The sequence below is a fragment of the Spea bombifrons genome, chromosome 6 (genome assembly GCF_027358695.1).
Source record: "Spea bombifrons isolate aSpeBom1 chromosome 6, aSpeBom1.2.pri, whole genome shotgun sequence".
Lineage (NCBI taxonomy): Eukaryota > Metazoa > Chordata > Amphibia > Anura > Pelobatidae > Spea > Spea bombifrons.
The window spans coordinates 24,391,431-24,535,609 of record NC_071092.1 but is presented as its reverse complement, the minus strand read 5'-3'; the positions used below and the strand labels follow the sequence as shown (position 1 = coordinate 24,535,609).

The window sequence follows — 144,179 nt, the reverse complement described above, 5'->3', positions numbered from 1 at the left end:
AATTTAAGACTTGGGGAAACAGAGCTTCACCTGGATAGTTCCCAGATGTAACAATAAATTTAATGATTATGGTTGGGGACTTCAACATCCCAGTTGATACCCCATTGAGTCCCATGGCCTCAAAATTTCTTTCTATTACATCCTCATTAAATTTCAAACAACATATTAACTCCCCTACTCATGAAAATGGTCACACCCTGGACTTTATTTTTTCTAGCATGTGCTCTCTCACTAACTTCTCTAGTTCCCCTTTCCCCCTCTCTGATCACCACTTCCTATCCTGCTCTCTAACCTTGCCACCTACTTGCGCCCTTGCACCCCAACCTTGCCTAACCAGAAATCTTAGCTCTATTAACCTTCAGAAATTCTTAACCTATTTACTTCCTCTCCAAACGCAAACGTTGTCTTGCCCTAACAACGCCACCTGTCTCTATAACTCCACTCTCACATCTGCTCTTGAGGATGGAGCCCCAGTTACTACTCGCTTTTCACAACGTTCACATTTCCAACCCTGGCATACGACTATAACCCGGCATCTACGACGTTGTTCCCGCACTGCTGAACGTAGTTGGCGGAAGTCTCGTTCCATGTCTGACTTTCTGCACTATAAATTAATGCTACGTTCCTACTACTCTGCTCTCCACCTTGCTAAAGAAACCTACTTCACTTCCCTCATCTCCTCCCTATCTCATAACCCTGAATGCCTCTTTAGCACTTTCAACTACCTTCTTTGACCTATCCCTACTACCCCTTCCACTAACCTTATCGCCTATAACTTTGCCACTTACTTCAATAATAAAATCAAAACTATCAGATATGACATATCTGCACAGTCACCACCCTGCCCTCACCCTCCCTCTGACTTTGCGGCCTCCTACCCACTGACTTCTTCTCCCTTCACTACATTAAATAAATTATCTGCTGTCACTGAAGAGGAGGTACATGCTCTTCTTCTTACGTCTTGTCCAACCACATGCCCCCTTGACCGGATCCCTTCCCATCTCATCCAGTCTCTTTCATTTATTCTTGTCCCTACTCTAGCTACTCACATCTTCAACCTCTCCCTCACTACTGGATCTGTCCCATCCTCCTTCAAGCATGCTACTATTACTCCAATCTTGAAAAAGCCCTTGACCAAACTGATCTGTCCCATCTCTCTACTTCCTCTCACCTCCAAGCTTCTTGAAAATTGTTTATACCCAATTAATTAAGTTTCTTGGTTCCAACTCCCTACTTAACCCTCTTCAATCTACTCCATGCTATTCCTACTGTACCTTTATGCTGCTTTTGACACTGTGGACCACCATCTTCTCCTTCAAACTCTTCATGTTCTTTGTCTACGTGACACTGTTCTCTCCTGGTTCACTTCCTACCTCTCTAATTGTTCCTTCACCGTCTCTACCTCCAATAACACTTCCCGTCCCCTCCCCCTCTCAGTCATAGTACCCCAAGGCTCAGTTCTAGGACCCCTTCTGTTCTCTCTTTACACTTCCTCACTTGGCAAACTAATCTCATCCTTTGGCTTTCAATACCACCTGTATATCCTCTATGATCTATCTATCCTCTCCCGATCTCTCCCTCTGTCTTAGATCGTGTAACTAACTGTCTCGCCTCTGTCTCTACCTGGATGTCTGCATGTTTACTGAAACTCAATCTCTCCAAAACCCAACTTCTCATCTTCCCTCCCTCCAATGCTATGATTCCCCCATCAGTTTCCATCAATGTTAATGTTGCTATCATCTCCCCGTCCCCTCATGCTCGCTGTCTTGGTGACACCCTTGACTTCATCCCCCACATTCAGTCTGTCGTCTCAATTTTAAAAGGATGCTACTAAGGCTGTTGTCCATGCCCTTATCGTCTCCCGACTTGATTATTGTAACTATGTCTTAGCTGGTCTTCCTCTTAACTGTCTCACCCCTCTACAATCTTCCACGAATGCTGCTGCCAGACTTATCTTCCTCTCCCATCGCTTCACTAACACCCCTCCCCTCTGTCAGTCTCTTCACTGGCTGCCTGTGCGCTTCAGGATTCATTTCAAGATCCTGACTCTTACTTTCAAAGCCCTTCACAGCGGTTCCCCTACTTACATCTCCTCACTCATCTCTAAATACACTCCTAACCAGTCTCTCCGCTCATCCAATGATCTCCTATCCTCTCCTCTGATTCCTAGCTCTCATGCGCACCTACAAGATTTCTCAAGGGCTGCCCCTATCCTCTGGAATGCCCTCCCCAGCCTATCCGTCTTTCCCCTGCCTTCGGTCCTTCAAAAAATCCCTCAAGACTCACTTCGTTTAGGACGCTTACAACATGAGCTAAAGGAACTTATATTTGTTTAGTTCACCTTTCCTAGTCCCTCTCCTGCAATACTTACACTAGTGTGGCTGGTCCATCCCTAACTTTGGCACTTTTACCTATTGTGTAATACACCCTAACTCCCTCTAGATTGTAAGCTCCTTTGAGCAGGGCCCTCCTCACCTGTTGTTTCTGTACGTCATATTGTTATGTTACATACTACTTGTTATGTCCTGTCTACCCATTGTACAGCGCTACGGAATTTGATAGTGCTATATAAAACAATAAATAATAATAATAATAATAATAATTTGCTCTGATTAGCATATGCAAGTGTTACAAATAAGAAGAAACTGGGACCCAGGTGCAGCAACAGAACCAGAAAAGGCCAGGAACACATACAGGAGTAGGCTGATTGTGGTAATGCAGAGCTTGTGAAACTCAAGAGCCAATCATAAGACAGAACAAACATCACTGGGAGCTGTTGGTTCTGGAAGCTTAAATTTGGAATGTCAGGATAAGACGAATGAGGCGACTGAAACAAGGTCACTAGAACAAGCCAGAACAAGCAAGGTCTGGTAGCGTGAATCTAGAATGTCAGCATACATTGGTTCTGCAGAAGTCAAACCAAGGACAGATGCAAAGTGAATGCAAAAGCACGCTTTTATGGATGAGGATTCATGCTGGATTACTTTGGGGGCATCCATTGATCGATTGCCTGGGGTCATTCTCTCTTCCCTCAATTTCTTACCTCACACAGAGGAAGTAGACCTTACCTAGAAACATCCTATGGGTTTCTCTTGAAAATCTTTACCTCATGCTTCATATGGATGGTGGGCGGCTAGTATCGGATGAGTGAGATTAGGACAAGAGGGACAAGACTAGGTTGTACGTACGCAAAGCCAAATTTCACCAAGAGGCTCAGGGAATTGTTTAATCTCCAGGTGGGAAATTTGGGCATTTTGGGTTTTTCTTGTCCAGGTTATGTCCAATCCGTGCCCCTTTTGAGACTATTAAGAGCTAATACAGTCTCCTTTTTTGAAGCCTGGAATGCTATGCTCATCTGCATAGGGACACCAAGTCCCCATTCTTCTTCTTCTGGGGTAGTGCAGCCCCTTTCTTCCCTCCCAGATGAAGTCAATGGAGGGCCAGATCTTCTAGGATCTCCTCCAAAGAAGAGACCCACTTAAGTCTTCAAAGGGGAATGGTGACCAGAAGGCTCAACCATCCTACCCACCAAAAGGCCATGTCTTTAGAGAACCGGCCCGCTGTAGCATTTTCAATATGTAATAAATCCAAAAAAAATCAGTGCCTGTATTTAACAATTACAACCAAAACATACATGCCCCAAACATGAAGTGGTTTTGTGCTGTGCCATTTCAGGCTCTAGCCCAGGGGTGGGCAATTAATTTTCCCATGGGGCCACATGAGAAATTGGAATGGTTTTAGAGGGCCAGACCTCTACAAACTACAAACTCCGAAGCCTTGTCCATTTTGTTAACTTATGTGCTGTTTAATAAAGTTATTCAAGCCTACGTCATTGGTAGAGGTGCTTGAATAAGTAAGGCCTGAATAACTATTAGCACAGCACAGAAGTGAACAAAATGAACAAGGCTTCGGAGTGCATACCGTATTTTTCGCTCTATAAGACGCACCTGCTGATAAGACGCACCTAGATTTTAGAGGAGAAAAAAAAGGAAAAAATATTTTGAGCTAAAAAATGGGCTAAAATATTTATTACAATAACTGAATAAGCTATGAACACAGTAAGACACACGCAGTAAGACACACACAGACACAGTAAGACACACACAGACACAGTAAGACACACACAGACACAGTGAGACACACACAGACACAGTAAGACACACACAGACACAGTAAGACACACACACAGTGAGACACACACAGACACAGTAAGATACACACAGACACAGTGAGACACACACAGACACAGTAAGACACACACAGACACAGTAAGACACACACAGACACAGTGAGACACACACAGACACAGTAAGACACACACAGACACAGTAAGACACACACAGACACAGTGAGACACACACAGACACAGTGAGACACACACAGACACAGTAAGATACACACACACACAGTAAGACACACACACACAAACACAGTAAGACACACACACACAGTAAGACCTCCCTCCCTAACCCCCCTTCTCAGTATCTCCCCTCTAACTCCCTAACCCCCCCTTCTCAGTATCTCCCCTCTAACTCCCTAACCCCCCCTTCTCAGGATCTCCCCCCCCGCCCCGGTCACTTACCTTAAACTCCTGTGTTGGAAGCGTGAGGCGTTTGTCTCGGGTGCCGGCGCTTCACTGCTGATCGCCGGCGTCTGACGTCATATGCCGGCGCCCAGCGTAAAGCGCCGGCACCCGAGACAAACGCTTCCAACACAGGAGTTTAAGGTAAGTGACCGGGGCGGGGGGGGACACCGGACTCATTGGTGAGTCACCAGGACACTCTTTGCGGGCCGGTCCGAGCTATTCAGCGGGCCGGATGTGGCCCGCGGGCCGTGCTTTGCCCAGGTCTGCTCTAGCCCATGGCTGTTGTTATAAAAATGTTTATCTTCTCTCACCACCAGCCATAGGCCAGGGCATATTTTAGAGTTCATAAACGTGAAGGCTCAAACAAAATCTGTGTGTTTAAATGTGAATGTGTCCCCGCACATCATATAGAACGTGGAGACCGTCCTGGTACCCCAATACCAGGAGGCCCACAAAACCACTTCCCAGAATTTGTGAGCTTACTTGACCTTAAGGCCAGAGGACCAAGCTCTCTCAGGTACTCAAGTGATCTTAGCCAAAAGGCAGAGAAGCGATCTTAGCTATTCATTTTTTAGGTGCTGTGTTTTGTTGTGAAGAAAGTGAGGTGCTAATCAATCTGTTTAAATAAAAGCCACAGAGGAAGCCGGACCCCAAAATCTTCTGAGGAGGCACTACCAGAAGGGATATGCCTCCCCTTCCTCCTATAGCCCTTTGTCTTATTCACACCCACTTCTTACCTCTTATGAGGAACAGGAGATGAGAACTTGGAGGGAGTGTCATTTCTTGGACGCTTCCTGCTATGCTTATGGAGATCAAAAGACTGCTGTGGATGCCATATATTCATCTGTTTTGAATACACTGTTGTGTGGAGTAAACATTGTTACCCTGCAATTGTTCTTTTGTTTGACAGACGGTTCCACTTTAGGACCCAAAACCCTCTATACCCCAGTCTTAACTAATTTTTCAAAATAAAATACTGTTTTTTGATATAAATTACTTATTATCCGAATGTAATGCAGTCACATTAAGAGCCCAGTGTACCAGACACAGACCCTAATCACATCCCCAAAACACAATTGACCATTTAAAATGGTGAGAATTCATCTCAGAAAAAGAGTGACACATTTTGCAAATTATTTTGGTACTAATATTTTGGCACATTTCCCCAACAAGTTTTAAAACAAACATAATAATCATGTCGCTAATTTTGTGAAATATTCAATAAAAAAAGTTTAAACAAAACACAAACATAATGATGTTATAGAATTTCATATTGTTTAGACGTTTTAAACAGGGAGGATTTGGCAATCTGATTTAAATATTGCGGGCCAATATCTGGGTCTTTTGATCAGGTAATGTGCCAATCCAAATGAGATGACATGTTTGTGTTGGGGGCAACAAAAGGACTTCTCGTCTGGGGTGTTATTTGATAAATAGGCCAGCACTGGCCATCCCTAGTAGGGTGCAGGGCTCCCGATGATTTACTTTTGCAAGCCTCCCCATTGGCAACAACATAACCGCTGTGAGAGAAAACACTGAGAATGCAACACCTTCTGCATAATCTAGTATTTTATAAACATATCTGGTAATTTTATGGCTCTGGCTACCTGGAGACCGGTCTTGAAGGATACGGGCAGAAAGTCCAGCTGACATCAGTGGCCGGTCCTGCTGACATCGCGGGAGACATCGCTGTTTAAGGGGGAAATGGGCGAGGAGTGGGGTGTGTGGGAGTTTTCCGGGGGTGACTCAGAGAAGTGGCACTTCTGGAGTCTCCGGATTTTAGGGTATGCTTATAAGCACGCAAGGAAAGCCCTCTCCTTCATCTGCACTTGTATATATGTTATTGTCAATTTTGTATACTGACAGTTTTAACCCCTTCATGACAAAGCCTGTACATGTATAGGCTCACAATGCATTGTTTTTAATGGGTTAATATTTTTATTAAAATGTGTTATTCTCATTCATTGTCTTCTTTTATACAGGTTATCTACCTTCTAGTCTGTTACAACCATTCAACAGGGTCTCTGCTTCCACCATATAGACCTGTCAGAATATATCCGCGGTGTTATTTCTGAACAGACCCAGGTTTCGATTGTTTGAATGACGAAAAGACATGAATAGCCATATTTTAACAAAGTGTAAACAGATCCGGAGCTCAAAGGGTATTTCTAAGAAATCAACAGTCAAAGCCACTTGTCATGCAAAATTCTCTAAGCAATGATCTGCCAATTTATTTTACAAGCAATGCTTTGTTTAATGCAAATGGGTTAAAACCCTGTAATTGTATTCATTTAAATACAAAATAAATGCATGCATCATTTTCATTATTTACTAAAAGGGTAGTATTATTGAGATTTGCTCCCATGTGTGTATTTATTTATTTGTATGGCACCATCGTATTCTCCAGTGCAGTACAAGGAGTTAATATTGCACTGCCTCGTACTTATATATATATATATTTATTTTTTTTTAAATTGTATTTAGCACCATCAATTTGACTTACAGAAACAACAGGTGAGGAGGGCCCTGTCCAAACAAGCTTACAATCTATATATATCGTCATATTAAGCAGCACTGTGCAATGGGTATGTATAATATATGTATATATAATATATATGATTTATATACCCATTGCAATATTATAGTGTATATATAATATATAGAACATATATATTATATATATATATCCTTTGCACAGTGCAATATTATATATCATAATACTAATAGTATATACTATAATGATAAACTATATGTTATATATATTATTATTATAATAAATGTAGTGTAGTCATTTTCTAGCAGCACACCTTTATATAGCAGCTCCACGCAGGGATGGTGCCCGCCGGTCTCAGGTGAGTCATTATGAGATGCTGTGACTGCTAATAAAGAAAAGGGGTGTTGTCTCTTTAAGTTTCACAAGGGATGACATCAGCACTTGGGTTTGGCAGTCGGATTCAATGAGAGTATCAGAGTAGAGACAGCTCACAAACTGAAGGGGGAAGGAGAGAGGCGAGTAGCCAGACACAGACACGGTAGGTGAAGCCGGCTTCCCCGCAATCCAATGTCATCCTCTCCTCTGCGGACCCCCATAGACATGACAGCCCTGGGAGCAGACAGAGGGGGCCCTTGGCTTTCCATCCATACCATTATTGAGGGGATCCGATGGATTTATGGGGGTGAAATTTCGGGGGAAACAAGCAGCCCCCTGCGGCTTGTTTCCTATGGCTAGTAGGGGGATGGGTGCATTAAACTATGGATGTAGCTATGGCGTATTCATCGCTGTAAGACGCGATTTCGGTTATCGTATAGATTTATTATATATCGCTGGGCTTCGTTGATGTGGGGGTTGGTAGTGTTATTAATCATCTAGAGGAAAACCCAGCTTTAACAATTGGAACGCTCGTGTGAAAAAAGGGTTAACAGCGGCTGCTGCCCTTATGTGTAAACTACCCATAAACATACGTATATAATATATACATTTCCTAAATGCTATAGATCGCCCCAAAACACCCCAGACATGGAAATCGTATGTATTAATATCCAAATATACTTAAAGATATTAAACAATTCAGCCGAGGTGCTTCGCTTTGTAATGTTTGGGAGACCCCTTTCAAGTGTAATGGGGGGCTTCACCCCCCCCCCGCCATTATATCCATCACCCTGTTCTGTATTAAAAGGGTGGGGTATAGGCCTGGGAAATAATGCAAAGCCCACCCCCTTTGTTCTTAGCTGGCCAGAAAATATGGATTTTATACATTCATGCCTTTTGGAGCGTGTGTGTGTTGAGCGTGTGTTGAGCGTGTGTTGTGTGTGTGTGTGTTGAGCGGGGTGACACACAGATTCTGGGTACAGGCAGCGACATGACATAATCCCGGTGTAGTCTTACACATTGACAGATTCTCTGACTGTTCAATCTGCTGGAGTTGGGCCAACTATTATATATTAAAATTTAGGAGCTGCTGCTGTTGAAATGCCCCGGAATGGTTTCATTTAATACGATTCCAGTCTCCATTGCGAGTATTAGTCGGAACATGTTCTGGTTTATTATTTATTGTCTTGGGCTTCTGTCCTTATTTATCGCTGTACTTGGATTTAGAAATTTTGTTTGTAGAAGAAATCTAATTAGCTGCCACTCGTAAAGAGGAAGCAGTAGGCCTGGTGTCTGTATGTAGCTTTACCGGTACGTCTGGGAATATGGTCCACTGGTATAAAAATATTCTGGATTTTAAATCTTCATTTTGTGTGTAAATCTGGAGAATTGGGGGTCCGTGTGACATGTTGTGTCTGATTGTTTGGTGTAAATGTACACACCGTACAATTGTGTTGACTGTTCTGCTTCCAGGGGACGGATCATGTTGCAGTGAATGAAGTTATTTAAAGGCTCCGCCGGCTCTGGGGTGCCTTCTGTTGTGGTCCGACACGTAATGGGTGATATAAAAATATAAAGCCATCTCGTTTCTCTTATTCCTGATGCTGATCTCCTCGTTCTTGGTGACGATGGGACTAACACATAATATATAAATATATGTATATGTCTCCTGGTCAGACTAAAATGGCTGCACCCAGGGACTTGCTGTTCTGCCCTTAAATGCACTTCACTTATGATTTAATACATTTATCAGACAAATCATATTGGACAACAGTTTGCTTTCCTGTAAATATGGGGAACTATTATTGCATAGGGGGAATCTATAACATATACACTTCTGGTATCTTTAAAATATCTCCTCTGGCCCACTCATTGCTATATATTTAAATGTACATATACTAGGAAACGACTATGATGGCTACTGCTAATGTGGTTTAACGTATGCACGTTGGTCCACTTATGTAGTAACGTGTTCTCTTAGGCTGTGAAATATAATTGACATTTACGGTAATTTTAATAAACTTCTTTATGTAAACTTGTGCTAGGAAGTGATGAGCTCAAGGTAACCAGTCAATGCAAAGCAGCCTGTCTCGGAGCGTGTACACACCTGTGTATACCTGTATAAATATATGAGCATGTAAACTGCTTGGCAGGTGTTTCGAAACAAGACCGGTCTATTCAAAGGTGTGTATACTACCCTAATAAAACAAAATACATATAGTGATCATTAACCGAACATTGATCCTAAAAAATATATTATTTTTCCCTATTAAATACTATATTATCTGATTAAATACAATGATATAGGATTACAGATTGGGTAGTGTCCAATAATTCTGGTGTATTAAAGGTGTGATGATCAGGAGGACCCTCCTGTGTACACCGTAGGTGGGAGAACTATATAATGCTGTATTATTATATGGGTATGCAGAATTATGTTCAAATTACAGTATATATTAAACTAGTTTGTGTAATGTAGAAATATTGCCGGCTCGATTGAAAAGTGTCAGGTTTATAGTACTTTGTATTTGTATGGGCTGCAGTGCAATGAATTTCTATGAATTGCCTTTTTTTTTCGCTTTTAAGAGGAAAGCACACCTGCTGAGATTTTTACTCTAGAGGAAGCCTATATGTATATTTTTTTTATATACGTTCCGAACAAAATGACTGCTGTGCTGCTTCTAGACATACAGCCTCCTCCGAAATCCAGTGTAGTCTGTAATTTTAATAAAGCCCAAGTAATTTTAATAGTTAAATTCTTGTGCCAGAGAAAGTTTTGACAGAATCTTACACACGCTGCAGTCTTTTATAATTTCCTTAAAGCCGACCTGGCGTTTGGACACTTTTTCTGAAAAAGGTTTGCGAACGTTGTGTGTTTACATACACTAAACATGCGTTTTCTTGTTTACGCGTATATTGGTAACCCAATTAAAGTGTATACCACTCACAGCAGCCATGTTCTTGTTCTCAGGATTTCGGTGATTATTCCTCCCTCATTGAGCCATTTTTTTTCCCCCCTCTTAGGTTATTGTCCCTATTTGGTGGAAGATTAGTTCTGGAAGGCCTTTGTACGGAGGGGGGAAGGGAAAGGGAGAACATCAGAGCAGGAAGTTGACATGCTAATTCTGGCACAGTTTGCCACAGATCTCAAAATATCTTGTTTTAGACCCCGGAAAGGCTATGTATATGTAAATTGTATATGGCAAATTGAGGCTACCGCTCAATCACGCTAATGGACAGTATCCTACTGAGGCCTTGTGAATAGTAGTCTTGCATAGTAGGTTTGTGTAACTTCTCCCTTTCTTCCCCCACATTGTTGTTCCTGTGAAGTCCTCATGCTTTTTGTTTATCCAGCAGTTATTTTCTAAGCCGTCTTGTAGAACAGGCCTGCCTGAATTGGTCAGTTGGTTGCCACGACCCTAGGGAGTTTTTCCTTTTTCAGTTAAGATTTTTTTTTTTTCCCCCATCTTTGTTTTTTTGTTTTTAAAGACAGGTTCATTGATTTAGTGTTTAACTGCATTTTATATCTTTTAAACAAAGATTACAGGAAAAAAATAGTAGTACCATCACAGCTTTGTAGTGACAAGTATATACAACGGAACAGGGACAAATTCTTGTGCAGTTCAGGAGCTAGACAGGCGTTTTTAAGCCGGTATGCTCACTACGAGATAGAACAGCAGTTTATGCACACGCTTCCGTGTAAAATAGTTAGAAGCCAGTAGTGATGATTCAGGAGCCATGCCTCCAGCGTTCCCAGGGTTTGGAAAGCCCTCTGCTGAAAACAGGAATGCGAGATTTGTCAAATATGTATAGTTTGGTACAAAGAAAGTACCGTATTGGCTCGGATATAGGCCGCACCCGAATATAGGCCGCACCCTAAAAGTTAGGTGCTATTTTAAAGAAAAAAAATTTTTTAAAGAAAAAATACACGTTAGTGAAATGGTAAAACAGTATTTTATTTAATGAATGGTATTTGAACATTTTTTATATTTATTATGCAGTTAGCCCTTCTTTTGACAGTATATAATATATGTTATATGAATAAAAGAATGGACAGGTAGAAAGTAGAGATGGGGAGAAGACTAAGAAAAGGGAAAAAATATCAGAACCATATTTTACATTTTTCTCATCTAGGTCATATTTTCTGGCAGCTTCCCTGTTGCTCGTTTTTTCAGCATATTTTAGGACGTTTATCTTAAAAGTTGAATCATAACTTCGCCTTTTCTCTTTGCTGGTCGAAGGTTTAATCTCCACATGATCAGCCATTTTGGTATTTTATTAGTTCCTGTAGAAAAATTAATTCATTGGTCTTAGGAGACTACAATAATGTTAAGGTTCCCCCTTAATTGATAATGCACCTTACTTACAGAGTGCATCATTAATTAAGGGGTGCCTAAAAAGGCTATAAAGTGTGGGGCTACAATTCAATACTTTATCACCATTTTAAGGTTCCCGCCTTAATTCATAATGCACCTTACTTACAGAGTGCATCATTAATTAAGGGGTACCTAAAAAGGCTATAAAGTGTGGGGCTACAATTCAATACTTTATCACCATTTTAAGGTTCCCGCCTTAATTCATAATGCACCTTACTTACAGAGTGCATCATTAATTAAGGGGTGCCTAAAAAAGGCTATAAAGTGTGGGGCTACAATTCAATACTTTGCCATTTTAAGGTTCCCCCCCTTAATTCTTAATGCACCTTACTTACAGAGTGCATCATTAATTAAGGGGTGCCTAAAAAAGGCTATACAGTGTGGGGCTACAATAAAATAGCTTTTTAAGGTCCCATTTTAATTTATGATAATTTATAATGGAGCCTTAGAGTTTAAGGTAGGGACCTTTAAAAGGGATTCAAGGTTGGGGACTACTTGGCAAGTTCTTTATGCTTAGTGTGTGTGGGTTTTTTTTTTTACATTGAATGTATGGCAGGAGGCTACCACCCTCCTTACCTAAACTTTAGATCTGCAACCTTGATGTAGATGCAGCATACGTGAACTCCACTTGCTGCACCAGTCTGCCTCATCTACATCAATGTTGGGAATAAAAAATCAGGGAGGAACTAAAGTTTCTGCTCGTGTTGCCGGGGGACCGCATTTTTGCCGGACCGCACTGAAGAAAGTTTGCTGATACGGTCTTCCAGACACCCTGGAGAAGGTAAGAAATGCTAAACCCCGATTATAGGCCGCACCCCCACTTTAAAGATTTAAATTGTGGGAAAAAAGTGCGGCCTATACTCGAGCCAATACGGTATATGTAATTGTGAGGTTTTTTGTGTTTGTTTCCCCCCCCCCCCAAAAAAAAGTGTAAAATCCCTTTAGTGTGTTTATGTGGGAAACACTCTGCAGGACTGCCAAGGACTAGTACATCCTACCATGGTATCACGTAACCACGGTAAATTCCTGCCGGGGCTGCCTGACTGAGTGAAACACTGCTTGTTTTTATGAAAGGAATTTGTTTATCTGATTACCTGGGAAACAGGTGACTCGACTGTTCCTTTTACGTTTAAAATAATTCTTTGGCCCATATCCGTAAAGAACAGTTCTGGAGCAAGGTACGAAATGTGAAGTCATTACAGCAACTAGAAAAATAATTAAGCTCCGAAAGGAACACTTATTTTCGGCGGCTTATACATCTTTAGACAGCTTTATAACCGTCCTGTAAAAAAAAAAAAAAAAAAAAAAAAGGATGTTTAGTGAAAAATGTGATATTACTGTATTCTAAACAAACGCAAGCAATTTAATTCCAATGATCTTAGAAACAAAACATTTTTTTTTGGTTGGGGGACACAGTAAACGTGTGCTTCCTGCCTTAGTTGCACAATTTAGTTAAATAGAACAAGGAAGGACATTTCCAAGTTTTGAAGAAGAAAAAGAAACTATTGTTAATTAAAGGTTGTGTGTTTTTTTTTTTTGTTTTTTTGTTTTTTTTTGTAATAATTAGGGTTTCTATACAATGCCTGACTGCCCCAGGTAGTTTGACATTTTCACTCATAATTGGATAACAAATATTTGCCTTTGTGCCCACCTACAAAACTGTATTCAGACCGCTCCGTACTTGACTAAGAGCTTGAAAATAGGACTCTTAAGGGACGTAGAAATCAAGTCATTATACTTGTCTCATGCACTCTGCCTGCCGTGTGCTGACTAGGAAGCAATTGCTAAATATAAAGGGCATAATTGTTTTGTTATACTATCTGGGCATTTCCAAAGTTTTAAATTAAGCTTGTGTTCACTTAAACAATCAGTTCCTGAAGTGTTGAACTATTTTTCATTTTAATCTTTTTACCTTTTCTGTTTAATTGTTCTATAGGCTCGCCTGCATGCTCATAAATGGATGGAGGTTCTTGACATCCTATGTTTCATTTTTACAGCCTAAACTTTGTGTTTTTTGTTTTTTTTTGAGCTCAATACATGAAAACTCGCCTTATGTGTATCTTAACTTTGCATAGGTAAAATAGCCCATTTATGTTAAATATTTCCAAAGATATATTTGAAAATCAAATTCGGCTGCTACACTACCGCAATCAAACTCCTCTATTGGTATTGTTGGATTTAGACCCTGAAATACAGTGAAGAAAAGTAGTTTTTTTTTTTTTTTTTTTTTTTTCTGTAAATTGTAACACTCATCTGAACTATTGAATGTTACAAATTGTCAAATTACCATTTATTTGTATATTGCCAATAATTTATGGTGTTTAGCAACCACTCGCTGTACATGTCTCCAGTATTCTGGGAAGGGATGGCAACTTCTGGCCCATGGGTCACATAAGGGCCATGATGCCCCAGCCTCTGCTGCCTAAACTACAACTAATGCACTTACTGCATAACCCTACCAAGCCCTGTCTCTGCAGGTAGGTGGCTCCTGTTTGGGAAATTCTGAGCGTTTGGCCCCATGTTAAAATTCGACTACATATTAATTAATCCTCCTTGTAAAGGTCTTTAGATTTGTGAAATTACCTCCCTCTGATGGCAGCCGATCTGTTTACGTAGCCTTCAGAAGAGTAGATAGCATCAGTATAGGAAATTGATTTATGAAAGTATCCTCTTAACCATTTGTATCTTAGCCTGACATTTTGTACCAGTTTGTGGCTTGTAAAACTTTAAGCTGGCACCTAATTGTGATTGGAGAAAATCTACAGATAATCTACCAGATTTGTAGCATTAAACGATGGACCTTTCAATGCTTTAGATTGTTCTGAGTGTTATATTTGAGTTGATGCATACTGTACACACAAGTGTTCTAGACCAACTTCAAAGTAAATGTTTCAAACCCAAAAGTTAGTAGACATGGTTTTAGTTTTGATAGTTGAAAAAGATATCACATTCTCCAAGAGCAAGTATAGCAAGAACAAGCTTGTTTACATGTTTCAGTGTTAGAGGCATAAACCCAGAAGACATTACGCAGATTCTGTTTCGTTGTGCTATCACAGGGTAGCCTGTTTTCTCGGTCTCCCAAAACGTCTGTTTCAGTAATCTCCTTTATGAAAGTTAACAAACAGTATGCTTTTAGAAATAAAAAAGCGCATGGAACGCCATTGTCAAATCTGAGGTTTGTGTAATGTGTTGCAATGCGGAAGAATAAATGACTGAGGGAAGTTGTAGTTACCAAACCGGCTTTCAGGATATAGGTAATTGTTTGTAATATCCGTTGTCTACATATTCTACTCGTATTTATATTGAAAACTGACTCTTATTGATGGCTGTGGTCCCTTCATGATAGGATTCTTGGCGCTTTGGCATTTGATTATGATTTATTTAAAATGTACTTAAAATAAGAACTGTTGTATAATGGGGAGGAATTTTCAGGACTGCTGCATCTGAGGTTAATATCCACCCATATCCATTTTCAGTGGTGATTATTACTGTTTGTCTGTCTCTAGGATACATTCTACCTGGTGGTTTTGGAGGTGTTGTGTAACTGTGTACATTGTTGGTCTTAATCTTTCCATCATCTTAACTTGCTTGACATCACATTTAAAAGGACTTGCCTGAACATCCTAAGTTAGCCAATTTGTTTTTGTATTCGTCTCCTTTCCCTGCAGGAGTTTTTGTACAGGAATTTAACAAACTGATCTTAAAAACATGTTGAGCATGCAGCTATCAATTTGGTTGGGTTGTAGGATGGTCATCAGTGACTCGGATTACTTATCTGCCATTAATTAAACAAACAGCGGTAAAGGTGTCATTTGTTGGTGTAACAACCTGTGAGGTGCGATTACATTGATAGTGTCATTAACCTTAAATTTAAGGTTTGCCGACGCTGCCTCCCCCCTGCTGATCAGGAGCCGACTGTGTCGACGCTTTGAAGATCCAACAGTGGACACAGCCGGCTCCTGTATTGTCAGGACAGGCTATTGATAAGAGAAGGCAGAAGTGAGCATTGGCATTTGAATTTAAGGGCTTTTTCCTCCTAAATGTATTAATGGAACAAACCTTGCTTGTAATATAAGCAAGCTCTGGGTAAAGCGATAGTTTACGGTCCATGTAATCAAGAATAAATAATTAAGTAAAGAACAAAGCGCTTACCTGAGGTAGAAGCTGCTGCCCTCCTCCTCTGTAGTAATTTATGGCACTGGTTGGCTGCATCAGCTAGTCACTGGCAGGAAAGTGCTTGTTTTTGGCATCGGGTGTGAACAGGAAAGGGGCAAATGGATATAGGGGGGTTCTGCTGGATCCTACCCATGCTTTTTGCAAAAGGGATGGCATACAAATGGAAAGGGACCACAAAGCTATCATATCCATTAACGTGCATATGATGGCTGGAGAACTCTTCAATTTTCTTAAGAATGAAACATTTTAATGGCACTTTAGGTGGTAGGCAGCATTAGTAAGCTCCCTGTGTTGTGCAATAACTATTAGATTGTGATCCGGGGCACCAAGAAAAGATGAACTTGCAACAGAGAGGAATAACAAAAAAAGTGACAAATAAGGATAATGTAAGGGAAATGTTTTTGGTTTTTAAGGCAGGCGGATTTTCTCAAAGAAGAAAATGGTTTATGGACATGATAAAATGCGTGAAGATAGGTCAAGTAGGATGAGGATCTAGAAATGTTAATTGGATTTGGCAGCTTGGCTTTAATTTGCAGCTTTGTGTGGGTCTGTCTCATTGGCGTGTGCAGGACTCAGAATGATCTTTATAATTCATGCGACTAGAAGGATTTCTTGGAGGTCTGAGACCTATAGCAAAAAGGAAACGGAGTATTGCTTGGATTCTTCAGACTGAAAAGATACTGTTACCCGATTCTGCCTGTCTGTTAACCAGGAACATGTAAGTTGACAGCAACAGATTTTTGCTTTCAAACGGCTACATCCTGCAAATAAAATTACAATCTGAAGCCAGTGGTACCAGTCACGTGTGAGATCTTGGTTGAATATATTATATGCACAACCATATGGCAGATATTGTTTGACCAGTCAAAATATTGTCTTAACATTGCATTGTGCTTCCATTACAAACCAAAATTATGTAATCTGACACTAACAGTATGACACAGGTAGATACACTTTATTTTTGAATTTCTCCTAAATGGACTGAGAATAGAGAATTGTTTGTGTAGAGATGAATTTTGATGGGATGTACCGTAGAACAGTCAGTGGAGAGAGACATATGATGGGAAAAGGGTATCTGGAGACTTTGCAGGTGAGTTGTGGTTTTCAGTCCTTGACTTTAAGTGTGACTTTATGTGCTGTTGGGGTTTAGCCCCTATGAGAAGCTCCTTCAGGAAGCGCTTGGCTTGCCCTTTACTACATAACAGGCCTAGTGCATTTGAAATATAATAAGCCTTGACATGTCTTTCCTTATACAAGCCTTCTGTGCGTTCTCTCTTCAAACTACTGCGTGTTTTAACAGGTACCGGCTCTGTAGGGTCATTTTGTTAGAAGGCTTTGAGACATCCGTCTCTTTACAACACAATCTTGACAGCCTTATTTGCATTTGTAGCACAAATACTCAGTCAAGGGGTAATTTTAACGGAATACAGGGCTGTAGTGTATCTTAAAAACAATGTTCTGTCATGACAGTCGGCAGGTGATATTTTACCACCCTGGTGTTAGACATTAAGTTGTTTTTTTGTTTATTTTTTATAGCCAAGTCAGTTTAAAAAAATATATAGTATTGGGGAACATTATATAATTTTTTTAAAAAATAGATGGCAGCTCTGTTGTGTACTTGTGGTTAGAATGGGGTGTTTTTTGTTCGTCAGCCACTTCCTGACTGAAAGGGCAGAGAGCCGCCGCCTGTAACACAGCCCAGGAATTTACTCGCCGCGGTTTCTCCTCCCACTTCCTGTATGCTGTTTTCTTTCAGTAAACTATCAGGAAGGCCCTTGCTGCCAGTTTGCAAAAGCTGTGTTTGGTCCTCCAAATATTGATCTTTGAGCAGTTCTGTTAATCCCGTAACTTAATGTCTTGCATTTTCTACTAGTGTCTACCTTCTGAAATGTATTTCGTTGGCTAGAGATCAGTTGTTACAAAATATATTCATTTGTATCTGAACAGTAGACGCCCTCATAATTAAAAGCATAACATTAACGTTTACACCAGCGGTGGCATAACAATTGGTAACAAATGGCTCTCCAGCTGTTGAACTGCCACTCCTATGCCTCTGGGCCAGCAGTTGGCTAACAGAGGTTGGATTTCAACAGTCGGAGTGCAATGCAGGCTACCGGTGGCCTAGGGGACTGGTTGTAAATGGCAACAGTGGGTGATAGTGAAACAGCTAAAACAAACCACAGTATGCTGAATTGTTTTATATAGCGCCATCATATTCTGCAGCACTGTACACTGGGTTAACATCACAAGTTGTATGTGATTGACTTACAGAAATGGGTAAGGAGGGCCCTGCTCAAACAAGCTTATAGTCTAGAACATAGACATAAAATTAATCTAACCCATGTAATTTAATAGTTTTCTGAAGGGCGGATGCCATGTTCTGGTTCAGGTAATGTGCCTGTGATTACACAAGATAGGTCCGATGCTGGCCCGTGGTCTCTTTACAGATATGTGCCCACTGACATACAAAGATGTAATATGTACATTTGGATTATGTCACCTGAACAAGTATGGAACATGAGCTACTGATGCTTTGATATGAATGGGTTAATACTGTGTGAAGTGCTGTGATAGATCCACAGGCCACACGTTTCTCCATTGTATTTCTCGCATGTGTTCTAATGACTGGAATCTGAGCGAGGGGTTTATAGTTGAGACTGTCTCTAGAAAATAAATCCACAGGGTGACTTGGTAAACAGACTTCTAAGGTCCGTTAATTCTCAGATACTTGTCTGTTAGATTGTAGACAATAGGTTAATATACCCTGCTTTTTCCTGGCACCGTTTATTGTAAGATGGTGTGGAGATATCACAGTTCCTCCCCTTGGCTGTAAGTGTCCATCCTGCAGTGTAACGGAGTAATCTGAACCTTGTGTGTCGTTTTTCTAACGGCAGTAGTTCAAATATATGTGTAGCACACATTGTGTGTATGCTAACGATGCGGCCATCTAGACATCGTTCTTTGATCTACCTTAATATGCCCCCAGTTATATATTTTCTCCCTTTTATCGAGTTTCTCATTGTTTAATTCAGATAGTCTTTTGCACGGTTAAGGTGTGATGGGAGATACATTAGGGAATTCATTAGTGTTAGTTTTACCCCTTTTGGTCACAGATCTCGGATTCCTTTTAAAATAGATCTCTGAAAAACAATTAAGATTGGTTTGAAAAGCAACAAGCTATAGGTAGCTATGATAAATAAATTTAACTGTGCTAAATGCTGCAAAGGGCGACTGTTTCCCTTTAAATTTCAGTAGGCAAGTAAGCAGTTGTCAGACAGCCATGGCCCTCTATTCCGTACAAAATGTTCCACTGCTGAGATCATGGAGTGCATTCCTGGGCACACGCTAAGAAGTCTGCACTGCTTAACACAGCCCCAGCGCAGCTGTCAGATCCCTACCCTCTGCATCTTTCTCTTTACTTTATGGTGTATTATAGGTTTCTCTGGTGACCCTGGTAGGAGCGAATGCAGTCTGTCCAAAATTAGAGCTCTTTGGATTATCCATTACTTGTAGCTACTGTAATTCCCAAACATGCTTTGTTTTTCCAGGTTTCCTTCCCCCAGGAAGCTATGGATTGCGGTACTTCTCACATAAACACCTACTGCTTCTAATCTTCTTTGTCTTGTTGTCATTACAGGTAAAACAATGGAGCTCAGAGTGGGAAACAAGTACAGGCTGGGCAGGAAGATTGGCAGCGGTTCTTTTGGGGACATCTATTTAGGTAAGTGTGATGAGGCCTGTGCTTCACTGGTACTGTCAAGAGGGCATGTGGGTCACTGTTTGAAAGGGTTCAGATTTTGCCCAAATTGTGGGTGACTGTAGTCAGTACCAACGTTTCATCAACAAACTGCGTGCACACACACACATCTGCGGCACAATTCCACCCGTGTTGACTAGTTAAACCAGTTATTGAATGTGTTTCGTCCCAGGTAAGTGTTAACTGTTCACACCTCAATGGTATAATGGTTCTGTTGAACACAAACAATGGGGCATTGTTTTCCAATTGTGACCACCATAGAAAAAATATTGGAGATTATAAAATAGACTAGTTGAAGCCTAATAAGATGTGTAGATTTCAACTAAAAAGACTGTTTTCTCTAGGACGTATACAAATGTGATTATATAATTTATATATTACTTTACACACGCTTTTGTTCTTTAAATGTCCTCTGATCGGAACTCCGGTTCGTAACTGGGCTGACAAATATTGCAGTTGCGCTGATGCAAAATAGTGCATGGGATGGCAGCTTACTTAAGTACATTGCCTTCAGTAAAAGCAGGCAAGGGAGGAGAAATGTGAGGCAGAATGGACTCCGATAGGCTTTATTTGTATTGGAGAGAACAAAATATAACTGAATTGGACAGGCATACCAATTTTCCCTTTGAAGAAAGGAATCATGTAGAACAATGATGAGAATGCTGGCGATAAACTTTGTTTTAAAACAGTTTTTTAATGTCTGTAAATAGAAGAGCTGCAAACCCCCAGTTACAGTAGGTGACTAATGGATATCTGCTGTCACTTTATAAAGTGGGCTAATGGTTTATGTAAACAAATGGCTGCTGTTTGTGCTTATCCATTTTCTGCCTCTATTTCGTAATAAAACGCATATCCGGTCCCCGCCTCACTGGTTGGCACAGGGTACAGTTTAATGTCCCAGGTGTATTCTTTAAAATGTAAAATGGCTAAGTCCAAGACTGCAGCTTCCGCCTCCTTCTTGGTCAAACGATTTATGACGCTTTACTGCTCAAAATGTGTAGTTTCGCAAATCTGAGAGAAATAAAGCAACGTTTGGTAGTCATCTTTTTAGACTGTTGGAATATGTTTCCAGACGTCGGTGAGATTCATGACAAATGTGTGCAGAAAAATGTCAATTTAAGTATATTAATACCTGCTCTTTAATCCAAGTAGTGTCTAGTTAACTGTTTGTCGGCCTATTGTAAATGACAGAATAACACTATTTGGAGTGAGTGGTTTTTATTTTGAAGCTGTGTAAGGCTGTAGTCCATTTTATGTATCATTGGATAGTTTACGCAATTTCAGAATGGATCATCGTAAGAGTTTTATGCAAACATTTATACCTCATATTCATAAAGGTGTTTGTCTTCATGTTTCCTGCTTAATTTGATTTTGTAAAAAGAGCATACACAATGGCCGGTGTATACTGACAAGGTGCGAGGATATTTTTTCTGATGCAGACGTCCTAGGGTTAGTGTTTCTATTTCAGGTTGTTCTGGGGGAGAACATCTGCTAACTGCCTTACTTTCGTGGAAGCTTCCTGTGTCTGTAGACGGTGCTCCCGTGCTACTCCCTCCCCAGGAGGGGATATTCTGAGGGGTTATTTCTGTCCCATAGGATTACTCGTGTGCAGACGCGAGACTTAAAGTATTGGCTGATTTACAGGGGCAGAGAATGTAAAGACGGCTCAGACCCGACATAATCAGGTGCTTAGCCATCTAGTCGTACATAGCAGGACGGTACATTCGGTGACACTGCTCCTTCTGGAAAACTGCTCTTGCTATCCCTCCCAGTCTTCATGCTTTTGTAGAGTGGGGGTATAATTGAACATAGATGATGTAAAAAGTGACCACTTCTGCACTTTTTTTTTTATATCTTGATATAAATGCCGATGTTTCTTTACTGGTGCTGAAACAGTATGTTTGGGACCCCGCAATGAAGTTGTTAATGTTGAACTGTATGCATCATGCAGAATTAATTGCCTCTGGAGGTTCATGGGTAGCATGCCTTATGCTCCATTTGAATATATATATATGGAGTGTTCAGTCATGCATATAGGCAGACTAGAGGAAGGATATCCCCCGTATTCCCTAAGGCTTGCAATAAGGATACTGTAGCCACTGACATGCCCGGGGATATATGTCACATTGGAATAACGCAGGATGTCTTCTGCTGAGAAAGAAAGGGAAAGACAGCTGCGTTGAGAGGGGCTCCTGCTGGGGCTCGCCAGCTGCTCTTCCTACCGCCTAAGCCTCTGGAAGCGAGCTGGGTCGGTTTTCTTTGGAAATGGTTGCATTGCGGAAGGACAGAATCCTCATGAATTTGATGACTATTGGTATTCTTGACGGGGATTCTCCTTTAGCGATTTTTCTAGGTGTGAGGGTCGTCTCAGATGTATTGGAAATGAGGTCTATGTACAGCATACAAGCAAAGCTTCTGCATGTAATCCATGTGCGACAACAGAATAAGTGTGCCTAAGATTTCTGTTTGGTAGTACAACCAGTGATCTGGAAAGGGTATGGGAACTTTAGAGGCCCCAAGATAGATTTGGAAATGTAATCACGGATTTATGGCAAATTGCCAAAACAATGCTAGTGCCGCATTGTAAAACTGTTCTGTTGGGGCAGTGAAAAGCTACATGGGTGCAGTGCGGCCCCGACGTCTTGTTTGTTTGTCTCCGGATAGCAGCGAGTGTAAGAGGAGGACTTCTATTATGCAAGTGGCTGCTTGTGCATCTAGTGAATGGGAAGGGGTGCTTTTGACTGGTGTTTAAGAGTGGGTAATTTAACTTTGTTCTAGTAGAGTTTACAAAGTGTCATTATTTATGGCCTTGTCAGAAGGGGGAGGATACCCGGTTATTCATTTACATTGATATGATCCCACTGCCCCACTAGTTGAAGGCATATTCACATCTCTGTAAAATGATCTTATATAGCATGGCAAAACCTGAAATGTGTTGAACAATCCTTCCTAAACTATAGCATTTAACAATTTGTTCAGAGCCAATTTCCTTCCTATTATGTATGTAGATCTGTTGCAGTTCCTCAACCTCCTCTATACTGTATAGTTCACTAGATGAAACCAGACAAAAGCAAATATTCTAATATATACCCATTTACTGGTTAAGTCCCTTCAAGGTATGTATAATAGTTAAAGTAGAGTTTTCTAATCTGGTTACTTTAACTCTGTTCCAACGGTTACCATATACTGTAGTTGGGATACTATACAGTTCCCATATAATGTGGTATTAGTTTTGGGAATGGCGTACTCTTTAGTCATCCTTGGTCACTGCCTGGGGCTCCAGTAATGGAAATAAAAGGGAATGGAGGGGCTAGGCTCCGTTACTGTTCATGTGGCAGTGATAATTTGAAACTGGTTTTCTCAGTGTGACGGGTCTTGGTTTACTCTGGGTGTGGGCATGATGGTGGTCTTTTGTTGTTCAGCTGGTTAAATCTCTACCTTTTTGATCTTCCCAGGTAGTAATCTAGAGTCCAAAGCAGTATTGAGACTCCCTGATAATTAGCCTTTCTCTGTGGGGAAGGTAAATAGGCCATTCGAATCCCCAGGCAAATATCCTTTTATCAGGGTCTCCCTGCTAGAGTACATCTGTAACCTTCTAGGTCACAGAATATGTAATTATAGCCTGGATAATTGATTAACATTACACAATAGGCCATTGGCTGTCGTGCCGATCAGTTGAAACAGTTTCTCAAACAAACCATCACCTTAGAGAAAAATGCTAATTGCCGGTTATTTTGTGTTATCTTGTAGAGCAGGGCTACGCTGCATGCCGGCTTAGAGTCATGGATGATGCAGTAGGAGAGTTGCGAAAGGACTCGCTGTGCTCTAGTGTCTGATCCACATTAGTAATCCTAAAGTCATCCAAAATTGGCTGATTCAGTGCTAAATTAGATGAAACGACTGCTAGTAATCTACCTGCAGATTACAAGAAGCGTTGTGCTGCTTCACTGAGAAACGGGCTGCTACTGACATCGATATGTATATTTTTGTATATTGGGGACGTATTCTACATAAATCCCATGCATTTGTTTCTATAGAAGCTGAAAAATGAAACTTCTGTCATTTTCTCCTTCCTTTCCTGCTTATGTCTATATTAAAGCAGAAAGCATACCTAAATACACTGCCCTGGTATGGGTATAGCACATACCGGTACTTGCAGGTTGCGCACCTATTGAATTCCATGGAATTTCAGTTCTCCTGCATATGCATTAACCCCTTAAGGCTAGAGCTGGTTTATATTATTTTTGTATCCATTGTGACAGTGGCTGTTTTTGTGGACGTTTCCTCCATTTACAATTTTTTTGTGTGTATATAAAAAAAACACAATGCAGAAAAAAAACCACTAACAGGTATTGTAACTTGTACCACGTCCGATGTTCTTGTTTTTCCCTTTCAGCATTGGTTTTGTGTTGTATTTCCACAGGTGCAAACATTGCTACTGGTGAGGAGGTTGCTATTAAGCTGGAATGTGTGAAGACAAAGCACCCTCAATTGCACATTGAGAGCAAATTCTACAAAATGATGCAGGGTGGAGGTAAGAACCCTAAAACACTGGAAGCTAAAGTAGATTTTGTCCTAGAATAAAATAACTGATGTAATTAGGCACCAGCCAAAACAAGATCCAATGGCTTCTAGAACTTGATGAGCCTTGCATAGGGATGTCATAGTTTTGTAGGTGGCCATGTTTAGCGGCAGGTGAAGCAAATTTGTTACAAGTTGCAATGTGAATCATTGTATGCCAGGTCTTGATTTTCTCTTGCACAAACATATCTCTGACAGTGGGGATCCCTTCCATCAAATGGTGTGGTGCAGAGGGAGACTACAACGTGATGGTAATGGAGTTATTGGGCCCAAGCCTGGAGGACCTCTTTAATTTCTGCTCTCGCAAGTTCAGCCTGAAAACTGTACTCCTCCTTGCAGATCAGATGGTAAGTGTAAACCAAATGCTCCTTTCTGACACTGTTGGCAGATAATAGAAATGGTTGCCTCCTTACTTGTGTAGCCTGAATCCATGTTTGATCCCAGGATATGAAAGATCCTTGTCATATCGTAACACAGGTAATTAACTATACAGAGCATGTATACAGATCATTTTATTTTGTTTTTATTATTGAGATGTTAGAATGCCAAGGCAAATCCGCAATTGTATTAAATGTCTGGTACTGGTTATGGCCACAGTTGCCGAAAGACTCATAAGTGCTGCAGCATTGTGCCATCGATGCCGTTTTTCTTTTCATGCCAAACATTGAGAGAGCAGCCGGCAAAGTAGTTAAGGTGGCACCACACTATCACAAAATTTTGCTCTACAACTTGGTGTTATGCCCCATATGAAATTACCTGTGAATTTTAGTCGGATCTGTTTTTTTGACACCGACTCTTGTGGTGAATTGTATACACTTAACTGTCATTTACTGATATAATGCACAATAAACTCCCAACCTGTCTCCTGTGAAAAAATTAGACTTCATATAACAAAAATATATGGTGATACAATAAATCAAACCATGCAAAACACAAAGGGTCCTTCCCACCTGTTGTCTAAAAGACTTGTCCTTTCGGGTATTGAAATATGACGGTGTTAGATCTGTCATAAACTGTTCTAATGTTCAAGTGTAGTTTATACCCATAAATTGTAATCTGCTCTCATCTTCGTAACAGATCAGCCGAATTGAGTATATTCATTCCAAGAACTTCATACATCGGGACGTAAAACCTGACAACTTCTTAATGGGACTTGGCAAGAAGGGCAACTTGGTTTACATTATTGATTTTGGGCTTGCCAAGAAGTATCGTGATGCTAGGACGCACCAGCACATCCCATATAGAGAAAACAAAAACCTAACTGGGACTGCTAGATATGCATCTATCAACACCCATCTTGGTATAGGTAGGTTGTCTGCCTTTTATAAAATCCTGTTTTTGTTGCAGTGAGATAAGCAGGTGTATATACTGTCTTGTTTCAATGTTTTATGTTGTGACCATGTTTTGGTGGTTTAGCTGTCAATGCTGGTGGTTTAAAAGGATACAAATAAAATGGTGGCTGCTATTGGTTTTGACAACGGTTGCTCCTAATTTAGAACAATGCTTCAGATTCGGATTGTATGCTTATATTAGAGTTAGTACATGGAGACATGCTGTTCAGGATCCCTCTGCATTCGGGTTGCCCGCACACAAGACATCTTGTTGGTTAACTGTGGTAATTCACTTGGAAGGGAGAGGAGATAAACTCTGAAACTCAAGAGTAAAGCAAATCATGAATTTTCAATGACCCATGTATTACATCTACAATATTAAAAGGAAACACATTTTGTAGAAGTGCTATATTGATACATATTTTCACATTCATGTGTAACAGAGATTAATCTCTAATCTGGAATAGGGTTGTGTATTCATATAAAGAAATCCGTGCATTGTATGTTGTGACATTGTCGAGCAGCACCCCATCATCCCATTATTCACTTTCATTACAGAGCAAAGTCGCCGTGATGATTTGGAGAGCTTGGGATATGTGCTGATGTACTTTAACCTTGGATCACTACCATGGCAAGGTTTGAAGGCTGCAACCAAACGTCAGAAGTACGAACGTATTAGTGAGAAGAAAATGTCTACGCCCATTGAGGTTCTCTGCAAAGGCTACCCATGTAAGAACATGTATAGGGTTTCCCGGGTGTGTACTTAAAGGGGCAGATCTGAGGGGTTGGATTTGTGTAATGAGGGGGAAAACTGCAATCTACTGTTGGCTTCACATTAAATGCAGTAAACTTGTGAAAGTGAGCTACTGTCAAACATATTGACTGTTTTATATTTTAGGGTTAAGCCGCTCTTTGTTCATAGTACACATTAGAGCTTTTGTTTCCTCTGCAATGAGCAATTAAAGATTGAATTGTCTTCCTTTTGGATATGTTACTGTAGCTTTAATGGTGGCAGCCATCATCAACTTTCCAATCAAACTTTCCTTGTTAAGCAACAAGTAGAGGAACATAGTGTTAAACATTTTAACTCATTAGCTGTCATGGTGTCTTTCTCGTTGCCTCTGTCTGTAATTACGCTAATGCGGCTCATCCGTTTGCAGCTGAATTCTCAACTTATCTGAATTTCTGCCGTTCCCTGCGGTTTGATGACAAGCCGGATTATTCATACCTGAGACAGTTGTTCCGTAACCTTTTCCATCGGCAAGGCTTCTCCTACGACTATGTGTTTGACTGGAACATGCTAAAATTTGTAAGTACAATCCCAGTCTTCAAGGGGGTTATGTTTGTTCAGAGAATCTGGGCAAAATATAACACATTAAACAATATGTATGAAAACTTTAATGTGGTTACCAATTGTTTTTTAGGGTGCAGCTCGGAACCCAGAGGATCTGGACAGGGAGAGGCGAGAGCATGACAGAGAAGAGAGAATGGGGCAGCTGAGAGGCTCTGCTACTCGGGCACTTCCCCCTGGACCACCTGCTGGAACAGCCCCCAACCGCCTGAGGAATGGTGCAGAACCAGTAGCCTCCACGCCTGCCTCTAGAATTCAGCAAAGTGGTAAGTAGATGCAGGAAGTACAGATTAAAAACGGATATTAGACTGAAGAGTAAAATCCTAGGATAAGTGCACAAAAGCAAATATTGTTCACAAATTATCAGAGCTGCCCTGCTTTACTGTTGTCATAAATGACACTGCAAATGAGATCTTTATACTATTTCAGGTAACACCTCTCCAAGGGCTATCTCACGGGTGGACAGGGAGCGCAAGGTCAGCATGAGGTTACACCGGGGAGCCCCTGCAAATGTTTCTTCCTCTGATCTGACAGGGCGACAAGAAGTGTCACGGATTTCAGCATCACAGGTGATTGTCACACTTTGTACTAAAACAGATCCATCTAATAAAAAGTAATCAAATGAGTTTAATCCTCTGTTACATGATGCGTGTGATCTTTCTCTCCCTGAAGGTATTTAATATTCCTGCTTCATTCAAGGGGGGGGTCCCCTGAAAAATACACTGTTTTGCTATTTTGTTTTCTAATACTGTCATTTTTGTTCTCTCCTTGATAGGCCAGTATACCGTTTGACCACCTTGGGAAATGAGGACAGCCACTCAACCAATGTTTGCTTAGGTGAGCTTTGGCATTACATATTGATATTAGCTGCGCTGCTACTGGCCTGTATATATGTAGACAAAACTTAAGTCATCTGCGCTTCTATAAAGTGCATCTCAAAGTGACACGGGCACATTTTATAGGGCTTGATCTTTGTGTGTTTACAGGCAGTGTTAAGATTATATCGCACATCTATACCCTCACCCTTACTTGGAGTATATAAGTTATTCATGTCAAGATAACCACTTAGATCAAAACCTTTTTTATTTCATGATCAGTCAGGGTTATCTTGGAATGACAGAACTACATGAGGGAAAATAGAAATTCTGATCCCAAATATGAAATCATGCCCCCCCCCTTTTTTTCTCTCCCAATTGATTTTCTGTGGTAGCGTAACCAAACATGCACATAAAATGTATCAACTTACTTATCGTTGCTTTATACATTCTGACGCTAACACCTTTTTTTTTTTTTCTTTTTTCCATAGTGTCTTCACTGTATTTCATTTTCTTTTAAATACAAAATTTTATTTTTTCTGCCAATGAAGAGAGCCATGCTGAGGATGCTGGTTCTGGCGCTGAGCTCAAGAACTGATGTGTCCGGGATGAGCATATAGGTGTACCAGAGCTCTCCCCCCCCCCATAACACTGGCAGTCCAGGACAGCGGATGTTCTTCCTGCTTTCTCTAAACTGAACACTACATATAGATATATACTGTATATATTTTCCTTTTATTTTTTAGCTTACCTCCCCTGCCCCCCCCAACAGGGAAAAAAAAACTCCAGCTTCATGTGTAAGATTCTAGCTCTAGCTACTCTTTTCTTCCGGCCTGAAGGATGGGAAGTTTAGTCTGTTAAGAGAGTAAAGGTCTGACTTTTCTGTTGCTCTATTGGATCGGACCTGCCCCTCATCTGCTCTTCTCCAGACTCCATTTTCACAATGGAAAGATGCATGCAGTTTTCCTGTGGCTTTGTTGGTCTCTTTGGATATTGCAGATCTGAAGAGAAGGCAATTACATCTGTCTGTTCTATATGAATCCACAGTGGAGGCCAAGCTTGATTTTAGCATTCGCTTGCTTTCTGAAACCCTGAGGAATTGGGGTTTTTCTCGGAGAGAGGCGTAGCTTGCCTTGTCAGCTAGTGACCCTAGCTGTTCTGGCAGTTTTAGTTGTAGGTCATATAATGTATTTTAGTAGTAGGTTTATTGTTGGGTATCTCCCACTGTGGCTGCTAGTGGTATGTCTAATGCTTTTGAAATATTAATAATAAAAAAAAAAAAGTCTCCCCTTCCCACACTTCCGTAGTATGAAGACTTGAGAATGGATGGCTGCTTTCTGATTTTCGTAACAAAGACTGTGAAGGTGCACAAAATATATTTTATTGAGGATTGTAAAATATATCAAAGGGTCAGGAGGGCCCTGGGTGGTGGGATTCTGAATGTGTAAGCTCCCGTTTCCCTCCATGTCCTGGACAATGCCCAACCTGCACCACTAGATGGCGCCATGTAACTAGTTCTCAAACGCCCTTCAAACTGTTTCAATATTTAACAAAATTTTGTTTCCTTATTTATTTACAGTATCTTTTCTTTTTTTATTTGTTGTAACTTTTATTACTTTATAATTTTAAAAAAAGTGCAAAAAAAAATTTGGGGGGAGAAATACACACTTTTTGGGGGGGATTTTTGTACTTCCTGTGTAAATATAGACTTTTTTCAGCTTTAATGTGTTTGTTAATTTGAGGTAATAAAGTAGAAAATTACAAAGTGATTAAAAAAAAATGTTTTGTGTGTTGAAATCTACACTAATCTTGCATGTTTATATTACTAGTTGTAATTTAGGATCACTTTCTTTTTACAACTGCAATGCCGGCCTTAGGTGTTAAAGAGCCCCCTGTGCAGATGAATACTCTGGTGCCCCCGTCCCAAAAAAGAAAGGAAGAACATCTTGTAACAAACAACCAGTTTTAGTTAGAGATTATTTATGTGCAAGTGCAAACAAGTACAAGAATATATAACTGGAAACACGGGTAACAAAAATGTACGCTAAATACATTAAAAATAGGGGGGGGAAACGGCTAACCGTGCAATCTTTATCACAAACATTTTTGAAAATATTGAAAAAAATTGGACCCTACGCAAGTATTTCCTAGGCCCTCCCCTCCACGCTTCCTAGCATCCAATCACTCCCTCCGCTCCCACGCCAAAAGAATAAAATACTTGCCACACTGACTGCAGATTCTGGGGAGGCAGAGTCAGTGCAGTCTTCCCTCCTTCTGATCCTACTGTGGTTTTGAGAGGTCCTCTTCCCCCGTAATCATCCTTAGAGTCCCTAAATTACAGCTTACTTTTCCTTCCTCCTTGTAGTTCAGGTATGGATCAATACATGTAAACAGCACTGGCACGTGTAGATCAACTGAATAAGACATAGCAGTTATAGATAAACATAACACACAAACCCAACTTGGCATGTAGCGATCAAGTAATCACATTCGATCTCAGTATTGAAGATATATAAATCTGATAAACTGATCCAAATCCTGTATTTGCAGGTATACAATAACATTGTATGGAAACAAAGCATAGGTATAGATCAACAGAATAACAAACTCAGCTTTGCAGGTATAGATCAATTGGATATCACATGTAAACTTAGCATTAAAGGTATAGCTAAAACCCCTAAATTACAGGCATAGATCACAGGTTGCACACCCCAAAGGCCACATTTGAATGTATTTCATACACAACTCATTCATACACAAATTCATTCACTCAGCCACACTAACTTATTCATTCTCTATTTCAGTATTCTTGCTTAACCCCCTTTTTCACTAGCTACCTTTTCGCTATCGACCCCCCCCTTTATAGTTCACTTACCCTGCTGTAGTCCTGCAGTGGGAGCACAAGGCCACTGTCGCGCTGCTCTGCCACGATGTGTGCTGCTGAGCGCCGGGATATGATTACATACTGTGCACCTCCCTCGGCACAATCCTTGGTAATAGGATGGCCACCTGGCCCCCATGGCACACTGAGACAGCACAGCCTCCCACACCCCAAAGGCTGTCCGTGGCTGCACATCTTTTAAAAGGCATTTTTGGTACGGTTGGTTCATGTGTAGTCTCATTTAATATTATACAAATGTTTCTCCATCACAGTGGGAGTACAACACAAAACCTGGAGGTTGCAGGAGAGTTGTTAAAACATTTAAGTCTCCTGAGGCCTGTCACAGCTGTGGATACACGCTCGGTGTTTTGCAAAATAAACTTATAAACCATTTGAACAGGACTGTCCCTTTGTAATGTTTAACATTGACATTCCTGCCATGTGTAGGGCTCCAGGACCATGTCAAGCATATCTCCCCTTAAATTTCCAAATTCTGTGATAACTAGGCACAGAAAATTATATAACACTTGAGAAAACTACTGTTTTAAGACATTTTTAAATCATATCTTCTGAGTTATGTGATTTGCCTTATTACCATATGACACCATGTGGGGACAATTCTAAAATAGACACCTGATAACTGTAGAAATACTGTATATTTATGTATTACATTTATATTTAACACATTCTGTTTCCCCTAGACGATAGCCAGTATTTATCTAATTGATTCCTTTTTAAATGTATTTAATGTTACACTGTTATACTAAACCTTAACTACCAAGCTGTCTGGCAGACCATGAGCTGCCTGAATAAAATCTAATCCTTTAGGAAGTACATAACTGTTGTCACCCAAGCTTTGAACAACTGCCAACATGGCTAGCTGTAAAACTCATGCCTCAGCTTGAAAAGTTTGTCGTCGTTTCACTCTGACGGGACATCTTAGCTGACGATAGATTGTAAACAGTTGAAAAACAGATATCTGTGATGTACTTTTGCCAATGGGCACATTGCCTGTTGCATTGTGCCTTTGGGCTACTTGTTTCCAAGATGTCCAGCAATACCTAAAATACAAGGAACCGATTTTACCATCTGCCACTGTTGGTTGCTCACTGATACATATTGAATGGAATATCGAACATCTGCCTCTCTACTTATCGCATAGGCTTTGGGACATGCTCCAATGTATGTCACCTTTATGAATGTCCTAATGCGCAAAACAGCCTCACCAACATTATTAAAGTACTTATTTTTTTATTTTTTTTTTTACCTGCCAGGAAAGTATTTCCAAACCCAAGTCAATGCCAGGATCGCTGCCAGTCTTGAGTAACAAAGACATGGGCAAGGGTATATGTCTTGAGGCACCTAAGAACTCTCATACATGGATATTATCAAGAGGCAGCCCATTAAATAAGCAGATTTTCTTTACGAACAAATGCCGTTCGTGGGGAAACGGGTGTAGTAAACGTTCACTGGACATGCTAAAAAAATAAAAAAAAAATGGCTGTGACTGCCCTCTAAAGATGGCTCTATTGTTCCTTCTAATCTAACAACAGCCTGGGCCTGTTCAACTAGAATGGCTGCACAGCACAGAAATCATCATGTAAAGGTGCACACCTGTTTCCAAAGGGAAACCGTAACGCAATAAGGTAGAAGACAGAAGGGCCTATTGTACTCATGAATATTGTTTTATTCCATTTTCTATTCACAACAAAGGAAAGCTCTAACAGAAAATGTCAGCATTTCGAAGGTGTCTGCGACTATACATGCATACAGCAGGCCTTAAAGTAGTAGACTTCAGTTTCCTTCATGGTGTTAAATACTTTGGGTCATGTAGTGTATGGGGGCACTCCCTAGTTAATTTTAGGTGTTCCACCCACACTCCTTGCTAACAGGTATATAAAATCAACTTTAAATGTGGCATTATAACAGGATGCTACCTTTGCCACAAGTTAGTTTGAGGAACTTCTACCCTTCTCTCCTGGTCCACCAAAAGTGGTAGACTGAGCACACCGGGGCTACTGAGTGCCGAAGCGTGTTGCAAACATAATTCACCTGTTCTCTGTAGCATCACTCGCTACAGAGTTCCAAACTGCTTCTGGAAGCAACAGCACAAGCACCGAGAGGCAGGAGATTCATGAAAAGAGTTTCTGTGGCCGGGGCAGCTGTACACAAGCCGAGGATCACTATGCGTATTGACAATCATCAGCTGGAGTGGTGTGAAGCACACCGCCAATGGACTTTGGAGCAGAGGAAATGTGTTCTCTTAAGTGATGAATCTCTAGGTCTCATGGACAAATCTGGGTTTGGTGGATGCCAGGAGCATAGTGCTTATTGTAAAGTTTAGGCCCTAATAGGAATCAGAATGCCAATTGTGAGCCAGGCCTTCCATTCAACATCAGTGCCTGTAATGATCAGGTCTCCAAGTAATTTTGGTCATATAAAGTGAAACATAGAAGTTGATGGCAGATAAGAACCATTCAGCCCAACCTATGAATAATTTCCTTAGTCCTTGTCCTTATCTTATCTAGCTTAGCCTTATGCCTATCCTATGCTTGCTTAAATGCCTTCACTGTATTAATCTCACGTCATGCACAGGGCCGGCCCGACAATGGAGCCGAGTGGGGCAACTGCTCCAGGCGGCACTTTTGTCGCCCCAAGTCCCTTTTTTTTTTTTTTTTTTTTTTTTTTTTTTTAAAGCGAAAGAGCGCCTCTCTCTCTCCTCTGCGGCGAGTCTCCCTGTTCGGTCTCGATGCCGGCTTGTAATGCTGAGTGCCGGAAGATTACCTCATTTCCGGCGCTCAGCATTACAAGCCGGCACCGAGACCGAACAGGGAGACTCACCGCAGGACTGCTGAAAGGTAAGTACAAGGGAGGGGGGGTTAAGGGTAGATAATAGGGAGGGAGAGGAAGGGTAGATAATGGGGGGGCGGCAGGGACGGAGGGAGAGGAAGGGTAGATAAGGGAGGGGGGGCGACATTTTAAAATTCGCCCCAGGCGGCAATTTGCCTTGGGCCGGCCCTGGTCATGCATTCACCATCCTTTCAGTAAAGTAGTATTTCCTGATATTACGTTTAAACCTTTGCCCCTCTAGCTTAAGACTATGTCCTCTTGTTGTAGTAGTATTTCTTCTGTTAAATAAATCCACTCTCTTTATCATTTGATTCCCTTTAAGTGTTTAAATGTTTCTATCATATCCCCCCTATCATGTCTTTCTTCCAGGCTATATAGGTTAAGATCCTTTAACCTTTCTGGTAAATTTTATCCTGTAATCCATAAACTATTTTAGTAGCGCTCCAGCATCTCTATATCCTTCTGGAGATCCGGTCTCCAGTACTGTACACAATACTCCAAGTGAGGTCTCACCATTGATCTGTACAACGGCATGAGCACTTCCCTCTTTCTACTGCTAATACCTCTCCCTATACAACATAGACGTCGCTACAGGGGGGGGGTAGATTATTCCTTGCACCCCCTTTTGCCACCCTCCAAATTTGGAAAACCTAGCTGCAGTACTAACTGCAGTGCCAAATGCAGCTGCAGTGCCGTCTAAATGTAGTTCTGATGACACCATGGTAAATCACATTGCTGCCAGCAAAGTGATTCACCAGAAGCCCCTAATACAGTAGCGTATCTATAGGGGAGGGGCTGGTCTTCAGGGCCGCGCCAAGGCAGCTGCAACATTGGGCATCGGGTGATCCATATTCCTCTCACTTTGCGCCGGCAATTGATGCTGAGTGCCGGGATATGATGCTCTCATATGAGTAATACTCTAAAATAAAGATATAACACAACACAATAGTGCAAATAATATGGGAATAAATTATTCACAAATAATATGGGAATAAATATTGGTGATTTATACACTCACAGCAGTAGAGCCCAAACTCGGCTCTACAGTATGTGCCTGTGGGTTATATAGTTAACCCCACACCCTCTGCTCGAGAAGCAGTCCTCCTCAAACGGCAATCTTGGAAAGACCCTGTTAGTGAAACACTGGTTCAAGTGTATATGCTCTGGTGCTGACTTCTTTAGCCCTTAAGTGGCCGGATACAACCAGAAAAACGGATTTTGCAGATATGGCTAAAGGTATTTATTTTAACAAATACATTAATCAAAATAAACCAATACCAAATGCTGTTAAAGTCCCCAATGATGCGTTTCGCCCTGGATGGGCTTCCTCAAATATATGTGTATATGTGTGTTTATGCGCAGGTGTGTGTAAAGGCAGTGTATATGTGTGTTTATGGGCAGGTGTGTGAGAGGACAGTGTCAATAAAATAACCTCTGTAAAAATAAAAACGAACAACTGAGGGGGCACAATTTTCCATTCTTGTCTCGGCACAAAAGGAGCCAGCTACGGCTCTGCTCACAACAACCAGGCATCGCAAGAGCCTTACTCTCTGCACTTATTTGTACACTATAAAGAAAAGCTTTCGAGAGTTTTCCTCTCTTTCTCAGGTCTGAAGCAATACCTCAGGAAGAGAGGAAAACTTTCGAAAGCTTGTCTTTTAGGTATTATGTTAATCAGATAAAAAGGTATCATAGCATACTACAATACTCTCGTATTTTGGCCTCCTATTTATACATACTTATTTAGTTTTTTCAGTGGCACGGTTTAGTGGTGGAACGTATTAATCCCCCCCCCCGGTTTGACTGTGGTATCTTATGTGCCCCCCATATATACTGTATTTGCTCGATTATAAGACAAGGTTTTTTCAGAGCAAATGCTCTGAAAAATAGCCTGCGTCTTATAATGGAGCTCGTCTGCTAATCAGACCTCAAATAGAGGTCTGACTATGAGACTAAGATCCAGATCCCCCTGCAGCGCTGCAGGGGACCTGGATCCTCCTGTCTGGTAACCTCAGCTGCTTCCGGCACTTCCACCGGGTCGTCTATCACCGAGAGCAGGCGAAAGCGCGAGCAGCAGCAAAGGTTGTCTACGCGCACCTTCCCCAGCCTAGCGTGCCCTCAGCATGGTGGGCGGATCCTCCACCATGTTGGATGATGTCATATCCCGGCATAGATTCAATCACCCTGGAATTCCTCACTGGGTGCTTTTCCATCTGCGCAGTCTTTAAAGAGGTGTTGCTTGGGGCCCCAATATCCAATTAGGGCCATATTTGCACTAGACACAGTGGGGACCCTGAGCTGCCAAAAGACACCCTGGTTGTGGGCGAGCTCCTTTGGGAGACCCAGAGTGTCATGTTTTATGTTCCTAGACTGTCTCCACAGGTGGTCCGAGTCAGGCACCAGGGGGATAATCCTATAATCCCAATGTATTTTTTCTTTGTGTATTCCCATTGCTGGACCTGAAGGAGGACTTTGTGCGTTTTTCTGTCCCATTTTATGATAATTGTCTCTGCTGTGTATAAATAGCTGTATGTCTGTTCTGTTCTCACCTCAACATTGGGCTGATGCTTGGGGTGGGCTGCTATAACTCGCTGTCCTTTTCAGGGCAGTACATGTGCTGAATACACTAAGCTACAGCTAACTACAGCATCAACGCAGCTCACAGGAGAGATGAAGAGAAAAGGGAAAGGTAGAGAGAAATAGGGGATGAAGAGCAAGTGTGTGGATGCAAGGGCAAGTGTAAGCCAGGATGCTTATGTGCAAGGGAAAACATGAATGTGTGTGTATGGGCAGCCATTTGTAAGGGGAGAGGATGTGTGTGTTTTGATGATACGTACACATTAATGTCACCATTTTGGGCCTAGAGCGTATAGGCTGATTTGCACCAAAACAGACTATTTAGTATTGTTTTAAGTAAATAAAAACAATTTAGTGGCCTTTGCGGAGTCCAGAAACTGTGAAAAAGTCCGCCATGAACTGCGGCCGTTCCAATTCCTGGTCGGGGGTCATGTGACCTTCCGACACTCAGACGCCGGGGAGTGTAAACGTGTAAGAGCCCAATTTTTTGTGCTTGCCTAGGGTGGAAAAGGAGCCAGCTACCAGTCTGAAGCGCATAATACGAATTTGGATGAACACTGCCTTTCATATTCAAATAATTGTGATTTCTAAGGCTGTAGAACACTGCGCTTCAATCAAAGCCAGCAATGTGAGCTCCCAGCAGGATAGGACTATAAAAGTGCCTTTCTTAGCGATGAACACAAGATGTATGTACGCTGCTCACACGAAATACATTGCGCGTATCTACCTGTTACTGTGGAAACCACCCTACCTAAAAAGTGGCCTTGCCTTTAAGAGGAGTCACGGTTAGCCCCGCCCAACTGCTTGCTGGGAGGGGACTGCAGGGATCCGATGACGTTTGTGCTTCGCACTCTCCGTGTGACGTACCATGCAAACAGAGCCACCTAGGCACGGGTACGGAATGCCGGCGAGCGGCGCATGCGCGGGATAGCGGGAGCCGGAGGATTTGCATCACACAAGCGAAATACCGTATAGCATCGCTTGTACTGTATTTCGGGCGTCTCCAGCACGTAGCGCTACACCAGCGGCATATTACCTCAGTATCGGACAAATGTCAACAGCTGGTGAGAACCTGCCTTTACCCCCCTCCCCCCGAAATCGACTTTGGTTCGCGCCCGGGATTCCGTGAAAAGAAGACCCTGGGCAATCTGCTCTGATTGGTTGCCCCTAGCACGCGACATCTTTCTTTCAGTATGTTGGGGTCTTAAGGAGTCTCATTGCCCTGGATACTGGCCTCTCATTGGCTGGAATTCGATGCTTTACACAATCGCGGGCTTAGCGCCCCTCCCATTGCGCTGGATTCTCTGACTTTTCATTGGCGCTCGAGGCCTCGAAGAGTTGTTCGAGAAGTTCCTGTGCTTAATCTCATTAATTCAACCGTCCCCATTTGAATGTTCTTGTGGGTGCTTGTCAGCTTTAGGTGGTTCTATAGACCCCTTTCACACAGCCTAAAGTCACGCCTGTCCGGCTGCGTCGTACGCACAACTCCCATTATTCCCAGGCAGCCCCTTTAAGTATCTGTAGTTGCAGCTGTTGCCCCTCCCTGTCATTGAGTTGCCTGTATTGTGTGTTTTGTGTGTAATTGAGGTGTATTTCGTACTCTTACTGCTCCAGAGGCCTCCCGCCCCATGTCAGAATCAGCCCCTACTGTTCTTTGCCTCCTCAGACCCGGTGCTGTCTTCATTTACTGAATGATGACTTTCCCTCCTTTATTATTTCAGGAGCAGCGAGTGTCTTGCAGAACTGAAGCTGCTACATCTGGAAGACATGGGCTCCTGATTTCCTCCTGGCAGGGATACTGCTTTACGCTGACATTTCTGTTGCCCCTTGGCTTCAGTCCCTGAGCATCTAGTTTCACAGGTAAGAAGGCCTTCGAATACCTATAAGTAAATATAGCGGCTTGAATTACAGCGCTTGCTGGCATCAAGTCAACTGGAAACGAATGTCTAAAATGTTAAATGTAATGATGGGAGAAGAATGCAGCGTAACCACGAGCAATATAGTTTCTATCGCTATACGTTGTCCACGAGTGACCTAAAAAGTGATCTAAACCATTGTACGGCGCTACAGAATATGATGACGCTATATAAAACAATACATAATAATAATTGAACCTATACTAGCGCGTGAATTCTAGTTTTGTCGTACCATTTGAATGTGTTTATTAAAAGAAGCGCTGTATGAATAAAAGATGATGATGATAATAATAATACATGGCTAGAAAAACATCGTTAAATGGCAGCGGATCGGGGATGCTAGTTGATGAAGCAAAGTGTTTTGCTGCGAGTGTTAATTCTCTTGTCATCTCATATGGTTGCTGTATGTGCCGTGGTCCTGTTATCTATTTATAAGCTGTTCTTCCACTACTCATATAGGCTTCCATAAATAGCTGTGAGACTTCTGTTTGCTTGCGTGATCGGTGCACGTGGTAAGAACAGCGTATGCAATAACTTAGTTATTGTGGAACGCAAGCATAGGCAACGTTATTTTGTAACAAAGCATTATAGTAATAAATACAATAATCGTCAGGCATGTATATAGAATTTGTATTACTATGTAGACTGACATTTTTCACTTACGTAGATATTTTCTCTGCTTTCTAGTCGGTCCTGTCTTGTGATTGACAGCTTGTATTGGTGTACTTAAAATATTCTGTAGCACGCAGACATCTTGCTTCCAGTTTCCATGGTAATGTGAGAAAAGGGGGATTGTCATCACATGCCTCAACATAACCAAAGTAATCAATTAAAACTACCAATAGCTTGTGCTTTTCGTTCATCAGTTTTATTATTTTAAGGGTAGTTTAAAAGTCACCGTTCATGCACATGATAGCCGAATGGCTTTATTCAATGTATAGAATTGTAGAATTCGAGAAGTCTTAGATCCACTTTAAAGAAGCGGTCTACTCCTCCAAATTGTGTATTTTAAGGCGTGTAGAAGTCCATATTTACATGAAAATATAATAGAAATTTATACTAAGAAAGCTTGCAACTTTGTACGCCATGGCTAATGGCAGGGATTACAGTAATATACCATAGAATATACAAATAGAATGTAAGGTTGCACAATACTGAGAGGGTGGCAGATAAGTGGAACAGTCTTTCGGCAGAAGTGGTAGATGTTTGCGGGACGAGCTCAGCTGTTTTTACCGGAGAAAGTTGCCTGGGAAATAATGCATCATGAATTCAGTAGCTTGAAGCCATATGTGTAATAATAAAGCCCTTTGTGTCCTCAATGGAAAGGTCTCTCTAGGCAGCTCTTTGTATCGACCTACATTATATTTCTGTGTAAGATGTCCTATCTTTGCTCTTTCTTTCTGGAACTTTTATCATAAATGCTTATTGTTGCTGGCATTATAATTTCTTTGTAAAGTCCGTCACAGCATTGGTTTGGGCCAGTTGACGGTTCCTTGTGCCATCATATAACTAGGTCACCTTGGTGTCTTTTAAGGTCAATCTCCGCTGAACAGGATAGGTTTCCACTAAACAAAAGAGGCTGCTCCACTCCAAGCCCAGTTCTGTGTGCCCAACAGGCACAACCTGCCTATACAATTCATGCTTTCTGCTGTATGACAGTATGCTAGGACTTTTGATATGCTGCACAATCCATTTAAAAATAAATAGTATTTGTCTTCCTGAGCGTATATTTTGTGGAAACAACTCCCATGCAAAGCGTGCCGGTAAATATTGACAAGTCTACACTGACACGTTCTGTGTGGTTGAGAAGTACCTTTTATGTGTGTTCAGCTTTTGTGTGTTTTGAGCACACCTGTCAGCGTTCGGTGGCTTTCATTACCTGCCTTGGAGGTAATATGGAACACGTCTGGATAAGTTACACCTCTGTGTAAGCACTGAGCGATGAGCTGTGACTGAGCTAGAAATAGATTCCTCCTTTAGTTAAGGCTCTGTGTTTCTTTTCCCGTAACATTTATTATTGCTACGGTTCTTTGTTTTTTTTCCACCGTATAGAGACAAAGGATTGAAATCATATGTACAAGTCGCATTTTTTCCCCTTGATGAGCGACACAGAATAGCATGTTGACCGTTGTCAATACACTGGTTACTTGTGATTCATGTAGGATACGTGGCTGTCCAGCAGATGATATAAAGCCAGTACGCTTCCAATGGACACTCCTGCTGCATGTACTTATCCTATGGTGCCGGATTCTTCTAAGCTTCTACAAATGCAATTAAAATAACATTTTAGCTATCTGCAATTTCCTGTGTTATTGCACTATGACAAGAATAACTTGCTTTGGTACCAGTGTCTGACTTAAAAGCCTTTGCCCTCCTTGATTCTAATAGTATTTTTGATTAGAGTTATTAATAAAATGTTCAGTTGGCGAGCCTGTAGCGTAATAACGTTCACATTTTATGGGGTATATGTTCTGTTTATTGTTATTGTAGAAATTAATCTTTTGCTGTTGGGGCTTAATTCCTCTTTACGTGTAGCCCGTGTATCTGGGCCAGCCCCAAAAAAGTTCTGAAGATCTGTTGATTAAGTTCAGCAGGGTTCAGATTCCCAGGGGTTGCTTTTAATTAATTGTTAACTTCATGCTTTCAATTTAGTCATCTCCGCTGTAATATTTGAATGGCAGTCCATGCTCCCAGATATGGTAATGATTGCAGTGATGGATGTGAAGTTTGTTTCTAATGCTGTAGATAATTGCAGATATTGATTAGTTTCAAAGGTACGGCATGAGTCACATCTGATAACATTGTAATGATGAGGACTATAGTGTGTCATGCAATATGATTGTGCCAGTGGAATGCCTGCATTGGAACTCCAGGTTTTCTAAATCAATATCTAATAAAAGTAAAACAAAATGATTTCATACGCCAGTGTCCTCCTTACTCATGCTTAGTAGCTTATCTAGCCCCAATGGGAGTCAAAAAATCAATCGCACACTTTTATTAAAAGTACGTAACACACCAAAATTGGACAAAAACAATTCAATAACACTCCTATCATCCTAAGTCAGCCAGTACATGCTGGAATGTCGGTATGCCTGGCTATGATAGGAGTGTGATTACAGGCTCCCTATGCCATGCTATCCCCCTACACACTTACATATCCATGCTATCACACACCCATTCACAAACATTCATATACTTATTCATTCCCTTAATCACGCATACCTGCTCATACAAAACTTCACGTTTCCCGGCCATTTTGCCTCAAGTAACAAAAATCTACTTGGCACCCATTGCTGGGTACCCTACTGACAATATAAATGTGACCCCTAGCGGGAAAATTAACTGTGAGCGTTTAATGGCCTCTAATCTTTTTCTTAAATTCTAAAGTCAAAGCAAAAACACACAGAATGATTACTAAAATATATGTTAAATTTAATCTAAGATTCATTATATTTGCGTCTGAGTGATTCTTTTACGCTGAAGAACAAAGTTTTACAATAATAAAGGATACGTTGCACAGTCATCAAAATGTTAGGCCTCATGTAGGTTGTTTGATGAATTCATGTTTACGCAAAAAAACAGGATAAGCTTGTATGCCGTCGGTTCTGTCTGTTATGTAGAAGGAAAATCCTCTGTTGGAATATTAATCCAACTGCAGGAATAAAACCTAATCTGCATTCCTTCGACCTCCTTTCAACTATGTTGGGTTTGATCTGATGACTGTTGTAAGCGATGTCTACTGCGGTGGCACCTTGCTCTTTTCTAATGTTTCTTTTATATGTGGGATTTATATAGATAGTTGTTTGTTATTAAAGCCCTATCTCTGCCCTCCCCTCATTTACCATTATATTTATAAGATTCTCCTTTGTGCTCATTCACCCCCCACGTTTTCTATGCCTTATCTGACACCTTGATGGGCAGTACAGTACTGTGTGTCAGCGGAAGAGATAGCAGGACAGCGAGCACGTGAAGGTTTTAAGTGGATTTTAAACGGCCCCCATGCTTATGGAAGGGTTGATGCGTATATCATGACCTTGTCAGGCACCGGGACTTTTTTCGACGTACACAACATCACTGACTGTACTTTATTATTTAGGGCGTATTGCAGTTGCTACTCTTAATGCTTCATGCTTGGAAATGGTTTCCGAAATAAATTAATCCGTCAATAAGAAAATACACGCGGCCAGTGATGCCACTGTGTTTCTGCTCTATTAAATACCTTTTGGATTGTTTTGACCCGCATTCTGCAAACCCAAATTGGCCTGGCACAATCCAGGCTTTTTTTTCATTTAATCCTCTCATTTTGCGTTTCATTCATACATCCCATCTGTTTTTTTCATGCGAGTGTCCGTAGCTTAGAGTGCTGGGCAGGGAAACCACGACTGCTGTTAGATATTTCTAGATGTCTCTGTTCATAAGTTTGGGCTGAGTTGGGGTCTTGTGGATGAAATGTTCCTTGTTTCTGCGGTGTGTCGTCATTTTGCGTATTCTCCTCAATGTCAGTATGTCCCGTGTTTTGGTAAAGCCCTGTCACAGCCGCATTGAAAACAAGATATTGGCGCAGAGCTGTTCCTATCCTGTATGGATGGGATCTAACAAGGTCAAAACAGCTGTAGAAGAAACACCTCGGCTCATGTATGCTGTGCAACTTGTGTTTAAGGAATTTTACACACTGACGCTACATTAGCTGAACTCTTTTCTTCCCTTTATTTATGGTGATAAGGTAAATGGTCTCGGGTATACGCCAAAAACACTGCTTTACTCCAGGTTTCACCGGCATACCACATCTCTAGAATTTCCCCCCTAAGGCAATTGCACCCTGAACGAGAAATGCATTGAAGGTAACGAAACAGGCAAAACATGTCCAACACTTATGGGGGTGGGGAGGAACGCCGAGTAAAAAGTCATCTCTGGAGGAAGCTGGAAGATAAACACAAGATGTGGATGTGCACTCAAGGCAGAGCCACGCGCTTTAGCTAGCAAGAAGAGCTGTCGTCGGGTGGGCGTGCGAATGAACTGAATGAACATTGAACGATGATGGAGACTTTATTAGCTCAAGGATGTAGACAGGAGAACCTCAGCAATTGAGGGGTACGCCCATGAACATCGAGGTAATCCTGATGACCATTAGAAGACCACTTTACAATTCCATGAAATGCTAATGCGTGAAAGTTACGTTGTAACACAGTGAAGTGTTATGACATGTTTTTAAATCTGTGTGTGTATATATATGTATGTATGTATGTATATATATATATATATATATATATAATATATATATAAAATCAGTGTGTGTGTGTGTGTATGTATGTATGTATGTATGTATATATATAATATATATATAAAATCAGTGTGTGTGTGTCAGCAAGAGTTTTACGTCTACTGTAGAATTGTGACTAGACGGCTATTGTTAAAACTTTTGGTTTTGGTTACTGGAGCCTGAGATGAGCCTGAGTGGTAACTGCAGTAAGTGGATCGTCCGCTTCGGGTCATACAGTGCGTGAGGGCTTCCCGCCATATTCATCATGGGGTCTGGTGGTGACTGCTTGCAGGTCAGTCTCTCAGGGCAGGAGTCCGTTATACCAAAGGATGTTGCCGTTTTACAAATCCCCCTGTCCTGTTCTCTGACACGTTAAAAGCTTCGCATAAATCTCTCTGAAGGATTAATTAATAGAGCATAGAATGTCTCCTCTGAGGTTCTTAGCGTTTTAATCGCTGAATAGTGAATGACCTTTCTAAATCATTGATTTCCCCCCCCCCTGTTCTCCTTTTGTAATCTCCTTTCTCTGATACTGTATTTATTTTAACCGCTTTCCTGCGAATCCGATAGCTAATGTTTGTGTTTGTTAGTAGTAATCTTGTCGTGAAATAACAGAAGCTCTGAATGGATAATGGTTTGGGAAACGGATTCCAATAACCATATTCCCTACTAAAAAAAAAATGAAAAAAAATAATGTGGCAATAAAGCTTTATTTGGTTCTGTGTATATTATGTAGTAAAAACTCGCTTTACCTCCAACACAACCAAACAACCTGGAAAAGTGTGTAGGCCCTATGGGAAAGCACTATATATATAGGTGCGTTTTTGGGTTTATTTCCTCTGTGAAAGGGATCCGTATACACATGTTTTGAATGTTAACCTTAAATTCCTGTGCCTGCAAATGGTCAGCGAGAGAGAAGAAAGAGACCTTTTGTCGCCGGAGTGATTGACTCCCAGCTATGTGACCTATTTTTCCCGTAATATATAATAGTAGTTTGCCTACACTTGCTTTGTAATCTGTCTGCGCATGGTTTGTGTAATCATCCTGAAACTGGTGATTGAAAGACGGGAGTCTGTCCTTTCATACGAAGCCTGACCTGTAAGAAATTGTCTATTCCGGAGGTAGCCGACCGATACCTTCTGCAGCTGGGTTGGGACTACGGCTTCCATGATGCCGTTTCACTGATTTAACTTTAAAACATTTTTACTTTTCTTGTCCCTGTGCGCCTGGGGTTTGCCTTGCTTTTGTGCTTTTTGCGTGTGCTGCATGTTTGTAAATGCAAAATAAGTGTTTGCTGACGTGTTTAGCAACAACATTCACAGTCCCTTTGGGAGCACTTCCAATATCGTATGTTGTAACCCTTCATAAAGTAATAGTTAACCGTATTGGATTGAAACAATGCTTGTGTTCATGCATTTTATGACCAGTGTAGCACGGCACTTTATGCTTTTATAGATAGAGACAGGTGCATCTTTCGGGCAACACAATAGAAAGCCCCCGCCGTTATATTAAAATATTAATGGAGATTCACACAATAGGATGACAAGCTGACGCGGTATTAGTGCCCGCTAGCTGCTGCCACTTCTGTTGAAGCGGATCAGTCGCTTTTCCCACATGTTACGTGTGTGTGTAATATATAAAAATTTATTTTCTGTAACTAAATACATTTGATTTGTTTACGGCTGTAAGGCGAGGAGATGGGAGAGAGAACGTCAGCTTGTTGACGCACATTTTCAAACTGATTTACCCTTTCACCCCTAATCATACAAAGACTTTTTTTACTCACTGCATTATGGGGGTTCCTGGCTTCTGACTTGGTCATCTCATGAAACGTTCACCTGGGCGATCTTTAAAACAGGCAGGCACAAAAGCAATTAACATTTTACCTGGAACTAGATCAGTCATGTCATCGTGAACCAAAGTAAAGATAATGTAAGCTAAAAATGCAGAGTTTCATATTAAATTAATTACTTTCCGCATTCTGCCCTTTAGCCCAGAGAAGGCAACTTGTGGCTCGTTGGCTGGATGTGGCAGACGTTGCTGCCTTTTAGCGTGTTTGCAGTTGTCCTGTCATTTATTAATGATTATTAGTAAGAAAAGCCCCGCTTTCGCCGCCCCCCATAGTAAGGACTGGGTATTCTCGTTTTAACAGAGCATGGCTGATTATTGTATTCAGTGTGATCATTACTTGTTAAGTGGCAACAACACTAAATTACAAATTGAAGTTTTTCTCTAGGTGAAGCCCAGCTTCCTGGACTTTATTTCTGTTTTCAGACCACCGTAGATCGTTTATTAGTTGTTTTTTTTGGTACTGTATACACGTATGCTAAGTAAAAAAAAAAAAAAAAATGGTATCTCTGCAAATGGCATGAACATTTGTAACATGCAATATTACGATATGCAATGTGGATATAGCTATACCCATTGATGATGATATCCCCTGCAGTGGTTTTCTTGATTCGGAGGCTGAGATTCCTTTTCCGATTTTAGTTCTAAAAATGTCTTCTGTAATTAGCGGCCCTTGTAGCCCAAACATTGCATAGCACCTTTAATTGGTTCTGGATTAAGACAGCACCACCTGGTTTTCTATGGTGAACACCCTGTCACCAACAGTGACCTCTCAAAAGACACTTAAGCATCTGAAAATGACGGCTTCATTTCCTTTGAATGCTGGCATTTTACACGCATTGTTGTTTTATGTAGTTCCGTGAGAAATGAAACGTGATTGTAACACCGGAACATGGACCGCCTTTGTGGCGCTTATGGCCGGTGGTTCTTCACTATATCCGGTGTCTTGGTGCCGTTGGGAATGATGATTGAAGTTCGTTGTGCATCGCTTATAGTAAAATACATTTGTGTTAGGTAGTTAAATTACGTTGTACTTGGCAAATGAGCCCAATTCAGCGCGTTACTTGTAGAAACACAAGGATTAATGGTAAGTGTTGAGTGAGAGGAGGATGAATTGAACAGATGGCGTTACGTTTGGTATATCTTGGGCTCATCGAATAGCTAAACGAATGTCCTGTCCTTGTGTGCCAGAGTCTGAATGACTGTTCCTGGAGGATTACCGTGGGGACTGCAGAATCTAAATATGTCGTCTCTCCGAACATTCCTAGAGAATGGCAGACAGTCTCTACAGGAATAACACTGAGAGATTTTTAAGGCAGGCAAAAATAATTGAAACAATATTGAAATTGACCAAATGCTTTGTGTTTAAAATTGTATATTGTTTGAATGATTAATCAGCTTCTATCCTATTTCTGTGCCAAAAACTCATATTTAAAAGGACGCTCCTACAACCATACACTTTAGTGCATATGATTATTACCTTAATGTTTTCTTCCATGCAAATGTAAAGAGGGATTCGTGAGAAACCTTCTATACGTTTCCTCGCATGCGCCGAAAGGGACTGTATGGGGTATTAAATTGAGGGAAATTATAGTATTAACACACCATTTTAATACTCCTTGAAATGCACACCATTTTTTATAGTATGCACCGGACTGTAACAACCTTGTGTCTGCCAGTTTGTGGATACACAAAAAAAAAAACCACACCAAAAGCAGAGGGGCCCAGAGGCAGGATAAGCGAGGCACAGTGGGAGAGCTGGTGCCCAGCAGGTGAAGATGGGGGGTGCCAATCCTCATTGATGAACATGGACAAAGCAGGAGCGTCTCAGATTAGCTTCAGCTCCTCTTAGGACAACATGGAAAGAGTAGGTGCCCCTCTCGTTGGCCGCACCACCCGAAGAGAGGGGAGGCAATCTGACCATGAGCGTCTTATCCCTGCCATGAGGTTGTGCAATAACCTGCTTCTCCTGCTACTTTGTGGAAGTACATCTGTTCATACCTTGCAATTGTTCTGTGCTGTGTCCTGACAAAATCATACCTGTTTGGGTACAGTCAATACGAGTGAATAGTTGTCTACTTTGTGGGGACCTGACATTTTCCCACCCAATAAAGGAGGTTCCTGAAGCAGAAGCTTACAGTTGGCCTTTCATAATGTAAAGTAAGGTCAAGGAGCTGAAACGCAAACTCTGTCAAGTTTCCATTAATGAACTTCGGTGATTCCTGGTTTCCGTTCATATAACAGAAGCGTTCTGATGTTTAACTAACTGCATATATCTCTTTGTAACTTGCTGCTTCTGCTAAATACACTGAAGGCTTGTTTAAAGGGGATTGATTTCATAGACCTCTCATATGATCATATGAATCATATAATTTGTTTTGTAATCTTGATATGATTATAAATCCAGGTTGTGTGTGGTTTTATATACATTATATATATATAATGGCAATATGTATATTAAATATTAATGTGGTTAACCTTTGTAATTCTGGCTCTTGTACCAATTTGTCAAGAATACCCCACTCGTTATTACAATGCATCTCTTGTAGGTTCCATTGTAGTGCATTGTGTAGGCCAATGGACCATGAATAGGTTAAACCACACTTTCTTTTTAATCAATTTTCCCATAGTTTCAGTGTTTGGTGAATCTGTATTGGGTGCATGTCTCTGCCATGAAGTGTCATCCTAAAAGATGACTAATCCTTCCAAAGTCCATTTTCCTTGAATAAAAAGTGCTTAAAAATGACTGTGTCCTTTTTGTTTCTTTAGTTCCCGTACAGGACATTATGACTGTGTCCAACCTGGCTGAATTCCCACAGCAGGGTACAGGCATGGCCACTGGAGCACCTGCGGCTACCATTCCCGGGACTGCAATCTCCGCCAGCCCTAATTATTCCAGGACTCCAGAAGAGCAGCCCTTTGCCATGGAGCAGCCCATGTTTCTTATGACGACCACTGCTCAGGCTATATCGGGATTCTTTGTCTGGACCGCTCTGCTCATCACTGGCCACCAGGTAACCGGGTAGTCAAAAAAAAACAAAAAAAAAACTTTGCATTAACCCTGTATCATGTCTGGCCAAGTGCTTGCAGGGGGAGCTCGCTATAGATTGGCCCTTTATCAGGAGGTTGCTTTATTTCAATTTAGGAGAAATGTTAGAACAAAAGTCAGGCGCTTAGACATAATGTAAGGAAGCTTTGCTTTGTGGTGCAGTTGGTAGATAAGTGGAGCAGCTTCCTTGCAAAACCTGTAGAGCGTAATACAGCGAGGGAATTTAAATTTAACATTTTTAAATCAAAATGGCTACCCCTTACATCCGGAAAAACGGGCAGACTAGATGGGGCTGAATGCTGACGTGTTTCTGTTCCTTCCTCCGTCAAATAATTTCTGAAACCGGTCAGGTCTGGCCGTGTAAGATGTGCAGCAAACCTTTACCGTATTAAAAGCACTCCTTTTTGATTACAACCAAAACGTTATTTGTTTCCAGCTACAGTAAATATCTAGTGTATCTCCATAGAGTGCAAAGCTTACAAAGTTGCATTTGGAATAAGATTATGTAATAAAACAAAAACTGAAGGAGGTGCTAATAGGATTGTGCCGAGGTGCTTCTGTTTCTTTCCTTTATATACTTTCCTTCCAATACTGTGAGCCCAAAACCTCATGGCCTTTAGACAGGTGCATATATGGATCACGTAACACTCAGCTACCCACTTAGCAACCTGGCGGGAACCAAGCAACAGGAGACAGGTGTGCCGGGAATGACGTGGAGCCAAATCTCTGCTGCTTTTCCTTGTAATTTTAAGGCTGTTGCCTTTTATACCTGTTGCCATCTACATGTGTAGCTGGTAGCATCGTAAACCATCGAGCTGGGGTGTTTGAATTTTATTGGTGGTGCATATGATCAAGGCCACATGATTCAATAGTGTTAGACATGTAAAAGAACACATGAGGTCTGCAGATGCATCATTTTAGAGATCCGGAGAGTAAATGGATGTTTGGAATTAATTTGGAAGCTAATTAACAGTATGCTCAATGGTAGAATACACTCCAACATTCTGTGCGTGTAGTTTCCATTTAATGACCTCTTCATTTATTTTGTCCGCTATAAATAATCCATTTTAAATCCTGCAGCAGCTTCACTGATTGAAAAACAAATGTAAATGTAATAAATAGTTATGCGAAAGCCTGGGGGGGGGGGCACTTTCCTTTTAAAATTAGTTGTCTATGTCCAAAAGCAAGAACACTTTATATTGATGCTAATGTTTTAATATTTACAGTTGGTTTGCTATTTGTTTTGGGGTGTGTATTCATAAAATGCATTGTAGTTGATTTTAAGTATCATCATCTCCTTCTTCCTAGATATATATGCATCTACGATCCTACAGTTGCCCTAATGAGCAGAGACACATTGTACGGATCCTCTTCATTGTCCCGATATACGCCTTCGACTCCTGGCTCAGTCTCTTGTTCTTTACTAATGACCAGTACTATGTATACTTTGACACAGTCAGGGATTGCTATGAAGGTAAGTTTACTACCATAATAGAGGTACCCTCTTGTTTTCAGTAATACTGTAATCAATGGTGGAGGGCCACCATCTGACGTTGATGGTTCTAACTCTTCGCACCAGAATAAAATATCTGCTGCACTTAGGCTTGCAAACTATTGATGGTACGCTCTAACGTCACATTGCCTTCTCAGAAATGTCACCCGGATTTCCCTTGAAGAGGCTGGTGGTGCTAGACCCAAAGTGTAGCCGTTATGGCGTTTGCCAGAGCTATTTTTATCACTCGTTACTCAAATAAAGAACCTTGTACGGAAAGGGAGTTTGTACTTATTCATTATACAGCACCATCGTGTTCTACAGCACGGTACGATTGGTAATATGTACATGCATTTAACTTACTGAGCTTGCCTTATGTAGCGCATGCCTGAAGTGGCCCTTCAAAAAGGCATAGTAAAATCAGTGACAGAACTTCAATTCTCCAAAGTTAACTATCCATTATACAGGGCCAGCTCACCCCTTTGCAAGTATGTTCATTGGGTCGGCCCTTCATCATGCACAGGGGAATGGATCAAAATGATCTCCTCTCCTGCAGACACGTTTGATGAATAGACTTGAAGTACAATTGAACTTGTAACTTTTCAGTAAAATAATAGATAGAGCCCCCGAGATATTTAAATGTAACCAAAATCTTTATTTGCCTCATTACTTATTAAGTATAATTTGGAGATTAGTTATTCTTGTAAGTGTACTTGATGTAGGTGAATTATTTGCTCATCCAAACCCTTTTTATATACTGTATCACTTTATAGTTTATTTAAATATACGTTTTGTGTTTAAAAAAAAAAAAAATGAATTGACAGATCTCATGATTGGACGTGGCCACATGGCTCCTGCTGTCTCCTAGCAACATGCCATTATCACCATATCAGCACTCCATGGGGAGCAGTACAGCTGTACAGGGTATATGCAGAAAGCATCTCGATCAGCCGTGATAACCTGCCGTACGCAATCATAACCCGACCTTCTTCTCCACATTCCTGACCTTGTCAGTCTTCTGCCTTGGCTTTTATAAACTCATTACATTGTACAATGAGCCCAAAAAAACACCTTGAACGCCACAATTCTGTGACCCATGCTTCCTCACCTGTACTACCATATACCATATATGTTTTTGTTCGGGCTGTCAGTCGTGATCTCCCCGGTTTATCCAGCGTTGGGTTTTGGGTCTTTTCCAGTGTAGCTAATCACTAGTGTGCATCCTTAAAGGGGGAAATGAATTCAGTTCGGTGATGTAGTTTAGCATAATATTCAATTTTGTTTTATTTAGTTATATTTTAATAAACCTTCACTATCTGCAGGCTTGGTGGATGTGTGATATTGTCGCTGACTTTCCCTGGTAAACATGTATGTCTACAAGGGCTACCTAGTGCCCACCATAGGTTTTGTCTGCCTCTGCCGATTATATTATATATATGCCAAATATTAACCAGCACAAGCAAGCTTTGAGTATATTATCGTGCGCTGTTTGTTGCTTATGGAGTAAATGACACTTTCTGATGTGATCTACCAGCTGCATCATACTTTGAAGCTAAAACTACTGCTGTTTACACAGATTATTGTTCTCTGGAACATCTGCTTCATTTATCATGTTAAGCCAGGTGTTCAAGGGATGAGACTAGATCAATGGCATAGCTTGGTTTCATGTATTAAAGAACAGGGGACAAAACAAACATCTTATGTTGTCATCTAACCAGCCAGAGAAAGGGTTTTTTGCCCGCTGTTATTCCATAGCCAAAGGCCAAGTTGTACATTTTCAAGAGGTAGACTTTTACATTCAGCGATTCCTTTTAGCGCCAAGGACCAAATCCTGCTCTGCATTCACAAAAGTGCGGATTCCCAATAGGAACAAGTCAGACCTATGCAAGTAAATCAGAGCATCCGCTACCCACCAACGAGGTATACTTATGGCGAACCAAAAAAGTGACTACTAGACGACTACATACTGTAACCACCACCGCTTACAACACAAAATTAGATTGCACAGTCTCCCTCCTGCAATTCTGCTTTTTCACAAACCTTCACCTTTCCTTTACCCTTTACCCTTTGTTCTCTCCAGTTAATGAGGAGGTTACAATACCTGCCCGTAAAACTAGACTTATTCCCACCCCCCACGCTAATCAACAGTCTCCCTTAATGTCAATGGGGAACCCATCATCCTACAAGATTGCTGCCTTGGCATCACCATTGACTTTGACGTTTTATTCCCCTCTTACATCCAGTCAGTAAACATAGCTTGTACTTGCCCATTCCTAACACAAGATGCAAATCATTATCTCTCATCTTGACTACTGCTAGTGGGCCTTAGCTGGTCTCCCTCATGCCAGTCAAACCCCCTTACAATCCACCATAAATGCTCCTGCCAGGTTTATCTTTCTCAACTTTCACTCTTAATACCTCTACAGACTTTTCACCGGCTGTCTGCGCTCCTATAACGTGAAAAGCTCTTCATAGGGGTTCCCCTACCTACATCTCCTCACTAATCCCCAAATCCACACCTGCCCAGTCGTTCTCCTCATCTTATGAACTCTGCATGTCCTCTGATATCTACCTGTTGTGCTCGTATACAAAGGCTGCCCCTTTCTTGTGGAATGCTCAACCGGGCTTGCTGCGCTCGTCTTCTTGTCTCCAGTCCTCAAAAAAAAAATAATAATAATTCCTGTAACTCATTAAAACCTTCATAGGACATTCCATGCATCTGCACACACCTCTGCCCGACACCGTCCGATGCAGGGGAATGTCTTCACTCCGGTAGCGTCACTAAATGCGTGGATCTGTTCACGGGGAATGAGTGATGCTGATCAGCCAGAGAGTGATCAGCAGGCTCAGAATTTTTTTTTTTTTTTTTTTTTAAATAGAATTGTGCTGATTGTGGTATAGTGTATTATGTTATTTAACCCTTTATTTTCAGTGTGTCATGTAGCATGCCCTGTAAATTTCAGAAATGATGCAATAATTTATACATCTGGAGGATTTCTGTAATTTGGAGGGGTCGCTGAATACACTTCTTTGTTTTTTGGGGGGGGTTATGTGCACTTACATGGGTTTTTTGGGGGGGGGGTAATGGCTAACTTTGGCAAAGATTGGTGGCCAAATGGCTGTATAACAATAACCTAAACATTCCCAGTGAAATACCCCTGGTTGTCTACTTTCCAGAAATATATACTTTTGTGTGTTGTTGATTGTATTATTTGCTGATTACTGTTTCAAACCCATATACTGAAAATAATGAAAGACTCTAGAATCGCAATGTATGCCGTCTAATATTTTTCCTATAATTGCCACAAAGATAACTCTAACATATGTTCGTTCTAAAAACTTGTATTTAATGCATTTTGGTCAATTTAAGTACTTTTAGTGACAATTATCCTAGCAAAATCATACAAAATGGTTTGGTTTATTTATTTTTTATACTATTCATACTAAATGCTAGACTATACATCAAATGGTAAAAAAAAAACAAAAAAAAAAAAAACTGTCAATCCTTAAAATAAACTAATGGAAAATAGAAATCATAGCTATGTTATGGAGTACAAAGTACCCATTTGAGCAGGACCTTCAGTCTTCGGGTTTTGTTTCTGTAAGTGGAAGTTAAGTGATGTCCTACTTATGTTCTTTTATCTTTTGTACACCGCTGCCGAACATAATGGTGCTATATAAATCGATAAGAAAACCAAAGGTCCCAGCACCACTGTAGTTGCGTGTGCCATAAATATGAAGCTCAAGGGAATCTACATTAGCTAAAAATCAAATCCTGTTGTGTTTTATTTAAAAAAAAGATACCCTAATGTGCTGTTGCACATACCTTCTTGTCCCCGGGATTGTATGTACCTTCGCCCAGCCATTCTCAAATCGACTGGTAAAATTTGGCACAGACCTCAGTTCTTCCTCCTCCGCCTTCTGCTCCCTGTACGGAAACTTGATTTTAGGGGGACGCTCAAGCAGTAGCTTGCCTGTGGTGGTGGAAGAATCCAAGAGTGTCTGGGGTTAAAATGACCCCTTTCTGGATCATAAAAGACCATCTAATGACTGGGAGTGTGATATCGCAGGTATACGTGATCTGTGTTAGAATTCTGCTCATACCGCAACATTAAATGCTAATTTTTCAATTAGTAGGTTTAAGGTGATGATCGTTGACGTGTGACAACTTCTGTTCCCTGCAGCTTTTGTCATCTACAACTTCTTAAGCCTTTGTTATGAATACCTTGGTGGTGAGAGCAACATAATGACTGAAATCAGAGGAAAGACTATCGAGTGAGTTCTACTGATGTGCTGAGAAATGCGTAACCATACCATAAGTACTAATTCTGTAATGTAATACTTCATCTGCTCGCTGCGGACTGTAACCATGACGAATAAGTTTAATGCATCAACGGGTGTAGATTTGTCATGTAATGACCTACAAGCTAGAGATGCGTGTGTATGTGATGTAGAGGGAATGTTTTTATTGTGTCCGGTTACTTGTTTATGACTCCTCATATAAAAGTGATTCCAACTTGTTAACATGGTCAGTGTCGGCTAAAGCTCAGGTGGGGGCTATGGGGCAACCGTTACAGGCTAGTACAGATATTGCACTGCAGTGTGGTGGGGGGGGTTACTGCCAGGGGCCCTGGAGCAGATGCCCCTGAACATGACCACTGACCGTCTCATTGTTTAACTGTATCTGTCAAAGTATTGTAATGTTCTGGTCTCTTCCTGCTTCCTAGTGTTTGTTCATGTCCCCAGAGGTATTCTCCCTGCTGCACAGCAGCCTCTTGGGTGCACAGCCTAGCTTACAAATATACACTATTCACATAGTGCGGCCTCCACATTTCCCTATAATTCATCTTAGCCCGATTTTTAGATGCATAAATAGAAAGACACATATGAGGTTTTGTCGGTTTTCTCTGGCACGTGGAGCTTTATCGCACAATTTAGTTGTGACTTTTTTTTTCCTTTTCTTTTCTTTCTATGCTTCTATTGATAACTTTAGGTCCAGCTGTATGTATGGAACATGCTGTCTGTGGGGAAAGACCTATTCCATCGGCTTCTTACGCTTCTGTAAACAGGTTTGGTAACTCCTAATTCATACCGAGAATATTTTTGTAAACAATTTTCTATATATTTGTGCCTTTTTGTTTCTTTCTGTTAAAGTGATATCGGCCTATTCCTCTTTCACCTCTCCTAACTTTATATGTATTTCTTTCTTGTGGCACTTAAATACGGCGTACATACGGCATGCATATGCTTCTCATTACCGTATTTTCTCTTTAAATCCGCTGATGTTTTGTAATGAATAGTTATTCTTCTTCCCAGGCTACACTGCAGTTCTGCGTGGTGAAACCCCTAATGGCAGCTATAACAGTGATACTCCAAGCTTTCGGGAAGTACAAGGATGGTGACTTTAAGTAAGTTTATCATCCTAGTGAACCTGGGGAATGATCCTGGAATGCTAGGGTTCTTGTTATCTTTTCTGATGAGCAGTTATGTGGCACGGGTGAGACCCATCTCTCTGTGTGTTGTCATGAGTGTGCCCTGGCTGTTCCTGGATCAGATCTGACCTCTTTTTTTTTTTAATGGTACAAGAAAAAATAACACCCTCACGTGTCTGAAGTGAAAAATAATAATATATAAATATACTCCCCACAGGTTCTGCAGCTCCCAAAACAACACTCCTCACAAGTGTATCACAACAATATATCGAACAAGGGGCGCAAGGACATGTGGAGAAAAAATAACAATACAATAGTGTAGCAAGTTCAAACAATATATCTGTGTGGTGTATATATAATGCACTCACAAGAGTAACTGGTAATAGAGGCTCATCAGATAGCAACTGATCTTGGCAGATCCTGAAATGTAGATGAAAAACCGCCAATAGTGCAGTATAGTAAAAGATATATTTAATAAGAAAAAAACTGGATAAACTCACAAGTCAGTTGGCACAACAGAAATGTTATGCTAAAAGCGCAATATAGAAACAAGCATCCAGCAGAATACAGGATATCCGTATGGAAAAAGATCTCTACGCGTTTCACCAAACTAGTTGGCTTCTTCAGGAGAAAAATACGAATAATATACAATACAAATACATTAAAAAGCATGAAAATAAAGCAAAGCTGCAGTCTATATGTCCTAGTCCGTTGGTTCCGTTTTTAAATGTTCCCGGCAACGTTCTGGCCCACTCGCGTCCTCAAACGATTACGTCATCACGTCCACGTATCGGCGTGATCACGTAGCTCCCATCGTCTTTTCCCAGCATCGTCTGCGGCGACATTTCGCCGCGATCGCGTCTTCACACGCACTATACCGTTCCCTCACCATTCTGTCCTTCCGAAAAGTATTTAATAGAGATGATTCAAACAACAAAGTAAAAAAAGTTCTCATTTATCTTTCGGACTTTTTCTTTGGGGGATTCCGGTCATCTCGGGCACAGGTATCAACACATAACATCCCGGACAAGGACAGAGATAAAAAATGAATGAATGGACATGTTGAAACGAAACAAAATAAACATATTGAGACAAAACAAAATAAATGTATTAAGGCCAATATATAAGGACCCAGAGAATGGTAAGTGTAAAGGTATATGCATAACATAAAAGAGGAATAAAATAAGAGAAAAAAATGAAGATAAAAAAGGTAGGAACAATCGAAGGTATAGAGAGAGAGGATGCATTAAATGGTGAATTGGATAAAGGTATAATAAAAATGTGAATAATTATATATTAAAATATGTAAAAGATGTATTAGTAAATGTAAGACTATATACAAATAGTATGTAAATGAATGGTATACTAAAAAATATAAAATGAATAAAATATGAAATAAATAAAAATGTGTTAGTAAATATAAGACTATATACAAATAGTAAAAAAAAAAAAAAAAAAAAAAAAAAAAAATACTATACTATACTATTTGTATATAGTCTTATATTTACTAACACATTTTTATTTATTTCATATTTTATTCATTTTATATTTTTTAGTATACCATTCATTTACATACTATTTGTATATAGTCTTACATTTACTAATACATCTTTTACATATTTTAATATATAATTATTCACATTTTTATTATACCTTTATCCAATTCACCATTTAATGCATCCTCTCTCTCTATACCTTCGATTGTTCCTACCTTTTTTATCTTCATTTTTTTCTCTTATTTTATTCCTCTTTTATGTTATGCATATACCTTTACACTTACCATTCTCTGGGTCCTTATATATTGGCCTTAATACATTTATTTTGTTTTGTCTCAATATGTTTATTTTGTTTCGTTTCAACATGTCCATTCATTCATTTTTTATCTCTGTCCTTGTCCGGGATGTTATGTGTTGATACCTGTGCCCGAGATGACCGGAATCCCCCAAAGAAAAAGTCCGAAAGATAAATGAGAACTTTTTTTACTTTGTTGTTTGAATCATCTCTATTAAATACTTTTCGGAAGGACAGAATGGTGAGGGAACGGTATAGTGCGTGTGAAGACGCGATCGCGGCGAAATGTCGCCGCAGACGATGCTGGGAAAAGACGATGGGAGCTACGTGATCACGCCGATACGTGGACGTGATGACGTAATCGTTTGAGGACGCGAGTGGGCCAGAACGTTGCCGGGAACATTTAAAAACGGAACCAACGGACTAGGACATATAGACTGCAGCTTTGCTTTATTTTCATGCTTTTTAATGTATTTGTATTGTATATTATTCGTATTTTTCTCCTGAAGAAGCCAACTAGTTTGGTGAAACGCGTAGAGATCTTTTTCCATACGGATATCCTGTATTCTGCTGGATGCTTGTTTCTATATTGCGCTTTTAGCATAACATTTCTGTTGTGCCAACTGACTTGTGAGTTTATCCAGTTTTTTTCTTATTAAATATATCTTTTACTATACTGCACTATTGGCGGTTTTTCATCTACATTTCAGGATCTGCCAAGATCAGTTGCTATCTGATGAGCCTCTATTACCAGTTACTCTTGTGAGTGCATTATATATACACCACACAGATATATTGTTTGAACTTGCTACACTATTGTATTGTTATTTTTTCTCCACATGTCCTTGCGCCCCTTGTTCGATATACTCTTTTTTTTTTTAGCCCGTTTTATTTATGTAACAGTTTTATTGTATGCTACAAGGTTCGAAACTAAATAACCATATATTGTATTTCAGCGTTGCGAGTGGGTACCTGTACGTGACCATTATTTACAACATCTCTGTCAGCCTTGCATTATATGCACTCTTCTTGTTCTATTTTGCCACAAGAGAACTACTCAGTCCTTACAGCCCCGTGCTCAAGTTCTTCATGGTGAAGTCTGTCATTTTCCTGTCTTTCTGGCAAGGTGATTTCAATTCCTTTGGTACTTTTTTTATTGCTATGTATTCTATGTACTTGTTGTAGATCTAACTAGCAGATCTGTACTAAAATACAAAGTGTACGAGTTTCCTATTTGTCATTTCCATTCTTCAAAATTTCTGGGGGTTATCACTGACTATTTGCCCAACACACATAAGGCAGTTAAATAACAAATAATGCATGTTAAAGTACTTTGCAAATACTTTAGTTTGCAGCCTCTAACTGCAAAGTACATATAATGGCCGAAGTGCGTGTTGCTGAAGAATACATCGGCCCTGACCATTTGCCCTACCCTTCCCATGGCATTATGATAGTCAGACAAAATGTGCTCTAGTTTATAATCTTTGTTTATAAATACAGATTAAAATTTAATTTCCATTCTTTCTCCTCTTTCCAGGGATGTTATTGGCTATACTAGAAAAGTGTGGTGCTATCCCCAAAATTAACTCTGCCGAAGTGACGGTCGGAGAGGGGACCGTGGCTGCAGGGTATCAGAATTTCATTATCTGCGTGGAGATGTTCTTTGCAGCCATTGCCCTCCGTTATGCATTTACATACAAGGTTTACTTAGACAAGCGATTAGATGCCCATGGTGAGTGTAAACCTTTTTCTATATTTCCCCCCCCACACACACTAAATGTGTCTACCCTTGTTTTGGCTTAATGGACCAAAATGCAATTTTGTCTGTACATGCTTACGGGCACGTCTGTCTCCACACCCTCGTGGTGGCAAGCTGCCTTTGTAATCTCACAAGAACCTTCATTCAGCAGAGCCCTTTTGGTTTGTTCTTTGAGGTTTCTTTTTACAACTTTTGTGACCTTGCACAATGATCTAAAAAATACAGAGACCACCCAGTCAGTCGCCAACTCCGTGTGTACATATCTGTGTGTGTATATGTGCACGGTGTATAGGCTTATTTTCAATACTTTTCAAGTCATTCTTGCACTCCAATGAACTGCTTTATGTAATATCTGGATTTACAATCCAACATATATAAATATACCTACTTAATCATAAATCAAAATATCTCACAACACAGGCACCGTGATTTCTCTAACCCCTATTACTGGAGTATAATCAGAAGAAAAGTAGAAATCTAATGTTCTGTTCTTTCTTGCGTAGTACATATTGTTTCGAGTGTCACTTTACTTTTACTGAGCAAACATGCTCATATCCGCCAGTAGGATTTCTTCCTTCGAGAAAACAATTATGTGAGATTAATCAATCGAGATTAAATGAATAGAGCCCTTTTACATATCACACATAACATATGTTGGAAAATGAACGCCACCTTGTGGTCACTGTTGGACTATTTAAATACATGCAGCTCTACTGGCTAATTACAAATAATGCATTTTAGTAAAAAAGGGGTACGATTAATTAGGAAATATGTCAAGTTTCTCAAGTGGACCTGATGAGTTAGGTACTCTCTGATATCTACTGCGACAGCGTTCAGTGCAGGTATATTGTGAGCAGAACATGAATGCACAGTGGGCTCACCCACTCCAAGAGCTCTGTGTGCTGAATGGTGAATTTAAGTGAAGTGGTGGGTTTAGGGTGTAATCGAGCTGAACAGAGCTTTGGCTTTAAAGTAAACGGTGGATATTACCTCTGGGCTGTAGTGTCTGAACAGTTTCTCCTTCCATTGTTTACCACACAGATCACAATGAAAAGTAAAAGTCCAATATCATCATAAAAAAACACATGCAAAACTAGCATCACAAGCTGCCATGTCATAAAGTCTAAACCAAGTGTAAATATACTGTAGCTGCAGCACAGCTGCTTATTTTTTGTGTAGCTGTGTTTTACCGAGCCACGTGGTTGGGTTGATATTGTGCTAAGTCATGTCATTGAAAGGGTGGGGAATGCATGTGCTTCTTGTGATCAAACACCACATGCATTCAACATGTGACCATCATCTGATGGGTGCGAGATTATCTGAGTTCCTGATATCATGCCGCTGTGTAACCTTTCTCAGTATTACTTTCTGTCCTTTCTCTCTCTTTTCCCCTGTTGCTTTTGCCCTGGTTGTACACTGCAGCTGCTCCAACTTATGGACCCTATGGTAGGTATAGCTCTGTCTCTGCGCTGCCCTCTCTGTATTATTATTTACACACTCTCATTCCTGCCATTTAATTAATATGACTCCATGAAATATTGTAGTCTTTCTTTAAATAATTAAAATACTTTGCACATGAATGCACCATAATGAATGTACCATTAAAGGTTTTGGCATTATTGCATGCAAGCCTTACATTGGCTTAAAGTAGTCTTTTGCAAAAAGTTTTTTATGGTTGGATGGTGTTTTCCCCTTTTAAGTTATGAAGAGAGTATTGACCGTTGGGTTACAACATATAGTTTCTCCACCTGTCCTAAGCACCAGCATTTTAACTCGTTTATTCCTGTGCAGGCCGCTGTGCACCCATGAAGAGCATTTCAAGCAGCCTGAAGGAGACCATGAACCCTCATGACATCGTACAAGATGCTATCCACAACTTCTCTCCGGCTTACCAGCAGTACACTCAGCAGTCTACCTTGGAGCAGGGCACCACTTGGCGCAACGGGCAAATTATTTCCCGCTCACAGAGTCTCTCAGGAGCCCGGGACACAGAGAAAACCCTGCTCCTGAGCTCTGATGATGAGTTCTGATTGATAATAGGAGAAACGGCCTGAAGGCCCTGTCGGAGGAGGGACAAGCAATCTATCGCTTGTAGCTTGGCTAAATGTTTTCTTTTTCTCCTTCAGAAGGCTTTTTCCTAATCTATGTATGTGCTTACAAGACCCGTATGCACATAGATGGGAGTCCTGGTAGTTTTTGGGCAAGTAGGATTGTGTCAGGTTGAGATATTGTTAAAGGCCTTGCTGACAGGTTACAGCTCTGACTTCCAATGTAATTAGGTATTTGAAGACTCCCAAGTTCTGGCCGTTGATTACATGGCTTGAGCTCCATCTCACTTGCACTGTTTTTCAAACTCTGCAATCTCAGATTTCAAGTAGTGGGTGTTATTATGGCTTTTATATGTTCATACCAGCCATGGTTATCCCCAAAACACTAGTAAACCTACAGAAGCAGTCTGTAAAATGTAATTCTCTAATTTAGCAGCAAAATGACGACAAATAAATCTGGAACAGGTTATCCATTTTACAAACCTTGCCCATTTACGTAATGCACATTTTTGTGAATATATATAAATTGATATTGAAAACCCAGGTGCTGAATCGTACCCGTGGTTTCAGTAGTCTGTTTGCATCTGTTATTTAGAAACAGAAATGGCTTTAGTGAGTGTCCCAAACCAAAGGAGCACAGTCAACAGTTACATTCAATAAAATACCATCTCACCAGAGCGGCCGTGCCACAAAGGACCCCAACAATCTGCTTGAAGGCCAAGAAAGCTTGCTTCCGGATGGGCTGTGTGTAGCATCACATGTGGGAGCTACATTAGAGTTTAAACTGTCTTAAAGGCATACATACATACATACATACATACATACATACATACAAGTGAAAAAAAGATGGCGACTGGGTCCTCTCTAAGGAAGGAAAAATGTCTAATTAAAAAGAATTCTCCTATAGCTATGAGCTGATTATCAACCTCCAGTAATTCCCCATCGTAGTCTAACTTGTTGCATATTTATTTTTTAAGGAGAAAATGTGTTTAAAGGTAACAGTCTAGTCTCTAGAATTGTAATTTTATGCATATTGTAGTACATTTTGTTTGGACTAATTGAAGAACGCATTGTATAGTTACTGTCATTAGAAAACGTCTCTCGTTTTCTCCTCCCGTGGCTGTCTCTGCTAAAGCCAGGAAGCATTAATATGAACATATTGCAGACCCTCACATTGAAGTCACTGAAAGAGCAGCCATTCCCACGTATGCTAGCAACACATCCGTGTTCATGAAGCAGAAGTGATTGGTGATGGTATGCTCCTCTAAACCTTCTCTAAAGGTCATTGTGGAGAAGTTTAATGGTACAGTTATTAAAGAGCGTCTACACCGATTCACAAACGGTAGAATACACCTGTGTCCATGCAAAGTGTACTGCAGCGTGCATGAAAATAGAAGTGTAGTGTCAGAGGTTTATCACATTTACCAAGATACCTGATCCTGCACATTCATGCTCATGTCGGACTACAACTTTAAAGAGGTGCTGCTTACTAAGTCGGGATGTGAAACTCTCAAGGCGTTTAATGTAACCTCCAGCTGATTAGCCATGTTCCCTGTTGTAAAACATAATCGAATGGTGTCTGGGCCTCCAGTTCTGTCTTCTGAATATGCGGCCCTCCGTGTTTATTAGTCTCAAAGCACTAGTGACTTTACCCTTCTGTTGTAGTTTGGCCTCAGAACCGAAAGTTTGTCTCATGATAGTGAAGATCTCTCTTGCCAAACCCAAATATCCTATAGGCCTATACATCCTAGGTGTCTTGTAATACTATGAACATTAATGATATTTACATATTAAGTAAAGAAACCTAATAGTTTTATAAAATATGTAACCAAGATGCACAGCCTTGGAGGATGTATAAATATCTCTGCTTGGCTAACATCTTGTACCAGTGCAGACTTTCATTAGGCTCCTTTCAGCATCTTCTGCCACTGTCTGTTAGAGAATATTTATATTTATTGTAAAGCAGTGAACAGACATAGCCTTTTATGTCCGTTCCCATGGTCCCCTTTATTTAACCCCGTTAATTGCTGGGACTGAATGCAACAGATAGCAAAGCTAAATGCTGCAATTATTTTCTGGCACAGGAAAGATTAAGTGAAGTGGATATATTTTTATAAATATCTGTAGATACATTTTTTTCCTCTACCAATTTGCAGTGAACAGTGTGCTAAATGGTTCTTTTTATATGTGAACACTATGGGCATTTAACCCCCCCCCATAACTGTATGCTTAATGGCTTGCAATGACTCTGAAGGCTTTAACCAATTAACTGGCAAAAAAGCATGGGTAAGCAGCTGTAATCAACCAAGCAGCTCACATAATGCATTATGGGAGTTGTAGTCTGCAAAAGAGTGCTAAGGTTGCATATCCTTGCTGTGGAGGAGCAATATAATGCTAATCCTTTTGGCAGTGAATAGGTTAAATGATGGCCATGCACCTAAAGCGTATGGTTATAGAAATGCTGCCTTTTTAGCAGTGATTCTCTTCCAATGTAGTGTAAAGAATTGCAAAACTGGAAAATGTACTAAATGTAATAAAAGGTCTCTACAGTCCCTACTTAGGTGCAATATCGGATATGTCAGTGCGGGGGAAAATGTTGAAGATTGTGTGGAATTTTATTTTTGTCATACCATAAAAAAAAGAAATCAAACATGGCGTGAAAGTGTGATTTCATTTTCTGATACCAATAGCATCATTTCTTGTTAATTAAATTCAAAACCACAGTTTGGAAATTATACCTACGTATTTATTATATACACTTATTATAATGGACCACATCTCTCTCACACACACATACACACATATATACACACACACACACGCCACTTTATTATATAAACCTTTTCAATTGCTTGTTAACACAAATAGCTAATCAGCCAATCACATGCCAGCAACTCAATGCATTTAGGTATGTAGATGTGGTCAAGACAACTTGCTGAAGTTCAAACCGAGCGTCAGGGGATTTAAGTGACTTTGAATGTGGCATGGATGTTTGTGCCAGACAGGCAGATCTGAGTATTTCAGAAACTGCCGATCTACTGGTTTTCACGCAAAACCATCTCTAGGGTTTACAGAGAATGGTTCCAAAAAGAGAAAATATCCAGTTAGCGGCAGTTGTGGGGACGAAAATGCCTTGTTAATGTCAGAGGTCAAAAGAGAATGGGCAGACTGGTTCAAGATGACAGGCAACAGTAACTCAAATAACTTCTTACTAAAATTGGAAAATGAAAGACTGGAAGAACGTTGCCTGGTCTGATGAGCCTCGATTCCAGCTACAACATTCAGATGGCAGGGCCAGGCTTTGGCGTAAACAACACGAAAGCATGGATTCATCCTGCCTTGTATCAATGGTTCAGGCCGGTGATGGTGGTGTAATGGTGTGGGGGACGTTTTCACGCCACACTTGGGGTCCCATAGTACCAATTTAAACACGACAGCCTACCTGGGTATTGTTGCTGACCATGTCCATTCCTTCATGACCACAGTACCTGTGGTGGAGCGGGAGATTTGCATCATGGATGTGCAGCTGACAAATCTGCAGCAACTGCGTTATGCCATCATGTCCATATGCAGTAAAGATATGTACTACATTTGAGGGTGGTGGGTGCAATTAGGGTGCTGTCTCACTGTCTCCTGAGTATGTATCATGTCCATATGGACCAGAATCTCTGAGGAATGTTTCCAGCACCTTGTAGAAAGTATGCCACAAAGATACTGCCACCACCATGCTTCACTGTGGGTATGGTATTCTTTGGGTGATGTGCAGTGTTGTTTTTGCGCCAAACCTACCTTTTGGAATTATGGCCAAAAAGTTCAGACCAAAACACATCTTCACAAACAGCAGGACATTTAAACTTATCATTGCAAAGGCATGTTTTCTACTGTTCCTGGGAACAACAAAATACTGTTCTATTTGTGATCAATGGCATGTGCTGTAGATTGTATTTCCTTGTTTTCGATGCTATCCTCGAAAAAGGGCACCTGCCCAGTTCCCCAAAACTGTCATGATCCTATCCACAGCTAGAGTTTTCCCCAGATTCTTTTAATGAGCTGGCTTGCCCGAGGCAAGAATGCGAAATTGTGCCCCCCAGCTATTTTTCTACAGAGGCTATTTTATTTACACTGACCTTTACACACACCTGCCCATAAGCACACATATACACATACACTGCCCTTACACATGACTGCCCATAAACACACACATACACATATACTGCCCTTACACACACCTGCCCATTGTGAATGCTCAGTAACTTTGAGACACAGATTCTTCCCAAAAGAGTTGAATAAGCAGATTTTATTGCTCGTGCACACGAGGGAGTGTCATCAGCCAGACTACTCTCCCTCCATGAAAACAACACATGTCTTATATACCTTTACAAACAAGACCGCTACGTGCTAAGATCTGTCTACGTAGCAAGTGTCCTGAAATATACATACAGAAAGATACAGAAAACCATTCATCCTATTATGGTCAGTTTATGGCAAAGACCATGTTTGCAGCTGAGATGATCAATCACTTCTGACCCCCCTCATTGTGGTCCTTGAATAGACTTGGTCAGTTTCTTTTAACTTACTTGGAGCAAGAAATAGCCAACCACCTGTCCACTCTTAACCTTTCATTGCACATAGAGTCACACAGAAAAGGACACTCAGGGTTAACATAAAAATATCTGCTGAGAAGCTGAAGGCACTAATTCAATATTCACAGTCCTCCCTTTTTATTCTTAACAGATTCTGTTAAGTAATCAATAATTTGTTTTTTTGAACGAGATGGAGCTCGTTGCATAGCGAACCATGCGTCCATTACTTCCTTTTCATGTGGATCGTCATACAATGTGTCATCCAGAGTTTCCGGGTCTTTAAAATCGGGGGAATTCTTCACCTTCCAACAAAGGCATTACGTGGCTAGTGCCAGTACACTTTACACTCAGCGACTTAATTAGTAGAAAGAAAACATACACACATACAATAACAAACAAAGCCACAATCATACCAGTCACCAGCTTTTGCTCCAAGTGAACCGAACCATCTTTCAAGGCCAAATGGATCCCATTCCTCATTGGTTTATAAAACTAAACCCATTACCTAGTTCCCGTGAAACCCACGACCCGGCACAAGGACACCCAACACAGGGAGCGTCCGCAGCATGTGGAACAAACCCACACACCCAACATGACTGATCACACCCGAAGCTCCACAAAACATTCTGCCTATGTCAAAATACAAACCATCCCTCTCCCATGGTACTCTAACATCCTCCCTTTTGTATCTGACAATAGAGTTGACCACTTCTTATTAGACTGATAAAAGGAATTCTACCAACATGCACAATCCCATAAACAATCTAACAAGACATGCAAAAAAAACATTTAGATCTTTCTTTCAGCTTTTCCAATATTTTGCTGCATGGTTTCACGAGTGGCCTCTTGGCCTTTCTCGGCTTTCCCACGTAGGTTAGTCAGCTAGGATTATTGTGCCTGTTGGAGGACTAACTTGTTGATTTCCTTGGAATTGGGAAAAGCTTTATATGGCTGCAATGAATACAAGAAGCAGCTCTGTTAGTTACAAGCAGACATGATATGGGCATTTCCAGCAAAGTTGAAGAACTTTCTTTCTTTTAAAAACTCTTGACCAATACGTATTCTCCTGGTTGGATTTGGTGAATTGGTTTGTCGTCCTGTGTCCGTGCGCACTGCTTGCACCTGTGATTTGAGAGACTTAAAGGACTTCATTAGAGTCTTACAATACACGCTAATTGTGCCATCTATCATTTTAGAGAATTAGCAGCTAGCATAGGACGTCCCATTATGAGCTCGTGAGGTGTAACCTTTATGGCTGCATGAACTGAGTTTCACATCGACATTAATGCTAAGGGTAAAGCTTCTGGCCAGAGCATATGGGTTTCTGCGCATATTTTGTTAATCTTATTTTTTAAGACTCCATTAGCTCTTTCTACTTTTAAGTTGGCATGGGTAGGCTTCTATCCAGCGGGAATATGTACACACTATAACAAGGGCATATTTGTAATGCAAAGATCTTGGCATTTCAATAAAGTCAATTTGCAAACTTCTAAAGGGTCCCATAGGACACGGAGTCTTCCCATGCCCTTATATTTGTACTCATTTACCCAAATAACTTGTTGACAAATAACACATTGTTCACAATATTCTTTAACAAGAGGCCGTATACCTGGGGCCCATCAATCAGCTTGTATAGCTTTAATCATTGCTTCACTAGACACATGACTCAGGCCATGCGCTAGTCTGATAATATAGGGAGCCAAATCAGGAGGTAAAACTGGTAAAAGTTAAAAAAATTTGAAGGCCATGCCAAAAAACAAAAAAACATTTTTCTTCCACTCCTCCCTTTTGTTCCCAATATTGCTGAGTTTTCTCATCAATTTGGGAATAAAATTTCTTTAAAGCAATGGGAATTGTTGTGAGGTGGGGTCTGCATTAGCAGCTCCTTGAAAAAGTTCTGTGAAGGGCAAGCCTGCCGTTTCTTTAGCTGATTTATCAGCTAACTCATTGCCTTTCGATTCTGCATGAGTGCCTTTGGTATGAGCTGCAATTTTAATTACATCTATTGCACTAAGCATCATGAGAGCATCTAACAATGCTTTTACATGTGTATGGTTAAGAATAGGGGAACCTGATGAAGTAAGGTAACCTCGCAATCACCAGATGGCACCAAAATCATGCACAACTCCAAAGGGATATCTAGAATCGCTATATATGTTCACTTTCTTTCCTGTAGCTAATATACATGCTCTAGTGAGTGCCACCAACTCGGCCACCTGTGCTGAAAAATTAGCAAGTAAAGATCCTAACTCAATCACCTGAAAACAGTCAACAACAGCGTAGCCAGTCCTTCTTTTGTCCTTTTGGGTCAATGAAGGATAAGCCATCTACAAACAAAATTTATATCAGCATCTGTAAAAGATATCCACTGTCTACAGTATCCTGCCATTCCCAGAAAAGCACGTAACTGTTTCTTTGTACGGGGCACTGGACAATTGATAATAGGGGTCAACCTATCAGGATAGATAGATCTATAACCATGGGAAATAAGCTGTCCTAAGTATTTAACTTCAGGGAGACACCACTGCAATTTCAGTTTGTTCACTTTAAGTCCTTTCCTAGCCAGCTCCTGCAACAGATGAAAGGAATCTGCAATACACACTTCTTCAGTAGGGGATGTGACAAGTAAATCATCCACATTATAAATGCAAATAGTTACTGACTGCCTTTATGCAAAGGTATGCTAAAGAAAGCAGAACTTAGATCAATTACAGTGAAATATTTGGCCTCTGAAGGGATAGAGGACAGGATAGTAGTAGGGTTAGGAACAACAGGAAAAATGGGCTGAATAACTGCATTTCTTAAATCATAGGGGTGTTTAACATCAATAGAAGGAGGAGGGGAAATTGGGTGCAGAGGAGGAGGGGAAGCAATAGATTGGGATAAGGGTGATAGAGATGAAAAGGGTGTTGGGACAGAATGGGGAGGGGTGTGAACAGGTTCAGGAATGAGAACAGGAGCATCAGCTCCAGGGGCAACATGATTATAAGGGGGAGGATTAAATATCAAATCATCAATAGTCATATCATTGTTAGTAAGCAATGGAGGATATAACTTATCAACAAGTACAACATTCTGAGATTCTTTCTGCAGTTTTTTATCAGTTTCCTCCTTCCTAACAGGATAAAGGGAACTGGCGGCCGCCTGAGGGTGTTGGGAGTTTTCAAATGGAGCAGACTCATTATGCTTTCTCCAGATTTTGAAACCTTCCCTAAACCACATACAAAACACTCTCCATTCATTTTTGGAGACATGTGACATGTCTTTCTTTAAATTCATACAGAGTCCTTTTAAGGATTCCATATTTAAAGATCCCTGTGAGGGTCAACAACAAAAATTATCCTCATCTGATTCTGAGGCTAATTTCCATTTATACATATATTTCCCATCTCTTTGCCATGCTTCTTAATCATGGTTTCTAGAGGGGACCCCGGGGTAACTCTGGAGAAAAGATTTCCCATCTTATTCTCCTCTACACAAAACACAAATCTACAATAGCGGGTTAGGCTATGTACTTCTACAATAGCGGGTTAGGCTATGTACTTCTACAATAGCGGGTTAGGCTATGTACTTCTACAACAGCGGGTTAGGCTATGCACTTCTACAACAGCGGGTTAGGCTTTGCACTTCTACAACAGCGGGTTAGGCTTTGCACTTCTACAACAGCGGGTTAGGCTTTGCACTTTACAATAGCGGGTTAGGCTATGTACTCTACAATAGCGGGTTAGGCTATGTACTCTACAATAGCGGGTTAGGCTATGTACTCTACAATAGCGGGTTAGGCTATGTACTCAACTTAGTTGCAACTTCTGACAATACCATACAATACAATAACTTACTTCTTATAAACATACAAAATAGAATAACATGCATGCATCTTACTTACTCAACTCTTATGGATCCCGTCATTCAGATAGGTACCCAGTGGCCGACCCCCGTATCCTCTACCCAATACTTTACACTAAAGGCTTTCTTTTAAAAGAGGTGCCTCTTACCTTTTTTTAGATGAGCTCAATGTTGGGTAAAGGATCGTGAGTCTGCACCGTCTGGATCCTGAGTCCGAAATGTGGGATCCCGGACGAGCCCCCAACTGTGAATGCTCAGTAACTTTGAGACACAGATTCTTCCCAAAAGAGTTGAATAAGCAGATTTTATTGCTCGTGCACACGAGGGAGTGTCATCAGCCAGACTACTCTCCCTCCATGAAAACAACACATGTCTTATATACCTTTACAAACAAGACCGCTACGTGCTAAGATCTGTCTACGTAGCAAGTGTCCTGAAATATACATACAGAAAGATACAGAAAACCATTCATCCTATTATGGTCAGTTTATGGCAAAGACCATGTTTGCAGCTGAGATGATCAATCACTTCTGACCCCCCTCATTGTGGTCCTTGAATAGACTTGGTCAGTTTCTTTTAACTTACTTGGAGCAAGAAATAGCCAACCACCTGTCCACTCTTAACCTTTCATTGCACATAGAGTCACACAGAAAAGGACACTCAGGGTTAACATAAAAATATCTGCTGAGAAGCTGAAGGCACTAATTCAATATTCACACCATTAACACACATATACACATACACTGCCCTTACACACACCTGCCCAGATCCCCAAAACTGTGGTGGCATGTGCTGTAGATTGTTTATTTCCTTTTCTCGATGCTATCCTCAGGGCTTTCTTTACCACAGAGCAAAAAAGGGCACCTGCCCAGTTCCCCAAAACTGTCATGATCCTATCCACAGCTAGAGTTTTTCCCAGATTCTTTTAATGTGCTGGCTTGCCCGAGGCAATGGAATGGAAAATTGTGCACCCCAGCTATTTTTCTACAGAGGCTATTTTATTTACACTGCCCTTACACACACCTGCCCATAAACACATATACACATACACAGCCCTTATACATGACTGCCCATAAACACACATATACACATACACTGCCCTTACACACGACGTCCCATATACACTGCCTTTATACATACACTGCCCTTATACACACCTGCCCATTAACACACATATACACATACACTGCCCTTACACACCCCTGCCTTTTCACACACCTGCCCATAAACACGCATATACACATACACTGCCCTTACACATAACTGCCCTTACACATAACTGCCCTACACTACCTTTACACATACACTGCCCTTACACACGACTGCCCCTATACATTGCCTTTACACATTCCTGCCCGTAAACACACATATACACATACACATACACTGCCCTTACACACACACCTGCCCATTAACACACACACACTTCCCTTATGCACAACTGCCCACACACACTGCCTTTATACACACCTGCCTATTAACACACATATACACATACTGCCCTTACACAGACACACACGTATATACTGCCCCTACACACCCCTGCCTTTACACACACCTGCCCATAAACACATATATACATACACTGCCCTTACACATCCCTGCCTTTACACACACATATGCACATACACATAGACACAAACTTACAATTGCACAGATACCTACTACACTGCTCTTACATACACCTGCCCATACACACACAAGCTTACAAACACACACATATATACACATACACCCCTTTCTCCCCATCTCTTACCTCTTCCTCCATCCTGTGTTGAGAGCGCAAGGTCTGTCACTTCAGACCTCCGCTTTACTGCTCCCTCATCACTATGCGCCAGCTATTGATGCAAAGCACAGGGATGACGTCATATCCTGGTGCTCGGCATCTATTGCCGGCGCGTAGCAATTAGGGAGCACGGAAGCCGAGGTCTGAAGCGACAGACCTTGCGCTCCTTAATGTTGGGCCGGTTAGAGGGAGATTGTGATCTCCCCAACCAGTCCTGCAGCTGCTGATGGGGTGGCTGTGCGCCCCCTCGCAGCTGCACCCAAGGCCTCTCTTGCCTCACCCTTCCTACGGCCCTGGCTGGCTAAGGTTTGAGAAACTGCAGGGAAAGGCGGAATGGAATACACCTCTCCCCTTCCTCAAAGAAGTTTGTTATATCGAGGCTTCATGTCTGGAGTGTGAACAGAGTGTTTTCTTTGTGCCTGGCGAACACAAACAGTGCAACCCCTGAGCCCCCCAACTTTGCCAAGTAACACGTCCCACAGAGCCACCTTTGCCCAAACAGCAGCTTATCAGTGCCTCCAAACACCCTACTTGTGCCATCCTTGCTCCAGCTTGTCGTAGCCTCCAAACAGCTTATCAGTGTCATCAGTGTGGTCCAGGTTGGAAGGGCTCTTTTTGAACAATATTGAAGTGGCACAGAGAGATACATGCAGGAGGAGACATGAACAAGTGGTAGCAGATGTCCCCTGGGCCCCCTAGAGAAGCCACCCCATTGCAGTTGTGACGGTTCCTAGGGTCCCGGGACTTTGCTGGACTCTAGGACGTCGCTATTCTTGCGGTTGTGCAAGAATACCTGGAATAATTAATTCTGTTTGGAAACCAAACAAAATATTTATGTATATATAAATATTAACCCTTTAGTGACAATTGGCATGCCTGGCACCTCATGGAGTTAAAAGAGCGTAGAACGCAATCTTTGATTGCTTTCTTCACTCAGGTGGTGTTGCTGCAATGCCTCGACATTGAGAGAATCCAGCAACACCAAAAAAATGTAGTGGCCCTGTACAATCGCCCCTAGGAGCTGTCATATTAGCTATATTGAAAGACTATATGCTTGTCAATGATGGTGGCACCCTGCGGTTAGAAAAAAGAACTTAGGAGGTGTTCATCAATCAGCCAGGCTCAGCCAGGTTTGGTGAAGTGCTTCTATATGGAGGCATTCAGCAACACAAAAAAAGCCAGTGGCCCCATTTGGTCGCTCCCAAATGTGAACTTTTAGCCCTCAAATAATCAAACAAACCTATGGGTGGTATCCAGGGCCGGCCCTATAATGGGGCAGACTGGGGCAATTGCCCCAGGCGGCACTTTAGAAGTGCCGCCCCAAGCGCTTTTTTTTTTTTTTTTTTTTGAAGCGGAGGAGAGAGAGAGGGGCACCGAGTGGTTTTCGCTTACCCGCTCGGCGCCCCTCTCTCTCTCTCTCTCTCCTCTGCGGCGAGTCTCCCTGTTCGGTCCCGGTGCCGGCTTGTAATGCAGAGCGCCGGAAGTGACGTAAATTTCCGGCGCTCAGCATTACAAGCCGGCACCGTGGCAGAGCAGGGAGACTCGCCGCAGGACTGTTTAAAGGTAAGTACCGGCGTCGGCGGGGTTGGGGGTTGACGTTTTAAACTTCGCCCCAGGCGGCGTTAAGTCTTCGACCGGCCCTGGTGGTATCACCAAAAAATTGCTACCGCTAACATTAACAAAGGCTGGTGGTAAAATGCGTGCATGGAAAGGGTTAAAATATCAGCTTTTGAAATATCCTGGGATGTCTAGTTTTTCAAAATATATGGTTTGATGGAGGTGAATTCAATTGACCAACTTCAAAGATGTCCCAAATACCATATTTGCTCGATTATAAGACGACCCTGATTATAAGACCAAAATCTGAATATTAATTTATGAAAAAAGAAAAAGCCTGAATATAAGACGACCCTATAGGAAAAAAGTTTTACCAGTAAATGTTAACTCATGTAAACTATGTTAACATTTTTTTTTAATAAAAGCTATGATTGAGAAAAACATTTTGTTTTTATTTCCTTTTTTTTCAACCTGCCCCCCAGTTATGCACATCTGCTCCCTGGCTTGCCACTCTGCCCCAGAAATGCCTTATACCCCCTATATGCTACTGTGCCCCGTGATATGCCTTTTGACCCCTATGTGCCACTCTGCCTCCAGAATTGCCTTATACCCATATATGCCACTCAGGAGGGGGTTAAAAGGCATTTCACAGAGCACTCTGCCTCCAGAAATGCCTTATGCCCCGCATTTAACACTCCCTCCCCCTCCCTCCTCCAAACTTACCGGAGGCTTCTGAGTCACCGGTGCGTAGTCCGGGCAGCATGTAGAGCAGGGTACACAACTTCCGGTGCAGCCGGGAGGAGGTGCGGTTAGCAGCGGGGGTTGTCTGTGTCCATTGCGCAGACAACCCCCGGCTGTCAGACATCACGGGGAACTCCCCGCTGCTAACCACACCTCCTCCCAGCTGCAGCGGAAGTTGTACAAGCGAATCGCGTAGAGCTCTACACGCTGCCCGGACTAAGCACCGGGGACTCAGAAGTACCGGTAAGTGTGTGTGTGGGGGGGAGACAGGAGGATCCAGGTCCCCTGCATCGCTGCTGGGGATCTGGATCTTAGTCATATAGTCAGACCTAGTTGAGGTCTGATTATAAGACGACCCCTTTTATAAGACGAGGGTATTTTTCAGAGCATTTGCTCTGGAAAAAACCTCGTCTTATAATCAAGCAAATACGGTAACACAGAATGACCAGTTTTGAATTATTGCTACTTGTACTTATTGCCCTATAACTTGCAAAAAAAAAACATAAAAATATTGGATATTTCTAAAGTCAGGACAAAAAGTAGTAGATGAGTAAAAGATTTTTCAAATAAAAGAAAAAGTGTTTTACCATATTTTATATTTTTTTTATATAGTAAATTAGATTATATGATCAAAATAATGGTATCTGTTATGCGGGACCTAGGACAACACAGGTGATGCACCCACTATGCAGCGACGGTAGCGTATTCACAGAACGGAGAGTTTAGGTAGTAAGTCCAAGGCAAACAGGCACTACAGGGTCAGCGGTAAAGAAACTTAAGGTTCTGAGGTCGGGGCAGACAGCACAGGATCCGAGTCAATAAACAAAGCCAAGGTCTGGTACAAGAACATAGTCAATCAGAAACAGGAATGAACAAATAACGAGAACCCAGAGCAACACACAAGTGACTCGTTGAACGGGCACTGACTGACTGAGGAAGAAGGTTTAAATAGGGCAAAAGGCGGGAAAAACGGACAATGGGAAGCAAGGTGATGTCATTGTGACCGACGCACACGAATGGCATTGGCGTGATAAACAAACATAGTATCTGCGTGTGCTACACCCGCGAGCGCTGCGGGTGTACCACACAGGCAGATGCTGGGGTGGTCGAGCGCCGCAAACTTGTAGGTAGGTACAACAGTATCTAAAACACTAAATGAGAGAGAAGCTAATTTTAGCTTAACAGGAGTTCCACAAAAGTGTTAAAACATTTTTGTCCTTACGGGGCTAATGTAGCTATTCTGTCTGCTTAGGCTGAGATACCCCATAAAACCATTGCATTTTATGTGATCACATGTATAGTTTTGTATACTGCATATTAAACAATATTTGAGGTGTGTAAAGAAATCCTGATGAAATAATCTCTGTGCTTCAAGTAACTCAGTAATGCCTCATTGCTTTGTTATCCAAATGCTACGTTCCGGAAATAGCCTTATTGCTTCAGTCTTATCTTACACAACAGATAAATACTAATCCACTCCTTTGTGTGATGTATCTAGGGCACCTTCTGCTTCAGAAAAGCATCTTATTCTGTGTAATTTTTGTTTAGCTCAAGGAATATTATTGTAAACAAATAATCCTATTTAAAATAACATTTTTTGTTAATTTTCCTGCCTGCGCTAGTGTAAAACTGAAGCCCGCCAAAGGGCCCAGTGCCCATGCCCTGAAGAGCGTGAGCCCCACTCCCTGACGTGGCATTTTCTTTAAACTAGTGAGTTTTCTGTTGACTGTGAAAAAATTTATATTTATCTTCTATGGGTTGACCTTGCTTTCTTTTTTTTATCTGGTTTTGTATATATATATATATATATATATATTTGTTTTTTTACTTGTACAGCACTTACCTTCTCCTCATCCATGTAAGATAATAAATGTTGTCTAACTATTTTCAGGTGACCATTCATTTTGGGATTAACATTCTGTTTAAAGCAAACCAAACTTTACATTGGTCAATAAACCTTAATAAACCTGTCATTAAATGCGTAACAGCCATTTTAAGTTGTAAAAAATACAAATTAAGTGGCCGTTCTGCAAGGGGGAGAATTTGCATTTTGGTAAATATTGTATTCTAAGCTCAATAGGTATATTACCGTATTTGCTCGATTATAAGACGAGGTTTTTTTCAGAGCAAATGCTCTGAAAAATAACCCTCGTCTTGTAATCGGGGTCGTCTTCTAATCAGACCTCAAATGAGGTCTGACTATTAGACTAAGATCCAGATCCCCCGCATCGCTGCAGGGGACCTGGATCCTCCTGTGCGGTAACCTCAGCTGCTGCCGGCGTCTATCACCGAGCGCCGGCGAAAGTGCCGGCAGCAGCCGAGGTTGCATAAGCGCATACCTTCCCGGGATAGCCCGTCCACTGTGGGGAAGCAGAGCCGGTTGGGGAGATTCATCCAGAAGACCGGAACCCGGCGGTACTGCGCTGTCCCTGCACAGACCTCTTCAATTTTCTGGAGGAGGCGGGGCCTAGCGGGGTCACACAGCGTCATGCTGTAATCCCGCGGGAGCTGCAGCAAGCGCTGAGGCATCGCAGTGAGTGAAGTGGCTGAGTGAGTAGGTAAGTGTCTGGGTGGGTAGGTAAGTGTAAGTGTCTGGGTGGGTAGGTAAGTGTAAGTGTCTGGGTGGGTAGGTAAGTGTCTGGGTGGGTAGGTAAGTGTCTGGGTGGGTAGGGAAGTGTAAGTGTCTCAGTGGGTAGGTAAGTGTCTGGGTGGGTAGGGAAGTGTAAGTGTCTCAGTGGGTAGGTAAGTGTCTGGGTGGGTAGGTAAGTGTCTGGGTGGGTAGTGTCTGAGTATGTAAGTGTCCCCCTATATGCCACTCTGTCCCATGATATGCCTTTTAACCCCCTATATGCCAGAGTGGCATATAGGGGGTTAAAAGGCATATCATGGGACAGAGTGGCATAGAGGAGGGTATAAGGCATGCCTGGGGGCAGATGTGCATAACTGGAGGGCAGGTTGGTAAATAAAAGGAAATTAAAAACAAACAAATAGTTTACATGAATTATTATTTATTTACTAGTAAAACTTTTTTCCTATGGGGTCGTCTTATAATCAGGCTTTTTCTTTTTTTCCTAAATTAATATTCAGATTTTGGGGGGGTCGTCTTATAATCGGGGTCGTCTTATAATCGAGCAAATACGGTATGTAAGAATGGTGTACCTGGAACCTTTTCTGAAATACAGCCATCCTTCACCTGAAATGAAACTATATGGGAACTGAAAAAAAAGAGTTCACCCTTATTTGTAGCCTGAAGCTTATAGAAAGCCTAACGTTTCTATATAACCTAAGTATTTCTTTAATATTAGAACTTCAGGTTCAGGTCATAATGCTAGAATATTAGCAAGCAACATGAAATGAAGAAAAAAAAGGTTGATTTTACACAATGCTACTGGGTTTTTTTTCCACCTCAGGAAAAGTGAATACACTTTTTTGTTGTTCTTTTCACAACCCAATAAAACCTGTAAATCAAGCAATTATGCGCTGGCACCAGAATGTTATTACCGTTTAGTCCTCTGAATACTGGTAAGATCTTTACCAGCAAGTCTATACATTTCTATTTTCTAAACAAACACTGTGAATGCCTAAAGTAAAATATGCACGTTTATGTGAAATGATACCATATAATAAGCCTTAGTGATGTTATCAGGGTGTCTTGTGTATGTGTAAATACAATAAGCTGGTATAAACACAGCCTGATCTGGTTCTTGGTCTCTGACATACTGGATGGGATTCATTAAACCTCCATCTGCATAAGCTAACGTGGTTCAGAGACCAAATAACTTACCGGTCACGCACGACCCACAAAAAGCTTAGTTTACTTGTCCGAGGAAAACAGGTGTAAAAAAAACACCCAGTGAGCGTGACCCGAAGAGTTCCCAGCTTGTTACCTTGAGCACTACCGCAGATACTGTTGGAGACGAACAGTATAATAAGCAAAGTTGAAACATTAAGCAATGCGGTCCCCCTAGGAGGAGAACCCACTGAGGTTCCTCATTACCTCGGAACCCGTTAAAGTAGATCACAGTGCCAGGGATAAGATATCCGACTCGTTTCTTTTGCATTATGACCTCACAATTACATCATAATCTTTATCCAGTCTATTGTATTTTTTTTAAAAAAATTATGTTTTATAATACCGGTACATTAAAGTTGATTATTGCTCCGTAAGCAAGTAGCGATGCAGTGGCCAAGCTATGTAGAGTGGGCACCTGAATGAATATGTTGGGTAATGATGACATATATTCTAGTGGATTACAGCTACTTGAACCTGGTTGAATCAGTTGTAAGGTAATTATTGATCCTCTGTGCTTCACACAAAAAAACAAACAGTTATCACTTGGCTATTTTCACTTCTGTCACTGGGCTGTGTCACATGCTGTTTGTGTAGCATAACCACTGTACTACAACATTACGACCAGCATGGGTTTGTGGGATTGTTTATCGCCCCACTGCCCTCTAAAAGAGGAAATCTGTTCTAGGGAAAATGGAAGTGAGAAAAGTGAATCTAACGGACTCTCCTCTTTAAATAGAACAGGGCTAAACGGGAAAACAAAGGGGGATCCATATCTGTGTCGGGGAGCTGGTACAAAACAACATAACTAGGTGGCCATGGCTTTGAAAGGTACAGTACAATCCTATAACCTTCACGTGACCAGTACGCCATTAACTGACATCATCCCTTTACATGAAACTAGTTATACATACGCAGACCTACATTAGATATGAGCTATAGCCAGTCAATCAAACCAACAGAATGACTCACTAAATCATACAACTGTGTGTAAGTGAAAAATGCTTTATTTGAACAATATAAAATACACTTATAAAGGGACTTTAAAATGTTTCATAAAAATAAATACCATTCACTATATATATATATATATACACACACATACATTAGATTAAAAAACATTCAATACATGATATTTATAATGCAGACGACAAGGTACTGTGCACGTGTATCTGAAGGACACACAGAAATACACCTGAAATACACCACTCATTCCATATTTTAATATATCTGCCTTAACAGCTAGGAGTGCCACTCCTGTATCTATGAAGAGGTTAATAGCGTTAAATATTACTATAGCTTTGCCCTCTGGCTGCTAACAAAGATCCCATTGTTTGCATAATAAACACAGGGCCACATGGTTATAATGAGGATAATGTACGATAAGGCAACAAATGGTCGCCTTATTATATACCATAATTTGGTATTACTGGTATGATTGGTTAACTGTTTACATGTATGTAGATGTAAAGCAGGGTGATATGGAACTTGTCACATTCATAGAATTAATGCTAGGCTGATGGATGACAAGGACGGGTGGCAGAGCCCTTTCCACTAAGATGGCTGTAATTTTCTTCACATAGGGCAGGGTTAAACAGCAACACTTTGTCGATGGATATACTGAAACTCTTATGATCACGTAGGACAGCATGCCTATCCTACATATAAAATTAGACAATAATCAAATAGCATTAAGGGATTGCGTGGTGAGCATGTGAAGCCCATGGCTGGACGACAAGGTCCTCTAAAGGTATGGAATACAGTTTCCTTTACAAGGTTGGGTAGCCAAACTGCTAGCAAATGTGTACACTTACACTTTTTTTTCTAGTTTTCTTGTGAAAAGTTATCCACAATGTATGGATCACCCATAAAGCAATGAATTGCGAGCAGCGGGTTGTGTGATCAGGGGTAGTGGAGATTTGTGCGCACTCCGCACACCTAGCATAAGTCGTTCATACCCGACAGCTTTGTTAGCAGTTTGGCCGACACATTGTAAAAATGCCTTTTCTTTCTATTTAACATGCAGCATTTGAAACATTTCGTGGCAAAGCTCTAAATCAGAAGTGGGCCGATATTAGCACGGCTAAAGTAAGGGAAGGTAGTTCTCGGCAGATATTTGCAAGTGGAAGCCAGGGAGCGAGGGGTGATGCTCCATTGCAGAAATGGTCCATTTTTGACTATCATGTAAAAACAGTAGTACTGACCCAACATTGATAAAACAGTTACAATGCAAGGCAACAGAGAATCACAGACAAAAGTAGAGACATCATCAAGACCATTATCTGGCTGGAGTTTTGAACAAACGTTACTTCAGTTGGTGAGCTTGATCACTTATATTTAATTCTTTGAAATACAACTCTATCGCTAAGTTCAAACAGTAATGCTATTTTTGTCAATACAAAACATTTTGTTTATCCAATAGACAAACATAAACGCACATTTAAATTAAGCATTTCCCACCCTTTCCCTATAATCTTTAAAATAAAAATAATATATAAATATACATAAAAATAAAAGTCTCAAACATAAATAAAAAGGGAGCATTTGCTCCAGAGAGCAAGTACAGGCAACTGGGTTTACCAGAGAGGAGTCGCCTGGAATATTAAGGTCAATGGCACCTGTCTTGAGTGTTGTCTTTGATTTTTAAGCAGCTATAATATTAAGGATTTCTCTAGAAAAGAAGAACAGACTCACCTTATCAATCTCAGTAAAATTATTCTAGGATGTCCAGAGGACAACAAAGTACCGTGCACCATTATTCGAGTGGTATAAAGCATTTCCAAAAAGCACGATGGTATTTTTACGTCTAATGTTATGAGGATCCAAAGATAAAAACAAAGTGTATGAAGATGAAGCAGGTTACCAGTTTTGTCGCATGGTCCACAAATACTACTCTTTCTTCTTAACACCAAAAAACCAAACTACTACTTGTAACTCATATGCTCTTCTCTACCTTTTCCATTTTTATCCGACTGGACTTACACTTTCTGTATCATTTTTTTAAGCAAAAAACTAACCCCTGTCACCAGCTCCATAACCAGGCTTGGGCCTACATTTCTCACAGTTTCCTCTGTGTGCCTTTTAATTAAAACGTGTTTACAGACCAACATGTTTGGGTAGGATGGGTGGAAAAATCAATATTTTGACACACAATATCCTTTACCGATCTCCTGAATACCTCTCTATAACTGCCACTCCAAATTGGTTCAGAAACAGGTCTACTCTTAAAAACAACATTAAAAGGGACACTCCCTTGTATGCACAATAATGCATACGATAGTTAAGTGTCACCTGTAAATTGACGTATCCTCCACTTGCAATTTCAGGGGTTCATAAGAATCGCCACGCCACCAGGTGCTTGGCTTGCAGGAAATGTGTCCCGTTTACCAAAAGTATACTCGTTGCCAGCTCTAGTGCTGGCTTGTGTGAGATTTCTGAGACCCCCTGTGAGCACACACAGATAGAGCTCTCTTGGATTTAAATGGTAGCTCTTTGTTGCCAAAGGCAGACAGCAGAAGGGGAGATATGCTGTAACTTATTCTAAAAGTTAGATAACGCAAATTAAACTACGTTAATATTCTTTCTTCAGTTGTGGGGCTGTATAAAGCATTAGATTGTCCGACTGGACAAACCTCACATGTAAAAAAAAAAAAAAAAAAAAAACTCTGTGGAGTAATTGTTTCCTGGGACACTGAGTGAGCAAACTTTTTCAAAGCCTCATACTTCGCTTTTCTTTTTTCTCCTTTCATGACACACATTGTTTTTTTTCCCCAATAACCTATAGGTTATTATAAAGGTTATATTGCAATAAAACCTTAAACAGCTACCTATATCTTCAGCTTTCTACTGAGCTTCGACATTCTTTTCCATTTTTTTAAAAAAAATCTTTCCGCTACCTTCTTTTGTCCATCTGCACGTGACTACTGCCCTCCACATATATGTCCATATTAGTAATCCAAATTTAACATTGAATCCGTACATTTAAGAAACTCATCGTTCCCTGTGTTAAACGTATACATATGGATTGCCACAAAACTGGTACAAAGCTTCATAGTAACACACAGTTAGCACTGATGCTAATGAAAACTGGTTTTGTTTTACCCTTTTCTATCAGATTTCACTGCAAAAAGACAGTTGTTGCCCTCTGGAGTCAAGGTATGACCAAAAACATACATGAAAAACATAATTTCTGCTTAATCGTGACCATACATTCCTTGAAGGCTGAGTATTTCTAACTGGAAACCTCATGGCACACATTCTGACCTGCCATAAAGCAATGCACACAAAGACAGGGGTCATCTGCCTAGCCTGCATATAGCAAGAATGCACACCTATTAGAGCAGGCCAAAGAAGTCTTTTTTTCAATGCCCGTCATTGTAAGGCTGTGGTTTAAGAATTCTACTGCATGAATTGTAGGTATTGATGAGGTGAGATGGGACAGGAAGAAACTGGCAATGTTTCCATTGTTAGGAATAGGAGTTTCCTGAGGACTTGACGATGGTAATAACGCTGGTGGCAGCTACTTTAGCTGGAGTGATTGTTCCCCGGGACACCGAGTGCGCAAACTTTTGCAAAGCCTCATACTTGGCTCTCAATGCATCCAGCTCCAGTTTTATGGTTGAGTTCTCCTGCGCCAGCTTATCGACTTCCTGTTGCAGGTCGTTTTTTTGCTTCTCTAGTTCCTCCTTCTGTGAAACGCGCTTGACACGACAGCTGGCTGCATAACCCCGATTCTTCAGGGTCCTTCTTCTCTGTTTCAGTCTGACTACCTCCTCTTTGGATAAACCACGCAAATGGTGGTTCAGCTCCCGCACGGACATGGACATTAGTTCATCATCTGAGAGAATTGGTGTGTTCTCTCCCATTTCCCTTTTCACCTGCGTAAGTAATAGATTACTAATTAGGTTTCTGTAAAGCTTTCAAATACAAAAAGGTCAATTAAGATCAGAACGGATCAACAAAAATATGGATTATGTAATGATATAATGCACTGACTTTCAATAAGTGATATTGCGTCTGCATTGTTCATCCCAAAGAAGATCAATGGCAATAGTGGATGGGATATGATTGTAACAAATTTGGATTAATATTGTACATCATACTGCGCGTGTCCTATATTCTTAATGTACACTAGATTTGTGCGAATTTTAATAAACAAAATGTGCCCATTCAATTTGTATTGAATGTCCGAAAATGACGTGGGACCCCAACGAAACAAGTGAAAAAAAGCAGAGAGCTGCAAATTTTGCATAATGTCACTCACACTCTATGAAAGTATTCCTACCTTCTCCGGCAACCACTTCCGTTTCTACTTTCCCGCAGCTCCACTTCTTGTTCTTTTGCCTTTGTCCACTTCTCAGTGAACTAGGCCTTCCAGAACACTCAGAGGAGAGGGTGTGCCTAAAGACTCCACCCTATTGCAGAAGTGCTTCCGGAGGCCTGGTTCAAGGAGAAGAAAGAAGACAGAGGAACCAGAAGAGGCAAGTAAAAAGGAGACATAGAAGCGGTCGATGAAGAAGGTAGGGAGACATTGAGAGAGAACCACTGAGGGTGTGAGAGAACATGAGTGAGAAGTGAATGAGGGTGAGCTACAACAAATTTAGTTTCTGAATGGAAAAAGCCGTCTGAGCTTTGTCCGAACTGAAAGGGCAGGAAACAAAATTAGTTCACTGAAAACAAACTGAACAAAAATGAAAAAAAAATTGTCCAAGTCGTTTTTGGTCCATTTGCACAAGTCTAATCTACACTTTCATACTTTCAAAACACATGGCAGTATGAAGTGAATAATAATGGAAACACTTGTACATTAGAAATGTCGAACAATAGGATCCAGTGCTGAACATTTAGCTATGACGGAGACTTAAATCCGATTTATCACTTTCCGCAAATCCAATACACTAAATAAACTAATCCACGTTTACAGATAAAAATAGGCAAATTTATGCAATAAACCCATACCTATTTCATCCCATTATGCCTGCTCAATTGTATTTGCTGACTGTTGTAGTCTGGGTCAGGCAGACTTTGTAAGTTATGGGTAGGCAGAAGAGAGAGTGCTTTTGGACAGGAAATTGATTAGGTAATGCTGGCTCTGCCACATAAACAGTTTCACTGAAGTTAACATTTAGATATCTTAAAAAGAAAAACCTACACCAACTGTCAAACAAAAAGCGCAAGCTATAGATAGTTTTCATTAATTATTTTAGCTATGCAGCTGTCCAGTGTCATCCCCATGACACCATTAATAGCTTTTGCTGACTGAGCCTGAGTTCTAAAAGGATTCTGTGCCATTGATAAGGAGGGAATAGAGGTGGCTTCTTTGCTGAGCCTCTTTTATGTGCGCTCCCTCCAAATGCTTAGATGAATGCAATGGTAAGCATGGATGGCGGGTGCATTATGATCCGCAACCACTGACATGAGAGATCCACTAAAACCGGAATGCATAGCTGGGGGAAAAAACCCTTTAAAATCAGATGACACCTCAAAGCAGAAGCAAATTACTCTCATGGGAAGGTTCACTACCTTTAATGCCTTGGATGACAGTCCGTCAGATGACATTTTTGCCTCGTGGGTGTCAAGCTGTAATGAAAGAGAGCAGAAAAAAAAATTTTTATAATTGATGATTAATATATTTTCACTGATAAATTTACAGTGTCAGCAATCAGGATCTTCATTCCGCTAGACTGGGTTAAGATAACTGTGTGGAAACACAACATGTGCCATGTACACATTAAACATATGTGGACACTTCTAATTATTGGATTTGACTGATTCAGGTATATAAAATCAACCTCATAGCCATGTACTCTTCGTATAAAAATATCAGCAGCAGAATGGCCCATACTGCATAGCTCAATGACTTTCAGGGCGGCATTGTGAAAGGTAAGTGTTATTGTGAAGTAGAAATGAAATATCTAGAGGCAACAACAGACAGCAATGAAGAGGAAGGTCACCCAAGCCCACGGTACACAAATAAAAGTGCCATCCTCAGCATGAACACCAACTACTGATTTCCAAACTGCCTCTGTAAACCATGTCAACACAAGAACTGTCAATCAGGGTTTCCATGGCAGAGTAGCCACACACAAGCCTAGAATCACCATGGGCAATGTTAAGTGTTGACTGTAATGATCTCAAGCTTGCTTTCATCAGACTCTGGATCAGTGGAAACATTCTCTGGAGTGATACGTTGTGGTTCAACAACTGTCAGTCTGAAAGACCACTATGAGGTTGATGGATGCCAGGAGAATGCTGCCTGGTGTAAAGTTTGGCACGAGAGGGGTAACGTTCTGGGGCTGCTCTTCATTGTTCAGGCTAGAACTGTAGCTCTAGTAAAGAGAGATATTAATGCTACAGCAAGCAGTGACAGTCTAGATAATCCTTTGCTTCCAAAAGTTCAGAGATTGGTACTGAAGAACTTGCATAGAGCAACAGTGTTGGACTTCACTAACGCTTTTATAAGTATAGTTGCTTTAAATCCAAGCAATGTTCCAACAACTGTTTTGTTTTTTGTTATGTGAAGCATTCCAATATCCAATTGCAGAACGTACGATCTGGCTCTTTGTTTTTCTGTATCTCTATATCCCTCCCACTAAGTTTGGCTTCCCACCCACAATCTTTCACAACGCACAGCAGAAGTAATAACTATCTCCACCCCTCTGTAGTTAAACATTAGCCTACCGATCTGTCACAAGATGTTCTTCTACAAGGAAGTTACTTATGTAGCCACAGAAAATGCGGAAGCATTTAAAAAAACAAAAAAAAACCCCAAAAAACAACAACAAAAAAAAACAATACTACTTATTGTGTATAGATATTATATACCACCTTCATACATAATCTGTAATCACAATGCACATGTAAGACCCACAAAGTGTTCAAAGTGTTGTATTTTAAATAACTTTCACTAAGTAGTAGATTATTCACACCATTGTCCCCAGACCCACACATGCATTACCATGCTCTATAGGACGGTGCATCAAGGTATGAAACAAGAGGAGGACAACTCATTACAAAAAAAAAAAAAAACATCAAGCTTAGAGAAGCCCCTCTTGACAGGAGTAGGTCTGTAACTACAAGGATTGCAGTTCAAACATTTAGCTTGCACTGCTCCAAAATCACAGAGCCAGGTACTTGAAATATATTCTTTCGAGAGGTTGCAGAATCATGAAGACTTTGATATATTCCCCCTGCTCTAGATATGCCATGTGTGAATGTCCATGTAGGGACCTAGCAAACAAAGGAGCAACTTGGTGACAGGTGACGTGGAATGGACGAAAACTCACTTTAAAAGCGAGTCTGGGACTAGACACATCTCACGTTGTGGACAGCTCCATAGTCGGCTGGATGAATCCGAAAGGTTGATGAGGGTACTCTGTATTTTAGGAAAACAGTTTTCCTAAAATGTATCATGGGCCTTTATTGTGACTATGAAAAAAACATTCAGGATGTCAAAATGTAACATCACCTCACTAAAAAACAGCACTTCTGAGCAGTGCGATCGCCATGAGTCAGCGTTTTGTTTAAAATGAAAATAACTTTCAACGGCTGCTTTCAATTATTTAGTTCATTAGCGGAGTTTCAAAAAGAATCCTTAAAAAAAAAAGTCTCATAAATGGTTGCCCTCAAAAAATTGATGGTCTGCAAAACAAATAAAAAGGTACGTGTAAAAGTAAAGGCCCCTGTGGGATTCACCTGGAACCTCCAAGGGCCACAGGTTGGGTCCACTTTAAATAAAAAAAACATTGGAAAGCCAAGGGAAGATGGTGCTGACACTCCAGGCCAGACTGTTTTGTTAAATGTTATTTTCCAGTATTGGTGCCTGTTCTTTATCAGGACATGCAGACAGTTTGTGGCTTAGATGTAGTAAAGGGTTAGTTCCTGGCGGACGGCTTCAGGAGAGGTTCCGATTCCGGGTATTTTACGAATGGAATAGTGAATTCCATTATAAGCGTGGATCCAACCTCTACCATAAGTCGCATCCGGTATCATGCAGACTCCCAGTACAAGTTCAAACTGTTTTTCTATTTTATCTGATGTGCGGTGACTTCCTGAATCGACTTTAAGCTTATGACATATTGAGAAGCAAAAAAACAGCAAGACTTTCCCTTCTTAAATCCCGGGGAATTCTTCCTTGGCGTTGCGGTCAGGAGACTGAGACAAACTCCATAACAATAAACACACACACACCCCCCTCCATGTCAGTTACATACAGACAACTCCCAGGGAAAAAAAAAAAAACAGGAATGTTACATAAGGAATGTTACACACAACTCCGGAAGAAAACCAACATGACTTTATCTGGGAGCAATCAGCAAGAAACAAACAGTGCATGAGCCAGAGATCTCTCCGCTAAGCACAATTATTCGACTTTCACTAGCAATAGACGTTTAAAGTCACCGGAGTAAGCGTTGGGCATCTAGTAATGCAATGTTTGACAACACCCACCCCTATTAAAAACACAAACAAAACAAAACCGTTTATTGCTTAACCACCAGAAAAACAGACTACAAATGTTCTAGTGTCAATATAAATGTAACTTCCTAAATCCAGTGTATATGTGTGTGTGGGTATATGTGTGTGGGTATATGTGTGTGTGTGTATGAGTGTGTGCATGAGTGTGTGACATCAGTGCTGTTGACTGTACGGAACCACACAGCGAGCTTAGGCACGAGTTACTTACACACCGCAGGAGGCCCGTATTAATACACACACATAAACACACATACACACCCCAAATACAACACGATCTAAACAATGTAATGTGAGCCAATGCCAAAAATGCTAAATACAAGACATGTTTATATCACGGCCACCGGCCTCTAAATACAGCAAGGTGAATACACCATCACAGCGACAATCCCTCGGTGCCAAAAGGCCGGCCAGCTAGTGCGGGTAGAACCGGGATTAAACCTACTGGGAAACCTTATAATGATATAAAGGAATGTAAACAGCAATCTAATGTAAACACTGATCACAATGGTCTCCCTATGACCACATCGTACAAAGGGGCCAGCTTCCTTGTTGCCACCCTATAAACACGCTTGCGATAGGGCGATCGCGAGCCAGATCGCCCCTCTCCTTATTATTACACGGATCGGGTCCCACCCAGTCGCGAAGGAGACACTTCAAGAACTAGGGGTCTTCTTACCTGCTATCTCGTGGAATGGAGGGGCAGGGGGTCCTTAGCACTGAGCGCTAGCTGTAGGCGTGCTCGCTCAGAACTGCTGAGTTGTAATGTTACAGTTTCCTGGAATTACTCACTCACAGATTCCTTTCATTCATAAAAACACAGTCATGCACTTACGTCACCCGCGAAGGGCGGGGAAACCTCTGTCACATGATGGGAGTGGTGATGTCATGCCCCTGCTAGAGCTAGCTTAAAGGGGCCATGTCATAGGCCAGCTTGCATTATTTTTGTCATTGTTTTAGTATTGTCCACTTTGGCTGCTGAGAAATACTGTGTACACACTCACACACACACACATTATATATAAATATATATTAGTATGTAACATGGCATGTTATACCATTCCTGTTTTATTCTGTACATTCTTCCTGCCAAAGCACTGTATAGGATGAACAGCATAACTTAAAAGGTTTAGACAAATTATGAATAATAAGTAGTATCCCAAAAAGCGTCCACCAAGGAACAGTCCTTCTTGGCACTCACATGAGAGCTTATCGCAGTGCTCTATATTTTCTTATTATAAATAAAATACAATCTTCTTAATAACAGTTAGTCATAAAATCACACCAAAAAACAGTAAAGCCCCGCCCCAGGCCACACCTCTTATTACACCACCAAAATAGAAGCAGACTTCATTCACACAAAATGCATATGGTGGTGGTTTAAGTTTCTTTACTATTGGGCAGCAACAAATACAGCATTTAAATGTTTCAGGTTTTTGAATGAAGGGTTGTTGTATTATTTGAGCCCCCGAAAACTAAAACTAGCTCTGTGAGAACTATGATTTTGCGTGCAGGCTAGTGAAATTTCACTAATGAATCAAATCACTTGAGGACTGAGAAATTCAGACTACGCTACTACGTGACTGTCACACTTCCATAATTCTCCTGATTGTGCTTAGGTAATCAAAAGTAGTTATGGAAAGAGCCTGTGCGTCAACGACCAAGTGAAACGTATCGGATTCAATATTGACCTTTAAGCAGCCAGAGACAGACACCGAATGCTCCAGGTAAATCACTCCAATCAGCCTGCAATCCAAGGAACAGACTGAAAACACCTAATTGTATGAATAGCGTTTGTGAAATTTCTATGCCATAAACACCATTCCAGTTTTAATATGTTCTAAGACATTGTGTTACATTACGGATGGAATTTGACCATATTGGCAACTTGAATCCAATGTGCCCTAATTCCCTACTTACCTTTGATGCCACACAGTCACTAGAGGTTTACCTACCCCTGCAAAAAAAGATACTACTAATGGTTTCTTTAAGGGAATTCATTCTAAGCAATCACAATTAGCTTTATACCTTTTCCAGAGTTTTATGACGCAATCTCTTCTTTTCAAAGAAACATGCCGCTTGGAATATGGTACCAACTAAGCCTTCAGCATCCTCTTGCTCAGAGTCCATGCCATCTTCTTCTTTTCTGAAATGCTCTTCCAAGGCATTATCTCATGCACCTAAAACGACCCAGAAGGGCTCTAAAATAATTTTAAGCATTTTACCAACATTTTTCACGCTATGTACACAAAGGGTGTAAATAGGCTTTTCATTGTTGGAGATCTACAACAGTAGGACACATGATAACGTAGACCAACACAGAGCTAACCAAATGCTGCATCTTTGGTTAGCAGAAGACCTTTCAATGTGTGAATGATGGGCTTGTCCCCAAAAGGAGCCCACAGATTGGGTCCCAGCAAACAGCATCCAAAATAGGGAAACAACTCAGCTGTGTGGTTCTTTTCATTTTTTTTTTCATAGACCATGTATAACATGACAGTTTTGTGTAACCATTTATGTTTGATTATTACTAAAAAGTGTCTATATTATGAAAATATTTTCAATATTAGAGTAAGAGAGAAACAGTGTTATACGTTCCTGAATTCAATCTCAGGTTGGATTTCTTGGAGAGAAAACCTGAATCCAATCTCAGGTTGGTTTTCTTGGAGAGAGAACTTTGAGTACAAGGATTTTGATTTGACGTCTAATTTATAGATGGCACATCCACCTTATATTTCCTTGAATATAAATGCATGGTTCTGCCAAACCTCCCACATCAGATACCGGTGCTCCTTGCTCCTATAATCAAATTATATCTTGGTTTGCCAATTACCTTAGGATACACAATAAATTTATAGGAGCAATAACCTGCTTCCGGACTACGCCTAGCATTGACTTACTCAGTATTCTTGTCCAACTGAACGCCTTGTGGCCTACAAAGCCTTTATTATACCCATAGCACCCAATCTTTCTGAAATCCAGGTATGGTTGGTCTACATAAATATAATGATGACAAACCCCAAGGCTTGTGCTTCCTAATGATATGCAACCTAAAAGATAGGCGTTTGCCAGCTTTAAGTTTTTGACACGTCTTGTGCATCTACATCTCATAGCTTACTCAGCAGAAACAGCGCTGACCCGACAACCCCATTTTTTAGGGGACTGAGACTTTGGTCCCCCTAATTGACTCCTCGAACATTCTATATTTACATTTTCTCCCTTTGAATGTTATTAAAAGCATTTACCATGGTCAGCGGCTTTCAGGCCCAGACTGGCCATCTGGCAAACGTCCGGTGAGCTGGTAACACCGCAGCCCTAACCGTACCACCACTCAGGCAGCATACTGGTGCTTCGGCACGCAGCTGCCGGCAGGATACCCGCATCCACATGCTGCAAGATTAAGTGCCAGGCTCCATTTTAACCCCATGTCCAGCCCTGGTGGCACTAAAAAAAACCCCGGTATTTGTTTCATCACCCCTCTGATTAATCACGTGGGTAGCCTAGCACCATTACTTAATAACTATGAAGCATAAAAGCGATAAGCAAGTACAACTCTTAAAAATAATATCAATGATATTGAGTGTAATAGAAAAGTAGTGTTTATTTATGATGACATTTGTTTTATTGGATACATTTCACTCTGCCAGATACAATATGGTCAGTTTACAGTTAGTGCCCATATTGTTTATTAACCTGCTAAGTATACTACTTGCCTCACAACCTGCCTTATCATTTAACCATAATTTTAATGGTGACAATGATAGACCTTTTCATGTATACAAATCCTAGGGCACGTTTGCTTCAAATTAATTATATATATATTTTTTTGAGTAGACAAAAGGCGTTCTGCTCTTTCAAATCGTAGTTGCAAATGCGCCTTGCCACAACCATCATGGCGCCAGCAGTAGACGTTAACCACAGTAACACGGCTTCTTTTTCTAAGATTCGTCAGAGAATCGTTGCGCTGTATAATTTGCCACAACCAACATGGCTTCTACAACGCTATAATTCTTATTGGTTCGAAACACAGAAATCCCGCCTTCCCCTTACAGTGATTGGCGAGTCCTGTGGCCGAATCGTATTCGGGATGCCGCAATTGGCTATCTGCACCATTGGCATTTTAAACGTCAAGACAACGCGGAAGTGAGTGTCTGAACTAGGTGAGTGAGGGCGTCTAGAACCGACGATTTGATTAGTTAAGGTGACAGTGGCTTTATAATAGCATTCTGTGTGAATAGTACCGAGGGCTCGTAACGATCGAATGGTTTAAATATCTTATTATTCTTAAACATTTAAATTCATTTTTAAATGACCAAATCATAGTATTGTTCTCGTTGTGTGCAGGTGATGTACACTTGGTGTTATAATTATTTATTTTATTTAAATATTTGATAAGAGTTAAGGATAATGGTACAAGTTAATGATAATACTGTATTATTCTGAATGCAGTTACCCAGGCCTGGGGCTCAATCACCCCCAGAGTCTTTTTGTCCCATACTGCTAAAAAGTGCAGGGAATGCAGATTACGACACAGGGCAATATAAATAGATGAGCGCAGGTCATGCACTGACATACTGTTAGGCCAGTTCAAGGCATTGTGCAGCAAAGTAAAAAATGGTATCCCTAAGCAAAAATAGAGAAACCATATGGGATTTCAATACAGGTATCTATAAACTGCCTAATAACATAGACCTTAACTAAATCCCACACTGATCAAATGAATAATACATACAAACCCTGTAACGCAGGTATAGATCAACTACTCAACACGAGCAAGCCTTCTTCCGTTATAGATCAAATAAAAAAACACATGGAAACCTGGAAACATAACATTGCAGGTATAGATCAAATGAATAAGATACACAAACCCTGTATTTGCTACTATAGAGTAAATAAACAAAACTTGGTAACATAGCATTGCAGGTATAGAGCAACTGAAAAATCGCATGCAAACTCAGCATTGATGGTATAGATCAAATAAGTAATGCATGAAAACCCTAAATTGCAGGCATAGATCACAGGTTGCTCACACCAAAGGCCAGCCCTGGCACCCAACTTGAATGCACAGAACTTGCCCAACACCCATATTGCACCCACGCTGCAGAATTTCAGGTGTTGGTACCGGGAGGTCATATGCGTACCTGGGAACTTTTGAGCTCCGGGTAGCCAGAGCCTACTCGTGCGGGAGGCGGCTAGGCAGTGGCAACTTTAGAAACAATACATAAGGGGGGCACACAAGATACCACAGTCAAACTGGGGGGGCATTCATAATTTCCAAAAGTGATGTGCTATGGAATTATACTTTTGTTATTGGGATAAAATAATACTTGATCATTCAACATGGGAAGCCTGAAGCCACAATTGAGTGCGACTAATCCTTGAAATAAATATTATAACACAATAAATAACTTTTCCACTAAATGACTTCAGGGCCTTGAACGTTTTGTCCCCTGAAGTCACTACAACTTCAGGAGGGCATTTTATCTCTGGATAAATATAAATTAAATAATTCCTACTGTAAGTTAGGTGCCAGGAAACAGATGACCAAACACACACACCAACACAGGCTCTGTCACACCAACACCCAGACACACACATCAGGACAGGCTCTGCCACACCGACAACCAAACACACACACACACACACCAGGACAGGCTCTGCCACACAGACACCCACACACATCAGGACAGGCTCTGCCACACCCACATCCAAACACACACACACACCAGGACAGGCTCTGACACACTGACACCCAAACACACACCAGGACAGGCTCTGCCACACCAACACCTATACACACACCCGAGGACAGGCTCTGCCACACTGATAACTAAAAACACACAAACAGCAGGACACAATCTACGTCACAGACGTCTACATCAGGAAGGATTTTTCACGGTGCATTGTCGTTTATACCCCCCTTGTGTTTTTGCCCCTTGTGTATTGATGCCCCTGCTGCCCATATATATTAATATTAGCCCCAGTTGCCGATAGCAGGTATAGATCAACACATTAACACACAAACCAAGCTTTACATGTATAGATCAACTGATATTCACTTGTGATCTCAGCACTGAAGGTATATATCAAATAAACAGAATCAGACATACAAATCCTGTATTTGCAGGTATACAATAGTATATGAAACGTAGCATTGCATGTATAGATCAAATAAATACATGGAAACAGCATTGCAGGTATTAATCAACTGAATAAGACATACAAACACTGTATTTGCAGGTATACATAAATAATGTATAGAAATATATAGATATGGCTCTACAGAATAACGCAAAAACCCAGCTTTGCTGGTATAGATCAATTGGAATTCACATAAAAACACGTAATTAAAAGGTATATTTAAAACCCCCTGAATTACAGGCATAGATCACAGGTTGCGTCCACACTGCCCACACAGCAATCACACTCCTATCATACCCAGGCAACCAGTAAATGCTGGTACCTAGGCATGATGGGACTGTGCTTGCTGTGATTGCTGTTAGCAATCACACTCCTATCATGCCAGGTCAGCCAGTACATGATGGTACAGGGTGGCTGTAAGTGATGTGTAGACCCCATACTGCTGGCAGCATCAATACACAAGGGGGCAGCTAGCTAGGTTTCAGCATGTACTGGCTGACTTGGCATGATAGGAGTGTGATTGCTAACAACAATCAAAGTCCCATCATGCCTAGGTTCCAGCACTTACACATCCATGATATCACACACACACTCATTCATTCATATACTCATTCATTCACAGATTCATTCCCTCAATCACGCATACTCATTCAAACACCCTCCCCACCCCCTTACCTGCACTGCTTCTCCTCGATGCCGATCACAGACTTCAGCAGGGGGCGCGGCCTCCCTCTGCATTCTCTGCTAGCTTCCGCTTCCTCTAGGCAGTACAGAAGACCCTCCCACAGGTAAGTAGCAGGGCTCGAGGTGCGGCCCGCGTAAGATCGGTTGCCCTGGCTGCCGATCGTACGCGAGTCGCACCCTCTCTCTCCTCCGTATTAAAAAAATATTTAATTCCAAATTCGGCAGGGGGGCAACAGGGGGGGCAAGGATTAACCTAGGGGGGGCAATTGCCCCCCCTTGCCCCCCTGTAGCGACGCCACTGCGGCTAGGACAGCCCACTGACATCACAGGAAACACCCCCATTTAAAGGGGAAATGGCCAGAAGTGGGGCCTATCAGGACCCCGCTCCAACAACCCAGAGGATTCAGGTGCTTCTCCCAGAGTTCTCCGGGTCAAACCCGGAGAGTTTCCAGGTATGGTCATGTGACCCCTGATACTCTGAGTTTTGCATACAAGCAGGGAGCATGAGCGGCTGCCTGACTGCCCGTGCAGAAAGATGGCTGGTGAGGGGGGGGGTCTTTTTATCGTCCCAACCAACACCTCTGACGGAGGAGCCCTATTGGGTGTTGCGCCCTCTGCGGTCGTACAGGTTTCACACCTTTCTTTGCAATATTTAAGTTACATTAATAAACAAATTATAAAAAGCTCATTTTCGGTTCTGTAGCACGGGCAGGATGTACAGAGATCTTTTGTGTTTATTTTCTAAAGGGAGAGTTGTGATTGCAAATCTATCACATCGTTATTAATTACAAAGGGACAAACTGTCCCTGCATAATTCAATGGATGTGAGATATAACTATGTATTATACAAACACGAACTGTAGCATAAGTAACAATGCTCAGTGAAGTAAAAGAGTTGACATCACAGCCCTTCTATAAACATTCCTGTGAACTCTCCCTTTAGAGAAAAGACCCCAGCTATCTGGTGTAAACTGGAACTGATCCCCCCTCATCCCCTGTTTCTAAGCCATTGTAGGTGGTTACTAAGCAAACCAGCAAAACAAAAGAGCCTTTAAAGGAGAGTTGTGTCTCTCTCTTCACTATACTTTGAAGCGTCAACTTCATAATAGGCAGGTCTCACAGGTCCATCCAAGCTATTCCTGCAGCAGAAGCTTACAACATCTTTCATTATGTATAATGAAGTCAAGACGTTTAAACCACAGCTCTCAACTTTTCCCTTTGGGGTCCACAGAGGCTTTGGGTTTTATTCACTAAGTGGAGAGTTTGGTGTAGAGTACATTATGACGTTCCAAACACAGGGAGATTGTGCTGAAGGAGGAGCTTGGCTTGCCCTGTATAATGTATAGTTAACTCAGTGAGAGTTTCCTTACACGTTGAATTGTACATCCTGCTTGGCAAGCTAAAGCAGACCCACAGCGTAAAATAAACTTGATGTTGTTAAATCATAGGACAACTCTATGTTTATCAATAGATATATGTGATCTGGCCTTGAAATTGAGATTTATGTATAGCATGTGATGACAAGCTCTTGAATTTATTATTTGGACAATCTCTCCAGGAAAAGCGTAGCATGGAATATACACGTCATCAATTTACTACATTTTAGAAAGGTGTGTTAGTGAGAAGCCGAAAAGCAAACAATTCTCAGGCAAAAATATACAAATGCAATAATAACGGCAACGATCGTGTAGGAGCTTTACACATTTACATTTTTATTAACTTTAGTTCAAAAGATATAAAAACACATAAACAGAATTGTCTGAGAAGTACTACAAATGTTAGAAAAAACTTCTCTATCCACTTAGGAGAACACTTGATGTATGTGTCAGCTGTGAAACTGCATTCCATATGATCTGATGTGAATGTAAATGTTTCCATATTGCAGAGTCTTCATTGATGGACCTGTTTGGACGAATCTTCAGTACTGTCAGTGCCGTGAGCAACCTGTTCTCGAACCCCTACCGGGTACGGGAGGTATCCCTGACAGAGTATGCGCGCTGTGTCTGCCTCAGAGAAGATGGGCGAGTTTTGCTGTATAAGGCAGCCCGATTATGGGACTGTCTTCTGCTCAACCCAAATACTCCCCAGAATGCCTACCGGTAAGTGTATCGTTTTAGAAAACGTAGGTCTGTAGCACAGTGTGTAGTGTAGTGTGTTTCGTAACGAGCAAATAGTTTCCTTTCTGCTTTTTTAATTTTATTAATGTATTTACTTTTAGCCTGTTTCAGTTGGATGTGGAAACGGAGGCTCTGCAGCAATTCCAGGAACTTGCTGTTAAACTTCGTCCGTTCTATGAGACTGCCAGACAGGGCCTTCGCTTGGACACGGTGCAGCAACTTACCGATTGCTTGCGCAGCCACCCCAGTTGGTCCCTGGCACACGTGGCTGTGGAGATTGGTTTGCGGGAGAGCTTCAGACATAATGGTATTCTGAGGTATGCCTGACAAACTTGGTAATTTGTTTAATTTTAACATGTGGCATATTTATTATTAGTACAGAAATTAAATAATTTCGACTTCTAACAACAAGGATGTAGAAACAAGCATCATCATGGACAGGACATGGACTAACCATCAAATCCATCTCATTTGCCTGTTGCAAATAGAACAAACTAACTGGCACAAACTAAACATCCTGAAATAACTTCCAGGTCTAAGCTCTTGTTACGTATATTATTTAACACAAATAATATACTTATCTGGGAAACATAGACCCTGCAGACCAAGAGTGACTGCTGGGCCTCTGAGCCTTGAAGGTGCACAGGTAGGCTTCTTGAAGCTGTTACTGAGGACATCTGCTAATACCTTTATTTACTTTATTTATTACCAGGGATAATTATTAAATGGTTCTGCATGGTCATTGTCAGTGTATGCATATCTAGAAACACAAAGGTATTCCGTGTCAGTGTATAACACAAACACGAGAACATGGTGGTTCTCACGAACGTACATACTTTTTTCTTATTACACATAACAATGAATGGGACATGTGGAGAGAAAATGTGCCGTATCTACATCTAGTCATTTACATTTCTTGTTCACAGGAGTGTGAACAGCACAGAATGTGATGGCGGAAGCACCCCCTTGCACCTGGCTTGTAGGAAGGGAGATGCTGAGTGTCTGCAGGAACTGATAGAGGAATGCCATGCCCGGCAAGACATTGCTGACTCTAATGGAGATACTGTTTACCACTATGCTGCCCATCAGAATAATCCCCGCATTATAGAGGTGAGGGTGCTTCAATGTGCAGATCTGTGACAGCTGTGAATTGATTTCTCTGCTGTTACTGCATGGTCTGTAATGCTACCTGGTGTCTGTAACTCATGCCTCCTGTTTGTTCCAGATATCCTTCTACCCCAGGGCCACCGTTTGCTCAATCATCCCTCCTGGTCCCTGCTATGAGCATCTGTGCCTAAATTTCTCATTCCCTTTCCGCTGCCTTTTAACCTCCACTATTTATTAATTCTACAACTTTAGCAGCTATCTTCGTTTGTGGGTGTTTACGCTGTTTTGGGGTTTTTATTCTGCCACTAGATATGCTTTTATTAGTGTCGTTCCAACTCTGTTCCCTTCTTTATAAAAAAAATGTTGCCCCTTGGTCATTAACATACAGTCTTGGTCCCCGTTTTGATCTTTGCTTTCTTACTCCGCTCATTGCCATATCATTTTCTGTACTGTTTGGCCCGTGGCTCGTTGTGCCCTCTTTTGAGTGGGCGAATGCTGCTTTCTGCTGTGTGGCTAGATTTCTCCTTTAGTATGTGGTTCTCTGTTAACTTCTCATTGTTTTCACACTCTGTATTGACTCTATTGTTTGATTATCTAATTCTTTGCAACCTGATGCGTGTTTTACGTGCTATTTACTCTGTAGTATTATGTGCTGTCATGCGGATGACTCTAAACCAATTTTGTTCTTAGGACGACAGAGTAACGTGAACAATCTCTGTAGTTGTCTAGAGTGGCTTCCCATCTGACACTCTTGTTTACCCACTCAGATCCTGTGCTCGGTGCCCTCTGTGGGTGTTTCCCACCTGAATAACAGCAAGGAAACCCCACTACACGTGGCCTGCAGACTGGGGAAAGTGGACACTGTGCTTGCTCTTCTGCGTTGCCAGGCTTCCTGTGACATAATTGGGAAGGATGGTTACCCCATTCACACAGCCATGAAGTACTCACAGAAGGGGTGCGTTTTATTTCTTTAAAGTAAACGATAGCTGTCACTCCCTGTAAAGGCTGTAGCACAATTAAACTGAAGGCAGAAACTGAGCGACACATCTCAATGTTCTGGAGTTCATATAAAAATCTTTCACGTCCTCCGTAGTCTTCAGGGTTGGGTTCAGTGCCAAGCTTATTGTATTATTATTTCTACCTGTAGCCTCAGTGATGGATTACTACGCACCATTTATGAAATGTTTGATGATGTTAGTGGTTTGAATTCATTATTTGCAGGTGTGCAGAAGCTATTCTGGACATCAATGCGAATCAGGCCAATGCTGTGGACCCCCGTCATAAAGGAACCCCTCTACACTGGGCAAAGTCAGCAGAGGTAATTGGTCAACATCACACAGTACTTGCTTTTACTCCAATCTCAAGGACATTTACAATACATGCACCAAAAACTGACATGTGACACTGTTATTAAATAAACATATGCCTGGTTTATCATACACAGATGTTTTCACAACTTCTCAAATGTGACGCAAACATTTAGGTTGCAGCAGAAGCTGTCAGATAGTAGTAATATTAAAATAAAAATAAAAAAAACAACAAACCTATTTCGGATTATTTTATCATGCTGATTCTAGTACTGATTATTTTGCAGCACTTTTGTATCCACTAATTGTGGTTCCTGCAATACTGATCACATTGCAAGTATATACTCTCTCCCTCTAGAATTAATTTTAAAACATCATTCGTCTTATTAAAGCATCCATGCTGCTTCTCCTTGATCCCATCAGCCTTACACAGAAGAGAGTATTGGAGCTTCAAAGATGCAGACAGCAGGGCACCCTCAAATGATCCAGCCATTGAGCTGTATTAGTATGCCATTTCTTATTTACAGCAGCTGACAAACTTGAAATGTGTCCATGCGCAGCAAAATGACTTGTGTCCCTTATATTTCTGGTATCTGCAGATGGCTGTTCTCTTGATACAGCGTGGTTGCAATATGAATTCTCTCAGTAGGACGTCAGAGACACCTCTTCATATTATGGTGAAAAGAGACAGATTTGACTGTGCAATGGTCCTTCTGGTACACGGCGCAGATCCTAATGCCATGGGGGAACATGGTAATACGCCACTGCACCTCGCCATGAAGGTACGGCATCGCTAGAATAGAAGAGCCATGGCAAGAAACGTGTATTTCAGGTGGCAGAATGTCTTGTTTTCTTATTTGGGTTTCTTGACCTAGGAAACAAGCCCTAGCTGGTTCAGATAAGCGGAATCTACCTTATTAGGTGATAGCTGTATAGATGTAAGGAAGTGAGATGTTGCCATCTTCCTGTTTATGAAGCTTCTGTTAAAATGTAAACTGATTTATATTCTCAAAGGTTTTATCTATTAGGAAATGTCCCCGGCTTGAGGTGTCGGGTCAATGTATCATCCCAGTCACGGGGATTAATGTACCAACAGACGAGATTTTTTCCTTGCTAAGAGTAGATAAAGGACACAAATATCCGTTCAATTTGCCTCAATCCCATTTGTAATGGACAGCGTCGTTCCACTACTTTCACAAATATGCAATGAAGTACAAGGTAGCGTTTTAGTTATAAGATGTTTCAGTTTGGTCAGTGTTTTGCTGTTGTTTTCCAAAAAAAGTATCCCAAATGCCCAATTTTTCCAAGCAGATACCCCAAAAGTAAAATTTGCATCGGTAAATGTTTTGCTTTCGCACACGCACTTCATTCTGTCTGCTTCTTGTACGTTAGATTATTACACCTCATTAATTTGCAGTGAGGTAAACCTAACCATTTGGGTTTTACGTCTGAAACTTTGAATGATGAGACAGTCCAAAGTATCCACATTAAGAGAAGACCTCTTGCCTTTCAACCAACAAATGCTGGCTTCTTCTGTTTATTAAAGCTAATAGCAGTGTTACCGTACGCCTGGTGTTACACCAAGTCAGTACCTTAGGTGGACAGATACTCTGTTTGAGGAAACCGTGCCTGTAGATTGTAACAAAGATCATTTGTATTTTTACAGAAGGACCATCTAGAGCTCATCAAAGCCCTCATGGTCTTTGGGGCCGACGTGGAGAAGCCCAATGACTTTGGGGAAACACCCGGACTTATTGCTGCTAGATCGAGCAAAGGTGGTAAACCTATATACTTATTAGCTGATAGGGGAACTTCAATGCTGATATTGGTGGGAGGGAAAGATTCTGTGTATTACCTGGTGTAATATTCTGCATGTATTAAAGTTTATTTCCACTGCCAGTTATTCAAGGGCGTTAAATACTAATCACTACTCTGCCTTTATCAAAACAGGTGTCATTTTGCCTCTGCAGTCCGGTACTAATCCCAGATCTGTGCACTCACAGCATCGTTTTCTAGCCCGCTCCACGCACATCGCGTTTAGTAATAATCACACACAGGTTTTTTCTTTGTGCCGCTCCTCGTAGTAATGCTATATCTCCCTTGACGAAAACTGGATCATTTATGCATATGCTCTGTAGCTTCTCCTGTGTATATAATGTGTGTGTCTTCCCCTCGCAAAATTCAAAGGGTCCAACCGCAAGGTGATGCTCAGCATGCTTTGTAGCGTAGGAGCAGACCGCTGTTTCCCCCCCGACACCCAGCTCCCATCAGCTGATTCCTCCCCGGTCAGAGCACCCGCAGCGGACAGATCTAGAGGCATAGGTAACCATCTTTGTCTCCTCAAAAAGGAGGATCTATCCTTCTTGGATCATCTCACCAGTGGGAGCTCGGAAGATGCCTATCCAGACATCTTGTATGGTGCATCTGAATTAGAGAGTGGCAGCAGTCACCCAGCAGAATATATTATTGTATTGTTCTACACATGTTCCAAGACTGTTTTGATAACTCAATTAGCATGTGTTTTGTGAATGGTTCTGTAAAAGGGGCTATTTTAATAAGGTTTGTGCAATAGCTCTATTTCTGGCAATTCCATAAGTCTGAAAGACAGACTTGCTAAATAACTCCATACCTCATACAGATGGCAGTAATGTTTAGTGTCCTACTCTATGTCTATTGCAGTTATTAAAATAATGCAAACAGACATGAGCTCCCATAGGTGACCATGATATCTGTTCCTGGTTCTAGGTTTTCCTGTCCCCTCTTTACACCTCTTTGGTACACACCATCTTTTTGTAACCTACCACTGCTCCTTTCTTCCAGGCATCTTCTCTGTATTCCTCGGCCTTTGATGTTGGGACAAGTTTTTTTTTCAATTTCTTTGTGTGCTAATAAATGGATGTGTGTGTATCTGTTTCCGTATCTTCCACTGATACTTGAAATTGGAATATGTAATGCAGTAGCTAAATACATTGCTTACCATGATAATTATATTACTCTCAGGTCTTAAGATACCTGTTTTGCCATACAAGGCATAATGTGGGCAACTATTGCAAATAAAAAGGCTTATTAGAGTATAATGGAGTTTCCCATAGGCATGTAAATGAAGGTGGTGTGTGTGCGTGTGTGTTTTCCTTGTTGGAGCTGGTGTTTGATACTGCCCCATATGTGGGTTCCCTTGTTAGTGTTTAGCATTTGCAATAAATGTGTGAATTCCCTGGTTTGGTATGTGCCAAATGCGCATCAAACTGCTTTCTTTACTTTCTTGACATACAAAACCCTCTCTTCCTTTTGCTTTCCCTGTCTTACCTGGGACTGTCCCAGATTTCTCGTATTGTGGACTTTTCAGTGTAAGTGTATGTCTGTCGTTCAGGTTTTCAGGATGCTGTCTACATCTCCACTGCCCTCAGCAGCATGTTGGTGTCCCATGACAGCGTGGACTTCAAAGAAGATGGCTTGAGAGTGTAAGTTACACTTGCCAGACTGTGGTGTAATGTCTTAAAATTGTTTTGACCTGGTTGTGTTATTTATATATATAGTAGTTGGTTTTAATCAATTATCAATTTGATAATCCCTAAACAAGAAGCAGAAGGGAGGAACCAGCAGACTACATCTATAGAGAGGGGCTGGGTACAGATCTGGTTGACAAAGAATAATGATTGATTTCATACTAACTCTGACACATTTTCCAGGCGGGACCGACTTCTGTGTTTGGATGGTGGTGGGATTCGAGGCCTGGTTCTGATTCAGTTGCTCATTGCCATAGAGAAAGCAGCCGGTTGTCCCATCAGGGAGCTCTTTGACTGGGTTGCTGGAACCAGCACAGGAGGTATCCTGGCACTGGCCATAGTACACGGTGAGACAGAAAAACACATATGATAACCTTGTTACCCTTAAGCAGTTTAAAAATGAAAAATGTGTGTTGTATTAACATTTAAATGTTTTTTGCACTAATGCTGATAACACACGTTTTGCTAATAAACAGAGCGTTTACCAAATGCCGATGGCCACTTTTTTCTGGCAGCTCATTTTGCATATTTAAGTGCTTTTAACTTATTTCTGCAGGGACACTGCTATTATTATTGATTCTTTATATGTATTGACGTGCTTATGAATTTGAAAGATCCTTTACATGCCTATCTTAGATGCCTTTGAATATATGGTCACTTCAATATTCTGCTTCCATCTTAATAAATATAATAAATTATTTAGTTTAGATATTTTCAAATACCTTACAGTATGATGGAAAGATGAATTATTATATATATAATAAAATATTTTCAATGATTATTTTTAGAAATATACACGATATTCACATCGTTTTTACTTATCTGTCCTACCGTAGTGTTCTGGTATGTCGTTATGGAATCCTATGAAATAAATGCCTGTTTGTTTCTGTCTTCCATTGGTCTTGCAAGGAAAATCCATGGAGTATGTGCGCTGCCTGTATTTCCGTATGAAGAATGAGGTGTTCCGAGGCTCTAGACCTTATGAGTCTGGCCCCCTGGAGGAGTTCCTAAAAAGGGAATTTGGGGAGCAAACTAAGATGTCAGAGGTGACAACTCCCAAGTGAGTGTGAAAACTAGATCTTTGTAGATTTCAACATTTAACTTGTGCTACTTGCATGAAGCTTAGCAACACACATGTTTTCTCTGCATCTAATTCTCTGCACTATATTATGTTATTAGCTGTAAAAATCCTAGCCTGTGGCACTATGTCATTCTCAGAGGTACATTGAAAGTGATCTGAATTAATGTGTTTTGTTTATTAATAACTGTACTTTCTATGTGCCTTTCACTTGGTCCATCTGACTAGGGTAATGGTGACGAGTACTTTGTCAGACAGACACCCCGCAGAGCTTCACTTCTTCCGAAATTACGATCCCCCTGAAACGGGCCGAGATCCCATCTTTAAGAGGGTTGCTAGCTTTCATCCTGTAACGAGACCAGAAGGTAAATATGGACATACACTACCATTCAGAAGTTTGGGGTCACTTCTTGTTCTTGTTTTTGAAAGAAAAGCACATCTTCTCCATTAAAATAACATCAACTGGATTGGAAATCATCAGCAACCATCACTCCTGTGTTCCAATAGCACGTTGTGTTGGCTAATCCAAATTTACGCTTAACAGGCTAATTGATCATTGCCAATTTGCAATTACCGTATTTATCGGCGTATAACACGCACTTTTTTAACTAAAATTTGAAGCTGAAATCCTACCTGCGTGTTATACGCCGATAAATCCTAGAGCCAGTGGCGGAACTACCGGGGTCGCAACTGCGACCGGGCCCTGGAGTTCTGCCAGTCAGGGGGGCCCAAGGGGTGCCGAGCGGTTGCTGAAGACGACCGCTCGGCAACTCTCGGGCCCCCCTGACTGACAGAAATCCAGGACTCCTCTGCTGGTGGTGGCCGCCGCCTGCCTGCCTCAGCGGCGCCGCCGCCTGCCTGCCTCAGCGGCGCTGCCGCCGCCGCCTGCCTGCCTGCCTGCCTCAGCGCCGCCTGCCTCAGCGCTTCAACTCCTGTGTCGGAAGCGTGAGGCGTTTGTCTCGGGTGCCGGCGCTTCACGCTGGGCGCCGGCATATGACGTCAGACGCCGGCGCTCAGCAGTGAAGCGCCGGCACCCGAGACAAACGCCTCACGCTTCCAACACAGGAGTTGAAGGTAAGTGACCGGGGGGGGGGGTTAGGGAGGGAGAGGGGAGATCCTGAGAAGGGGGGTTAGGGAATGAGAGGAGATCCTGAGAAGGGAGGTTAGGGAGGGAGAGGGGAGATCCTGAGAAGGGGGGTTAGGGAGTGTGTGTCTGAGTGTGTTTGTGTGTGTCTCTGAGTCTGTTTGTGTCTGTGTCTAAGTGTGTGTCTTAGTGTGTGTGTCTGAGTGTGTGTGTGTCTGAGTGTGTGTGTGTCTTACTGTGTGTGTGTCTTAGTGTGTGTGTCTGAGTGAGTGTGTCTTACTGTGTGTGTGTGTGTGTGTGTGTGTGTGTGTGGTTTCCCAGATAGCAGTGATTCTGATGAAGTTTTTTTTGTTCAGTTTTTTTTGTTCAAAGAGGTGCTTTTTCTTTCATATTTGCCTTATAAGTGGTATAAATGTTATAATAAATGTTATAATGTAATAAATATTATTCCAACATTAAGTTCATAGCTTCCAAGTTAAAATTATTTTTTCTTACTCAAATTTCCTTGTTAAAATGGGGGTGCGTGTTATACGCCAGTGCGTGTTATACGCCGATAAATACGGTATGTTACACAGCTAGAATCATATTATAGGTTGGTTAAATAACAATAAAAAGCCTGGATTGGCTTATTCTTACAGGTACTCAAATGATGCGTGTTAAGAAGCTGAGCATTTTATACACAGAAGGCTCATATTTATGAAACTAAACTGATTTCTAGTGCTAAATGTGGAGATCAGCAGAAACACGTCATTGGATTCAAATGTGATATCGGCAATCTCCTTTGCATTCAGGAGTTACGTATAGAAAGGGATCTTATACTAACAAACATAATGTTCCTCTTGATTAGACAATTCCATTGGTTACTGTAGTGAAATTACCACAATTAAACTGCGTCAAAATCACTTTCAACACTTTCAGTTTTTTTTTTCTTTATTTTTTATCTTGATCAACCAAGAGTAGTTCAGCGGTGAGCTACTAAATGTGGGGAGTCAAGAAAGTGACATGGAAACCAATAAGCTTTTCCTGTTGATTGTTCCTTGTTTAGTTGTACCATGATAGTAATTATTTCCCCAAATAACTAACAACACTCTTATTTATAAAATGAACATACTGGGAGCTACAACGCCACGGTGTCCTATATGACAGCCTTAATGGTGAAGGACTGTTCACCATTGACTCCTACATAATTATTTCCCCTTTCCAGCAGCAGATGTTGAGGGAGAGGTAGGAGAGAGCTTGGAGGTGCCTTGGGAAGGTATGGATGGAGGCTCCCACTAATCCCCGCCTCCTTGTGTCCCCGTCTGGTTTGCATCTTTAGACAGGCGTTGGACAGTATTATTTTAGTGTATTTAAGAGAGTAGGGTGACAATAGCGTCACTTTAGTTCTAGACTTACAAGTATGTAGGTACATAAGTAGTAAGTAGGTACTTTAAGTCTGGATGTTTGGTTGCTTGCAGGTAGTCCAGGATAGAAAATCAAATAAAGCCTTATATGAAGTGGTCTGCTCTTCATATGAGGATTGCTTTGATCTTCTTACCCCGAGTACCTTCAAGCATCCAAACATCCAGACTTGTAGTAGCTAGTCTTCCACTGCTTTGTTCGCTTTTCGTATTGCTTAATGACCTGTGAATTACTATGCAAATTGGTTATACATCTATTTGCATATATTGGCATTCCATCTTTCTGTCATCAGTTATTCTTCTCTGTCTCATTATGTCCATTGGATGCTTCTTTTGTCCCTGTCTCTTTGTATTGCCTTTTCTGCTCCCCTCTCTTGCTATACCCCTACCGCTCCTTCCCACCGCAGAGCAGCTTGTGTGGCGTGCTGCCCGTTCCAGCGGCGCTGCGCCAACCTACTTTCGCCCCATGGGACGATTCCTGGATGGTGGGCTACTCTCAAATAATCCCACGTTGGATGCCATGACTGAAATCCATGACTACAACACATGCTTGAAGAACAAGGTGAGGTTAAATAGCACGTACATGTATCGTTTTAAATTCAATAGCCTTTAGAGTGTGTCAAAAGCTTTACAACTAAAAGACTCCCAAAGCCAAAGTCTCTAACTAACTAATCCTTGCATTCACTCTTTTTTTTTAATATTTGAAGGGAAAAGGTGACTTAGTGAAGAAGCTGAGTGTGGTGGTGTCGCTGGGCACTGGAAAGCCTCCTCAAGTCCAGGTCAGCTCAGTCGATGTGTTTAGACCATCCAATCCCTGGGAGATGGTGAAGACCGTGTTTGGAGCAAGGGAGTTGGGCAAGATGGTGGTGGACTGTGTATGTATAGATCTTTTCATATAAGTGCCATTTGTTTTATGGTTGGATATGGTTTCCAACTAAAGTGTGGATCCCAGCAGAAGCTATATGTTAACTAAATACAATACACATTTATGTACAGCATGTGAGCTCCAGTCCCCTTAAAACTATGGGGTAAATGCAGTAGTGTATTTACCTTGTGCACATTGGGATGGCCACCAACCCCTTCCTCCCTCGGTTTTGTGGCAGAGGGACTGCCAGCCCTTAGTCAGTCTAGGCCTAGATACGTCGCTGGCTATGTGCAGTTTTACTGTTTTTCTGATATAAATGTATTCTTGTCCTGTGAAGGATGTGTATGTAACCACATGTGGTGGTCTTTGGTGAATTTGGGGACAGAACAAGAACACCACTGCACTGAGCAAGTGACTTTCCATGTCCTGGATACTGACCATTCTATGGCAGAACCAAAATGAATCAAAAATTCTCCAGTACTGTCACTTTTCTGGGTACAGATACCACACAGACATGTGAGGGTTGTATTTGTTGTTTGTATCTCAGTGTGCACCCCACCATTACTATTTGATAACACTAGGCATTAAGTGACCCTTTCTGCTCTCAGTTCTCAGTATGCTATTGATTGTTTTACCGCAATTGACTTTCCAAACAAGATCTCATAGTCTAAAATTAGAGCTTCAGATACTTACATGTAATATAAATGTTCATGGAGAGTCATAGGAACTAGATTTGTGCAAATGGACCAGAAACAATTCGGTTTTTCATGACAGTAAAAAGAAACAACAAAATTCAGAGCTCTTTGCTTCATTATAGTTTCTTTATTTTTTATTTTTTGGAAATTAATTTGGAAATTTTGTTGATAATGAAATTTGTGTGAATCTGAATGCACAAGTCTAATAAAAGCATTACAGTACGATCCTCTGCTGCGTTGTCTTCCGAGCACCCTTTGTGTTTAATGCCATCCTCTTGTTTTTCAGTGCACTGATTCAGATGGGCCGGCTGTCAGCAGGGCCAGAGCATGGTGTGACATGATAGACATTTCATACTTCAGGTGAGACATAGCTCCTAGCACTACATCTAAAAGCCAAAGCTATAGTATTTGTATTTTGATATTACTAGTCTTGGATGTTAGTTGTAATATGCTTGCTTAGTGGACCAGCAACCCATAAATCACCATTAATGGTGGAAGTACTTCGGGAAGCAGGCAAGAAAAGAACAGTCAATGTTGGGGACAGAAAATATATGCAGGGGACTTCTAAGGGGCAACACAAATTAGTCATGTGCTATGAAATAAAAGCAGATAAGGGAGAGAGAGAGAGAGAGAGAGAGAAAGAAATGTGAGCCACGATACAGTAGAAAAAGGAAGAGAAATATTTGTCATCTGCTCCTGCAGGAAATTAATCTGATCACAAAGAGGAGATCAGAAGGGCAACTAAAGTAATATCAAAACATTTGACCTGTTACTAGTAGTCCTAGACTTTAAACAGCAACATATTCTGCTTACTGGTGAAATAAAAGCTACAGTTGGTTGCATAATAACAAAAATTAAAATCCAATTAATATGCATGGGCCAATAACAACATTATTTTATATTTACATAAATCAACAGTTTTCTCAAGCATCGTTGTGGGTGTTGTTTAGATATAACTTGTATTTTATGATGTATCCTTTTGATGGACCTACTTGCAGGCTCAGCCCACAACTAGAAACGGATGTCATGCTGGATGAGGTTAGTGATGCGGTGCTGGTTAACATGCTGTGGGACACTCAGATATACATCTACCAGCAGAGAGAGGTCCTGCAAAGGCTGGCAAAGAAACTACTGGAACCTTGAAAACGGCATCTGTGTGCATCCAAAGTGTACACCAGAGAGATAAAGGTACAGCAAACCTTTTAACCCCTACGTTGTTCTCTCCTCCAAGGCTTACACTTTGTAGGATGATATCTTACATCTTTCAGACACGTCTGCTTAAATAGCAGACTCACAAACAGCAGCCTGAAATGAGTCAAGAACAAAGTACACCGCAATCCTATATATTCCTTCTCTTAGCCATTAAGAGCACTGCAGATGATCTACTGGAACATTAACCATTCTCCTCTGGACACTGTCCTAAAGCAAGCATAACTTGGAATTTCCTGGGAAACTATACTGGAAACGACGTATCTTGTTCCCTATGTATTTCCACATTAACGGTTATGTATAAAAAGTGATTCTGGTGCAAATAATGTTATGGTTTGCTGTATTTACTGTGATACTACTACTAATTAGTGGTCAAGCTTTAATGATACTTTGTTAAAGTTTGTTAAAATATTAAGTTTTAAGGTATTTCTGTAGTGTGTTACCAGCTCTTTTGGGAAAATGGTACAAATCACAAAACAATCTAAGCACCTTAACTTTTAGATTGGTTGCCCATTTCAATGCTCTTTGTATAATTATTAAGTATAAAAGTAAAATAATATATAAAATAATGTAACAACTGTGTGAAAAATGCTGTGGAAGAGTTGTTTTGGAATTTAGACCACATGAACTCATCTTCTTATGTGGAGAACAAAATGTCAAGCACATAAAAACCATAATATATCTGTAGTATTTTTATCCTGTTGAAAAATGTTTTCTTCACAGCTCTCATGATATGTTTGGTATCATCTAATTCTTCCTTTGCACTTTCACAAGCGATAAAACTTAATTCCCCTTGCCTACTTAAAATGAGAACATTTTACTTTTAATTATCAAATTTCTTTGGTTCCATCAAGTTATAGACATGGTTGGTTACATTATATATTTTTTTGTTGGGAAATTAAGAATTTTAGTTTGATTTGTCCTTTAAAACAAGCACTCATGGTTGATGGTCCTCACATTCAATTACATAGAATCTGACCACAGCCATTCAACTAATCTAGTCTGACAGTTTTACCTGATTTAAAGACTATCCCATGCATGTTTGAATTCCCTCACTGTATTAGTCTCTACCACATCTGATGGGAGGCTGTTCCAATTATTTATCTTGTCTCCTCTCTACTGTTAATTTAATATATTTCATGATGAGAGTGTGCGTGCTATATCTATTCTACAAATTCCTTGTATATCCAGGAGAGGATTAATGTCCTAAAGTATGAAAAAGCCTACCACTGCTGTTTGTATGGAAGAACATCTCAGAAAGTGACCAGGCTTGGGCAGAATCTTTTTGATCCTGTAGTATGGGACGTGGATATCCATGAATTCTTCACATCAACCACAGTAGAGTGTGTATATGACGTGCTTAGGCTGTATCAATTAATTCCATGCATGTGTAGTAATTTTATTTAAATTAATTGAGTTTCCATGGAAAAATAACAACTCTTAACTGTGGTTAGGTTATCCAATATACCAGTAATACAATGGAATGGATGAGTGAGACTATTGTCAACATGTTTAATAAAAGAACACTTTTGTGGCTGATATGGCTTTGTTGTTATAGACAAATGATCCCTGGGGAATATTTCCCCTCATTAATTTATCTGAAAAAGTGATGTCTTGGGATAAATAGACTGTGTATTGTGTGTGTTTGTGTACTCTCCACAGATGAATGGGACCTTCAAATCAGATCTGTGACCCACTGAGCTGTGGCTAGGCATGGATTCCAGCAACATTCATACTTTATCATACACAGAGTGTCTGACTAGTTATTGAAAATTAAAATGCAAACTATTTGCAGTATGATGAGCATACTCCTAACGTTTAAACAGCTCAATTAATGAAAGGCAGATACTTTTGGTCATCTAGTGTATGTGGACACCCTTCCTTATCATTGTGTTTCAGCCACAACCATTGCTAACAGGAGTATAAAAGCAAGCACATAGGCAGACATCTTCATAGACAAACATTGGCAGTAAAATGCTATCTGGAAGTCGGATGGATGGTTTGGCGAATGCCAGGATAACGCTCCCTACTTTAATGCATAGTACCAACTGTAAAGTTTGGTGGAGGAGAGATAATGGTCTGGGACTGTTTTCATGGTTTGACCCGGGCTCCCAAGTTCCAATGAAGGTAATGTTAGTGCTACAGCATAAAAAGACATCTTAGACAATTGAATTCTTCCAATGGTCTGGCACCAGTTTGGGAAGGTATCTGTTTCAGCATGACTGTGTTCCTGTGCACAAAGCAAAGGTATATAAAGACATGGTTTGATGGGTTTGGTGTTGAGGAACTGCACAGAGCCCTGGCATCTGAGATGCGAAGCAGCAGAGCCCCCTAAGTGGAAGGGGCTCTCCTGCTTCGCATCCTGGCTCATCCAAAAGCTGTGGTGTTTCTCTAGTCCCTCATCTTCGAAACTTCACCTTTTCTTGCGGCGTACATCAATAACGTCCACGATCTTGAGTGCTCCAACCCTGGTGGCGTTACTGTTTAGTTAGCTCAAGTGTATGAGGACCTCTGTGACGAAGAGTACGTTGGCTTTTTCATATTAGTAATGGAGATACTGGGTGTCCATCCTAACTCTGAGGAAAAAATTGACATACACAGAAACAAATATAATTAACAAATATTGCAGTGGCAAGGGTTTGCACATAGATAAAAGTCACCAGACTAATAACCACTGACAACAGTAGCAAATACAAAACAGATATAAATGACTAGACTAGACAATGAGCCATTCTTAATACACATACAAGTCATCAAACTTAAAAAAAAAACATCAAATTTGAACATCACATTTGGACACAACTTCTAGGAATAGTTGGTCACACTGAGTGCAACACTGTCCAATAATAGTGCAACAGTGGATGGGTGTATATGGGCAGCTGTGTGCGTATGAGCAGGCGTGTGTACATGGGCAGTGTGCATATGAGCAGGCATGTATATATGGGCAGGCATGTATATATGGGCAGTGTGTATGTCAGTGTGTATGGGAAGGCATGTGTAAGGGCATGCACATATATATGGGCAGTGTATATGTGTGTGTATGGGCAAGTGTGTGTATAAGGAGTGTAAATGCATGTGTATGGGCAGGTGTGTATAAGGCCAGTGTATATGTGTGTGTGGGCAGGCATGTGTAAGGGCAGTATAGACAGTGTGTGTGTGTGTGTGGGCAGGTGTGTGTATGGATAGTGTATGTGTTTGTGTGCATGGTCAGTCATGTGTTAGGCCAGTGTATGAGTTTGTGTGTATATACGTGCATGCATGTGTAAGGGCAGTATATGTGTGTGTGTGTGTGTGGGCAGGCATGTGTAAGCCATAACATTATAACCACTGACAGGTGAAGTGAAAAAAACACTGATAATCTTGTTAGCATGGCACCTGTCAGTGGGTGAGATATATACGGCAGCAAGTGATTATTTCATCCTCAAAGTAGATGTGTTAGAAGCAGGAAAATGGGCAAGCATAAGGATCTAAGCAACTTTGACAAGGGCCAAATTGTGATAGGTCAAAGGATCTCCAAAACAACAGCTCTTGTGGGGTATTCCCAGTCTGTAGTGGTGAACCACTGACAGGGAGGCCAAGGCTCATTGATGCACGTGGAGGGCGAAGGCTGGCCCGTGTGGTCAAATCTACTGTAGTTCAAATTGCTGAAAAAGTTAATGCTGGTTCTGATAGAAAGGTGTCAGAGTACACAGTGCATCACATTTCTTACATATGGAGCTGCATTTACATGACATGGATGGCTAGGTGCATCACTTACCTGGAGAACACATGGCACCAGAATGCACTAGGATGAGAAGAAGGCAAGCCGGCGGAGGCAGTGTGATGCTTTGGACAATGGTCTGTTGGGAAACCTTGGGTCCTGCCATTCATGTGGATGTTACTTTAACACGTATCACCTACCTAAGCATTGTTACAGTCCATGCACACCCTTTCATGGACCCAGTATTCCCTGATGGCATTGGCCTCTTTCAGCAGGGTAATGTGCCCTGCCACAAAGCAAAAATGGTTCAGGAATGGTTTGAGGAACACGACAATGAGTTCAATGTATTGACTTGGTCTCAGAATTCCTCAGATCTCAATCCTATAGAGCATTTGTGGGATGTGCTGCACAAACAAGTCAGATGAAATGTAATCAATTGCAAAGTCCCTCTTTGCCATGAAAATGAACTTAATCCCACAAAAACATTTCCACTGCATTTGAGCCATGGGCCAGCTGACATCATGTCAGTGATTCTCTTGTTAACACAGAGAGGGGAACAAAACATCGACATTTTGGGTCCATGGCCAGGAGACTCCCCAGACCTTAATCCCATTAAGAACTTGTGATCAATCCTCAAGAGCAGTGTTCCCTCTAAGCTGTGCGCTTGTGTGCACGCACATAGCTTTCAGAGAGAGCCCACACGTCAGAAAATCGTGCGCACGGCACCCTTCCAGAGACGGACAGTAATGTCCGGCGCTAGAAGAACAGGCTCGGTTGGGGAGATCAAGGATCTCCCTCTAACCGGCTTAAAAACAATCAAGGGAGTAGGAGGTCTGTTAATGCAGACCTCTGATCCTGCTCCCTTTCGATGCACGCGGCTACTGATGCTGTGCGTCTGGATTTGATGTCATATCCCGACCCACAACACTAAAGCCACGCCCACCGCCTTCACTGCACCGGAAGGACAGGACACACAAGAAGAAGGGGAAGAAAGAAGAGGAGGAGAAAAAGTGACAGAGAAAAGGTAGGAAAGCATTCAGTGAGAGTGGATTAGTAAATGTCTGAGAGTGTGTTATGCTGTAGTTTATGCTGAATGTTTGTGAATGAGTGTGTGTGTGTGATAGCATAGATGTGTAAGTGTGGGGGAGGATAGCATGGCATAGAGAGGCTGTAATCACATTCCTATCATGCCCAGGTTCTAGCATGTACTTGTTGCCTGGGCATGATAGGAGTGTGATTTCTGTTAGCTAATAATATATATTAATATTATTATTGCATTTTCTGTACAATGTTGGTGTGTTACTTACTTTTATAGCATGCCAGGGCGGATTGCAGAGGTCTTAAAAAAAAAAAAGGGTCAACACTGCAAATATTGACTCTTTGCATAAACTTAAAGTAATTGTCAATAAAAGCCTTTGACAGAAATGCTTGTAATTATACTTCAGAATACCATAGTAGCATCTAAAAGCATATCTAAGAAAACTGCAGCAGCAAACTTTCTGAAGACCAATATTTGTGTCATTCTCAAAACTTTTGGCCACAACTGTATGTGAGTATATGTGTGTGTCTGTGTTCAGGCTTGTGTAAAGGCAGTATATGTGTGTCTATTCATACTATTACTGTTTTGGTCCAAAATGAGTTATTCCCTAAAACACACATTTAACCAGGGGGTATTATTTAGTTTATTTTTTTTGGTGTGTGACGTTTAATGTATTTTATTAACTAGTGATATGCTATATGCTGGGATTTAATGCTCTGGTAATTCAATTGTATTTGGAAAAAATTAAAAAAAAATACATATATATCGGTATATATATATATATATAGTGTGTGTGTGTGTGTAAAGCAAGGGAGCTGGCCTATTATATTGTTGTAACACAGAATTTTTTATTTTTTGGGGGGGGATTGAAAAGCCTAGGTCTTCCCCTTGATGACACGTTAGCCTGCTGAGCATGGACAGGAGCCTCATGGGTTCAATCCCAGGAGACCTAGAAACCAAAAAACTACACCTGCTAGCTACTCCCCTAAAACAAAAGTGTCCTCAGCATTGGCAAGTCCTAGTGGTGCAGTGGCAAGTCAGTTTTGGAATTTAGTGATATAATCTGCACCATTATGACCATGTTGAGCTAATTTATGTGGGTTGGACAGATTGGGCGGGATTTTGGGCCAGTGGGTGTGGTTTTAAATTGGTAATTGATAGCTGTGCTGCAAAGTGTCCATGGAATTTTCTTTTTCAATCGCGGGAAACACCCCCATTTAAAGGGGAAATGGGCAGGGAGCAGCGCGTGTCAAGAACCCACTTCCGGGACCTGGAGGATTCGGGTAATTGACCAGGAGAACCGGAGAAGCAGTGAGTTCCCAGGTGTGGTTGTTGCGCAGGTACATGCTGGTCTGTTAGCTACTACAACCATGGTCATATAATTTTTCCCATTAATGGATAACTAACATTTGTGAAATCCCTCTCCTATGTTCCCTTACGCTGAGGGATATCTAGATGGTTACATATCATTCATTAGCTCTGACAGGGAAGGATCTGAACTAGTAAATTAACTAGTAAGAAAAAACATGAGGGCCCACACCCTGCCAGTAGACCTCTGGTTGGTATGTATGAGAAACATGATTTTTCTTTCTGCTAAAAAGACTGAATAGACAATGCTTTATTTATGATGGTCTTTTTGCATGAAGAAGTCTAAGCACACTGGTCTTGAAGTCAGTTTTGGATCATTTCACAGTAGGAGGGACAGACCAGGTGTCTCTATCAGCTATTCCTAGATAATCAAGAGGTGCACTCTTTGTCACAGCACTTTATTAAGCTCCCGGGTGTATTGTTACCTGCATGATCAGGTATCATTCTGCCTAGTGAATTATTAAACCTGCATTCTCTTAACTCACCCTGTGATCAACGTCCAAACTCCGCTGCAAGAAATAACTTCTTTTTCCTTTCAGCTCCAGAAGTGGAACCATGTCTCGAGAAATGGATTCCATTTATTCATCCACTATTGGAACTTATAAAGTGAGTCCCCCTCCATACCTCTGTACTAGCTATGTACATACAAATACTGTTATTCCTAATAGATGTTTCTGGATGTATGCATCATATTTTAATCTTGTTGGGTGTGACTGTTTTGTCTTCTTTGTAGTCAAGAGAATGGGCAATGCCACCTAATTTTCAATAATTCTATAAAGTAGCTTCTATGATTCTGACTTGTATATTGTACCAGGTAGCTCTGCCATAACTGCACACTCTATGTATGTTTCTCTTGCAGAAAATTTTAGGGCAATTTAATCCAGCTCTGGAGAATTTAGTGTATCTGGGTAATAATTACTTGCAGGCATTACACGGTAAGTCGTCATTTTGTCATATATTTAATGCTGGCTGGCCAGAAAGCTGGAAAAGCTCTTGCAATGTACATACTTGCATAGTTTGTGTAATTTGCATTGTAAATTAAAGTGCTATACAATGTAAATCAGTCCATAATCTGCCATCATAATACAGATAAAAAGCAAGATAAAAAGGGTACATGCAGTGAAGCTGTTTTTTCCCTGTACCCGTGTATTAGTATAGGGAGAATGACTGAAAAAAATGTTCTCTTTGACTTTTTTCTTTCTCCCACAAGCTTTCTCACTTGAGTTACTTTTCTTTCTCGTATTCAATCTGTTATACGGCTCCCTGCTCCCAGACTTTCTTTTCCACTAATGTCCTCTCTGCTTAGATATATTGTTTCCATCCCTCTGAGCTAACTTTCTCTGCCCTCTGTTATCAGACATCTCTGGCCCACATCTGGGACTCTTTCATTCATGCACCTATTATCATTATTTTTTATTATTAATATAGCCCCAACGATGTATACAGTACTTCTCACAGTACATATATTTAAAGGGTTTGACAAAACTAGAACTGACAAACAATTACATAAAGTAAAGAGGGTCCTGCCTGCAATCTTACAATGTTTGATGTATTTCTTTCACTGGCTTTAAAATGATCTTCTGTTGCACATTTCTTATCCGACTTCTCAATTTGATATTTCTTTATGTGACTTTCACTTTCTACAATTTAGTAGCGAAAGCCCTGGCCAATTATGTGATCAGTGTTGGATTTGTTAATCAGTTGGTAACATGACAACCATCCTCATTCTGTGTCAACGTGCGTATTGGAGTGAAACCAGTGAGAGTTAATTTCTCCGTTCTAAGAACACAATATATTCTAGATTTTTATTTGGCCTCACATTATAAACATGCAGCATAAAGTATGAAATCCTTCGCCCCATACTGTGCCACCAAAGAAACTGAAGTATGATTGTCCACATAACTGATCGACCAACAGTTATGATTCTGACTAGAGACTAGGAGAGAAAGAATAAGGTACTAGCATGGAATATTCATAAATTCTCCACTATTCTAGCACTGTCTGAAGTTGCAGAAACATACTACAATGCCATTAAGAAGATTGGGGAACAGGCCCTGCAGAATGCCACATGCTATGGACTTGGTGAGTATATTTGGATCTAGTATCAGTTTACCAGATGCTGTTGATGCCAGATGTATTGACATGTCTAGAACTGGAATTGTACCTGTGATATATTAAAGGTTTTATGGAACACAATGATGTTATTTTAGTATATTGTCATTACCACTAGCATGCTGTGGCATTGGCAGAGAATCGTGCTTCCAATGCTCTCTGTAGAGCAGAGACTCTGGCTTCCTTGGACATGGGCAGTGCAGGTGCTCCTGACACCGCAACCGTAGAGGTGCAGTTTCGTTTCAGTGGTTGTGATTTTTTGTTTTAGATCAAGAGCAGAAGATAAACCCAAATATTACATTTACATAAATCATTTGACACACATTCCAATGCATATTACTATGATGTTTTATTTATGGAGGGCAGTGATTATACTTTTACGCAATAAATCAGCTGAACTAATATGAACATGGGGACAGAAGGACGTGTATCTATTATTTGATATGTAATGCAATGTGACGTGATGGTGATATTTATAGTTAGAACTGAAGTAGGTGTATTAAATAACAAAACTAATTACAAATATATATTAATATAAGATGGTAAAATAAACTTTAAATTAACTTCAGTTATTCAGTTTTTTTTAAAAAAAATTGGAATTTGGCAGTCATGCCACCTCTTTTGGAAAAAATATACTGGCCTTTTCATGTATAAAGTATATCTGCGATATCCTCAGACGGTTGGGTCAGAGTGTCAAACCATTTATGAAAAGGTTAATGATGTCATAGCCACCATTCTATGCCTCAAGATGAAGTCTTTTTACCCAAATGGAGATGAAATGTTTCAATATTTCGGACACAGTATATTTTCACTATTTGTTGACAAGGACACACAGCAATAAGGGCAGAATACAGTTAATCCATGCAGGGTATCGGATATTTGTTCTGGATTATGTATATTCTAAGGCGGATGGAGAATGGCACATTAATTAACAAAGGGAACTGACGATTAGTATGAGGTGGTTGTAAATTAGCTACTGGGTGCTATCGTATGTATACAGAGAGAGTACTAGAAACTAATCCTGGATACTGACTATATATATATATATATAGATAGATAGATAGATAGATAGATAGATAGATAGATAGATAGATAGATAGAAAGAGAGCTAGAGTTTAGCACAGGGAGAACAATGTCAGGCTATTAAATGGCCATTGATGTAGAGCCATTACATGTGATTAGGTTAAGATGGGAACGCTATCTGTGTGTTCAAGGAGGCAGCAAGCTAGAAGGCCCAAGACTTGCGTCATTTGCTAAATCACCCAGGAAAGTTCAGGGTCTATATGAGGAAAGTATCATGTTTCATTCCAAGCTTGCATTATTACTTACGGAGTGCAAAATATTACATTTCAAGGAGAGGGAAATGCAGGGCTTATAGGAGTACCCTATAGATTTAGTCTGCTGTCCCTATTGAGCAAGACTCCCCACAGCCTATATTTGTTACACCATCCTCTATTGTTTAAATCTTTCACATGCTGTGACAAAAGCAAAAGGGTCCCAAAGTGCTGTTCATGTTCTATAACGGTCAGCTTCCAGCAGTCTTCCAGTCTGGAGTTTGTCTTCTTGTCTTCTTCTAGTTCCATCCATAAAGCATGATTTGTGTCAATGATGGTGTCTATAATTTGAGACAAAACTGGCAAGTCATCGTCAAGTGAAGCCATATATGCATTATGCGATATGTGTTAGAGTGTTTTTACAGAGTTAGAGCTAAGAATGAAAGTGTTGGGTGTGGAATTCCCAACTGTTCAAGAACCAGATAGCAGTATAATTTATAACGATCGAGAAATAGTAAATGAATGAGTAATAGGACAGTATACATAAGATATCTGGGGAGAGTTTGGACTTTGGAAGGAGATACTCATTGTGTCCAGAATTCAACCTTACCCGGGCACTGAAATGTAAACCAGGATAAATAAAAGAGCACTGTGATTCTGACAGTACCAGAAATAGGTGACCTGCGCTAAGAAATACACAACATTTTCCACATTAACTATTCTAGGTAAACAGTCAACACAAGTGCATGAAAAAGAAACCAGAGGTGTGCGCCCTTGTCCAAAAGGCCAACATAGAAAAGCTTTATAAACTTCCAAGACTTCAGATGGAAGGAGATTATTTCATATACAAGAGACCTCTGTAGTCTCAAAAGCTTGTATAACTTTACATCTTTTTCCATGTTAGCTTCAACTAATGACTCTACTTTCTTTTGAGCTAATATGACATCCATTTTTATTATTACATATATATATAATAAACAATCACAAACACATATAGTCTATAATCACCAGCAGATTCCATAGCGCTATTACAGAAGAAAAGTATAAAAAATTAACAATGGCATGAACGCATGTTAAGACATACTAGTACAAAGGAGAAGAGATTCTGCTCTTGTGAGCTTACACGTCTATTAGGAGGTTGAGGGAGAATGAAACAGCAGGTGCTTGGGCGAGGATAATTTGATTGTAATGAGAGTAACATGGAGGAGTCAGCAGCCTGGCGTTCTCGATGGTGGAGAGGGGGAAAGATGATTTCTTCTAGAATGCGGGTTGTGCTTATTAAGTATGTTTCTCTGAAAAGAAGAACCTTGAAGCATAAAGAGCTAAGAAATTAAAAGTCAATAAGCAGAAGACGGTGGAACCACAAAATCAAATGTGCTGTGTCCGTGCTCTTCCAGTAGGGTGAGCTCTAATCTCAATGTTCTGAGCAGTTTCTAAACTCCCGATTTGTAGCGATTGTGCAAAATTATGAATTACAAGAAAAATAAGGATTCAACAGTAATGAGGATGATGTTTTAAATTTTACATTTCATTACAAAAGTGTTAAATTCAGCTCAGTAGAAGGAAAAGTCCGTTCACTCGATAAACCTTTCATTTCTGGTGGTTCAATTGATTAGTTTTTTCACATTTTCCAGTGGGGAGCATGGGCCTGTTAGGCAGAACCTCTGGCCTTCCCTGACAGGGAAGATGAAGACGCTATTAAGGTCTATGTCATTATATCTCTGTGGCCTTCTAGTGTCGTGAGGTGGCTGTTCCAGTAGGGTGGTGTCGATTTGGGCACCAGAAATGTTGCAGGGGTGCATACCACTTATGCTTTTTGAAATCCAAATCCTTCTGCTTTTCTTTCCTGCCCTGATGTTTCTTTTTTCTAGAACGCATAATGTTTGGTATGAGTGAATTATGGTGTTTTCCCCTCTTTTTCAACAGCCATTGAAGTAGGTTTTGACAAATGCGCATTCCAGTCATTTGTCACAAGATGAAAACGTATAATGATAATGTGAATCCAACAAAATAATTTCTTTATGTGTTAAAGCATTTGTTTTAACTGTAAGCCTCTACCACAATCATTTGAAAGTACAAAGTATAAGTCAGATAACCGGATATAACAGACATATGATTAGTTTGAACTTTGATCAAGCATTATGACTATCTTTGACTTTAACTAAGTAGATGCATTAACACAAAGTAACGTCTTAGATGTATGCCCATGTTATTTCATGTTCATCCTTTTTTTAGTGTCTTTTTTGGCAATAGTTACCTTATAAAACATTTTCTGTGCTTCTAACTTCTATGTAACGTTGATCTGGTAATCTTATTTTGATTGACAGAGAAGTCATAGATATGAACCATTGGCCTCCAAGAATTTTGAAACTCTTGAGAACTCTTTGTGGTCTTTTTTTTTTTAAACAGGGGTAGCATGAACAAGCACTCATTGATGCATACCTGCCCAAGAGGGACAGTGGTGTTTTAGGGGTTATAGTTAGTGGTATGGTAAGGCTTTATCCAAACTTTATTCTATGTGAGTTTTTGACTTGATAACTACTATAAAAAATGTTTATATGTAGATAATGAATAAATAAACAGCACAAGGTACTGAGTCTTGTAACTAAAATAATAGCCCAGGGAGGCGCTTCTAGATTTTGGTAAGTCATTCAACACTGACCCTAATAGAAGACTGATAGAATAAACTAGAGTGTTTGGATGTTAAAATATTTGAATGGATAAGGTGATGGCTGGAGTGACAGGGCATAGAAAGTTGTAGTTAGTAGTGTATGTGCAAAGAAATGTTTTGTGTATAGTGGGTTATCTCAGGGATTGGTAACGGGACCCATACTTTTTATTATTTTTATACCGATATTTAGGTATGTCTTTTTTGCAGTTGATACAAAGGTCTGCAACAAGGTAGACCTTCCTGAATAAGCCAAATGGCTAACGTAAATGAGAAAATGGTTGAAAGTGTTGCAGTTGCAATTCAAAGTTGATAAATGAAAAATAACGCATTTGGGATGTATAATATGTCATTGGGGACACTGTTCTGTCAGCGACAACAGATGAGAGAGACTTGGGTGTAATTATTTTGAGGAAGGTAAAGGTAAGCAGGCAATGCAACAAAGCATTGGAAATAGCAATCAGGGTGCTGGACTGTATAGCTAGAACCTCTAGCAGTAGAAAGACGGAGGTGTTTATGTCACTTTTGACACAAATCTGTCAGACCCCCCCCCAAACGTTTTGGAGACCCATTTCCAGAAGAATATTAACACTTTGGAAAGAGTCCAGAGGAGGGCCACAGAAATGATAAATGGTTTGCAGGATAAACTAAGGGGTCTTAATGTGTATAACTTAGAGGAGAGAAGAGAAATGAGATGTGATCTAAAATTAGAGGATCATATGCTTATATGTGATGTGAAGTTTTGTTTTGTACTGAGAGGGTGATACATTTTTGGAATAGCCGCCCAACAGTATTATTAACAAGCAGTGGAGGACTGCATATTGCAGTGGGGGTCTCTGTTTCTCAGAATTCCATTGGGATTTGTTATTTTACATGTCTGTTAACAGATGGCAAGTTGGAAAAGGTTGAATACCCCTGGATGCAGTTATTGCTAAACCCTGTCTGATTTGACCCTGAGTCTTAGAGATTTTACATCGATTCTAGGGTAATGATCAAATCCTTGTGGTCACTGAGCATGAAACCAACTCTCTCATATTCTTGCCAGTTGGTATTCTATATGAGGTCAAGGTAAAATTCCTGAGGTCCAGGAAGTTATTTTTTTTTATTTACTTTTTGTTAGTATTGGAAGAAGGAGGAGAAGAGGCCATACAGTACTTCTCACTTTTGATTCCCTTAAGCAGGGTTGTATAGCCCTGTATTTCAGAACCTGTGATCAGCTAGTAGAGGAGGACATCAGAGATTCCAGCAGGTCTGGATAGACCAGCTGGGATCCTTTCTAATGTATTCAGTGCTGATAATAAGAGAATGCACTAACACATCGGTCAGCACACAGGTAGCAATGCTGGCTTTGACTTACAGATAAAGATAAAATAGCAAGGATGTACAATTATAATTGGTCATTTGGGCCACCCTGCTTAGGCGATAATATTATTTCCTAATGACAGAAATGTGTTAAAGCTAAAACCCCTGCTTGGATAGAGGTGACAATTGAGTATTTTAATGATTTTCATAATAAGCATTATTAAAGTAACTTGGTTTCCATTACTCTATTACTATACCATAATCTTTGTGATGACCTGTTAAATGGTATGGATATTGCTACCTAGTATTCAACCTAGTTACTCCATCATAGGAGGAAACTAAGTGTAGTTTTTTTCTTAGTCTATGGTCTTATAACGCAAAAATGCTAATTCATTGAAGTTTAACAATATTAATATTTCTCAGGTCAGCTGCTCATACAGATGGCTGATAGCTGTAAAACTGCAAGTGCTGGGTTGAATGTGGTGGTAAGTATTCTAGTGTTTTACTTAAAGGAAACCAGGTATTAAGTCTTAACTTGCTGTTGGATTTCTTTATGATGCAGCCACTGATGTCATGTGCATTTTAGTTGTGCAAAGGCTGATGTGTCTAAGCTACATCTGGATAGTATGAACCCCCCCCCCGGGCTATTTTTAAATAGAGATCTGTAGTGCATGGTCCAGGAGCTCCCTGCTCGTAAGGTAATTCATAGCGCTTTGTACATACAGTAATTGTGATGGGAAATATATGTTCCCCCTTAAATAAAAAAAAAAAAACAAATTTGTGACACATCTTAAATTCTTTACAGGTCATCCAAATTAAAATTTTAAAGAACATAATAATAGGCTGACGCAAGTTATAAAACAGAAAACCAAAACCATGGCTGGCCTGCCACAGAGCTAAAGTACTTTACATATATTGGTAAAAAACCATAGGAAAGCCTAAAAATAGTTTTTTCCACGTACTTTTGTTGACGAACATGGAAATTCTAGTTGTGTAACAGTTACATGCAGCAATTTGATTTCTTAGGGACTAATGTATGGTATTCTCCTGCACACGTCTGCAGTCACGTGGCAAAACACTACTGAGAATTGTGTAGAATACTTCATGTCACACAGTGGCGTAATTAATGAGACTGAATGGAGTCTAGCATGGGGCACCGGTGGAATCTGTTCTGGGAGCACCTGGGTGTAACCTCTAATCCTAGTGAGCCATGAATAGAACAGTGTAAAGGAGCTTTGTGCTGTCTCAGGCCCTATTACATCCTGCTAGGCTACCAGGGACTCCTCCAACATACATCTGTGTCCCCTCTCAGGATGGTATAAGAAAAAGAAAAGGGGGTTCAAACAGCATAGGTATAAGATAAAGATGGAGGTTAAAGAGGACAGGTATAGAAAAAGGAAAGTAGATTCAAACAACAATGGAAGAGGTCCCAACAAAAGCAGGGGGTAATGAAGCCATCAATACAATGTCCTACAAATCAACAAAATAAATGTTATATATTCTCTGTTTAGTTTCAGACATTACATGGCGAGATAATACAACAAATGGACAAGAACACTAAGTTGGATGTGCAGTTCATACACGTGAGTAGCGGATTTACATGTATGTACATATATTGTTATCAGTGATGACAAATCATGGCCAGCCCCGTGATGCAGGGGACTTCTGAGGGAGCAGAATGGGTGGGGGACATGGCCAGGTTTTTTCTTGGGGAAAAGTAAGTATATGTGTATTGCAAGCTACATAAGCACGCTTCAGCCCATATACAGTGTCAGTGCGGGAGGACTGTGCCTCATTTATACAGCAGTGCTGGGGCAGGAAGTCGGCAGAGAAACAGCCCACTTAGGGTGTCAAAAACTCACTCTATATTGTTTTCTCTTTATTGTTCCACCTATTTTCCTTACATATGCAGGGTACTTTGCAACTACAGGGTAATTCCTGGAACCCCTGTGATTTAGCCTTCCTTGGCTGTATTTCACTTTTAACGTAGGTACATATCGTTGTGTCTAACCCTTATTTAATCCCATATTCAACAGGACAGCCAGACTCGCTATGAAATGGAGTACCGCAGCAAAGCAGCCACTCTTGATAAATACATGTCAGATGCCTGGAGGATGGAGAGACAGAAAGATCGCAAACTTAGGCAGATGAAAGTGAGCATGAGTAGACAACATCATTTGTTTTATTGTACTGCTCTGTAATCTTATTCTGCATTTCTCTTCTGTGTTTTCACTGTTTTGCTATTTTTAGCTGTATTTGTAAGTTTACTGTCTGTCTTCCCTTCATCCTGTATGTTTCTTCTTTTGAACAGGAGAATGTAAACATGCTTCACTCGGACATGCTGTCGTTTGTAAAAGAAAGTCAGAGAGAGGCAGAACTGGAGGAGAAGCGTAGGTACCGGTTTCTGGCTGAGAGACACTGGATGCTTTGCACCTCCTTCCTACAGTACCACAACAGAGTAAGTTGTCTACTCTAGTACATGGCAGCAGTAAACATACTTGCAAACAAACAAAATGCAATACTTAAAGAGAAACAGTCTAATGTACCTTATTACAAAAACACTAAAGCCCCATTTATCCAAGCAGACATTTACAGAGTGGATAAACGTTTCCCATAACTAATCTTTTAGATGTAAATAAGTATGGTATACATGTTAAAGCATACCTCCCAATTTCTACAGGTCCCAAGTCCCCGAGCTCTACAGCGGGACAGAGATAGAGCTTGGCATCACAGCAGGGTAGAGTGGCAAAATTAGCACAGTTGGGAGGTATGAGGAAGCTTGAGACACTTTTTCAATACGCAAAAGCCCTTAAACTTTTGTGGATGTGATGCCAAAGCTGAAAATATAAACCCAAAAGAAAATTTTGACTGCAGGACCAATGTGAGAAACCTAGGCTTCCTGTATCTCCTGATGACAACATCAGGGTGTGTCTCTGTACGGAGAACATGAATAGAAAGGGATTCTAGCACAAAGTTTAGAAAGTTGTCTCATCACCATCGCACCCAGTGGAATGTTCTTATCAGTTCTTGGTTGCTGTAGTGATGACACCACTTCCAAACTTTGCATTAGAACCCATTGTATCCATACCCCTCTGTGTTTTTTGAAAATTCTAAAAATTGAAACTCTGAACAGAAGTTCCTTTAAAACTTAAATGGCACTTTAAAACCTCCAGCATTCACAATCACATGCAGATAGCTCAGCCATTGCCAAGGGTGATTGCACAGATGTCCAAAGTGACTCTTTTAACAAATGTATCATTTTCCTAGTTGTAGATAAATGCCACTGAGGTGAGTTTCCATTGATAGAGTATATGGACTATCTGCTAAACTCTTTATGAAATGTCTGGAAACTCTAGAACTAAGTTCCCATCCACAAATAAGTTTTAATCTATTTGTCTCAGAAATGATGAAGCCCTTTATAGTCTACGATACCTTTTTAGCAGACCAACATTGCCATAGAATAATGTGAAGTCCTATATGCTTCCAGGACTTCAGAGTTCCCTTTGAGTTCCTATCAAGCTCATCCTTTATTCATATAAACACTGAACTGACCAGGGTGACCTGCATTCAGTTTGGAAAGACTCCATATCTAGCAATTCATTGCATTTTATTCATTACCCTTTCATAGAGAAGAACGAATTTCTCCTGAGCTGTTTAGGAAAACCTCTGAGATCAGTGCTTCTTCAAACTCAATTTAACATAGAATACAGTGTTTATAATGGGATTTGCATACATATAATGTTTGTTTATGCTTGCTACTGCTGAGGCATCAGATCATGCATTTATGACCCTCTCAATTCACTCTTAATATCTATATTACCTTAAACGATTTGACTAACATGTATGTATGTACAATGAACGTACATTTAAAAATGGATACATATTTTTTTAAAGGTGAATTATCTGTATTCTAGGCTCAAGGTGTGCTTCAGGCACGTGTACCATCATGGAAAGAACAGATTGATGCCAGCAGAGCAGAGTCCCAAAACTACATACCCAACAGGCCCACCCCTAATCCAAGGGACTCAACTATGGTAGGAAAATGCATTGGTATACATGTTTGTGTGTTCACACCCATCAACACTGGGATGTGTCCACTGATTGAATAGGTATGAAGCACCGACCGGTTTCAGCGTGAACAAACACCCTTATCGAGGTGAACCATTATGGTGAAACCGGTCGGTGTTTTCAGAAATAAAGAAAATAACTGCTTTGACTATTATCCTGGCTGATGTTCCTACTTTTTCCTCATCCATGATTGAGGGTGATACATTTGTATCCAGTGAGTACCTACTCCTCTGTCTCCCCTGTCTCTCTCACTGAAAGCTTTTTTTGTATATTCATTGTTGCTACCTATAGAGTGAAGTCCACGTTATAAGCAGCTCCGTGATCCTTTGCTATATATATTGCTATACTTTGCTATACAGATATATTTGAACAATACCACAAAATAAGGTTATTAATAATAATATTAATGCAATGACCCAGGTTTAAAAATTCTAGAGCTAGAAGATTGGCACGCACGTGTTTCTTAACCTACTGGCCATATTGAGTTATGTCACGGGTTTCTGTGCTCTGGATGTATATGCAGTGGTCACTGTGGATCCTTTGTTTTGGTGGTTAAAATTCTTGAACTGAGTTGAACAGAGTTCAATATAAACAACAGTTCTGCTGTAAAATGTGGTGCAGTCACTATAGCAACCAATGGAATGTTCATGTTGATAGTTCGGGTTTTGTCATTTTGTGCAGGAATTGCATTTATAGTCCTTCCAGAAATACAGGCATAAAAATTACTAACTAAGCCCAGAAGCACAAGCAGAAAGATAACATACAAGCAACTGTATCTTATGACATTCCACAAGATTATTCAAAGAGGAATCTGGAATGGAAATGTACAACATAGCAAATATATTTTACTTGTTCGAATCTTTAAAAAGTAAAAAGTGATTCCTCACTTTTTTTTTTTACTTTTAAAGCTTTAAAAAACAGCCTATGCTATCTATGGAGGATATGTCAGGGCAGAGGAAGTGGCTCATTATTCAGGGTTTGCCATCAACCCAACTTTTCCTTTTAAACCAAATGTCCCTAAACTATTGGTCATTTCAATATAAACATTAGCTGAACAAAAGTATGTGGACACCCTTCCTAATTATTGACTCACACTTCACTATCTGGAAGTCTAATGTACGAATCTGGTATAAGTGGACACCAGGAGAACATTCCCTACTGGAATGCATAGAGCCAACTGTAAAGTTTGGTGGAGAGATAATGGTCTGGGGCACCAGTTTTGTTTGAACATGACTGTGCCCTAGTGCACAAAGCAAGGTATATAAAAACATGATTTGATGAGTATGTTACAAAGGAACTTATGTGGACCCCAAAGAGTCCTGACCTCAACCCCACTGAACACCTTTGAGATGTATTGGAGCACCAATTGTGAGCCAGGCCTTCTTGCCCAACATCAGTGCCTGACCTCACAAATTCTCTACTGGCTGAATGGGCAGGGATTCCCACAGAAACACTCGAAAATCACGTGAAAATAGTGGAAGGCTGCTGTAGCTGCAAGGGGGGGGGTCTATATTGATACCCATGGTTTGTTGGGTGTCCAACAAGCTCATATAGGTGTGATGGTCAAGTGTCCACATATGTTTTGATCATAGAGTATATATACATATATATATATATATATATATATATATATATATATATATATATATATATATATATATATATATATATATATATATATATATTGAAAGAGCTGTTTGTTGTTTGTCTAATATGAATGTTTTAAATCAGTTTTCTGCTGCCCTTGAATGCAAATGAAATGTACAGTACATATTAATTTGCATGTAGTACCAGAATACAAAGGTTCTTGGTTCATGTATGATGGTTACTTAACTATTTTGTTACATGCAATTTAATTGATGGTAGTTACATGGATGTGCATATGGTGATGCAATGGAAAACAGAAATGCATATATATGTTTTGGAGTATGTTAACGTGAATCTTTGTGGCTGTTTGTGTATACAGGTGACAAACTGGACCACAGTTATAAAGTGTAATTCTGTCCAAGAACTGGTCTTTATATATGTGTTTTATTACTTCATACTTGGAGTACTGTCCCTGTGTTATTTCACTGTCTGCAATGGCCATGAAAGACATGTGGATTAGCAGATAAAATACATGTGTGTATAATGTTGTGTCCTCTCCAGACTCCAAGACCTGGGGACGTCTTGCCCACATTGAGTCATGGGCCTAGCGCTGCAGATCAAAGTGAACGGAGAGGCCCAGCACGTTCTGACACTGCCAGGAGAGGCTTGCCCAGAACACCATCCAGTGGTGAGGAGTATATCTACCAGAAGAATGTGTGCATGACCCACGTTTCACTAGCACACCTGGGAACTGGTTTGCCCAGGTGTGCCTTTGTGGCAATGCTTTTTGATTCTTGATGAAGTTTTTAGTTAAAAGTGTGCTTATGTAGACAAAAGATGTAGCGTTTAAGGTTTTACGATATCTTTTAGCCTTGGACCTTGGATTAACACTGACACGTCTCTGGATTTGGGTGTAACCCATCCCCACAGTTTTTTTCACCCCTTGCCCTTTATTGATAAATGGGGGTTAGCCACAGCTCCAGAACCTGGCACCCTCATCTATTAGCACCTGTATGGAGCAGAAAGGGACAAAGCTTCCTCTGCGAATTTTAAATGGATGCTCACTAGGCAAACAGCATACACAGTTAGAGCTTCATGTCTATTGGTGTGCAGTGATGGTTAATGGTTTACCCCAGTCACTGTGATACAAAGTCTACAAAATTGTTGCGCATTTCCTTCATTCTCTCCTCATATTATAACTACCGCCTAAAGTTTTTTAAGTGTGCCAAAAAACTTTGGATATACAAATTTGGACCATCTAGGCATTTATTTGGAAATACATGGGTCCTCTGTTCAACTCGGCCTTGTCTCTGTCTGTCTAGGGTCCCTGTCAAACTCCCAGCAACGCACTCGTTCCAGTTCCTTTGGAGAGGTGGCAGTAGCAGCAGTGGCAGCAGTGGCAGCCAATTCAGGAGCCAAGAGGGTTCAAGCTTTAGTGGACCACAACACAGGTGGAAACCGGACCCTGCTCCAGTTTACAAAAGGGGCCGTGATCACAGTACTAGTGCCGGAGGCGCAAAATGGCTGGCTGTATGGTAGACTGGAGGGGCTATCCGCGTAAGTTGAATAGATTTGGCCCCTGTAGCTGTATTAGAGGCTGCGGTCATGGCCACAAGTATAATTACTCCCACAGCATTTATGCTGCTCAGAGGCACACTAGATATGATGCCATATCCAGCGTGACGCTGACTGGGAGACGTGCAAAGACTGGGCCACAGTGATATTAGAAACTATGTGTTTTTCAAATATATATAAAGTGCCAAGATTTCCCTATTCTAAACAAAAAACATTCTATCCTGAATCCAACATGTGCAGTGTGCCCACAAATGGCACCATGAAATATAGGAATATAGGGCTGGTTTTCAATTATTTCCACGGCTGGTTTAAAGTTCCTACTCGGCCCTGTTAGTCTGTCAGTTCTAGTTTTGTCATACACCTGGAATGTGTATATAGTAAGAAGAGCTGTGTACATTATTTATGCTATATATATATATATATATATATATATATATATATATGATAATATATATGATAATAATAAGAAGACGACGAATTCATCCAAAAAGCATTTGTGATGAGAAGGCCTGGCTCGCAATCAGCTTTCTAATTCATCCCAAAGGTTTTAAGTGGGGTTAAGGTCAGAGTTCTGTGCAGGCCACTCAAGTTCTTCCAACCTTAACTCATTAAACCATGTCTTTATGGACGTTTATGTACAGAGGCATAGTCATGCCAGAACAGGAAAGGGCCTTCCCCAAACTTTTGCCTCAAAGTTGGAGGCATGCAATTGTCAAAAATGTCTTTGTATGCTGCAGCATTAACATTACCATTCACTGTAATAAAGGGGCCCAGTCCAAACCCCTAAAAACAACCGCAGACCATTATGCCTCATACACCAAACTTTACAGTAGGCAGTATCCGGTAGATAAAGTTCTTCTGGCATCAGGAAAACCCAGGTTCATCCATAAGACTTCCAGGTCAGTGAAGCATGATTCACCAGTCCAGATAACATGTTTCCACTGCTCCAGAGACCAGTGGTAGCGTGCTTTACGCCACTCTAACCGATGCTTGGCATATCGATATTCAGCTTGTGTTCATATGGCAAAGGTGGCATCCTATGAGAGTGCCATGTTTAAAGTCACCGAGTTCTTCAGTGTGACCCATTCTACCATCGAATGTTATACACCTGTTACGAATGGGTGTGTCTGAAACATCTAAACTTAATAATTTGGAGGGGTGTCCCAATATTTTTGGTCATAGTGTAAGTGGTCACCCGACATGAGACATAGTAATTTGCAACTTCATTGAACTGTTACTGTACCAAGGGCTGTATAAATACAAGAAGTAAAGTAGCCATGTTTCATACATTTTTATTAATGCCCCTTTTGGAAACTCTCACTTATATTTGTCTAACTCCTGCCAAGACATAAACGGCACATGCACAGAAGTTTTGGGATAAGCCTGTTTAATTGATTGTATGACAGGTTTTTACTCTGAGGCAAAGAAATGTGGGAAACTGATGCAGGGGGTTTTGAATTACGTTTTGCAAGGAAAATGAGGTGGATGTAGAGATGAGCAAGAAATTGATTGTGGGTGAACAACCCATGTGTGTGTGTGAGGAACATTCTGAGGTTTGAATGATCTACCTCATCTACATAATATTAGAATATTAAAACCACAAATTACAATAGTATAAATTATAACCATTTACCGTATTGGCTCGGATATAGGCCGCCCCCGTATATAGGCCGCACCCTAAAAGTTTGGTGCTTTTTTAAAGAAAAAGTTTTTTTCTTTAAAAAAGCACCAAAAAAAAAAAAACATGCTGCCACTCTGTCTCCCCCCCCGAGATATGCTGCCACTGTCCTCTCCCCCCGAGATATGCTGCCACTGTCCTCCCTCCCCCCAAGATATGCTCCCACTGTCCCCCCCTAGATCCCCCCGAGATATGCTGCCACTGCCCCCCCAGATATGCTGCCACTGCCCCCCCGAGATATGCTGCCCCCCCCGAGATATGCTGCCACTGTCCTCCTCCCCCCCCCGAGATATGCTGCCACTCTGCCCACCCCGACTTACCGGATCAGACTCCCGGGTGTTTTGCGGGGCCAGCTGGGGGCATCTACGCAATACGCGTATACAACCGGAAGTTGTATACGCGTATTGCGTAGATGTCCTCTGCCGGCCCCGCAAGACACCCGGGAGTCTGCTCCGGTAAGTCTTGGGGGCAGAGGTAAAACGCATCGCCCGGACGGTCACCGGCTGCGGCGATGCGGGTAAACAACCCGGAGGCTGTTTACCCGCATCGCCGCAGCAGGTGACCGTCCGGACGATGCGCTTAGACAACCTCCCGTGCCGGCACCCCCCCCCGTGGGAAGTGCTGGCAGGGGAGACTGTCTGAGCGTATCAGACAGTAGGATACAGGTCCCCTGCACCGCTGCAGGGGATCTGTATCCTAACCCCGCTGCCTGCCCGGCGCCCGGGACTCCATGTCCCGGGCATCGGGTGCTAGACCCCGAATATAGGGCTATATTCGAGCCAATACGGTATATCTGCAGCAGTTTGTATGTGTATTAGTGTGACTCTGTATTTTTTTTATTCCCAGGACTGGCTGGTTTCCAGAAGCCTATGTGAAATCGGTGGACCAGGATTCCAGGTAAAAAAAAAACACTGGATTGGTTTATTGAAATGGGAGTGACTCTAAAGAAATGCAGCACTGGTAGAACAATCCAGTAAAATGTCAACTACAGAGCTGAAGATAAACCAATAGTATGACAATACATCTATTGTGTTATTCTTTCTAGCTACAGTTATACTAGATGGGCCCAGTTTGATATACATTCTGAACCTTATATAGGAAAATGTTCATTGATCAATCAGTGATAGGATCAAGGTCATATATTTTAAGAATTCTGCAGTAGACCTGCTAAGTTTTATGCATGTTTGGACAGGGCCCTCCTCATCTGTTGTTTCTGTAAGTCAAATTGTTATGTTATATACTACTTGTTATGTCCTGTCTACTAAATATCGGATAGCCCTATGAAATATAATGTTGTTATATAATAATTTTATTAAATGGCTCATGGGCTGACCCTATGGCTCTTGGTGCCCTAGACAAACTGCAATTTGAGACCTCTTCTAGCTGCCAAGTTTGGCCTTGGATCAGGAGCGTAACTCGAAACCACAGGGCCCTGTGGTTCAACAGCTTCAACAGCTGGTCTGTGCCATCATTGCCCCCAAACAACTTATCTGTGCCTTCTTGCCCCCCAACATACACTCTGGCACACATATGTAAACACGTTTACACAAATTTCACACATTTACTCATATTCTCACACACACAATTACGCATCCATGCCCATGCACACACACACAATTACACATCCATACTCACACTCACAATTACACATCCATGCTCACACACACATACACGCAATTACATGTTTGCCTTCTCAACCGAAACTTCTATAAACTATATCCATGCTCACATGCATACATACATACATACATACATACATATATACATACATCCCACCTCCCTCCCACCCCAGCTTACCTCTAACCGCTCTTGCAGCTTTCTCTCCGGCTGCTCCCACACTTTGTGAGCAGCCTCAGTTTCACTACGGGGTCACATGACGTAACGTGACTCAGATACGTTCCTGTCTCCCCGTGCCGGTTCAAAATTGGTTAGAAAGGGCCCTTCCGACCTGGAGCATGGGCCCTGTCGCAGCTGCAACTATTGCCCCTGTAATTACGCCAGTGCCTTGGACATGGATAATCAAAGCAGGGATTAGATGACTAATTATGGGCTGTCTTGAAAAGGCATTTGCTAAACCATGCATAACCCGCTTAGGTTTTCAAGAAATACCACTGTCCCTACAGGTTATTTGCTCTGCGCAGTGCACACAGTACAGGGGATCTCTTGGATGGACCCGATAACTTCCCACAGCCAGATTACAGACCAAGCCCTAGGGACCAGGGCCCTTCAACCCCAAACAGCCGACGAGGAAGCGAAACTAGCGTGGCACCTCCACCCCTTCCATTAAACAACAATGCAGGAAAGGTAAGGCACCAGAATATACCTATATTGAAGAGTTTCTGTGTGAGGTGTTGAAATAATTGCAAGACAATGTATTTAGAGCGATTTTGGGGGAAAGTGGTAAAACTGGAGCAATGAGAAACATTCCATTTGGTTGCTTTGGTGCCACTTTGCACTACAATTACTCGGTAATTGTGCCTGCAATATTTTCCAATCATTCTCTAGTCTACAACAGCATAGAAGAGGTGTTATAAAACTCACTGCTTCGCTCCACCAAGATAAAAGTTGCTACTATACTATTTACTCTACAGGCAGCATATCCAGACTGGCCATCTGGCACACCGGTCAAATACCCAGTGGGCCACTGGCCTAGATCATCTGGCCCTCCAGCAGCAGATTGGGTGCTGCTTCACGCGGCCAGCACTTGGATATGCCCGGCTGCATACTATGCGAGCATAAAAATATGTCAGGCGGCCGCTGGCCTTATGGTAACACCACTGGCACAATACACTTGCTATGTTACCTTAAAATGCTGTTTTGCCCCTGTTTTGTGTCTCGATGAACAGATTATTTAGAGATTCTTTTTTGCTGTTGCTACAATTTTCTTGTTTCCTAACTCTCCTTCCAGTCACACGCTGAACGTCACCCCTCTTCTCTCCTCAGCAGGGCCCCTTTAGCTACATCCTCACCTCCATGACCCCTGAGCCACTCTTCTGGTGGATACAGGATGACAGCTCTGACTGTTAAACCGTATGACAATAAAGCTTTAGCCGGGCCCTGCAGGGGAGATCCCACACTGTGATTGGATAGTCTAAGGAGAGGGTGGGAGGGCAAATGATAGCGTATTGGCACAATGTGGGCACACCCATTGCAGGGTGTGGTGAGAGCTGTGTTGGTGTGTTTTGTGTGACGCATCCTTACGACTTTGGTGGGTTATGTGTAAAAAGTGATCACATTCCAGGCATAAACCTCAATGTAATAGATTAAAATAAATAAAAAATAAGACATGTACTTTCTAAAAATCCTTAATCCTTAAAATCAGGCAGCAAAGGAACAAGGAAATGGGTTACCTGGCTCAAACTCCAAGAACTTTGCCCTTTCCTAGTATAATATACACAGAAAGGAATAATTCAGTACTAACAAAATATTCTTGGAACATTAACAAGCTGAAGTCATTAAACGGACAGTAATGTCTAAAGTCTATTGCTACAACATGAAGGGGGTTACCCAAAAAGTGAGCCTTATCTGCTCTTTTGAACAGAAATCTTTAGCTATATTTATAATTAAGACATGCCACTTGTAATTCAGATTAGATTAAATACATCCAAACACGTACATGAAAACCCAGAGCTCTTCCCTTCTTGTTCCACATGAGCAATGTTGAGCTGGAGAAGTGGGGCTATGTACGAGGCTATGGCTAGTCACTACTACAGCAAAAAGTAGCCAGGACCACCCATGCACCGGTAAAATGAAGTATTGCCCTGGAATCTCTAATCAGATGCTACACAATACCTCCAGGGCAAATCCGATGAGGTCCCAGGTATGCACATAAGCCCTACATCTGCCAGCACATTGTCATGAAATGTTACCATCGCTCTTAACTACCTAAGCAGTTTAAAATTATAGATAGATGGTGGTGTGCCTGTGCTCTGAATTAATACTTAATACAAAGAACCCTGTATTTCTGTGCTATTGTTTGTTTTCACTCTTTTGTACCTGTTCTTTCCAGAAGGCTCCAGCTGGCACTCGTGGAGACCTGTTTCCCAAGTAAGTTAATTACTTGTGTGTCTCTCTGTACCCACCTACAAGAGAACTAGATTCAAACAATTATTCATTATTATCTCTAATACCAATTAAAAATAATAAGAAACTACCCAAAAATATATATGAATAGTGAATCAGATTCCATAAACTATAAGTTTTTCTCGTGTCATGTGAGCGCATGTAACAGGATATTTGTCAAACTGCTCACAATTTGTTTTAACACTTTTTTTCAGGGGAACAAATCCCTTCGCAACTGTGAAGCTCCGTCCCACTGTGACCAATGATCGTTCGGCTCCTCTCATACGATGAGACTCTAAATGTGAAAATGCAGCTTGGTCACGTGTGGTCAGCAGACTCGCAATCCTGTCTCATTGAACTGGATCTCAATCCATCACGGAGTGTAACCATAGAAGTGTCCCATCATGTGTTTACTGGCTGGAGACTTTGCACATAGATTAAATTATCCACTAAATGTAAATAAACACTCTGGCCTATCTATGACCTAATTACAATAGTTTTGTTTTTGAATGATAGCTATATGTTACTTCTATAACAGCTGCTGCATGCTGAAATGAAACGTGAAATCCGTGATTTATTGTAATTAGAACCCTTGTAAATATAAACATGCTCTGAAAATTGATCCAATTGAAACAATATATGAATCTCTTCAGAATAAATGAAGAATAAACCAATTTGCACAGACAGTGCGTGCATTTATTCTGGCTTTTGCATACTTACTTTCAAAAGAGTTTCTTTTAAGCTGATCATTAAGCATAATTGAACCGTTACAACATACAGATTGCCACATGACATTTGGCATAACTGCAAGCAACGACAAGAAAATAGAATATCATTTTTATTTTATGTTATAATATATATACGCACAGCTTAATAACATCCAGGGCTATTCCACATAAATCTAAGCAACAGATGCAGTTGAGACCAGTGGAATGTTTTGGCTGAGTGCTGCCCTAAGTCTGACCCCGCCACTTCCCTCAACAGTCACTGTCCTTTCTTCTCAGGGCCGGGATATGATGTCATATATCAGTGTGCACCAAGGACATACAGCACAGGACCTGAGGACACTCAGTGAAACATTAACCCACCCATCTGGGGGCACTGAGCATTGCATGTGTCCTTCCTGAAGTATTCAAGGAGCCACTACCAGACATATGAGAGCTTTAGCTTTTGGATTGGCCAACACTGGCTTGGCTAGTCTAACCCAAATAAACAACAATTACATAGTAAACCAAGTGGGACATTGTTAAAGCATGGGCAAGATTCATCAACATCATATCCAGCCTCTACCCCTTTCACATAGTACTGCTTAGATACGTTTCATTCTTGGTCTGTTTCATGGGCAATATAATAAAGTAGTGTATCTGACATTAGATGATATGTTAACGACGCCTTTCCATGTCCATAAAACAAACATTAATTGAGCTCTCTATACAATACCAAGTTTTAAGAAGCTTTTTTGGTTTTTATAGGAACAATATGCTTGTGCAGATTAATGACACAAACTGTTTTACTTGATTTTACAAATTACTTATTCCTGGGAATAAATTACTAGGAATTGTGTTTCTTGTGCAACATTTGGTTATAAAAGTTATGTTTAGCTGAGTAGGTAGAACGGCACATTTAAATTGCTAGACTTTATGAGTAGCTACAAAGGTGTCCTTGAAATTTCTTTATTGCTCTAAAGGTTACAAGTTTCTAGATTGCATTAATGTCTTCTGGAGTATGACCTATTTCCTAAAAAACACACAGAATTTTTTTATAATCATTATTACCATTAAGCTTATTTCTGGCAACCTTTATGAAGGTTGGAATGAGAACAACATGAGTACGTAAAGGGAGTGGGCTTCAGTGCAGGACATGAAATGATCTAGTGCTTGACAAATTTTGCCACAGATGTATTTAAGGTAAAATAGTCAAAAACAACTAAATTAAAAAATTGGAAACCATAGTTTCAAGAAATAATTCTTTTTAATTTTTTAAACCGTTTTTATAGCTTTTTCTGTTGCTTTAACAAGGAAAATAAAATGTATATCCACCTGGTGTTTACATTGATGTCCGGTTATAAAAAAATGTGTTAATGTGTTATAATAATTATAGAAAATACATCAATATAAATTGCATCCAATATTCTCATACCAATTGTGATCTCCATAGCAATACTTTTTTTATTCTATTATGTGTGGGGTGTCAGTTGACTAACTGGATGCTGCTTTTGGCAGCATAGGGTGTATTTCAGGTCATATTCAGTTTATGTTTTTATGCACACTCAATTGCAATATTGACAGATACAGTTGATACAATGACAAACTTGCACATATTCCTGACAATATCTCTTACCACTTGTGTAATATAGCCATCTTAAGGCAGCCCGTAATGTTGGTGATTAAAGGAACTGCTGTTCCTGTAATGTTCTGTGTGTGGCTACTTGGTATTGTTCCATTTTCGGCGTGAAGGCTTCTTCTGGCTTCCAATATATTAACCTTTAATATCCTGTTGAGAGAAATTATTTTATTATTATTAACTGGTGCGCTAAACCTAATTTAACTAATGGTTTGAATGGTTGACTCTTAATTACAACGATAATCAAATTCATCCACATCATTTTGTTTTTGCTTTTACAGCTGCTGTTGATGTTTTGTTGTTGCAGAGTTTCAATCCACTACGTACCTCAGAGGTGTATTCACTAAATTACGAGTCTGCATTAGATAAATACCACCTTGAAATCGCTATACATTAAACAAAAGGGCCAACATCAGTGAGTACCTCCTACAATAAGCACTGAGTTGCCCCTGCCTAATGCATAGTTAATTTAGGACAATTCGTCAACGACAAAAGTCAAGAATTCTCTCAGGGCCAGCTGAGCTTTTCTTGCAGGAGAAGCTCACCCAGGAGCCTCACTGAACCCAAACACTAATTTTGTGTAAGCATTAGCCAAATGTTTAAGACAGGTTATAAAGCAGAGATTAGCCTTCTGATCAGGTTTTCTTCCTGGCATTTAGTCATTTATGACTAAATACAGGTAACACAAGAGGTGCTCTGGAGCTAGGAGATGTCCTAGTAAGCTCCCCAAGATCGTTATGGCATTACTTTACATGCTATCTTGGAGGGTACAGTGTGGAATATTCAGAGACATGGAAGCCTCCATTTAAAATGAAAAACAGATGCAGGCCTGAACTGGCAATTTGGCACACTGGACAAATGCCCAGTGACCCGCTGGCCATCGGCACCCCATACTCACCCATTCTTATGCTCCAGTGGTCAATGGCAGGATATGCATGGCCGAACACTACATGAGCATAAGAACATTACATGGCTATATGAAATATAACAGGCTAAATGAAATATAAATGCATGGAGGTTGAAGGCAACACATTCCAGTTTTTTGTAATAACTAATGTTTTACCAAAGTAAAATTAGTATCACCTTCTAATAATTATTTCTGATGTTTTAAAACAATGTATCACGCAGAACAGAAGTACAACTTATGAAGGACCTGAAAAGTGACGCTCCGCTAATAAGGTTTTGTCACATCACACATATGCTTTATACCCTACTCTGTTAGTTTTTTTTTTTCATGTGTGTTGTTGTTTGGTGCTTTCACAAGGGGGCACTGATGTATTCAAAGACCTTAAAAGACATATCCAATAAACAGTGTTAGAGCTTGAAAGGGTATGGGAGTAGAAAGCAAGGGATCTGTAGAGACCAATCCCTATGAATACAAAAAACAAAACACTGGAGCAATGTCTTCACATATACCGTACATATTATTTTCATTGCCTCAGTAACACAATAAAGTAGTATAAGGAAAATATATAGGTATCTATATAAAAATAACCACCTGCATTCCATAAAATTGCAATTCTTCCAGGACAAAGAAAGAAAATGACTATGGTTGGACACTTTTTAGCAATATTGGAGTCACAACCAGCAAGCTCACAACAGAAACCACATTCACTATCACAGAAATTCTGTAGTAATCATGAATTTCACACTTTGGCAGGGTTCCCATTCTCTGCCTTAACTCACCATTGAACTGCATACCCTGGCTGCTAAGGTGAAATGGAGTAATGAGGCACTGGTGCACCATGGACTTTCTGATCACCTCAAAGATGAGATTGCAGACAGAGGCCTCCCAAATGATCTAGAGACCCTTATTGCCTTTGTGGGTGGGATAGATCTCCGTCTCAGTTCAACATGACAGAAAAGACTCTTAATTTGGTCCCCGTTCTTCACGCACCGAAGTTCCTACTCCATCCCAAGAAAAATCTAAACAAATTGGGACCACACACATGTCCAAGGAGGACGAGGCCTACAGACGCAAAGAGGGAGTTTGTACTGTAACAAAGAGGTCACTTTGCCCAAGTTTGTCCACAAAAGCTGGGAAACTCCAGCACCTAGGAAAGACAAGGGGCCTAACCTGGGTGTAATGTCCCCCAGCTCCAAAAACATTTGTCTGCATTTTCCTATTTCTTTCATTTTGGCTTGGGACACTGCATACTACAGCCCTAATCTACTTCAGTGCAGATTGGTACTTTATTGAGTATGCCTTTTGCCACCTTCACAAATTACCCTTATCACTTATCAATGTGGAAGCCATTGATGGACAGCCACTGCACCCAGCAACCATTACTCAAGAAACTGTGCCTCTGTGCACTGTTGTAGCAGTATTGCATTCTGAACTCTGAACGTTTGGTAAGAGTTTGAAAGTGATTTCAACCCCCCATCCCAGTCGAGTTTGGGTTTAGCTGGCTGCAGAATCACAATCCATTCATCCACTGGTGCTCTAGACAAATAACTATGTGGCGGTGTCATTGTTTGGATTCCAGATCCTTTGCCCCTCCTAGGATTACAGTAAAACAGTCGGTCACCCTGGGATTTCTGAAACCTCGTCATTCATCACCAGAGGATTTTGGTGGCCTACATGGAGAAAGGATGTTACAGACTTTATCTTGACCTGTCAGGTCTGTGGTTCTACCACGGATGTTGCACAGTGGTCCTTTAAAAACTGCCTACTCACAAACAACCCTCGTCACATCTGACTACTGACTTGACCTTATACTTTTCAACTTTAAACCAACATACTACCATATTAACAGTGGTGGATCGTTTGACCAAAATGGTTCACCTGGTGCTGCTCTGCAAACTACCATCTGCCCAAGAACTGGCTATGTATTTTATTAAAGAAGTATTGCGACTCCACGGTTTGCTCGTCTTGGATTGCAGCTCTCAATTCATCTTTCAGCTCTCAATTTTGGAGGCCTTCTTTCGATAAGCTGGGCAACAAGTTTTCCACAACTTATCATCCACAGACCAACAGAGCAGCAGAACAAGCTAACCAAAACAGTACTTATGGGCCTTTGTACGTTCTTCCACTTGCTGAGTTCGCAGAAACCAATTTGATCCAAGATTCTACCAAAGTCTCGCTTTTTATTTCGCATATGGTTCACACCTGACAACTCTCCCTACTGCAATCTCTGAATCTGGTGCTTTTTCATTAGATGACCATCTGGAACATCTTCACTTAGTGTGGGCTTCTGTACACACGGCATTACGTGTGACATCTACTAGACAGAAGGTCCAAGAGGACCGTAGGCGACGGATAGCTCCCACCTTTCTACCTGCGGGCAAAGGGTAGCTATCTACTTGACATCTTAGGCTCAAGGTACCATTCATGAAATTAGCACCTAGACTTATTGGTCCTTTTCGATGGATAAATCCAGTGTCCTACAAACTATGCCTATGGGTCTATGTTTCTGAGGGCCTTTCAGGTCTCGCTCCTGAAATCCTTTACTTGTAATCGTATTACCAATATAGACTGCTGAGAGTGAAGAATTTGAGATCCAAGGTATCCTTGATTCACATGTTAACAATACCTGGTCCACTGCAATGTTTATAATCAGAAATAATGATCCTAGGTCTCTATTTGATCTTGACATATCCAGTTTGGTTCTGACCCAGCTCAGATTCAAATTTGGCTCTGACACCTTGGTAGCCTCAGATCTTGTTTTTGTGGGCCTGCCTCTGGTCCAATCTCTGCTTTAAGGCACCAAATCTCTGTTGACCCGACACGGACTGTCGCAAAACAGCGAACATTTAGCAAGCCTCCTTTGAGAAGTCACTTACTCATAGAGTTAGTTGGACATGGTGGATGGGGGTAGTTCTCAAGCATCCTTGTATGTTACCCTAGTAGACAGCTAACATGTTAAAATGACATATGTTTGAAAAGAAAAACATGGTTCATTATCTGCATAATGGAAGCTTAGTGTTTTAGTTTTATGTTAAAAATATAATGTACCAGTTTGATGTCACTCGAGGCTGGTTAGAAGTTTAGCACTTTTAGGTGTTTCCTTGTTATTTACAATAATGCATTAGTGTCATCATTGTGTACTGTATTTAGGAAAATTGTATAAAATACCATAAAAAAATCACCATGTAAAATCGCACATTCGCTCAGTAGTTCTATCTGTTGAACATTGATTCATGAAGATCAGACTAGCTTTAGTTTGATGACCACAAATATACTCTAATCTCTATGTTTCTGCTTGTGACATTTGTGCACCAATATACGGTAAGTATTAGTTACTGTAATCCAAGACAAAATATTCAAAAACATATTTAGTATTAATGTGAAAATAAATAATTGAATTCCGGAACAGAAATGTATGATGAGGCTTGGCATTTAAAAACATTACAGAGTCAGATATTATCGCAATATAAAGCACTGCCCATTAATATAAATGCACATTACAACATGGCTCCCTCATGCATAATTGATGTGGGGGCTTCTTAACATGCTGAGTTGACCTTACAACCCTACTGCCAGAGGCTTTTGGGTGATAAAAGGACAGAGGATGAAAGGGGACGTAAGGATCTAGCTTCCCCCAGTCACTGCTTCTGAGCTCCTATTGTTCCTGTCCTACAGATGCCCAATTGTTTCAGCCAGGCAGTGCCAGCCAGACAGCCACATTCTAGCCTGTTCCCTTACTCTTGTTATCTCTAATATGATACTTATCACCTCCCTCCCATCATGCCTGCCTTCTCTAGCTCCTTTCATCTCTCCTCAGCCCCTAACTTATCAGTGCCCCAAGTTTAGAGCTGACAGTATGCATTATCATTCTATACTGTTAACTGCAGAGAACCTATTACTTGAATTCAGAAAAAACTGACAGGAGTTTCATCACAATACAGAGGTGCCTAGAACATCACAGGAGACAAAATTATTTATACTACAAGTCCTCTAGTGCTAACTCTTGAATATGTTGCCCCTTTACGATCACATTACAAAACTAATGTACTGTACATGACTTTCACTGCTATGTGAAGAGCAAGTAGTGATGAGGTATTCACGAAATGCAACTGTTCAAGTAGATACCATAAAGATACCCTACAATAGCCTCAGAAAGAATGGCAGCGAGATATGGGCCAGATAGAGGGTCTTGCCCTCCAAAGCAAAAAGACTGAGGAGCCATAGCAAATGATTAATTGGTTATCATTCATGGAGTTCATTTATTTCACAACTTCTATCATAACTTGATTACTAATCCATTAATAAAAAGTGGTACGGTTGAGAGATATTAGGGGAAGTTTTATAGGGGCCTGGCTAGACAAGGGTCTACACTAACCTGCTTTCTGATCACAGTAACCATTGTGCAGTGCTGCAGAATATGATGGCCCTATAAATCAAAAAAAAAACTGCCTTATACTTATCACAGTATGAAAGAGGCCAATTTTCTCCCTTATATACCACCATTTTTTCCTACCTCTCTTCCATTCTATGGTCCATCCCATTTTACTACTTATATCCAATAACTCTATTTTTCAACAATATTGATAAATTCAAATGAAAACTAAATTAAGTCAACCCCTCATATTTACCCTATTCTCCTAGGAGGTCAAAGGTTGTAACCCTCAAAGGTGATGGCCAAATTCAAAAAAGTTAAAATGTGGAAATTAGGGTGGAAAATAGTTCTGAATTTCTTGGGACATTACTGCAATCTCTAGATCGATGTTGCATTCAGGGAAACCTTATTCTGGGACTGGGACCATGGACAACAGCAGACTGTAATAGATTGTGAAACTTTTGGGTTGACTAGGACTCCCAAGACTGGAATCCACAACAGTCACTGCACCCATATGTGAGGTTGCACTTTTCCATTTTGGTATCAAAGTCCTGCTGTCTGATGCCCCAAGGGCTCCCCTATTTTCAATAGTAAGCTAGGGGATGGTACATCAACCCATGGTGGGAAAATATAAGGCATTACAAGGCATTATGCAGATAAGTGAACAATTTATTTGATCTTGTTAAATGTTTTTGTCCATTCCAAAACAGGCACTGTGTAGGCAGAGGTAAATTACAATTCTGCTACCAGGAGATCCAAAATACAGCCAAAGCAACGAGTTGCCATAACCACCAATGCATTTACCTTCTGGGCTACCCTAGGCCTAACCTAGGGCAGCGCTCCCAGCCAGCCCCTCCTTGATGAAGTCTGTACTGCCTTAAGACACGAAGCACTTGGATATGACATCATATCAATGCGCTTTTGTGCCTTAAAGATGCTTTCTGATCTAGACTATGGGGGCTGTGCTGAGTCCGCATAGCCTCCATAGTGTAAATGGGCCGGTTGAGGAGATCAAAGATCTCCCCTGTAATCTGCCCATTGAGCAGCAGGATACTGGGGGCCTGGTTGGCCAAGGGCGCAATCTGACCCCGGTTTGGCTGCAGGGGGACCGCGGACACTTGACCTGCCACCCCTTTGACCCGTCACCCTATGAGTAGTCCAAGTAGTCATGGGCCCGTGAACTTGAGATTTTCTATGGGGACAGTAACACATTAATATTAAAAAAATTTCATCTTCCAAACTTGGCCAATGGGATCTGGTGGAGCCGCCCATGCAGCTTACATGAAAAGCTTACTTAAATATCCATATTGTAATTTTGCATCACAGTATAGCACTCTGTTGACAGAATGTCTAACTACAAGAGCTAGTTACCCTTTAATTAGTTCTGGCCCCATCAAGACAATGCAGAGGTCACCTCCTTGACAATGAAGGGATTAAATCACCAACTCAATTGATTATAAGCCCCTAAAGGTCAGAGGTCAGAAAGGATACAGATCCTGTCAGTATTTTGGTATAGGCCTAGTAGACTCAGTGATACATTCAACAAAATTTCATCCTTCATGTTAGAGCAACCTAGTCCTGCTATAAATATACAGAACAATAACAGTTTTAGATATGTCCTCAAAAATATATGCACTATTTCCACTGGCTTTAGCTATAGTCAGGGTCCTCCTGATGACGGAAGTGCATACGTTTTTATGCTCAAGGAGCTGCAGATGTGTGTGGGCTTTGTCGGACAGCTGCCCACCAGACATTTTCCCAGTGTGCCAGATCGCCAGTCTAGGCATGGGCATAATACACAAAGACATAAAAAACCATATGTTTAATATTTTATGAGCCGTGTCATGGAAAATAAGGCACTGTGTAATTCTGTATATAAAAAATACAATCACAATCACCATATAGTTGTGTGAAAAAGAAACTACACCCTTTTTGAATTCTATGGTTTTACAATCATCTTTTCCTTTGCAGGTCTAAAAATTAGATAAATGCATTGTACAGTGCTACGGGATTTGATGGCGCTATATAAAACAACAAATAATAATAATCAGGACTGTGGTGGATGGGTGATGATTTCAGCTAGTTTTGCAGCCGCAGGACCTCGGAACCTTGCATTCATTGAGTCAACCATGAACTCCTCTGTATACCAAACACTAGAGTTAAAAGTGAGGCCATCTATCTGACAGCTAAAGCTTGGCTAAAATGTAGTCATGCAACAGGACGATGATCCCAAGCACCTCAGCAAATCTACAACAGAAAGGCTGAAAAAGAAAAGAATCAAGGTGTTGCACTGTAGAGCTGTGTCTAAAAAAATGCCTGCAAATGAATTGATGCAACGTCGTAAAGAAGAGTAGGCCAAAATTCCTCCAAAACGATGTGAGAGACTGATAAAGTCATACAGAAAACGATTGCT

At 40.9% G+C, this 144,179-nt stretch overlaps 5 protein-coding genes and 1 long non-coding RNA gene across 11 annotated transcripts; 4 read left to right on the top strand and 2 right to left on the bottom strand.

The window, feature by feature from the left end:
* Positions 1–7,538: 7,538 nt before the first annotated feature.
* On the top strand, positions 7,539–29,621 carry CSNK1E (casein kinase 1 epsilon). The gene is made up of 11 exons (XM_053468875.1): positions 7,539–7,617; positions 19,644–19,727; positions 24,187–24,297; positions 24,543–24,691; positions 25,422–25,650; positions 26,234–26,404; positions 26,836–26,984; positions 27,100–27,292; positions 27,456–27,595; positions 27,802–27,863; positions 28,333–29,621. Exons 2-10 carry the CDS (start codon positions 19,652–19,654, stop codon positions 27,832–27,834), a joined length of 1,251 nt encoding a protein of 416 aa, XP_053324850.1. The 5' UTR covers positions 7,539–7,617; positions 19,644–19,651; the 3' UTR covers positions 27,835–27,863; positions 28,333–29,621.
* Positions 29,622–37,042: 7,421 nt separating this feature from the next.
* On the top strand, positions 37,043–60,872 carry TMEM184B (transmembrane protein 184B). Of its 2 annotated transcripts, XM_053469340.1 has the most exons (11): positions 37,043–37,213; positions 37,871–38,009; positions 47,943–48,187; positions 49,531–49,696; positions 53,899–53,989; positions 54,708–54,783; positions 55,031–55,122; positions 57,894–58,063; positions 58,475–58,669; positions 60,119–60,142; positions 60,488–60,872. In XM_053469340.1, the coding sequence occupies exons 3-11, from the start codon at positions 47,960–47,962 to the stop codon at positions 60,724–60,726; spliced, it is 1,281 nt and encodes a 426-aa protein (XP_053325315.1). In that variant the 5' UTR covers positions 37,043–37,213; positions 37,871–38,009; positions 47,943–47,959; the 3' UTR covers positions 60,727–60,872. The 2 variants fall into 2 exon arrangements, with proteins under 2 accessions (XP_053325315.1, XP_053325316.1); XM_053469341.1 differs by lacking the exon at positions 60,119–60,142.
* Positions 60,873–66,142: 5,270 nt separating this feature from the next.
* Positions 66,143–69,868, bottom strand: LOC128500332 (uncharacterized). The gene is made up of 3 exons (XR_008354914.1): positions 69,323–69,868; positions 66,355–66,464; positions 66,143–66,278 (listed from the first exon to the last, which is right to left on the bottom strand). It is a non-coding gene; the product is annotated as an uncharacterized LOC128500332 (long non-coding RNA).
* Positions 69,869–80,927: 11,059 nt separating this feature from the next.
* On the bottom strand, positions 80,928–87,341 carry MAFF (MAF bZIP transcription factor F). The gene is made up of 3 exons (XM_053469915.1): positions 87,198–87,341; positions 83,570–83,626; positions 80,928–81,924 (listed from the first exon to the last, which is right to left on the bottom strand). Exons 2-3 carry the CDS (start codon positions 83,603–83,605, stop codon positions 81,514–81,516), a joined length of 447 nt encoding a protein of 148 aa, XP_053325890.1. The 5' UTR covers positions 83,606–83,626; positions 87,198–87,341; the 3' UTR covers positions 80,928–81,513.
* A 3,279-nt stretch (positions 87,342–90,620) lies between these two features.
* PLA2G6 (phospholipase A2 group VI) lies at positions 90,621–108,037 on the top strand. 4 transcript variants are annotated; one of them, XM_053469921.1, is made up of 18 exons: positions 90,621–90,678; positions 95,229–95,442; positions 95,562–95,777; positions 96,387–96,570; positions 97,335–97,522; positions 97,789–97,885; positions 98,474–98,656; positions 99,541–99,649; positions 100,062–100,196; positions 101,245–101,335; positions 101,564–101,727; positions 102,290–102,440; positions 102,687–102,823; positions 105,350–105,504; positions 105,650–105,817; positions 106,789–106,862; positions 107,501–107,690; positions 107,862–108,037. In XM_053469921.1, exons 2-17 carry the CDS (start codon positions 95,240–95,242, stop codon positions 107,643–107,645), a joined length of 2,400 nt encoding a protein of 799 aa, XP_053325896.1. In that variant the 5' UTR covers positions 90,621–90,678; positions 95,229–95,239; the 3' UTR covers positions 107,646–107,690; positions 107,862–108,037. The 4 variants fall into 4 exon arrangements, with proteins under 4 accessions (XP_053325896.1, XP_053325897.1, XP_053325895.1 ...); XM_053469922.1 differs by having other exon boundaries at positions 105,650–105,721; positions 107,501–108,037; XM_053469920.1 differs by having other exon boundaries at positions 107,501–108,037.
* Positions 108,038–114,293: 6,256 nt separating this feature from the next.
* BAIAP2L2 (BAR/IMD domain containing adaptor protein 2 like 2) lies at positions 114,294–134,830 on the top strand. 2 transcript variants are annotated; one of them, XM_053469796.1, is made up of 14 exons: positions 114,294–114,424; positions 114,678–114,753; positions 115,814–115,900; positions 121,598–121,659; positions 122,686–122,757; positions 123,211–123,327; positions 123,486–123,632; positions 125,089–125,208; positions 127,391–127,517; positions 128,152–128,386; positions 130,929–130,979; positions 132,206–132,386; positions 134,095–134,129; positions 134,360–134,830. In XM_053469796.1, the coding sequence occupies exons 1-14, from the start codon at positions 114,374–114,376 to the stop codon at positions 134,433–134,435; spliced, it is 1,437 nt and encodes a 478-aa protein (XP_053325771.1). In that variant the 5' UTR covers positions 114,294–114,373; the 3' UTR covers positions 134,436–134,830. The 2 variants fall into 2 exon arrangements, with proteins under 2 accessions (XP_053325771.1, XP_053325770.1); XM_053469795.1 differs by having other exon boundaries at positions 134,092–134,129.
* Positions 134,831–144,179: the final 9,349 nt, after the last annotated feature.

Bases quoted from the DNA above. Each gene is read 5' to 3' on its own strand.
- MAFF (XM_053469915.1), bottom strand. From the start codon at position 83,605: ATGTCATCTGACGGACTGTCATCCAAGGCATTAAAG. The intron at 81,925-83,569 runs GTAGTGAACCTT...TTACTTACGCAG, and splicing joins TGTCATCCAAGGCATTAAAG to GTGAAAAGGGAAATGGGAGA.
- PLA2G6 (XM_053469921.1), top strand. From the start codon at position 95,240: ATGGACCTGTTTGGACGAATCTTCAGTACTGTCAGTGCCGTGAGCAAC. The intron at 101,336-101,563 runs GTAAGTTACACT...CACATTTTCCAG, and splicing joins AAAGAAGATGGCTTGAGAGT to GCGGGACCGACTTCTGTGTT. The intron at 101,728-102,289 runs GTGAGACAGAAA...TGGTCTTGCAAG, and splicing joins GGCACTGGCCATAGTACACG to GAAAATCCATGGAGTATGTG.
- CSNK1E (XM_053468875.1), top strand. From the start codon at position 19,652: ATGGAGCTCAGAGTGGGAAACAAGTACAGGCTGGGCAGGAAGATTGGC. The intron at 27,293-27,455 runs GTAAGTAGATGC...ATACTATTTCAG, and splicing joins CTCTAGAATTCAGCAAAGTG to GTAACACCTCTCCAAGGGCT. The intron at 27,596-27,801 runs GTGATTGTCACA...TCTCCTTGATAG, and splicing joins CACGGATTTCAGCATCACAG to GCCAGTATACCGTTTGACCA.
- BAIAP2L2 (XM_053469795.1), top strand. From the start codon at position 114,374: ATGTCTCGAGAAATGGATTCCATTTATTCATCCACTATTGGAACTTAT. The intron at 115,901-121,597 runs GTGAGTATATTT...AATATTTCTCAG, and splicing joins TGCCACATGCTATGGACTTG to GTCAGCTGCTCATACAGATG. The intron at 134,130-134,359 runs GTAAGTTAATTA...ACTTTTTTTCAG, and splicing joins CGTGGAGACCTGTTTCCCAA to GGGAACAAATCCCTTCGCAA.
- TMEM184B (XM_053469340.1), top strand. From the start codon at position 47,960: ATGACTGTGTCCAACCTGGCTGAATTCCCACAGCAGGGTACAGGCATG. The intron at 49,697-53,898 runs GTAAGTTTACTA...TGTTCCCTGCAG, and splicing joins AGTCAGGGATTGCTATGAAG to CTTTTGTCATCTACAACTTC. The intron at 55,123-57,893 runs GTAAGTTTATCA...ATTGTATTTCAG, and splicing joins TACAAGGATGGTGACTTTAA to CGTTGCGAGTGGGTACCTGT.